Below are 143,306 nucleotides of genomic sequence, written 5' to 3'. Positions count from 1 at the left end.
ATGGTTTTGCTTTACCTATTTAATGGTATTTGTCTCAATCCTCACAGATTTATCACTCTAACACTTCCTGTTCTTTCCACCATCCCACCGGGGGGGCTGACTGAGTGGCTGTGTGGGGCTGAGCTGCCAGCTGGGGTTAAATCGTGACGCTTCCCCACCATCCGCTGAACCAGCAGTCCTGGGACAGGTCTCAGAAGTTCCCCAGTGCATCTCAGCTGTGACAACAGGACAGCAGGGTCTTGCTTGGAGCAGCCTTGTCAACAGCTGAGGGTCCCTTCTGTGTGAATGTGCAGATCAGCAAAACCTCCAGTCACTGGTTTTCCTCTGTTCCCAGTTCCCAGAAGTGGCAAAAGTCCCGTGAGAGCTACTGAGAAGAAAGGATCTGCTTTGTTGATGCTGTGGATGTTTCATGGCTAATAACCTTTGACTAATAACCTTTTGGCAGCCACCTTTTCCTTTGCACCACAGTGGTCAGCAGTTGTCTATTCTTGTTGAAACTTGAACAAATTTAATATATTTCTGCAGCTGCTGTTACTTTGATGAACAATTTATCCCAGGATCTTTTCACCATCAGTTTCCCTCTTCCAGCTGTTTGCTCACATCTCTTGAAATTATTTCATTAGATCAGCTTCAAGCTCATAGTAGTCAAAACCCCAGTTTCTTTTACAGGTCATTGAGATGTGGTTCATTTTCTTGCTTGTAGCTTTGGAAACTAAAATTGAGATGCATCAACATTCCCTTAAATTCTGATGCCTTTCAACTAATCTTTTCATTTAGGGACATCCTACTTTTTCTAGGCCAATAACAGACCCTTTATCCCCCTTCTTTTTATGCATTTTTTCATTCAGAAAATCACACTGCAGAACCAACTCATAGGGCTTATCATCTACAAGTACAAATATTCAGCCTGTGGTTAGTTGTTTTTGGCTCTGGTTCAAATAAAAAAGAGTACCAGATGTAAATATGATACCTACTGGGCCTGGGAAACCAAAAGAGAAAACCAGATTTTTTCTGAGTGCACACAGTAAGTGTAGGAGCTTCCTCTCTAAGATATGAAGTCTGAACTGTGCAGTCTTACTTTGTACATGGGCACCAGTCTTGGAGATTTCTGTGAGCAACAGTGAACAGAAAGTGTTCTGAGAAAAAAAATAAAAGGTACAATCACGCTACAAAAAACATGGGCAACAAACTGCAAAGTTCAATAATAGCATGAGATAACCAGGATGGAAAATGCCCTAAGAATGTATGATTACTCTCTGCAAAGGCTTGCAGTTCAAATCTCAACAAACTAAGTGGACTATTTCCTTATCAAATGTGACAGAGGGCAGAGCAGACTGTACAAATAAGCCATTATTTAAAGACCTTACTGAATAGTTTGACACCTGGAAATTAATCTACTAGTGAGATACCATGCCTAAGTCATTGTCCATGCCTAAGTCATATTTTTGAACCTTTTCTACCTGTCAGTCTTAAAGTCAGAAATCATTATGAGATTGAATAGTATGTTACTGGGAAAAAAAATGGTATGAGGAAAAAAAGGTCATTTTCCTCTACTCAGCTTTGTTTTCCATGCTGCCTTCTGTGCTTTTCCTGCTTTCCGTGTATAGGATGGATTCATCCTAATCTGAAGGAAGAGTCCAGAGGACACTTCTATATGTGCATTTCTGATCCATGGAATCACAGATTCAACTAGCTTGGAAAAAACCTTTGAGACCTCATCAAGTTCCTATGACCAAACATCATCTTGTCAACTAGACCATGGCACTGAGTACCACATCCAGTCTTTTCTTAAACAACCTCCAGGGACAGCGACTCCACCACCTTCCTCGGCAGCCAATTCCAATGCCCAATCACCCCTTCTGGGAAGCACTTCTTCCTAATGTCCAACCTAAACCTTCTCTGATGCAGCCTGTGTCCTCTTGTCCTATTGCTAGTTGCCTAGAGCTGCCTGACACAGTAAACCAGCGTGGTGGATATATTGAAATGGGTTTTATTGAAAAGAATAAGCAAGGGAGTTCATTTTTAAGGCAGCAAGGGTAAATCTGCTACAATTCTGCAAAGTTAATTAAAAACTGAACAATCTCATGACTGCATCCGTGTTCCTATTAAGACTTAATCAATAAACCAATGGGTTCGAATCACGGAATTGGTAAATTAATGCAGTGAGTAATCAAACTGGAGGTTGGAAGTGAAAGGAATTACTTTATGTTAGTCCTGTTTTCAGCTCTCATGAGAAAAAGGAGCAGAATTCAAGTAAAAGGCAGCTTCCTTTCCATCTCTGGTTGCAGGCTGTAGTCTAATCAACTCATGAAGCTATTTAGTCAGTGAAGAATCATTTTGGTTTCAGGGCCATGCCAAAGAGACATTGCAATCCCATCCTGTTTCACTTTGAGGAAATCCGATTTAGAGAGTTCTCAGAGGTCCCTCTTTAACACGGCCTCTTCATGCTGAGCTGCTGCCAGTGGTTTTGGGTTAACTGCTCTCTCTGAGTACCACAAAAGCTACAAACTTCCCAAAGATGAAAAAAGACTCCTTCCACAAGTTGCAAAATAAATGTTACTAAGAAGACCCACTGCCCCCAGGCTATCTGCTCTTTCCCCTCCCCCAGCACTTCTTCCCATCAGCAAATTGCCAGGTACTGCTCTCATGACCCATCTGCCTTGTGGAAAGGCTATTCCAGCACAGAGCTAAACATGTCCTGTAGCAATTACTCCAGCTGAGTGGCTTTGGAAGTGGAAAAATTACCTGTGATTAAAGACATTTTCCTTGATTATAACCATGACTCTGAATTTGCTATTCCAGTACCAAATGTCCATCTAGTTATTTGTGGCACATAGAAAGCCACTTACATGGATGTCACAGAACATCATCCCTCCAGACCTGGACTAAGTGCCCCTACACAGACTTGCTGCCCCTGCCCTCTGTGCCCACTGATTAGCCAAATATGTGGCAAAACTTCAGAACAATTTGAAATAATAACTTTGTTTTAGTGCTTGCTTTATTTAAAGCCCCTTTAAAACTCAAGCTGTCTTATTTCTCAGAAAAGAGACCTAAGCCTCCTTGCTGTGTCTGTGACTTGCTGCCCTGTCTTTATCCAGGCAGTTTCAGGAAGCTATACTCTGTAAAACTAGATGCCATGCTATTTCCCAAATATTTCATGCACTTTCTTTTCAATACAGAGTAATGCAAGGAAAACAGTGAATTTTTACTGGTGGAGATTTAACTCAGGCTTCACTGGTAAAATCTGGAGAGACACATTTTTAAAGATACTTCCTGAGAGGTTTTTAGCGCTATCTTCATGTCTGATTTGTAAGCTTTTGAGTTTCTAGCTTTCACTCAGATGAGGTTCCTTCAGAAATCAGGTATAATGCCAAAATACACCTGATGGGTGGTGGGCGCTTTGAGAAAACATAAAATTGTCCTATTTGTTTACCCATGTTTCAAACCCCTCTGTTACTCAAGCATGCTACTGTGCAAAGTGTCCCTGTAGGTATCTTTTCCAATGTTTGTCCTTTTTGGTGTATTGCTTCAGTTAGGAGGGTGACTGTCAGATGAGCACACTCTTTAAGAATGGATTAGGATATTACGATCACCACAAGATTAGGAAGCCAAAATGCTGTAATTCTTATCTCTCACATGTAAAGTGAAAAAGATACTTCTGCTTTTGTTTTCTTCTGTATAACAAAGGGTCAGGAAAGGTTTGCCTCCCATGTCCATCAGCACAGGCTATGGCAGAACAGAGGGTCAAATCCTGGTCAGGGTGGCTCTCCCCTGATGTAGTACTATCAATATTGTTCCAGTCCAAGTGCAGTAAAGTCCTCCAGGGTCACTGGACCACACCAAACAGTCGGTATAACCAAATTATTTCCTCCAGCGGAAATCACTGTTTTGGTCTAAGGACTGGGGGCTCAGCCAGCTGGGTACAAACTCATCATATCTGGCAGGGCAGCCGGGGATGTGCCAGCCCTGAGTAACTCCAGAGAGCTGGGTAGGCCATGGTATTATTGCCATAGACTTCTGTGGGAGAAGGGAAAATATACAGGCAGGTTAGTGCACTTCACTGGATCTGACATACTTTTAATGAACTGGAAAAAATGCATGGTAAATTCATTAAGACTTTTCCGTGGGGGTCTTTAACCAGAATCCCCTAGCTGGGATTTGAAGGACTTGAGACAAGATGTAGAAGTTTTCCCCTTGGATGAAGCCCAGAGAACATACTGGAAAGATAAATACATGCTTCTCTCCTCATCTTTTCTTTCTCTGTAAAACGTTTAGGCTTAGATCTTCCCTGGAGATAAACTGGCACAGTTTCAGTCGTTGCAGCAGAGCTGCAATAATTTACAAAGGGCCTGTGCATTTTAAATCACGGCAGTTATAGCAGAGAGGGAAAATCGCAAACCGTGGTCACTCCTGAAGGACCACGTCCCTTCCAGCCCCGGTCCCCCGGGCTGCTCTCCCTGAGCCCGCTCCGAAGCCGGGCTCGGCGGAGGCTCTCTCTCATCCACAGCACCCAGTGTGAGCAAGGCACAAGAAGCGTGTGCGGAGCAGAGCTGCGGTTCAGCGACCGCCCCGGGCCCACCCAGGCCAAGCCGTCCTCGCCGTCTGCGGAGCGGGACCCGGGAGCCCAGCCTTGCCCTGAGCCACCTCCGGGGCCCGGGGAGCCCGGGCCGTCCCGCTCCCCTTCCCCAGCACAGCGGGGCCCGGGAGCCCAGCCTTGCCCTAAGCCGCCCCCGGGGCCCGGGGAGCCCGGGCTGCCCCGCTCCCCTTCCCCAGCACAGCGGGGCCCGGGAGCCCAGCCTTGCCCTGAGCCACCTCCGGGGCCCGGGGAGCCCGGGCCGTCCCGCTCCCCTTCCCCAGCACAGCGGGGCCCGGGAGCCCAGCCTTGCCCTAAGCCGCCCCCGGGGCCCGGGGAGCCCGGGCTGCCCCGCTCCCCTTCCCCAGCACAGCGGGGCCCGGGAGCCCAGCCTGGCCCTGAGCCGCCCCCGGGGAGCCCGGGCCGTCCCGCTCCCCTTCCCCAGCACAGCGGGGCCCGGGAGCCCAGCCTGGCCCTGAGTCCCGGGGAGCCCGGGCTGCCCCGCTCCCCTTCCCCAGCACAGCGGGATCCGGGAGCCCAGCCTGGCCCTGAGCCGCCCCCGGAGCCCGGGGAGCCCGGGCTGCCCCGCTCCCCTTCCCCAGCACAGCGGAGCGGGGCCCTGAGCCGCCCCTCCACATCCTGCGCAGAGCTCCGGCTTCCCCGTTAGCGTCCTTCACAAGTAATTAATGCAGAGGGACGTACGCTGATTCCTCAGAGCCCATTAATCACTTTTGCTGAGGCACGGGGACTGTTTGTACAGAGTTTGCAGAGATTATCGCCCTGGCTCCGGGATTTGTCACGCTGCATTACAAATGGTGCTTTAGTGAGCTCCGGGGGTCCCGGGGGGCATAACCTGTCTGAGGCAAAGGCAAATATTGTGAAGCAGCAGAGGTTTCCCAAGGAGGGGCTTATCTGTTCCAGATTGCTTGATTATATAAATAGGACTTCAATATGAGATACATATGCAATTAATTCCTCAAGGGTTACATTTGATAATGGCACAGAAATTAATCTTCAGTCACAGAAATAACACTAGCTGTTTCAGAGAATTCAAGTAAAAGCCTATAGAGATATCCACTATCAAGAATATTGATTTATTTTCCCTTTTGATAGAATTTTGTTATTATTATTATTATTATTGTAACCTGCTGAGATTTCTGTTTTGAATATGTTCTAACAGGGATTACTTCATTAGTACCCAAAGGGCAGGGCACAGCAGCCACAAAACAGCCAAGCCTCAAGCACTGTCCTCTGTGAGGGTCCCATCTTTGAGATCCAGTCTCCCATCCACAATCTGGTAGAAGGATGACCCAAGATGGCACACACTCAAATACACAAAAAAAGTGGTGCTTGTCACTAGGCAGGTGAGCACGATGTCAAGAGAAATGTGTCCAGGGACTGGGATATACAGTTTTGGCCTGGAAAAAAATCATGCTGAGAAATCCTTCAGAAAAAAAATGTGAAAGCAGGTCATTAGCCTTCTTCTTCAGCATAATGCTATCAGGTATGTTTGTGGTGAAGGTAAGCTTGTGTATAACTGGAAGGTAGTTGAGAAAGCCTTAAAATCAAGTGTGATTTTATAAAAGTATACATGAAAAAAGGTTTTATTATTTAGAAGTTTTGTAATTATGTATTTTGAGCAATCCTACCACCTGCAGCTTGAGTCAGCTAGCTACTTCAGAGAGTTCTGGAAGGCACAAGTGAACAGATGGTGTGTTTGTTGACACCATCAGGTAGTGGGCAGTGAATATTAGTAAACTGGCAAGTGCCCACCAAAAATTATTCTAAAGTACATAATTAAATAAGTTATAAATAACAACAACAGCAACAACAACCATAAAAATAATTAAAAATCTCATTAGTTGAAAAGGAAGGAGTGGGGGGAGGAAGCAAAAGTTTTTTCAGATTAATTATACAGCCTTATTTCATACCTTTTCCTAGTCCATTACACACAGAGACCAAGTAAAAATCTAATAAATTAAACAGCCCTCAGATAGTCTACATAACTGGAGCTAATTGTCTACAATTTTATATTGTCAAGCATATGTAATAATAATGTTCTAGTTCTCACTATCATTAAGAAGCAAATACAGACTTGAATACAAGTCCCCCAGAAATCACAAAAGGCCAAATACATGGAAGAAAATTCCACTGTCTGGCATAACGCAGTGATTTGTATGAATGCCATATCCCCATTTTAATGTTACTATTTTCTCAGAAGCTTGGCAGGCCTGCCTGGGTTCTGATAGCACCAATGTTCGTGCAAATTTATCTCTGACTCAAGCTTAACACCAGTGGTGTTGTTTGAGTTTAGGGCAACAATAAATCTGACTTCTTTACTACACAAAGAAAAAAGAAACACTGCAGTTCTGTAGGCATTCTAATGACCATGCAGAACTCTTTTTATTTTACATCCAGTTTAATTAATTTTAAAAAATCTAATATAAGCAGGCAACTCATATTCTATAAAGTCATTATGGATACTGAGAGGCAAGGCCTACAAATTGGATAAAAATACAAACATGGGACTTGGAAGATTCTGGCTATGGACATGCAGCCATGAAGCCTTTGAGGACTATGAGAACCGTGGCAGGGCATGCAAAGAGGCAGTCAAGAAAACTAAGGCTTGGCTAGAGCTGAAATTAGCTAGAGATGTCAAGAACAACAAGAAATGGGTATTCAGACACATGACCAATAAGCAGAATCACAGGTAAGACACGGGACCATTGCTAATCATGGCAGGGAAATTAGCTACTTCTCAGTGCAAGGCCACTGTCTATAATAATTGAAAAGTCATGGAAATCAGGGGTGGATCCCCCAGGAATCAACACTGAGCCCCATGGTGCTGAACATTTTCTTAAATGATCTGAATGATGGGACTGAAAGCAGCCTCAACAAGTTAACTGATGACACCAAACTAGATGAGGGGGACACATCAGAAGGGAGAGACATCTTGGAGACACCTGGGCAGGCTGAGAGAGCAGGAGAGCAAGAACTGGATGAAGTTTAACAAGTTCAGAAGGAGGAGACATCCCAGAGAGATCTAACCAGGCTAGGAGAGCAAGAACTGGATGAAGTTTAACAAGTGCGAGGTCCTGCACCTGGGACAACATAACCAAAGAGCCCAGAACAGACCAGGATCTGTGCTTGGAGAGGGACCTGGGGGTGGATGACAAGCTGACCATGAGTCAGTAGTGTGTGGCTGCAGCCACAAAGGTAAATTGGATCCTAGGCTGCATCTGCAGGGGCTTAACTTGCAGTGGTAGGGACTTCACCATCCAACTCAGTGCTTGTCAGACTGCACTTGGAGTAGTGTTTCTTGTTCTGGCCCCCACAATTCAAGAAAGATGTAAGCAGACTGGGGAGGGTCCAAAGAGGGGCCATGAAAATTATCAGAGAGCTGCAGAACCTGCTCTGTGAGGGAAGACTGAAGGAGTTAGGGCTTTTTTCCCTGGAGGAGACTTAGAGAGAGCTCATCACTGTGTTTAAAGGGTGACTACGAGAGGACACTGCCTCTTCACAAAGATCCACATGTAGAATACAATGGGCAACAAGAACAAGTGGCACTGGCAGAGGTTTCATATCAAAAGAAAAACAGACATTTTTTACACAAAGAGCAATCATTCAGTGAAACAACCTCACCAGGGATGGGGTGGAGTCCCCATCACTGGAGGTTTTTCAGACATCATTGAACAGAGAGCTAGATAATCTCATTTAGGCTCCCTGTTCTGTTGTAGGTTGTACCAAATGATCTTTCAAGGTCCCTTCCAACCTGGGCTGTTCTATGATTCTCCCTTATTCAAATTATCATTTTCATCTTAATTAGGATACAGGGATACAATCCCAAGCCTAGTGTGCCGCTGAGTTATATTTAGGATTTATTGTGTATTGGGTGAAGACTGGGCTCTCAGAACAGTATAAGCACAGTAGCCAGCTGAGTTGTGAATGCCAGTCTTGGAGAGCCTGGGAGCTCAGGGGAGTGCATTCACTGTCATTCCACAGGCAAGAAGCCCAGACATGTTCAAGGGCAGTGGCATTCCGCTCAAGCACCCATGGAGTCTGTGACAAACAAAGAGCTGAATGCAGAGTTCCTGTCCTTCACCTTTTCTCACAAGACTCTTCCTGTCCACACTGTTCCTTGAAGAACGTCCATCTAAAGGCAGAGACTGTGGTTTTCTCTAGTGTACTAAGACTCTTGTCTCTTGTACTTAGTCTCTTCTGACTAAGCTGAAATCTGCTTTTCTTTTAGGTGCTGCTGTTTGTGATGCAGAAGATACTTCAGCTTGGGAAAGAGATGAATGAGGGGAAATATCACAGATGTCTGTTCAGGCACAAGTGGCATGGGAAGGATGACTAAGGAATGACTCCTTAAACTTTTACCCATTATGAGGGCCAGCTGGTAGGCAACAGATTCTTAACTGACACATGAAAGTATTTTTCATATGATGTGTTCAAGTTATGCAACTCCTTGCCACAGAAAATTAGAGGTTTAAAGTTTACATGGTTTCAAGGAGAGATTGAACAAATTAGTGAAACAGAAATTCATTATCTGCTGTTAAAAACAAAATATTTTTCTTGGGTCAGGAACTCCCTAATAAATTGTCAGAAAGTTGGAAAGTCATTTGGGGAAGCACCAAGAAGATGTTTTGTCAGTTTTCATTCTATTCCTGAGAACAACATTCAGCCACCATTAGAGGCATGATGCTGGTTGAGACAGATTTTTGGACCATTCCAGAACAGCCCTGCTTGTATTTTTTAGAGCTGAAAGATACAGGGTGATCAGGGTGGAAAGGGGGAGCCAGGAATTCCAGAAAAGTGTTTGTTCTCTTAGTTTTTTTCTGAAAACCTGGCTGTCAAAAAGGGTGCCAATTCACAAAGTGAAAAATTTCCTGTGTTTCTCCAAGACAGTCTGAAAGAGTATCCACCCTGAAGAGTCAGATCAGTAGCATCTTTGCCCCCAGAGGAGTTAATATGGCAACAAGATCATTCTGGATCAACCATAAGTCAGGACTGCAACAAGAAACTTTTGAGGTCCCCTACTGAGTTCTTGGAAGTTGATTAGACTTTAAAAAGAACCCATACCATGCCAGAACTGCTGGCTGGCTATCCCAGAGTATTGCTGTGAGTACCCTCAGGAGCAATTAACCCTATCAGTAATGGCATGAGGAGGATTGCTCCTGGATGTAATATCTGCATGCTGGGCAGTGAGCCACGTGCAAGGTCAGGCAAACTCTACAGCAGAATGATTTGGCTGCTAACCTGCAGTGCTGCAAAGTGAGTGATATTGAAAAACCATAAAGACATGAAGTGTTTGGTGGCATGAGACTGACATTCTGCAGGACTTCTTGGGCGATCAGCACAAGATCTGCAAGCAGTTTAGTCAGTTCAGCTTGCTGTTTTGAAAAGGCAGAAACTGAACCACAAAGGGTAATGAGGTTTTCTTAAGGTAATTAGAAAGATTTTTAAAAAAACTTGTTTATGGTTTATTATTGTGTTCCCCATTCTCCTTGACTGCTGACCAATTCTTTCCTCCAGTTAACACCGTGAAACCCTCATATATATTTTTTTCTCTCTTCTTTGGTTTCTTTAAATCTCTGACTAATATATTGTCTTTTTTCTTTCTTCCAGCTCTTGGCTCTGGGTTGTGTTTAATTGGACCCTTGTTAACAGCTTCGTTGTTTCCCTGTATCCATACACAAAACACAGCTGCATGATCTCCCTCTCAACCGCAGGAGAAGAAATCAGAAAACAAAGTCGCCCCGAGGGAGCTCAGCCTGTCTCTTCTATAACAAGCTGTAGCAACTTTTACAAAATGACTGCCTCTGTGCGCAGACAGCTGAGCTCTCTGAGACAAATCTGGGGCTTGGAGTGCACAGACATAATAATTACCAGAAATACATCACAAGCCCCTTTCCCGGCATTAGTTAGGCCATTCCTAAATCACAAGGTGCAATCTCTCTTTCACTCCTGACTCTCTGGGTACAAAAACTTTTGCTTTCTGTCATTCTCTCTTGGAACACTGCAATTTTTCTCCCTTAAATTGTAAATGATAACACCTGCTGGGGCTCTTATTTGTTCATTCCCGTATCTCTGGCTGTTCCCTGTGTGAGATATTACGCCCACACAGAGGTATGAAATATACAGTAGCTGTTTGTGAAACTTCTATATGAAAGATGCAGTGAATATAAATAATGGTATTGTTCCAATGTTCTTCATCTTGTATCTGACAGAACATGTTCAAGAAACTCCAGGAGCACTATAAAGCTGATGGAGAAGTCATTCACACTGTATCAGTGTAGCTGAAAACAAATGATCAGGACTGATCTGGACATCCTATTTTCCTTTCACCACCAGAATGTATTTATTCCTCAGTCATACCATATTCATATTTACTTTAATGATTCATAAACATCCCAGGTTCCAGAAGCTTCTAATTAACTCATCTATTTAGTGTCATTAACAGATGCCCAGGGAGTGATTTATTGTACACCACTGGATCACACTAACATAAATCCAGCCAATTGAATTGGCAGGCAGTCTAGGTAAATATCTTCTGCTGCTTGTAGATGAGACTCCATCCTAAATTCAACATTAATGCCCTGCAGACTGTGGCTGATGTATTATTGTTTTCTTCCTCTATTACTCTGCACATGTAGCATACATTGGATTGTATAACACTGCTTATTTCCCTTTTTAAAGAAACAAAAAAGACTTAGTGAGCTGCTGCCTAGGATTTGGGGTATATTTTTATACTGTCTGAGAAAAGAGGAAATCAATAGCCCCAAAGAAGTTTTTGGTCAAGCTCCTTTTGATTTACCTCTGGCTTCTGTAGTTTCAAAACTTAAACCAGTCTCTCTAACACCCTAGAGCAAAACAATCCTAAACTTCATGAGAACAGTTATATTGGGAACCCTGTATATAGCTGAGTTGTGGCCACAACTCCAGACTTTTTACTGATAAATAAGGCTGTGGCTTTTTGGGCAGTACATGGAGCAAATACCTATGACAGCCAGTTGGCTCTGTGGGATGCTCCCACGGTGGTGTTTCTCACAGGCCTAGGGATGCTCCTAGAGACTGACACTGCTGAATTCCTAGAGGGACTTGCCAAGGTTCACAGCCCTGGCCATCTAAACCTCCCTGAACCTGGCAGGCAGAGGCAGTGCAGCCCGAGAGCACCCGCAGGGAGCGCTCAGCCGGCAGCGCTCAGCTCAGTGAGAGCTGCGAGAGCCCAGCCCGGGCAGGGCCAGCCCTGCCCCCTGGGCTCGGTGTGACCGGCTGCTCCCAGGGTCACTGACCTAACGGTATAAACACAGCCAGTCAGCGGGACTTGCTGCACTGGGAAACTAGGTGGGCTTCTCTTTCAAATTTCAAAGCAGTAACACATACACTCTGATTGCCTGTGCTAGTTGCCTGGGTGGGAGCTCTCTCCCAAAGCTCACAGACAAATTACTTAGCACGCAGGAGGAGAGTTGCACGTATGCGGCAGATAAATTTTAGTTTTTCTCTTAAGAGCTCACTCCCTTTGTATTCCAGTTCTTCCCAATGGCAGCACCATGAGTCAGTTTGTGTTCAAATGCTAAGGAAACAGATAAATGCTGTTTTAAATTCCTTAAGGGAGTCATTAGAGGACTGTTAAAGTATTCTTTTTTTACAGAAATTATGTTTGTGTCTGTTCATAGTCTTTAAAAAAAGGTGAATTTAAGCTTTGTGTTTCAATGACACTGAAAGGGACTGCTGTAAATAACAGAGCAGAGGGGTTTTATGCTCTATTTTGAAAAACAATATTTTTAGCAAAGTTACTGGGTTTTAATATACTTTTGACTCAGAATGAGATTTTGATGGTGAACCAACTCTGCTCCAAGTTTTACTTACAGCAGTGATATCTGTGGGTGGGTTTCAGGAGGAGGAAGAAATATAAGCAATATTTATGGAGGAATGGGAAGCAAAACGACATTAATATGGGACTGTGCCCAAAGAAGTGAAGGTATAGGGACTATGACAGCTTGAGAAAGGTGTCAGACAAATATGCTGCATTAAGGTATTTCTAGGAGTTACTAAATTTCTCCTCAGGACTCACTTCAGCAATCAATGTGTGAACAACACCATGATGAGTGTGACTGTTGTTAATTTCAATTAAAGCTTTCATCTTGACTATAGCACCCTTCTGCCCTGCTTATGTCCCTCTCAGTCTGTTCCAACGATGCTTATGGTCTCAAACAGAACAATGCAGGCACAGCCTGCTCCTAACAGCTGTGCTGCAAGGAAGGCCTGGGCTGGGACTGCAGCAGTGCCATGAGCACAGAGCACACCATGCACCTCCTGTGCTGGCCAGATGTGACCCTGCAGTCTGCTAAGACTGGCCAACTCCCATCACTCAAGCTGGTTTCTCAAACTCTGTGAAACAACTGTCTATATAATTTGAAAAGCCAACAGAAAGCATCATAGATGATAGCTATGTACTCCAGACATTCAAGAACCTGTGCAGACAGTGCACAAGAACTACTTTGCAAATTCATGATACACAGGCTAAAGAATTGTCTGGAATGCACAGCTTAATCCCATGTAGGTCAAGAAGCAGAACGCTCTCCTTTTACGAACATCTCAGTTAAAAAGAAATGCATTGAGAAAAGTTAAAAATCTGGCTAGAGATGACTGGGAACACTGTGAGAACACACTGATGCCACAGCACGTGCTATGCCGCACATCCCTCTGTTGTCATTCCGGTCACTCACTTCAGACTCTAATGCCACCAAACACTTAAGGAGGCATAGGAAGCAATAGCTATTCTAGAAAATAATGTACTTGAAACCATTTGAGAAACTCTCTCCTTGTGCTGCTTTAGGCTGGGGTAGTTACTTTACAGTAGCTGTGCTTTTGGATTTGTGCGTAAGTGTTGAGATGTTTTCATTATTGCTAAGCAGTGCTTACACGGGGCCAAGGCATTTTCTGCTTCTCCCCTCACCAGCAAGTAGGCAGGGGAGACACAAGAAGCTGGGAGGGAACACAGGCAGGGCAGCTGATTCCAAATGACCCAAGATATTCCATAGCATATGGCATCACGTTCAGCATATAAAGTTGGGAAGGAAGGTGGGACGACATTTGGGGTGGTGTTTGTCTTCCCAAGTCACCATTAGACCTGATGGAGCTCTGCTTTCCTGGGGGTGCCTGAACACCTCCCTGCCCATGGGAAGCTGTGAATGAATTCCTTTTTCTGCACTGCCTGTGTTTTTGCACGCTTTTTACTTTCCTCATTGAACTGTTCCTTAACCCACGAGCTTTCTCACTTCACCCTTACGATTCTCTCCATCCCACGGCAGAGGAAGGTGAGTGCGTGGCTGCATGGGGCTGAGTTACCAGCTGGGGTTAAACCACAACTCTCCTCCAACCCAGTTCCTTCTGTTCCTAACCTTGCAGAACAGCAGAACAGTCATCAGGGCCAGAGTCCCATCACCCTCAGCTGTTTGTATTCCAGGAGTCCTGCACAGCTCTGCTACACTGTGATGGCATTAGGTACTACCAGTGCTTTGATTCAGCAATTTTAAGTTGCATTTTTCCTGTTAAAAAAAAAAGAATAAACTGCAGGTGAAATAGGCAAGACTGGAGATACCCTTATAATGTCAGGAATAACAACACAATTGCACAGCCTCTGTGATTTTCTTAATAAATAAAGATCAACACCAAGAGAAGTATTGGTTCACATGGTACTGACAGAGAAATTTAGGCTGGACAGGGCTTTTGAGGGCATGAGGTCTCTTTGCAAGAGTTAACTTTTGTATTCAGAGATAAATAAGCTATTGTGTTATATTAGGTCAGTTTCATAATCTCTAACAGATCAGCTGTAAAAACTAGTTTTACTAAGATTAGCAACCTCAATTTAGTAAGAAGTCTAATCTCCCACTGAAATCCATATGGAGGCCAAGAAGCATTTCTAAAAAACTGCTACATAGCATGTGAATTTTAACACAAACCATGGTGCTGGAGAGAATAATGAAATATGAGGGTTTATAAATATTTTGTCACAAACCCAATACTAAATAACAGAATAAATTATTAGGACAAGAACCTGCAAATACTGAGATACAGTAATAAGCAGTACCACCTCATAAAAATAAATTTTAATATTAACAATTCAGTTTCATATGACTGCATATTAATCTATCTTTTGTTTTCCCAAGGTCAAACAATGTTCACGTTCTGTGTTGTCTTCAAAGATAGGTTTATTCTCCTTCATTCTTCTGCACTGACTGCATGGCTTCTGCTTTAACTCTATTTCGTTTTCTTTTTCTTCTTTTCTTCTTTTCAGCAGAAGGCTCCTGACCCTCCTGTGTTTTCTTCTTTTTCTTTTTCAGACAGCTGAGAGGATTGGGGCCTCCTGCCCTTTTGCGTTTTCTTCTCTTTTCACCTTCTTGCTTTACTAGTCCTTCTTTTTCTTTAAGCTCCACAATACTTTGTTTTTGGTACTCTGGAACAAGCTGATTTGTCTGCAACTTTTGAACAAATGCCAAAGACTTAGGAGAAGGTTTGTCTAGCACCATAGTGTTCTGAATAATAAAGAGGAGAGGAATACCAGGCTTCCTTTTCACTTTTTTTGATAAGTCCTGGTCCTGCAAGATTAAACACCTTAGTCAATATTTTCAGAAGAAATGGTATTTGCAATTCAAATGCACCTGCTTTTAATACAAAACTATGAAGATAAATTACATTATGAAAAAGATAAGAAACTTAATCTAGCAGATATACATGGCAGTGCCTTTCAGAGCAACTAAATTTCAATTTCTCTCCTTAGTAGCTGTATTTCTGATGCAAAAATTATCAACATTTTCCCTTTTCCTGCATGTATATGCATGCATACATTTTTTGAGAAAGAAGTCCCAATTCACTTGTATGCAGACCACCACACCTCAAGAAGTAACATGATTTTTTCTGTAATAAATAATTTTTAACTCCTGTAATTTACATAACTATAAAGAATTCTACTATAAACTCTTTTATATATACTGTATATAATTTATACATGCAGTCCCAATAACAAACCCAAGAAAAAAACGCCTTTTTTATTTGTACAGTTATTTATTCTTTAGTTCAAAATGTCTTAAAATTGAAGTTATTTGGATGTTAACATTTAATTTCATTTTTCAGACTACTGTGCAAAGCAGTTCTGGGAAGGGGATGCACACCCAAGCAATATGCCAATTAACATTCACGAGTTGTTTTTTACATGTCAATAGGTAGTCAGTATGTTTTCATACTCTTTCACCTAAACTAAGCAATATCATTACAAAGTAAAAAAAAATCTAGTTGTTCAAGCAGGAGAAAAGATTCCCTGCTTCGTAATTAGGAAATACATTAAAGAGCAAGCAAGAGCTTTACATGATTAATTCCCACCAACTATTTAAAAACCTCATAATCAAGGTTTCTGTAGGCTTCTTTATCCTTAGGTATCAAAACATCACTTCAAAAGAAATGGAGCTACATTTCCCATGAGCTTTTACCTGTGTAGCAATAAAGAAGTGATGAGGGTTGCCATCTTCAATCATGGAAAGTAAACAGGTTGAACCACTCACAGGATTCTTATGGTGAGAACAGTTTCGAACTTGAAATCTCTGGGCAATTAATTTTGCTCCATACAGTGCTTTCCCCAGTGATTCAAGTTCTTTTATGACACATCTGAAAACCAAAAGAGACAATAATTTTTGAACAAAAAAACCCTCATATTTTTTACAACAGCAAAAGGCTGATGTGAGTTACTTAGGAATGAGAAACACCCAGTTGTTCTGGGTGTCTCTATGCTCTGTAAATGGCACCCAGAACTCTGAAAGCAATAGCCCATCTGAAGACATCAGCAAGGTTTCTTTGGCTGTAAACATGATTAACCAGTAATAAAATTAAGATATATTAAATGATTTAAAAATAATTCACATCAGTGACAATGCTAAGTCCTTAAATTTATGCTTGAATACCACCAAGCATATAAACCACTATCTAACAAAATTATTTTTAAAATTTAATTTATTTTTAAATTAACTTATTATAAAACTTGAAAATGTAATTTATTTTTAAAAATGGAAATAAAAGACCTGGGGAACAACAGGCCAATCAGTCTCACCTCTTTGCCTGGCAAGATTATGGAGCATTTTACTTTCCTCCTGAAAAGTATATAAGGTGTGAGGAAAACAAGGCCAATATGGTTTCACTAAGGGGAAATCATGAAAAAAAATTGTGGCCTTCTGTGTCAGTTACAGTGCTGATGGATAAGGAAGGGCAACAGATGGCACCCAACTGGACTTAATGCAAAGTTTTGCACACTGTTCCACACAACATCCTTGTCTTTACATTGGAGGCATGGATTTGACAGATGTATCACTTGGTGGATATGGATTGACTGGAGGGTTGCACTTGAAGAGCTGCAGTAAACAGCTCAATGTCCAAGTGGAGACCAGTGACAAGTGTTGTTCTTCAGGGGTTGGTATTGGGACATTTGACATCTTTGTCAGTGACATGGACAGTGGGAGCCAGTGCACCCTCAGTAAGTTTGCCATAGACACCGAGCTGTTTGGTGCTGTTGACACTCTGGAGGGAAGGAATGACATCCAGAGGGGCCTGGAGACACCTCAGATGGACTTGTGCAATCCTTATGAAGTTCAACAATGCCAAGTGCAAGGTCCTGTGTATGGGTCAATGCAACCCAAGCACAAATGGACTAAGATGGATGAGAATGGATTGAGAGCAGCCCTGACAAGAGTCACCTGGGAGGTGTGATGGTGGACAAGAAGCTCAATGTGAGCTGGCAGTGTGAAAGCCAACTGTGCCCTGGGCTTCATCAAAAGCAGCACAGGCAGCAAGGTGAGGGAGGGGATTCTCCCCTCCTACTCCACACTAGTGAGACCCCGCCCGGAGTCCCAGCAAACCAGCTTATTTCCCCTGCGAGGCTCTTTTCATAACACTGAGGTGCTGTCTCAGACACTCAGTATTCTGACAGCAGGGAAAACACGTACATTCAGCTGGCCTAAGTGGAAGCTGGTCAAAATGACCAACAGATATTGCTGACAAAGGAAGCAAGAAGTGATGTTTAAACACGACAGGAATAGTTTGGTCAAAGCAATTCTCAAACCTTTCACAGCTAAGGACATGACTCTATACTGTTTAGAAGATGCTGAGCAAGAAGGGTCAGCGTGTTTTTTGAGCCCAGGGTGTATCTCTTCCTGGCATTTTCACTACTTGCCTCCATAGCGGGCAGTTGGCTATTCTGTTATTGCAGATATACAATGTAACTGTACTTTTGTATTTTAATATATACAATACACATAATCAAGTAATAACAAAGGCAACTTGGAGGCAACTTCAGTATGTAGTGTGCATGTTTTACTTCCGTGTCTTTGTCTAGCCTATCCTTGTCCTAGCGAACAGCTGCTTCAGAAACAAGCCAGCACTGGCAGGCTGCAGCTCCGGCCAGGCAGGAGCTCCCCCCAGATCTCCGCTTGCCCCTGCTGTTACCACCTCGCCAAGCAGACCCTGCGGGGGGGAAGAGACCCCACCCGGCCCTCCCTCACACAGCAGGGTTACCGCTGGCCCCGCAGTTCGGGCCACTTTCGGAAAGGCAGCTGGGTCCGAGGATGCTCCCAGCCTCGTGCAGGTTACCCTCAGGCCCCAGCGCCACCGCCGCCCCCGGAGCGCACTCCCCGCCGTACCGCGTGGTGCAGAGCTGCGTGGCGCCGTCCAGGTACCCGGGCAGCTGCTCCCGGATCTGGATCTTGTTGCGAAGCGCGGCCTGGCAGAAGGTGCCATCCAGCAGCACCTGGAAGGGCTCGCGGAACTGGAAGTTGTGCTTGTAGAACCCCATGATCTTCTTCGCGTGCTTCTGTCTCGTCACCCCCATGGCGCCCGCGCCGCCCGGAACGGCCGCGGCTGCCCCGGAAGCTGCGCCAGGCCCGGGCGGGGCCTCCCCGGAGAGCCGGCACCGGCCAGGGCAGCGCCGGGGCAGCGCCCGGAGAGCCGGCACCGGCCAGGGCAGCGCCTGAGGAGCCGGGACCGGCCAGGGCAGCGCCCGGAAAGCCGAGATAGGCCGGGGCAGCTGCCCCGTCCCCGTAGGGTCCCGCCTGCCCGTCCCGCCCTGCACCGGGGGAACCTCAGGGCTGGTTCATTGCGCCTTTTTCTGGGGGTGCTGTGCTTGCTCCTGCCGTTGGCTAAGATAAGAGATGCCGAGTCTTCTTTTTTTTGCTAGTTCACTGTACTGATAAAATTCCAGTTGCTGTCGCAGAGACTGTAGTTTAATCACACATCAGCATACAGAATCACAGAATCCATTTGGTTGGAAAAGCCCTCTGAGGTCATCTCCTCCAACTCAGGATCCAGCACCACTTTGTCAACCAGACCACGGCACTGAGTGCCATTTTCAGTCTTAAGCATCTCCAGAGATGGTGATTCCACCTCCTCCCCGGGCAGTCCATTCCAATGTCTAGTTGTGCCCTTTGTGTTTGTCCAATCTAAACCTCTCCTGGCACAGCTTAACACTACATCCTCATCCTGACACTTGTTACCTGGAAGGCTTAGGAATACTTAGGAAGGCTTAGTCAGTGCCCATTTATATTGTGTGCCTGTACTGGCTACATCAATCTTGAATTCAATGTGCACAAAACCGAAGTGGAAAAGCACATATTCTACATTTTAATTTTTTTTCCCCAAGACAATTTAATTGCACTGCAATCTGGGGACACAGCTGTCATGGAAAAAGTGCACAAACTCCTCCCTGTACAACACTAAACATGAACACACCAGACATCTGGCATTAAGAAACCAAACTAAATGCCCCTGTTTTAGGCAGGCAAGAGGATGTGATACCTTAACACCATCAAAATGATAATTGGAGACATCTGTCTTGCTATGTAGGTTCCACAGGAGACATCTTTCTGCCTGGGACAACTGTACTGCAAGCAAAACCATGGTAAGCACCTGCCAGTTTGTTGTAATCAGTCAGGCTGCTCTGAGATCATTTAGGCAAATACTCAGCTGTCATATTGGCCTTTTTGCTAGCAGAGACATGGAAAATAAGTGCTTCCAAGTAAGTTAATGTCAAGAGAAAGTGAAAAATAAAGGATTTGATTACTATTCTAGAAATTCAAATGTTTGCATGGAAAAGTATTTTAAAACACTTATGATGAAAAGTGCAAAGAAGGGGTGATTGAGAATATTTTCCATGGATCCAGTTGTGTGAGAATATTTTCCATGGATCCAGTTGTGCTGTTGACAGTATTTTTCTGCCAGTAAATCCTACTTTCCAGCTGTCTTCAGGGGACATTTGTGCGTGCTCCTGAGTATCATGCACATACATGGATATATGCACATACATGGCTTATTATGAGCTAAGTGACATGTTGAATTCATTATTAGACATAGTCTTATATATAAAAGTCTTCATTAAACTTCAGTCCTGTAGCTGATGTGTTTCCATAATGCCATGATGATTCAGTTTTCCTATCTAACTGCACAGTTTAATTATTAAGATGTTAGACAATAACACTCAGCAAGACTCTAAAGTATTTGACAGTATTTTTCATAAACTAAAATTTGCCATATTCCTTTCAAGTTCAAATCTTTTGCTATTCCCATGAGCCATCTGTAAAGTGGATTTTTTTAAAAAATAGTCTAAGGATATTATGAGAGGTGTTGAATCCAGACTTCTCTGGTATCTGGGGTTTGTTGCTTCTGGCAGCTGAAATCCATCCATGTACAGTCTCTGGACCCAGCAGGATTCTTATGCTCCCATGTGTCCTGGACAAGTGTGGCACACACAGAGGGCACTAACAGAGCCAGACAGTCAGACTAGCACAGCACCCAGAACTCTGCCAGAAATGACACACAGTGCACATTCAGAGAGTGAAGTGCTGCTCCCCCTCTCCACCTGAACAGCACTGAAATGCCCAGGTGATCACTCATACACCCTCACTCCCTGTGCTCACCAGAACTCCCTCATTCACAAGTCCCCATGGCCCCTCAGTCCATCCAGTGCCCATGCCTGGACCCTGGCCCTCCCATGCATGTATGTGTGTCTCCTGCTCACTGGCTAGTTTAAATTGGATAGCAAATTATACTTCCACAGGATTAAATTCACTGGGGCAGGAAGAGGTGCAGAAAGGCGAGTTAGTTGCATATTTAGGTGCAAAAGAAGAGTTAGAAACAAGCTTCATAAAAAGATAGGATTAGTTGCTGTGATCAGGCAGAGAGCTCAGTAAGACAAATGTACTGAATGCTGCCAGCTCACGTGAGTCCCCTTACACCTCATTTTCCCATGAGTCTTCCTAGATCCTCCCTTTCCCTGTCTTTGACCAGTTCTGTAACCATCCCATAGAAAATTCTGCAGACTCCTGCTGGTGCACCATGTTTTCCTATTCTTACCAGAGACAAAGCTCAGACAGACCCTCTTCAGGGTCTCTTCCTGGGCAGCTCCTTTAATGGCCTCCAAGCTTCTGCTCCCCACTCTTGTCTTTGTTACCACCCTCTTACTCAGAAAATTTTGTGCACCTGTGTGTGTTTCATAGATCACTTGCCCTCTTGTCTTCTTTTATACTGAACAAGTGCAATGAACCAGATGCTTTTGCATTGCACCTACCCTTACAAAGACTGTCAGTAGCACAGCAAATCTTATCATAAAGCTCAGGGGAAAGTTATGTTTTAGAGATTTCTAGCCTTGTATTTGTAATTAAGAAGTTTCATCAATTATCTGGCTGCACCACCAAAAGTCTTTGAGTTTGGGGTTTTCCATGTTCTAGTGTTTTGGGGGGTTTGGTTTTGGTTTTTGTCTTTTTTTTTTTTTTCTCTTAAGTGAGTATTTTTTTGAAGCACTTACAAACCACTTGCATCTTCAGTAGCCTGCCTGCCAGCAGTGTCATTGTGGAAGTGAGCCTGAAAAAGAACATGGAGGTTGTTTAAACATTACCTTTATTAATGTGACTTGCTTTGTCCAAAGACAGGAAACGTAATTTGAAATTGGGAACTTAATTTTCTAAAATACAAGTCCTTGTTTGCTGCCAGACACAATACAGGTTTCTGAGTACAGTTCTGATCTGACAAAACAGTTCCTGTGTCTTTATCAGTAATATTAATACCTTGAAGGTAAATAGACAGTATTTATGAAAAAAGGTGTCATTGAAGAAGGAGCCCTTTCTCTGTATCTAAAGTGGGAGGAGATGTTCATGCTGAACTTCCCAAGACTGTGCAGAGGTGAATCAGGCACCACAGGAAGCTGGGCTTCACCAGGCACACTGCACTCAAAATCTGCTCCAGCAGAAAATTAGCTCTCTGCAGAGCAGACTGTCTCTTGGCATAAATGAGTTCAGCTCTGGTTTTGAGTGCTAGGTAATGCAGTAGTAGAATTAAATAACAAAATTGCTATGACACGGATTATTTGAAGTGAAAGCTGTTCTTTATCAAAGTAGCTTTGATGTAGGCCTAGTAACAAGGATTTCCCCTAATAGCTGGCACTTGTTAAATGCTTGTAGCTTGTTGAGAAAATAGCTTCTGATTCTCCCAAAGTTGTCCTGTGTCAGACCTTTTTAATCTGAATGTGTTGCTTTGGGCAAATGTGCTGAGTGGTTATCTGCAGTAAGTCTTAGCACCATGCCTAAATATGAGAAATGAACTGATTTATAAAAACAGAAAAGGATAAGGTTTTCTATTTAAACATTTAAAAATAAACCTGTAATAAACACAGCCAATAAATCATTGTTGGAGGGTATATGAAAATACTTTCCTCTGTGTATTTTTTGTTAATTTTTCTGAGGTATGGATAGGCCATAGAAGAAGATTTGGATACATTTACTGCTAAATCATATCTGTCAGAATGTATATTATACATTGCTGGCCCCACCTTTTGTTACCTTGAGGCTGGAATTGAGCTTTTGAATTTTAGTCTTTATCATGTGCATTCTTCTTTTACAGTGCCTATTCTTCTGGTATTTCATGGGAATGCAGTATCTGGATTTATAATAACCATGGCTGTGACAAGTTCTGTTTTTCCTTCATGGGTTAGTATGATTTCAGCAGATGAGAATTTTGTGTATGACAAAGCTTTCTGCTTTTCTAGCTCTACTGTTACCATAGCTAGAAAATAATTTCTAGCTTAAATACCATAATGGCCCATCACTGTATGTCCCAAATTAACTATCCGTTTAATTGTCGACCATAGGAAGCACATATTTTATGCAGAGATCAGCATATTTAGTTTCACAAGGGTAAGAAATTAAATACAGAGAATATCAGTGCAGGTTTTAAGTGACTGCTTATAGTAGCATGTATTTTGAGAATGCACTGGAGACCAAAGATTTTGCAGGCGACTTTACCTTTCTTACTAGAGCTGAAAGAAATTATAGGAATGAAAATAACCAGTGGGATTCTTGATAGTTTCTCAAATGTCAAACCATCTTTGCTGTGTTTTTTGACCTTGAGCTAAATTCACAGGAAAGATCAGAACAGATCAGAACAGAATCAGATCTTATCCAGTATAACTAAACTTTCTGAATAGATACACATCTCTGATGCACATCATTTAGTTTATGCAGCATTTTTGGTTTATGCAGCTCTTTATGATGTTCAAGTTAAACAACTGGTTTCGTACTCCTGTAAGGACACACAAGGACATTGCTTTGGAGCAGATTTCCCTTCCTGCACTGTTCCTCAAGATCTGCACCAGTTAGCTGCCATTCTGCACCATGTGACATACTGCAGTACTGCTCCCTCTACTCACTTGAAGAGAAGAATCCCTTGAAGGATGTAAAGGTGCCATAATGTAGGAAAATAGGAAGTCTTAATGGAGTATCCAGGACTGGAATTGTAACTTTAGTTTGTGAAGGAGACAGGAAGATACCTTACCAAACCCTAACTATCCTATACCTGATGTGCAAGGTAGGTAGAGGGGAGTAACAGAGTGATGCTTTACACCTCATCTCCTACTGTGCCTTCATTTTGAGCAGAACATCCCTCCCCTCCTTTTACTATTTCTGATACAAAGTAAATATAAGTCTATTTCAGATCTCTTAAACATCTACATGGTCTTACCTTGGAGACGACAGGAAGCTCAGAAGACAAAACGTTTTTGATTTTTGGTATGCTTACTTCTATTGCCTCAGTTCTTGTAACTTCTTCTCCTTAGAGAAGATTGTTATATTCCTCATGGTAGGGCTTGTGTGTCATCAAGATTTAGGAGGGTCAATTTACTGATTGATTAATTAACTGATTATGAAGAGAAGGCTGAACAAATTGACATCAAAAGAGAAATTATGTGAGAAGAATTCTCCGACAAGAAATTAACTTATGGCCAAAATTCTGATTTATGCCAGAGAACTCACTTCTGTTGCCTGAGATACCATATGTATCTTTTCACCTTTTCATTGATTTCAGGGAGAAATCAGTTTACTGGGAATAGAGAAGTAGACTTTTTACAATTTGATGATAAATCATACATGCTCCCTACACTTACATAATTTTCTAACTTGATACTCTAGGAAAGAGTTTAGCTCTGCTTAGAAACATACAGTAACTTTGTGAAATACCTTGTCTTTGTTTTACAGGTCAAAATTAGCACTTAAAATGTATGAGTTTGTTTTATCAAATGCATTTTCAATTAGGCAATTTTTTCGTTCATTCCTTCATCTTTTTTTTTTTGTTACTGTTAGCTGTATGCTAATGGGTTTGAGATGCAGTAGTAAATGATCCATTAATAATAAAAAAATAGCTATAAAGACTTGAAACATAAAACTTAGTAGGAATAGAAGGTAACTAAAAACACTTATGGGAAAACATCTATTGAAAAAAGCAGAGAAAAAAGGTTGACTGGTGAAAAACCTCCACATTTTCCCAAGGAAAGAGTCTGTATTGTTTAATATTTCCTTCACATGCAGGAATACCTTATTATGCTACTGCCTTTTTTTTTTAATATAATGCTTATACTTCTAGTCCAGTAAATGCTAAAAGGTTGCCTGTGTAACAGCATGGCTGAAACCTTTGATGGCCTCTGAAACCTCCATTCTTACAGAAAAGAAATTGAATTTTCCAAGTTTATATTCTAGTCCCATGGTTCCTTATTGCATTTGATGTTTGTCCCTGGGGGTTTCTATGCTGTTGCAGCTCCCACTTTTACAATTTTTCTCTCTCTCCTCCACCTTATTACTTTCCATTTCCTTCTTCAAATTAAAAAACAAACAACAATAAAACCAATTCCTTCACTTTGATTGTCTTAAAGAAAATTAGGAAAAAATGTGGAATTGATCTGAGCATTGGTATCATTAACTTCTAAAATCACAACTAGCCTCATGAGAAATAATAGTAATTAAAAATCCATCTGCACAAAATGCCCATGCATTTATTTAGCCTGATGTTAAATTTTCCTGTTGAGCTCCTCTGTGGAAAGTAGTAAACATTAGATGAAGACCTGACACTTCAGAGGGTGATTATTTATCAGTGAAACAGAATGTTGTAGATGCTGTAGAAATAAGTATGCGAAGGTCCTGACTTCAGTGAGTTGCAGCTGGTGATCAGTGATATCTGAACAAATTGGGAATGGAGTGCTGCCTCATTTATCAGGGAGAACCTACCTTAACATGGGTTGATATGCCTGGGGATATTTTATTTCTTTGAGTCTTAAATTGCTGTGGTCAGCAGGACACAGCTGAATCTCCTGAATTTCACAAGGCTTATACACAAAGCTGCTTCCTAAGGCTGGGGCTGGAATTTGGAATTGCCCTGCATGTGGCAGACAGTGCTGCTGAATGTAACTACAGATACAGGTTCTGAACTGTTACAGAGGCATGCACCTGGCAAACCTTCATCTGCTGGTGAGACATGAGGGTCCCTGTTACATCTTTTTGGGGGGAAACAAGGTAAGAAAATAATGAGCATTTAAGAGATCTTGTCTGTTCCATGGCTTTGGAAATGTTCCCCACATGTCTTCTTGCCATCCTTCTGTTCTCCCCCATGTTGGGGGATGAGAGCTGAGTAGGTGTTTGGCTGTTGGCCAGGGTTAACCCACCTCAGATATCTTCACAGATACACAGAGGGACCCCTTGTCATTAGGATTTTCACTCTCCCAAAGGGATGGGAGAGTGGCACGTAAAGTGGCTTCTATCAAAAGGTGTCCTGTGAATAAGAAAGAGATTTCAAAAGGAGCAGAGGCCATGCCAAGCATAGAATTATTGTAGAATAGCCTTTTATACTTGAACATGAGGATTAAGTACAGCCTTAAAATCATTACACTCCTCCCAAATACAAGCCTTACTTTACATTGGAAAGGCATTGGATTTTTACTTCATTTGTGAGCAGTGCACTGGCCTGCTGAGGCAGTGTAAGAGTTCATTCCCTTTGTGGCACACTGGAAAAGGTCACCAATGTACTCATACGGAGATGTGCCACAAGCCTGTGTTTCCCCATGTTTGAAAGCTTGAGCCTAAATACATCACCTCTCTCAGAATACTGAGATTTTCTGAACTTGAAAATTCTGTAAACTGCAACACATTACAAGGTGATTTTAACTTTGTGTTAGGAGAATCTTTTGCCTCCTAGTTTTGGAGATTATTTTACTGGAAGCAATTATTTATTTTTTAACATAATTAATGTTGTTTTAGGCAACTCTAGTTATTTGTGCAAGTTTGTATTTGGGTGTTGTTACGTCTCAGTGCAAGTACAGACTGCTATCTGTGTCCTAAATGATTCTTCCCTATTCCTCTACACTTTGTGATAATGAAATTATAGTATTCATTATGCTTAGAAATACTTGGAATTACTGAGAGGGCAGGGAAGAAAAACACAGAATTCAGACATGACCTATTTACCAAGTGGTAACAAGTCATTGCAGGCTAGCCCATCTCTGGTGCATGGTCTTAGCCTGCAGCATACACAAATGAAACTCAAGTTGGTTTAGCCCTTAAGGTAAAGTCAGTCTGACGATTTGGAAGGGATTATATCTTTGAACCCTAATCAGATAATTTCTATTTAGCAACTCTTGTTCTGCTCATAGCCCTGATATGGTGCAGAGGTGCTTTGGGGGATATGACACATCTCAGTTTCACCAAGGTTTTAACTTAAACAGGACTGGGGAATTAAGGGTTTTTGGTTGGTTCCAGCTGTCTTTTGATTTAAGAGTATAATTTAAAAATGATTAATGGAGATTGTGCACTACTTGAATTTTCTAAAGTATTTTGTGATGAAAGTCTTCTGTTTTGTGGTTTTCCTGAGTAGCTTGGGCAACGTTTCTAAATTCTTCACACTGACATCCTTTTCGTGGCCTCCTTTTCAAGAATTCTTAATTTTCAACGGTGAAATTTTTTATGGCCTCTTGCCCCCAGTGATTTGGTGAGTTTTGTAAAGTAGAAAGTTGATATTTGTTTTTCATTTTTCATGTTAATCATAATTAACAAAATTGACTCAATTATTCTGGCAGTGCATTAAGTAGTGAGCCCTATGCCAGTCCCTTGAATCGGGATATTTTGGGTGCCCACAGCAATATCTCTGAACATGGTGATGTTTTGTGCTGTAGCTACTTGCTGGGGGTTTTTGGTGGTTTTTTTTGGGTTTGTGGGGGTTTTTTTGTTGTTGTGGTTTGGTTGGTTTTTTGTTTTGTTTTGTTTGATTTTTTTTTTTTTTTTTACATTGACTTTCTGTTCAGAAATTTTGTAGGCTAGGATAATACATCACATTTGTACTATCCCAGGAGTTTTCATTATTTTTCCGATCCCTAAGAATTTGCCAGTGGTAAAGCACTGTGCATTCCATTGGGTATATTTTACTATTTAAATACCCTTCAACAATATCTTTCAAGAAGTATTCCACAGATCTCCAGCAGTTTGTGGATGGGAGTTTAAAATCACTGTATTACCACAGTACTGCTTCCTACTCTTTGTTTTCTTTGACTAAAATGATTTGATCAGATTTAGTTTAACAAGGGTAAGTGCTGGATTCTGCACCCAGGACAGAGCAGCCCTGGCTGTATATAGGCAGGAGAGTGAGAGGCTGGAGAACAGAGCCATGGAAAGGGACCTGGGGGTTGATGTCAAGTTGGACATGAGCCAGCAGTGCCCTGGCAGCCAGGAGGGCCAGCCCTGTCCTGGGGGGCATCAGGCACAGCATGGCCAGCCAGGCAAGGGAGGGGATTGTCCTGCTCTGCTCTGCTCTGGGGTGGCCTCACCTGGAGTGCTGGGGGCTGTGTTGGACACCACAAATAAAAAAAAGATATGAAACTGTTAAAGAGCATCCAAAGGAGGACAACCAAGGGCCTTGAGGAGCAGCTGAGGTCACTTGGTCTGTTCAGCCTGGAGGAGACTGTGGAGAGACCTCACACAGTTTACAGCTTCCTCAGGAGGGGAAGGGGAGGGGCAAGTACGGATCTCTTCACCCTCATGACCAGTGACAGCACATGAGGAAATAGCATGAAGCTGAATCGGGGGAGGCTTAGGTTGGATATCAGGAAAAGGTTCTTCACCCAGAGGGTGGTTGGGCACTGGAACAGCCTCCCAGGGAAGTGGTCACAGCATGAAACCTGATAGAGCTCAAGAGGCATTGGGACAACACTCTCAGGCACATGGTGTGAGTCTTGGGGATGTCCTGTGCAGTCAGAGCTGTCAGATCCTGCTGGGTCCCTTCCAACTCAGCACACTCGATGATTCTATGACTCTATTATTCTGTGAATTAAAACTGGATATTCATGTTAATATAACAGCTAAGTGAAGTAATAATACTGAATTAAACAACTTCATTCTCTAGAAAAACTTCAGAAGGCAATGCCAGTGGGAGTGCAGCCTTCAGTCATGGAAACCTAAGGGCAGGACTCAAATTTTCAACATCTCCATGATGTCCGAGCTCACTGGCCACAGCACACTGCCCAGGGTTGTTAATCAGCCTCTCTACAAACTGCTTATAGAAAAACCCCCTAATCCCACTGCACATGCACTTCATTCTCTTTGGGGCACAAGGCTCATTTGACCTCAGTGATTCTGCCATTGTGAACTTCCCCTTCAATCTCCATTCAAGAATTATTTTCCCAATGGAAAATAGGAAGTGGGATTCATCACACCCTCCTTTAGACATCTATCACAAGATGTCCTTAGCAGAGCTGGGTGTCCAGATTTCTTGTTAGGGTCAATGCAGTTCTAGTCAGTGATATCAGTGGCATTTGGGATATGTTTTGCCTTGCTGGAATGAATATTATACTGGATTCTTTGCTTGAATTTGTTCCAGCACCAATGCAAGCAACTGATAGGGACTATAGTAAGTGATGTTAGAATCATTTTATAGGACCAGGCAAATGTTGGGTCTGTGGCTGCAGGCAAATACAGAAACGTTTTAATATTGGTGTTGATAAATATGTTCCTCACCCTTAATTAGAAATGACTGTTAACTACATTGTTGAAAAGATAAATTTTTATGAAGTCACATATTTGGCATAGTGTCTGAACAGATTTGGGGGGTTTGGTAGGTCTGCCTTTCACAGCCTGTTGCACTTTTCAGAAGGAATTTGAAAATAGAGTTTGAAATTAAATTAAAAAAAAAAAACCACACACAAAAAATCCTTACCTCAGACAAAATAGAGCAGCAAAACCAACTGTTTTAATGCAACACAAACTCATTCCTGAGAATTGCATGAGAAGTTGATATTTCAGGGATTTGTGTAATGTTAAGAGATTGCACTTATGCCTCGTTATTCATGCTCAGGACAGAGATTCATGTCACTCCACAGCAGTTTGCTTTTTGTAAAGATAATACACAAAGCTTTCAAATCTATTAGAAGTCCATCTCCCTCAACACTTGCAGGTTTATTAGGTGTAAATCCCCCCCAAGACCAGAGTCTCATTAACCATGCTGGGGAGCCCTCAGTGCAGCCCAGGGCTGGCCCAGCAACAGGGCTGGGAATTCAGGTCACTGTGGCATCTGAGCTGCCCAAGGTGGCCATGGAAATGCACAGATGGAGCTTCCTGGGCCGCCAGAAACGGTCTGCCAGGGGCCAGCTGGCTGCTGGACCAGGGCAGTGGCTCTTCCCCTCCCGTCAGCACTGGTGAGGCCACACCTCAAATCCTGAGCTCAGTTTTAGGCCCTCACTACAAGGACATTGAGGGGCTGGAGTGAGTCCAGAGATGGGCAGTGGAGCTGGGGAAGGTCTGGAGCACAGGGCTGATGAAGAGCAGCTGAGAGAGCTGGAGGTGTTTGGCCTGGGGAAAAGGAGGCTCAAAGGGGATCTTACTGCTCTCTACATCTCCCTGAAGTGTTGCCCCAACAGGTTCTTACAGCCAGTGTGCAAGAGGTCAATCCACACAGAATTAAGGTATTTGATTTCTTTACAGTGCTGTGCATAAAGGGTGCTGGTTGGCAAATCCACAAAGCCAGCATGACTACCAAAACTTTTCACTATTTATACATTTTAGCAAAGGCACTAATGTTCATTTGTTAGAAGTTACTTAGTTCTCTTATTAATTAGTGTTCTATCTTCTATTGGTTAATGATTCTCTTGCTTCTCATGTTAATCAATCTGCAGGCTACATCTTTCTCATCCTTTGAGTTGGTGGCTTTCTTGAGTCATAATTTTCCACTGCTGAATTACTTTTTACCCCATGGGAGCTGAAGCAGCACAGTTCTTGGATTGTCCTTATTAGTTTCTTCCTTATCTTGTGGCCCCTGCCAAATGTCCTTGTGGCCCATAAATTCCCCATTCTTTGTGTCCACCATCAGTGGCACATCCTTCTTCCCAAGCTCTTTGTTAACCTTCCCCTAGGTCTGAGATCATTGAAGCATATCCAGCACTAAACCTTAACGAGGCAACAAGTATTTTTCTTTCTAATGCCTGGACATCACTTAGACCTTGTTAGCTGCTACCTAATCCACAGATAATTCCTTTTTTGTTGATTAGGCTTGAAGGTATACAAAGAGCAAATGTCAAAGAACATCCTTTCTTAAATTTTTTTTTTTGCATACTCCACATTTTGAAATCAAAGAAGGTTGTAGCCAGATGGAGGTCGGCCTCATCTCCCAGGTAAATAGCGACAGGATGTCAGGAACAGAGGACATGGCCTCAAGATGTACCAAGGGAGGTTTAGTTTGGGCATCAGGAAGAATGTGTTCACAGAAAGGGCGATTAAACACTGGAATGGGCTGCGCAGGGAGCGGAGTCGGCATCGATGGAAGCGTTCAAGAGACGCCTGGATGTGGCACTCAGTGCCATGGTGCAGGTGACAAGGTGGTGTTTGCTCGTGGGTTGGACTCGATGATCTTGGCGGTTTTTTCCAAGGTAAATGATTCTGTGGAGAGGAAAGCCGGGAGGGAAGGCTGTCTCGGCTGTCGCATGCCGGATGTGCTGGCACAAGGCCCCAGGCCCAAAGCCCAGCCTCTGCGGGCACACCCGAGCCGAGCCGAGCCGGGCCGGGCCCGCAGCCCTGAGGCGGCACCGCCGTCATGCCGGACCCCGCGCTCGCCGCTCCGCGTTCCCGCCCGGGGCCGTTTGGCCGCGCAGCGCCCCGGCCGCGCCGCCGCTTCCGGTGTGGCGCGTTTCCCTTTCCGGCCGTGCGGGGGCAGCCATGGCGTCGCGCAAGGAAGGTTCGGGCTCTGCCGGCGGCGGCTTCGGCGCCTCCAAGGGCAAAGGCAAAGCCGCCGCTGCGGGGGACTCGGCCGTCAAGCAAGTGCAGATCGACGGGCTGGTGAGCAGAGGGGCCGAGGCCTTCGCGGGCAGGGAGCGGGCGGGCTGGCCGCGTGGAGCCGCCGGCGGGGCCCCTGCGTGGGGCGGTGCCGCGGCGGAGCCTCGTGTCCTGCCGGGTCCGGCGCTTCTCGAGGGGCAGGAACGGCTTTTCACACCTGCCCACCTTCCCGGCTGTGGCAGGGGTAAAAAACCCCGTGGCTGTGCTCGTCCCTGGTGTGTCAGTAAAGTCCGGGCCAGCGCAGAGTGATTTGTCTTTAAATCTCCCATTTCATCGCTTGGTTCCGCCGCCCCTGTGCCCGGAGTTGCTATTTGCAGCTTTCATACCTCATACTCCTACTATTTACCCGGAAAATGCCGCAGGTGGAAGACCTGAGAAGCACGGTGGGGTTTTCCCTCATTTGTGCTTTTTGCCTTCTCTGCTACGGCCTCCTGCGTTTGCTTAATGAGAAATAAAGTAAACGGACGGGCTGAAGTGGTTTAGCAGAGAACAAAGCCATCCTAATACAGACCGTGCAGGTCTGAAATGGAAGAGCATCTACTAAAGTTGCTTCTTGGCTTTGCTGTTGGATCTTTTTGTGTTGGTTCAGGCCTTAGAGAGTTGGTAATACTATTAGTGACACAAGGAGAAAAAGTTACTTCTTAAGGATAGAAACATTGTTTTTTACTTCATTATCTTTGCCAAGTGTCAACAGAACACTGTACAGCTGGAGTGTGAAGGAGAGAGTTGGTACCCTGGTTATGAGAAAGAAGATCATCGTTTTGAGACAAGCTTTGAATCCTACTTGGCCTTTTTATTGGTAGTCCTCTGCTCTTATCCTGGAGATACACCAGGATAAATATTAAATATTTACTACACCAGTGTAGTAAATATTTGGTAAGATGGGAAATAATTTATTTGTGTGTAGTAGGTCTTGTGAAAGAGAAAATCTGAATCACATTTTTTTGCCCTGTTCTGTCCAGCTGTCTGCGTGCCTGTGGCTTTGGTGTATGGAGCATTTTCAAGCAGGGGTGAAAACTGACCAATTGTGAAATGTTCCAAAAAACCCAGCAGTGGATAGCAGGCTGCTCCTGCTGCAGGCTGGTGCCATACACTTTGATACCAACTGGTAAATTTGATTTATTTTGCTCTTGGTTGTTCTCTGTCAGGCATATAATCTGCTTTGTGAGCTGCTGTTGATTCAGATCAACTGTGATCTGATGCTCTGCTTCTGACAGTCCAGCAAATGCTTATGATTTTGTTATGGTTTTGATTTTTTTTTCCATGCTTTTTTTTCTTCTCCTTGTATTTTCTTCTGGTAAAGCACAGTGGTGGCTCTCACATGGAGTCAGTACAGAGGGAGGTGATTTATTGAAAACTATGAAAGCTTTCAACTTTCTACCTCCTGAAGATGTCTCCTAGACAAAGTGTTCTCAGGACATTGGCGCTGGTTCATAAACTGCTCTGAAGTCTGTGATGGAGAGAAATGTTGGCATAAATTTGCTTGCTATGCAAACAATGTGAATTTTGTTATAAGTCCTTCAAATGTCTTACTGAAATTCTTCTGAAGTGTTTCTGATACCTCACTGGTTTAAATGTCTTGTCTGCTCTCACAAAGTAACAGCACTTCATCAGTCATCTTGATGATGACCAGGGTGATTACATGCCAAGAATTCTGAATTCAGGTGGGCATCAGGGGAGTTGGTGATCTCTTTCCCTTCAGTGGTGTCCCATCTCTTGGCAGTGTCACAATTAACCCTTCAAGTGGGGCTGCTTTGAAAGCAAAGGCATGTTTAGGTAGGTTGCTTTGAGTCTGTGAGTGCAAAATAGAAGGTGCATCAGTAGTCTCTCTATGTGAGAATGTGAAAGTATGTTTACAAAGCTTGGTGTTTCAGAGGACTAATCGAGTTAAAAAAACCCCTCAGTATTTGTAATGAAAAGAAGAAGTTCTAAATGTCAGGATGTTACCTTAATATGTAATGATGCAGCAATATCTGCTTCTCAGGCCTCTTTTTAAAATCTGGTACAGATAAAGCATTCTGGAGTTAACTTCTTTCTTATTTTAATCTGTTCAATTTCTTAATAAATAAACTTAGATTGAAAATGGATTCCAGTGTAGGTGGTCTGGTCTTTCTAAGAAATTAGAAAATGCAGGATAAAAAATTACCCTCCAGAAGCACATTATAAAATGTGCTTTTTCCTTCAGGTGAAGCGAAAGAATCACGTATTTGTTTTTGACCATCCTGACAAAAAGATCAGATTAAGTGCTGTGTATGATAAACTGTTGGCTTTGCTTCCTGTTGTAGAAATCGTGATTTCTCCAGTCAAGGAGTCCAGAGAGAGCTTGTGTTTACAGTAGTGCACAGGCTTGGGAAAGAGTGACTGGTGGGAAAGAGCCTGGGGGTGCTGGTTGGCAGCAACCAAACGTGAGCCAGCATGTGCCCAGGTGTCCAGAGAGACCAGTGGCACCCTGGCCTGGATCAGGAGTAGTGTGGCCAGCAGGACCAGGGGAATGATTGTCCCCCTGGACATAACACTGGTGAGGCTGCACCTCAAATCCCATGTTCAGTTTTGGGCTCTTTGTTACAAGGAAGTCATTGAGGGCCTGGAGCATGTCTGGGGAAGGGTCTGGAGCACAAGTCATATGAGAAGCAGTTGAGGGAGCTGGGCGTGTTTATCCTGGAGAAAAGGAGGCACAGGGGAGACCTTGTCACTCCCTATAGCTCCCTGAAAGGAGGCTGCAGCCAGGTGGGAGTCGGTCTCTTCTACCAGGTAACCAGTGACAGGACAAGAGGAAATCACCTCCGGTTGGTACAGGGGAGGTTTAAATTGGATATTAGGAAACAATTCTTTACTGAAGGGTGGTTAAATATTGTAACAGGCAGCCCAGGGTGGTGGAATCACCATTCCTCAAAAGTGTTTGAAAAAATATGTGGACGTGGCACTTAAATACATGCTTTCATGGTGAATACTGTGTGCTGGGTTTGGGTTGATGGTGGGACTTGATGATCTTAGAGATCTTTTCCAGCCTAAACAGTTCTCTGATTCTATGATTATTGCAAATGTCAGAAAAAATTATACAGAAATGCCATAATTTGCTTGCTCCTTTTTTTTTCTTTTCTTTTTTTTTTTTTTTTTGCAAGAGGTGTTGATGGACTCTGGTTTGTTTTATTCTAGAAATCCTTCATTGGAACCAAATATTTGGTAATTCAGCTACTAAAATTAATCAGATTTGATTCATTGATATTATAGTATTCTTTCAGTGGGTTGCAATAAATTTCAAACTATAAGCTGATGTATTTTAGAACATAAGAAATAATTATTCCATTGAATGATTTTTAGGTTAATGGAAGATTCTAGATTTCCATCAAGTCTTGGAGACTTCTATAAAATGCTTCCCTAGTGAAACTTCTAACCCTATTACACTGTCTAAAATTGCACTTTTGGAGGACTTCCTTGGCATATTTGTACATTTCTCATGATTTTAGTAGTGATATCAGGCAACATAGAAAACTGTGAAGGCAGAAGTGAACTGGTGTGTCATTCAAAGGTATAAGATCTGGTAGGGTAAGTAAGTAGCATTTTTACATGATGAGCATCAAAGTCTGTGTCATTCAGAAATTGAACTAGTATCCAAAACCAGATACTCCATGTGGTGGATTATGGGTTGTGTCAGACCACTAATATGTGGGTGATGGCTATATGGAAACTTGATTCTGAAAAATAGCAGCTGTGGGATGGGAGATGGGGGACTCTTAGCAAGGCAAGTGTGCTGCTAGGTCAGATAAGTGTTATCATTAATCACTTTTGCTTTCAGAGTAGTTACAAGGGACTGTGTTTTTACTGGGAAGATGTTTCATTCTCTGCAAATCTTCTGCATGAGGTTATTCTAGGAGGGAAGATAAAATTAGCTAAATTCATCTAACTAAATTCTTAAGCTCCAAAATTACTTTTTCTTTTTAAGTTTTACCTTTGCATTTGTTTATGCATTCAAAAAATTACACACCCAGAAATGGTTCTGAAGAACAGTGTTAGCTGACTGAAAAAGGTTTGCTTATATACATTGCTCTTGCAAAGTAATATAACTAGATAATTAACTCATGCTATAGCATTAATATGTGCATTGCTTTTATCATTTCACTAATGGGAATGATGGTTTCTTTTTTACTCAACCACTGCATATGATTTATTTTTATACATATGTCCATTGCACACAATTTTTACATATTGTAGGAAGTAGCAAAAGTTATGTAGGCTTTTCAAAATGCCTATAGGTTTCTATTCTTACATCTTCATAACTGCTGATGTGCAAAAGCCTTATTACTAGTAACAAATTGCCACTACACCTTAAGATATCTTTGTTTGTTTGTACTAAATAGAAACATACATTGGCCATAACATAAATATGTCAAGAAGGTGGCTAGAGGTTGTAGGCCTTTTCTGCATTTGTGCACCACCATCACCAGTGGGAGGCTATGGTGCCACATTCTCTTGTGTCAGATTGTCTTGGTTGGGAAAGACAGGAGTCTGCTGAGGAAGGCAGGAGCCTCCCCTGAAATGGAGAACGCAAACCCTCCCCGCCCCTCTGAATTGCTATAAATTTTAAAATAAGGGGCTCTCAGGCAAAAAATGTGGGAGCAGGAAATAACAGTTCTTTGATAGGGAAGAAAAATAAAAGGATAAAATAAACAATACACTACACTAGAACAACACTGACAGAGTCAGAACTCAACCTGACACCCTGTTGGTCAGGGTGTTGGTAGCAGTCCAGGTGGAAAGGTGGCTGCAGTCCTCCTGAAGTGTCAGGTGTGGTTCTCTTGGAGCAAGCGGTCCTGTAAAAAAGGGTGTATTCTTTCTCCGAAGATCCAGTGGAAGAGGCAGCTGCTGTTCCTCTGGGGAATCCAGTGGAGGGAGGAAAGCCGTGCTGGTGTTTCAGAATCTCCAGATTATATCTGGGTAGGAATGCTTGGCTCCTCCCTCTGGGTGGAGCATCTCACAATGGGATGTTCTAGTTCTTATCAGTCATGCAGTGACATTCAATAGCCTGTTATCAGCAGATGTCCCTTCCTGAGGGAGGAGTGATTGTGATCACTCAGGGTGAGAGATAAGGGGAATTGCCCACTTGACAAAAGACAACTGCCATACAGATGGTAATAGAATACATCTTGCCTTGCAATCTGGAACACAGATACAAGTGATTTAATCAAAGATTGTTACTTCAAGCTTCATTACATCATCCCTGATTTGGTGATGGTGTGGTGTGCCTAGTACTTTGTATTCTTATCTATGGTAAGTATATGTAGAGGATTTATTTACATAGATAAGAATATGTGAGTCTACATTTTTATCCCTCATATCATTATTGAATTATGTTACTCTGTTCATAATTGTGATATTTAAGTTACTTATGCCTTTTTTTTTAAATTACCATCCATTTTTGCTGTAAAGGGGTTGGGTACATTGGGCTGTATCCTCAGCTGTTCATAGGGAGGAGCCCTTCAGGATGATGAGTTTGACCACAGTAAATGAAGTAAGGTACCATGATTACTGAAAATCAGTTTCTAAGACTTCTCATGCAAATGTTTGTGTAAGGAGTTTTAAAAGACAACTTTGGACACTATTGAAAGAAAGGAATCAATTTCCAAAGTGTTTGGATAATTTTGTTGTACTGGTGAAACCTGTATTGAACTGACTGAAATCTCTGACATGTCTTAAGTTGTAAATACTGTGCTTCTCCTAGCATTTCTTGTGTTTCTTTTTTTCCTTCCTTATCCTTTCTGGAGACTTTGCAAGAAAGCACAGTGGTGGTTTCTGCCTGCTGTTATTTGTACGCTTTCTTGACGTTGCAGAGCTGTAGAGTAGTATTTTAGCATATAACATCCTTCAGGCTGTATTGTATTTTATGTGTATTCCAAAGGAGTTAAAAATGGAAGTTTAATTTGAAGTTTAATCTTGTTGACTTTTCCTTGACCTGTTTCCCTAAAGAGTTAGATGACATTATGCTGGCTCTGAGAGTTGGTGTTTGAATGAATACTGGCCTGATGTATTCATGGATACCTTGAACCATAGAGAAGCTTTGTTTTATATTCTAATAATCTTCATGTGTTAACAATGAGTTGCATGAATCTAACCCAGAAGGGAACTTCTGACATATAATCTGTGCTTAAATTCAGAAGAGAAAGCATTAATGTGTGCTGCTAAGTTGAAAGTGCAAGAGCATCCTTGGAATATAGGAATTTTCAGGCTTAGTGAAATTTCTTGAACTGCAGTGAGTAAAGTACCCATATTATGACATTCTGAGAATGCAAATTTCAGTGTTTTGTCAGTGGATAGGAGTGGGTATGTGCTAACAGAGCACAAACTTTAAATGATTTCTAAGAGTGCAGTGGTGCACTCAGCGTCTCCTAAGTGTCATGGTAAGTGTACCCTAGTGAGGCATTTAGGACTGGAACATCTGGTATCGCTTCATGCCATGAAACTAGTGTGCTGACAAAAGGAGTTACTCTAAATGGGGAGGTGGCTTAAATGTTTGAGCAGTGTTACACTTCAAGACTTCAAGGGGAAAATCTTACTTCAAAACAGGCCTTTCTTTTGCTGCTTGCAAAGAGAAATAATGTGTTTCCCTCTACACTGCTGTCACTAGCAGTTAAAATTCTCTGGTTTTTGGCCCTCTTATGTGCATACTGAACTGGTCTCTGGCATGGTAATTATGAATTCATAGCTCCTGTGAAAACAGTAGATTGTGCCTTTGTGATTCCTATTTGTGTTGATACTGAGTACAAGAGTATTGCCACCAGATATCTTTGAAATAAATTCCTACCTTTTGGTGATTAAAATGTTACATCTAAAATGCAGCAGATAATAATCATTACCTTTTGTCTTGGTTGGTGTTAGCTTTGACTCTGTGTCTTGGGAGGTGACCAGTGATGGCTTTGTTGCTGAGGCATGCATTATGTCTGCTTGCACACTGAACATCGTTAAATGTTCTCCTTTCGTTTTCAGTTTATTGTAAAAAAATTAGAGCTTTGCAGCTGACATTCAGTGTGGTGTAGGTGAGGGAAGTGTACCCAGAACTGCAGGCCCCAGGGAGAAACCCAGCAGGTACAGATACTGAAAGGCCCTTGGTGGTGTATATGAAATGAACACCTCCTAGACCCTATTCAGTCTTAGGACTTTTTCTGCCACCTTTTTAATAAATCTTAAAGACTGTATGAAAGGCCTTGTAGGAAGAGGAGCAAACTTTTTTTTTGACCCCTAATCTTTGAAAAAGGAGCATATATCTTCCACTTATTGTTGCTGTAGTATTTTATCATTAATTTTACTTTTCCAGAGATATTTTTTGGATATGGTCCCTTTTGGATATTGTTTCTCCATATTTACACACAAGCTCAAAATACCTTCTTAGTGATGGTGCAGTTTTGAGCATTCTTTTCTTTCATATTATTTTCAATCTTCCAGCAGCATTAAGATTGCAGAGATGTGATACTGGCTTTACCAACAGTGTACAATACTTTAATTATGTTACCACATAACAAAATCATATCAGCTTAATGGAAAGTAAATAATTGTTAATGTACCAAATGGAAAAAAAATAGGTTCATATAATAAATATTATTGTTAGCATTTGTATGATTATTCAATAATCTAAAATCAAGACAATGGAGCTTAACTTTGATGGTGTCTTTTTAATGTGCATACACAAAGTTACTTCAGCAAAAGCATGGGAATATTTTTGAATGACTTGTATATGGATATTTATTTCAGATAAGCATTCTATTAATTTCTTTTGGCTTTATCAAATTTTAAAGTTAATAGACAGGCTTATTTACTCACTGGAGTTTGAAGATATGCCTGAATTTTGCTTTGTGCATGCAATAGCAATTCTCTTTTGTAAATATTTGGCCTTTTTTCTGGAAAGAGAGTTTGGGGATATTGCTTTGAGCATGTAAATCTTGTTGGCCTTTGCCTTTGTTCTGCTCACATGTTGTATCCTGCTTTGCTGCACATCCTTCCTGTGTCTTGAAGCCCATATCTCTGCAAGAAGCAATGAGCATACCCCTTCCTGTTTAGCAAGGTCTTTGATGTTTAGGAACTTGGAGGTGTAAATCACTTACCGTTATTTGGGGATTTTTTTGTGCATACCTGAGGAAAGTATGGAGTCTGACAAAGTGCTTCGTCAATGCAGGCCTGAGTTTTGAGCACTTAGGTCTTGGGTTTTTTACTAATGCATTATTATCAATGCAAAAATTAGCTGTTTTAAAGCTGTTTAAACTTTAGATGAGACATAGGATATTTACTGCAGCTGTCATCACTCCTTGGAAGCAATTTGAAAGCCATACTGCCTTCTCCGTTGGCAGTCTCAGTGATAAAATTAGAGTGGTTGTTTTTAATCTCTTTGTCACAGTAGCTGTTATTAGAAATGGAACTCTGCTGGAAGTGATTTTCATGTGGCAGTGTTCAGATGATGATACAAAGGCGAATCTCTGGTCGAAAGATGGGAAAGCTGAAGCAATAACTGACATTCATGGTTCGGGCTTTTTCTGCCCCCCCCCCCCCCCCTTCAATTTTATACTTTTAAGTCAGCGGGAAAACTGAGACTCCATGCAGGCTTGGTTCTCTGGATTGCACTAGCTGTTACTAGGAGGATCTGTCTCTGTTGCAGACCCTTAGCACATAACCAAGTGTTTGCCAGAAAAAGTTGAGTGTTTCAATGTGGAAAAATCATTGTGCAAAAAGTTATAAATTATTAAAACGATATGGAAGTCATTCCAGTAGGGATTTTACTGGTTACTTGGAAGCATCTGTTGAATGCATATGGAAGTCATGGTTTAAAGACACACCCTTAAATAACATATTCCAGAACTTCCACTCCCTCATCCCCATCTAGGTCTGCCTTACTTTGCTAATTTTTGAAGGTCAAATAGATAAGGGTAACTGTCTTGCAGTTTTTCTTCAGCTTCAAAGTGGTAGCAGTCTGGCACAATCTGATTAAAGAATAGTTAAATAAAATTGCTACTGCTGCTTTTGGCTGTCATCTTTAAATCTTTTTACAGGAAGCTGCTAGAAGTTGATGCTGAAGAAAACCTGATACTTGCAATACACTCCTTGTGCACCACGAATTTGAACACTGGTGATTCACTAATACACAGAGCATATGTATTGACTGTGTGTTGAAGGATAAATGTAAAGTTTTGGTGTTTTGAGCAGAAAATGTTGAAACTGTGCCTGTCTCTACCACATGTATATAATTTCCGTATGTTGTGCTCTGAAGGAGTAGATTCCTCAGCTTTCATTCTTGAGATGATGGCTAGATATTGAATTCATTAAGAATAATAAATATTAATTGTATTGGCAATTTGCAAAAACTGCCTGAAATACTGAATGTTTTCATAAGTGTTTTGTTTGGTGAGATTTGGGAAATAGAAGAAATAATATACTAAGTAGTCCTGGGGTAATGGTCCATCCCTCTTGCAACCAGCAGAATTTTGGATGTTAATCTCATCCCAGCCCTATCCCTTCCTCCTGTCAGTGTGCAATATTGTCTAATGCCCTGCTCTCACATGAGATCCTGAGGCTGTCCACGGAAGTGTTGGGGAAGCGATTCTGCAGTGCCCGTGGCCCTGATCGTTTTCATGGGAATGTGCATGAATCCATGTACTGTGAAATGTGTTATGACACTTTCCATTGCAGAGAACTATGTTTTACCAGCGTGTGAACACAGCAATGGAGAGTTTCAATGCACATGTAATGGTGCATTTTTACTTACATTCAGGCAATATTAAAGTGTGCTAATGGCTTGTGATTAACCCTGGAGATGGTTGTTAGCCTGAACTGCTGTAAAACTCAAATGTACTGGGACAAAAATGAAGAGAAGATTGGTCTCTTTGGTAACACACACCTTGATTAACATTAAGTATTTTTCTGTTTTAATAACCTTTGCTTTTCTCCACTGTTTAATTAGTTTTTCCTTTGATGTGCTGCAGTTTGTGTTAAACTGCTTCCTTTTACAAGAACAAGCAGCTCACTTGGACATGAGTAAACAAATGACTTAAACAGATATTTCATGGTACCTACAAGACATTAGCTGATGAATGTAAATTCCTGGCAGAGTAAAGGAAAACCACAGCCTATGAAAACCCAACATGCCTCTAGCCAAAACCCAGTAATCTTCCCTTCAGATTTTGAACCTGTGCAAAAACAGGCTTGGTGTCTGTACTATTTCAGTTCTTCAGCCTGAACTCCACCTACCTGTGGAGTCTTGTCTCAGTTTGTCTATTCCATTTTATATTTTGGATATTAACCAGTTTTAGGTCTAGGTATTGAGAAATGGTCTCTTTCATGTGTGTGGTTTTACATTAAATCAGTGATTTTTGTAACTTGAAGGTAGCTTTTTTATAGGTTATGGGTTTTTTTTTTTTAAACTCTGTGATTTTAAAAGTGTCCCAGTAATAGAATGAGAGAGCAGCTAACCCATTTTTGCAGCGGCTAAGCTTGCTTCCAGTGAGTGAATAGCCTGTGTGTCAATCACTTGGCAGTGTCTGTAGGAATCTGGGCTTGCACAGTGGGAACAACCACCTTGACTGGAAGTGGGGTGCAGTGGGAAGGTGCAGCCAGGCTGTGTCACTGTAGGGAGGCCCCCTTCTTGTTAGAATGGTTTTCTCTCCTGCTAGTAGGGAGATTCTAGAGCTCTTGAGTCATAGCAGTTTGGAAGTAATTCTTAAAAAGAGAAATAAAGCAACTGAAAGAGCAGGTACTTTAAAAGTGTTTTCTGTGGGGTATTTCAGTGGTGGTTGAAGCTTTGCTTGCAGTTTGTGTTCAGCATGCTGCTGAGCTACACAAGAGTGTTCAGAAAGTGAAAAAGTAATGGAATGTCTACTTTTTCTAGACTAAGCTTCAGGGTAAGCAAGGTACAGCTTTTTCAGCCATGCTCCAAACAGTGCACATAAGCAGTTAGTTTTCAGGAAGAACTGATAAAATGCCTCTTGGCTAGTTGCTGACTAAAAATTGTGCTTTGAGTCAGCCACTTACTGAGGTAAAGTGACAAGGGATGTTATATCTGGCTTATTGCTGTGTATGGATATTATCACCTTCTTTGTCCTGTTGGAAAAAAACCCTGACCAAATGCTGAAGGAAAGTGAGGTGGCTATAAGCAAGGGGTAGTCTAGATTCCTATAATTACAGGGGGAAATGGTTCCTAAACCAAGCAGAAGTGACAGAAAAGACTTGTTACATCAATAATCTGTTATTATTTGGGTAGTTTTATTTAGCCTCATGTACATATTGTGGAGCAGAAAGGTTACTGATATTCCCTCTTGCAGTTAAGTCATTTGAAGTCTTGAGGTTTACAGACTAAGTATTATGGTACTATGTGATGTCATAAGATACCCAGGGAACAAAAAGCTTTGGATGCTTCTCATGTGCTTCCTCATATTCAAAAATATTAATATAGTACAGAAGCATGTAACATCATTCCCCCATAGTTCAAGATGGACAATTTCCATTCAGTTTAACATGGATTTCAGAATGGTTTGGTGCTGAGGACCTACATGAGACAAAATTGACAGACTCCTATAATTTATAATTTCAGTGTGAAAATATATGTAGCATCCTCTGCTTGAGGCCTGCCTCAGATCAATGCACATTGTTCATTGTTGGTGAATTTAGGCTCAGCTCCAAGAAACCTCTGCTCATGTCAAAAGGATATTTTGATATTTGCACCCAATTGAGATGGTATGAAATTCTGTTATGCTCCTATATAATTATTGTTTTTAAGCCCCAAATTTTTGTCAAGTTCAGAAATAAGCTTTTAACATCTGGTGCTTTTAGCATCTGGTAAGCTTTTAACATCTTAGCTGTTGACTGACATAAAAGGTAAGCTTACTATTCCAAGAACTGTATTTACAAAGACTATATAAATAGTCTTTTGCATTTTTGGCTCTAGCAAGTCAAGATAAAGGTAAATTATTGCAGGGCATTTGAGGTCTTCTGTCCAAAGGCTGCTACACTTACTAGATAGAACAGTGAGGGCTAAGTCTTGTTATTTCTGAAGCTGCTGTTCAGAACTACATTTTTCTGAAGTTACCTTGCTTTTAAGTCTACTCAGTCTTAAGTTTTTCAACAGAATGTTTAGATTAAGTAGCTTTTGATTACTTCTCAGGGAATTAATTTTTTTTTTTGCCACCAAACATAGTTAGAACTGAAGATATAAGATATCTGCGAAAATAATTACCTTAAGATGTTGAAAGTCTTAGTGGAAAAATATTTAAAATTTTTGTTTTTCTTTTACTTCTTCTGAGATAAACTTGGTCCAACAGCTTTAAGAACTTTTATTGTAAAATTAAATATGAGGAAGAAAAGAAAAAATGTCTAGACATCCATCATGTCAACAATGGTCAAAAATGCAGTCCTTTTCAATAAGAGAATCTAGAAAAATTCAAAGATTTCTGCAAATAAGCTGGAATATGCATTGAAGTGAATTCTGTGTTTATCGGTAGAAATTGTCATATTTATTGAGATTAGTATAACATGCAAAATTCAGTTTCACCTCTAATGTTTAGTTTCATACAATGGTTTGGGTTGGAAGGGACCTTAAGAATCATCTAGTTCCGGCCCCCCCTGTCATGGGCAGGGAAACCTTACACAAGACAGGTTGCTCAGCTCCATCTGACCTGGCCTTGAACACCTTCAAGGGATGGGGCATCCAGTGCTTCTCTGGGCAACCTGTGCCAGTGCCTCACCATCCTCACAGTTAAGGGTTTTTTCCTAATATCTGATCTAGAACCACTCTCTTTAAGTTTGAAGCCATTCCCCCTTGCCCTGTCACTACATGCTCTTGTAAATCCTCTCCATTGTCCTTGTAGGCTGCCTGCAGGTGCTAGAAAGCCATGGTCAGATCGACCCAAGGCCTTTTTTTTTTCCAGGCTGAACAAGCCCAAGTCTTTCAGCTTTTCCTCATAGGAGTGCTATTCCATCCCTCTGATCAACTTGGTGGCTTCCTCTGGATTCGCTGTAAGAAGTCTGTGGCCTTCCTGTGTTAAGGAGTCCAGAGCTGGACGCAGCACTGCAGGTGGGATCTCATGAGTAGAGGAGTAGAAGGAACAGAGCTGCCTGCTCGACCTCCTGTCCACACTGCCTTGGATGCAGCCCAGGACCTGTTTGGCTTTCTGGCCTGTGAATGCACGTTGCCAGCTCATGTCCAGCCTCCCTTCCAGCAGCACCCCCAAGTACTTCTGGGCAGGGCTGCTCTCCCTGCATTCATCCCCCAGCCTGTGTTTGTACTGGGGGTTGCTTTCACCCAGGTGCAGCGCCTTGCCCTTGCTGTTACAGAATCTCATGCAGTTCCTGTGCCCTACTTCTTCAGCTTGTCCAGTCCCTCTAGATGGCATTCTGTCCTTCAGGACTGTCAGCCACACAACTCAGCGTGGTGTTGGACTCATGCCATGACTGTGTGGTGGTGAGTCTTGTGCCACAAAGGTTCATATGCAACACCTATGAGACCAGGTTATCAACCTGTTGATTCTGAACTTCTGACATGTTATCTGTCCCAGTGCTTTCTAGAACCCCTTTCTGTGGACTGCACTGATTAAGGTGGAATTTTCGATGTGTGTCTATAAACATCTGTCTCCTTAATCATCTGGAAGAGTGCGTCATGTGGATCAGACATATGTTCTCTTAATGCTAATCGTTGCAGTAATATCTTTAATTTACTTCAGAGGTCCTTTTCTCCTGGCAGGAAAGTTGAGAGTCTCTGTTATTGTCTTATCAAATGGTGCTGTAGCCAGGAGACAAATCAAGGCAAGTTATTTTGGTAAGCTTCCAGAACTTGTCTTTTGTAACTGTAGGATAAGCACTTATCTGTAATGTGTAAAAACCTCATCTGGAACTATTAAAATGTTAACATTGCTCATGTTTCATGATATCTAGGTTTTTTGTATTTTTTCCAAGTCTTTGTTTAAAAACAAAGCCATTCCATGCTTACTTGGGTATTTCAGAACTGTTTAATTAAATTTCATTTTTGCATAGCTAATTGGTTGTTTCAGCGCACCACCAGTTCTAGATTTGCTTTAGGTGTAGGGCCATCTGGAGAAGGAGACATGGCCACTAAATTAGTGTAAAATGTGGTATGTCTTAATTTGGATATTAATTGCTAAACAGTTCAACTCTTTAATCCAGAGGTAGCATATACGCATTTTATGTGTATCAAGATGTTGATTCCAGGCAACTTTGAGGTTAACACGATTGCCTGAGTCATTATTAGTAATGACTAACATTGTGATCTCTCTATTTGCAAGGCTGCATTATCAGTTCTCTCTTGAATTTGGTTTATGCTAGGAGTTTAAGTAAAATTGCTCATGCTGAAACACTCATATAAAAGTTCATGGCTTGAGTTTTAAGGGTTTGTATGGAGAAGGCTACAAATGTGATATGGATGTATTCAAAGTGTATCACACATTATTAGCAATCATAGCTTTTGAGACCCTTTTGCCAAGCTAACATTTGATCACCATGTCAGTAGTGTTAAGTACTGAGAGGATGTGAGTATTTTGGTACCTTCTATGTTAGTGCTGAAACCAGCTATGTAACCCAGAGTTAGACTCTCTCCCCATCCTCTTCCCCAGATGCTGGCAATTGATGCTAGTGGTTGTGACCACAAAGCTTTCTTGGGTGGCAAAAAATGTTAAGCATTTAAAAAGATACTAATACTTAATTTTAGACTGTAGATCAGTGTGCTACATCATGTATTCATTGGGCTAACAGAAGCTCTCTCTTGTTTGATTTCACATGTGCAAGACCATAGCACAGGTATTGTGCTATCCTTCACATAGCACAGGTATTGGCAATCTGGTTTCGATGTGGTAACATTCAGCTCTTTGGAACACAGCTGTAAATGAATCCTCAGTGCTTTGATTTGCTGTTGTTTCTCTTTAGATAAATGCAGAAATGTGCATCATGGTATATTCATGTCCCTACAGTGGGATCTTCACAGAATTTCTCCCCAAAGGCTCATGATACTTCAGCTGTGGGTTAATGTTACATATATTTATGTAGTGAGGTACAAACTTTTGAAATTAACAACTATGATGTCGGGATGTAGCCCAATTTAAAATTTGGCAGTATGCAGTTAAAATATGTATCTTTGATGTACTTAATAGTTTCAGAATGGCTTTTAAATTTTTTGTAAAATTTTTTTTAGTTTGACTTTATTCTTAATGTTTGAGCCGTGCTTTGAAGATCTGGAGATTAGAAGCACTGCAAAATTGCAAGGTTTTTTTTATTGAAGATTAATGGTCATTAAAATCTGACAAGTGGCTACTCCAAGTGATTAAATTACTTTGGTGTTTTGAACACTACATTTACAAGGCTGGGGGACTCTTGAGTTTTATTTAGGACTTACTTGTATATCCTTTTCTTAAGAGTCATTATGTACCTGAATATTTCTTACATGCTGATTTACTAAATCGTGCTGCATATGATTATTGACTCATGTTCAGGGTATCAGAGTTTAAAATCTGAGGGCTTTTTTGTTATTTGATACATTTTCTCCTTAAAAACATAACTTTTCCTGGCTGGCCAGCTGCATTACCTTAGTAACAGCAGCAGTTGAAACGGTTTGGTTTGGATACTGTTAATTTTGTGTAGCTATGGCACAGCAGTGAAGGGTCTATGGGTATTTAAAAACAATTATAGCTTGTACAAAGGAGCAATATCTCCTATTAGGAGAATAATTGGGTGGAAATTATAAATGGTGTTTGGAAGGTGAATCAGCATTGACTTTAGGATGCTTATACTGGTGTTCATTTAGACTTTTTTTTTTTAAGAGTTTGGAAAAACTTTTCAATGTTACTTTTCAATGTGCTTCGTGGAAAAACTTTTCAATGTTACTTTTCAATGTGCTGCGTTACTCGCATTATTTAGATTAGCACTTACTACATTTATTTTCAGACCAATATAACTACTCTGATTCTGTTCCCATGCTTCACAAACGTAGCATCTTTTTCTTTTAGGAAATGTCTACATACAAGTTAGTGCTCATTTTTCTTGGGTATATGTGTTTTATTCAGTGTGAAGTACTGGTTTGTATATTCAGTCAGAAGTGACATTGTGTTTGTGTAGTGGTCAGCTCTTCCTGGTGTATCTAGACTAGCAAACAAATGGAAATGACATGTTTAGTGTTGTAGCTGATGTTATTACTAGAGAAATAGTTCTGCTTTACACCTGCAGGTCTGTTTTTAGTACTGAAACACAAGTTTCAGAGCACATTTTCTGCTTGGTCATATGGTAATGTTTTGGTGACAGGTTTTTCAATCTTAGTTGAAGAGTCTGCTGTACTAAAGACTGGTGTCTAATGTGCTAAATAAAACTGTCCAGAACAAAAAACAAAATGAAAACAAAAATCCTCTGTCATTGGATGCATCTTTTTATAAGTGATTTCGGTAGCTAATGTATTTTCCAGTGCAGTCATAAACACAAACTTCTGCAGTGTCCTGATGGCTGTGAAATTTGGAGTATTGAGTAAATGGACTTCTCTGCTCCCTTTCTCAGACTCTGTTAGGAAACAAGGTTGCAGGTAGGCTTAAATCCTTGGGATCTGTGTCTCCCTGGATAATATCTGCTCTGGTCTTCAGGCTGGAGATTGAAAAGTGCAGGCTTGTGTAATAACTTCATTGTGTATTGGGTATTTGGTTAACATTTAAGAGTTTTGAATTTTTAGTTTTCTTTCTCCCAAAAATCATTGATACTCTGTGACTGCCCATGCTTGTTTCATTTGTGACTGCTCTCTGTGAGCAATTATCATCAGAAATGCTGCAGCAAATTGGCATTGTATCACAAATGCTCCTGGAGTGAAATCAAACAGGCAAATAGTACTCACGTTAACAGGCACAATCAGTGTGCCTAGAGAGCTGAAGAGAAGACAAGAAAAATACTGGAAAAGGTGAAGCAAAAGGAAAAGGTGAAGGCTGTAAAGATTCTGAGAATAGTTGTATAGTAGACAACAGAGTGCTGTTTTCTGGCAGGGTAGTTAGGGATGCCATGGCTGTGGAAGACAGAGCTTATGGCAAATATATGATAAACCTTAGCTTTACAGTAAATGCAAGCTGAATATTATTTATGTGCTGACTCTGTGGTACCTTCGTCTGCTATGCCCAGGTGATCTCAAACGGGTGGTTGCTGTACTGTTTCCATCACTGTTAAGTACTGCTTCACAGCCCACTGATCTTAATTTCCTTACTTCATGTTTTCCCATGAAATAATACATGTATAACCAAACTATCTCTTTGTGTCTCTGCTCTGTAGACATGTTTAACATTGAATAAAAAGGTGTGGCTGCAAAGGATTTGAGTGGAAGATGTGAAGGAGTATTGGAGTGAAATGTTGTTTTCTATCTATGACTGAGAAGCTTCAATGCAAGTATATCTACCTTAAAGAGGAAGCACAAATAAGTGATACTGTAAATAAACAAGGAATTAGTGAGTCTTAGTCCAGTTTGATTCTGAAATCTAACTTAGTTGAAAATGGGTATTTCTTTTTCAGTTTTGCCCTCTCTGCCCTGCCTCCAAGTTTGGAGCTTGTTTTCCCATTTTAGCCCAAGAAGGCAGTGTATTTGCTAATATCTTCTATTCTCCTCTCCTTTTTCTTTCATTTAATCTGTATTGTGGTACTTTAATACATTAATGGTGTTTTACAAAAAGTGACATCTGCTAGTCAACAAAGGAGAAAGCTAGGGACAAGTATATGTTCCTGATGCGTAAATATGAGTTTAACTTCCCTTCCCCCCCCCCCATAGAATGGTCACTAAAAGCCAATACTTGTACAAAGCCTATTCTAAGGGCAGTTGAGCTGAAATCTATTAAACTGGTTTGTTTGCCAGCAGATGTTAAAGTAGTATTGCTTTAATGAAAATGTAATCATCAGACATTTTCTGAATTTTGAATGGATGGATTAGGGTTTAGTAAAATAAACCTTTCTTACGCTGGAGAAAGCATAAGTTCTTTCAAGTCAAGGTTTGTGGTTAGTGTCTTACCTTATTGTAGTTCTTGTCAAGTATAAAATGTTATTCAAGTATGAAGTGTTGTTAGCAAATGACTATTTTTGAGTGGTTTTGTTCATACTGTTCCAATTTACAGTATCATCTCATGAGAATTATTCATTGTAGAGTTCAGATTTAAGGAAGGAAGTGGAAATTATGTTGTTAAAAATATTACGAGTACTTTGTGCATATTTTTCTTCTTTTATCATTGATTTTCCTTAAATACCCTATGACACGCCATTCACATTATATAACTTGAACTATCATCTGAAGTAAAACTGCAGTGAGATGTACTTTAGAAGATTAATGCAATTGAAATTTGATGGGATCTGCACCTTTAAAAAGATTTCTACTGGTTTCTGCATAGTTTTTTAAGATATTCTGTTCCCGGTGCACTGTTTCCCTCAAGAGGGGGCTTATTGGACCTGCGAGATACTGTTAAAAGCTCACAGTTTAAGCAACAAGCTAAAGTAAAAAGGATCAATATTTCATTTTAGAATGGTGTTTCAGAAAATTGGTTTAGAACTGCATTTTGATGGGTTATTTAATGGTCTTGTTTTTTCCCTGTAATGCTAGGATGGCTGTCTGTTCCTCAACCTATATTAAAATTGCTAGTGCTTAAGCTCATTTGGTTTGCAGCTCTAAACCATGCAACAAATTTAAAATTCCAGATACATAGCTTGAGGACAAATATAATGCATTGCATATTATGATTTTATTGTTTTGTGTTGTAGGTTGTGTTAAAGATCATTAAACATTACCAAGAAGAAGGACAGGGGAATGAAGTGGTCCAAGGTGTGCTGCTGGGTCTTGTGGTGGATGACAGACTGGAAATCACAAATTGCTTCCCTTTCCCTCAACATACAGAGGATGATGCAGACTTTGATGAAGGTAATAGTTACAGTTTTGTTAAAGTTAGACTAAAAAGAAGATCTGTATGGACTATAAAGGCCTTTTTTCCCTCACAGTGAGCAGAAGCTTGTATGTACTCAGATTTTTTACTGTGGGTTGAGGTGTCAATGGGTTAACTGGAGTGCTGTGCTGAATATTCAACTTAATACTTTTCTGTATAAGGGAGGTTAAAGGGGATGAATACTGGATGATATGGACATGTACTTTAGGATGAGACTCCACACAGGAAGTTACATTAGTATCCTGTCTGAAATTCATAATCACTTTGAAGCTTTTTATGGAAATGGCTGTGTGTATGTGTGTGCATACATACACATCTAGATGTAGCTCAGCACATAGATTGCTTCTCTGTGGATTTAATTGTATGCATTAAGTACTCATTGGAAACCTGGAGAGCAGAGCTTTGTGAGTTTTGAGAGGCTTTGGCTAACTTGAAGTCTGGGGGATCATTTTGCTTTTTAAGTGAGCCAGAATGTAGCATGGGCAGTTTCTGTTGGTCTCGGTGTTTTTTGCTGGTCCTGGTGATGTTTGGTAGTGACACTGTAATTTAGTATGATTGGCTTGGCACAGAATGACATCAAATTTACAAAGCAAACTTAAAAGGCTTACAGTTCTAATCTTGATATTATAAGTACGTATGTGTGTATTTAATGATACTATTAGAAAAACTTTATTAGGGCATAAAGAGTCAGTTTAACTTCAGGAGTAACTAAAGAGGCAATATTGTCAAAGTAGTTGCAGTTGCTTCTGTTTTGATAATTCAGTTTGAGCAAGATCACTTAATCTGTAAGTATAAACTGCTTTTTCCTGCTTATAATGAGATTAGGTATTATTAAAATAATATTTTGTCTTACAACAAAAGAATCTTGGACTCTGCTTTTATAGCAGAGGTAATTTTAAGAATTCTTTGCAACTTGGTAAGGTTTCATTGCTGTTTATTGCTTCTTTTGTGGGATTATACAGTTAGGTCAAAGAAAATAAGAGTGCAAAACAAAAAGGAATCTTAATTCTCATACAATAACATGGTGCTTGAGTCAGAACTATATTTTGCTAAAGCCTAAAAAATATTTTAAATATTTCTTCTCTTCTGGAGCTCTTAAAAGGATTGAAGTAATCTAAATTCTTAATTGGACTCCATGCTTCATTTTTTTCCTGTAGAAAATGGCTGAATTATTTCCATGTAGCTGATAGGAGAGTAGGTATTGAAATGAATTTCTCAGTGTCAGAGATGGATTCAGCTCACCCTGGGATGGCTCCCTTGCTGAGCTGTAAGCCTGTGATCTGGTATGCAGAGTTCAGTTCCTTGTGTTTGGGAGAAACTTCCTTCCAGGAGAGTGATTTTTGGTAAGGTCCAAAGGCAAAGCTTCCCTCACCTGGACCCCTTACCTTTTCAGCTTTCTGTTCCCATGCTGTGGGCACAGAGAGCAGAGCAAACTCTGGCCAGAGTGGGGAGTGAACCTGTGGCAGTGAGGCTGGTGCTGCCTCTGGCAGTGGTGGGGAATCTGCAGCCAGGTTGGGGAGCTTGCCTGTGCTAAACCCTGTTAGCTAATTCAGGAGAATTTCCTATTGGTTTCCCAGTCTTCCCTAGCCTGTACCGCATGGATCACAGAGATGTTGCCTCTGTATTCTCAGTGAAATACAGTTAAATAGACTGAACCACCTAGAAAATGCAAAGTGCTCAAGTTCATTCTGCATGCCCTTTACTAGGGGGTCTGTTGAGCTTTTTAACCAATGTAGTAGAGCCTAGAGAAGATGAAAACCTAAACAAAATGGCTGTTGGACTTGCTAGTTTGAGCCTTTGATATCTTTTTGGCTCCCCAGAGTTGTCTTCTGTCTTGCCAAGGTGAAAAACAATAATGTTTTATAAATGCCCTCTGTTTGTTTTCCCTGGAGCTGTGTTTCCCTATGCAAGCATCCTGCCAGATTTTCCAAAGATTCTTTTTCTTTTAGATGTAGATAATTCAAGTAGAGAAATCTCTTGTTATGTGCCAGAATATTAAAATTGAGGATGCTAAAAACCAAAGAAAATAAGGCACCTCCTTCCCCCTATGACTTATGTGTTACTTCAGTACCCTACCTGGCTTTACAGATTTGCACAAATTCAGGCCCACAGATACGGAGGGAAAATAAAAGGCTTTGGCACTTCAGTGCTGCTGTCACACAGAATAATACTTAACGTTGTGCTCTTTTGTCAGGATGATGTTGCATCATGTTCTGCCTTAGTGTAGGCCTTAGTGGTCTTGAGGTGACTGTTGTTAAGAGAATTTGAGCTTTTGTACAGGAGGGTGATATTTGAGCAAATAAACTGTTGGGTAATTGGCAAGACACATTTACGTGAATGTTTTCCTCTTTTAAGCTGTGCAAACCTAATACAAAACACATTTTTGAGGGTGCTAAGAAAATATCCTTAAATTGAACTTGAAATAGGTATGCATGACATTTAAGAATCAGTTTGATAAAGATGTATTTAAACTTGCTTACAGCAACCATTTCTTTAGATATGCTTAGTTATGCTTTTGTTATGGTGCCATTTTGTCTCTTGCTTTTAATGCCTGAGATAATATCAAATTTTGACTATTTGCTGTTACAGAATTCCTTCAAAAATTTAATTTTTAAAAAAAACCCCATATCTGAACTTGTTCTTTTACAGCAACAACATTTTTTAATGCATTTTGAATTGGACTATTTCTGAAACTACAGAAAGCAGAGAGGTTTTTTTCAGGTAATTCTTATTTCAAATGTGGGAGGGCTGTCCACCATGTATGAATCCGCAGGTGTTTTTCATCATAGAAAGTTTCTCCTGAAGTGTTGTCTTCCTATGATTTTTATTACAAAGTGCAGTTTTTTTGGTAAGATTTCTTGTCAGGGAAGTCTTAAACACTTAGGCTGGCCTGCTGCAGCATGAGATTTTTAGTGGGGGTGAGAGGGTTCAACCCAGCTCTCTGTTAGAAATCTGTAGGTGAAGTTTAGTTGATGATGTGTGAGCTAATAGAGGAAAATTGCAGAATTGTTGTTGAGTCCTCAGCAAAAGATGCTTCAGTGTGAATGTTCAGTATTTTTGGGCTGCACTTTGGGCTTTTGGTTAGGCATTTACTTTTCACATAATTGTGTTTCCTTATTGCTGGTGCTCTAAAATCCTCATAGGCATTGACTTTATTTTTCAAAGCACTGATCTTAAATTTCATAAAGATTCTTTCAGTGATTTACACATACAGCCCCTATTCCTATGCCCCCTGTCTCCCCTTCCCCACATCCTCCACCCCACAGATTCAACTCTTGTTTAGGGAAAATCAGATTTCTGCTGTAAGGATATTTGGCTTAGGTACTTCTGTGAAAAGTTGTATTCCAGCTTGTCTTACTGAGGGTAGTTTACTGAGAAGTGCTTTCACTTTAGGGCACTTCCAAGCCTTTGTCTGAGCATTGTTTTGCTTTCTGTTTACTAAAAACCTTATTTTCTCTGAGTTCTTCCTGATAAATAAATGTATTTTTCATGTCTGTATGTTTCTAAGCAACATGTTAAATTCACATGCACTTTTTTGAATTTATCTTCAGTTGTTTTCACTGAGTAGCTTTTCTCCCAATTTAAAGGAAATTTATATTCCCTTCTTGGAAATAATAAAAAAATGAAGTATACCTCTTGTCACTCATTATAGACGTTGTGAGACATTATTTTGAAACAGATTTATTTCAGTCATGTATTTTAGTAACTTAGTTACAAAGCTAAGATGCTAAACTAGGTCCTGTGGTAAATTCACCAATTTGAACTTTGAGACAGTTATAGAATTATACATCAAAATAAGTTCTATATGGTTGTAACTTTTTCTTCTTTTATTAGATTCCCTCTGAAATGTTCCAGAAGGAAAGCTGATGCCTTCCCCTGTCCCCCAATGTGATTTTTACTTTGTTACTCAGGAAGATTAATTTCTGTTTTCAGGTTAGAAGTTAGCTATATGATTAAACATTCAATTACCCTAGGTTTTCTGTGCTTTAGGTTGCATTTAGTTGTGGAATCATTTAGTAACAACTAGAAATAACATAGTGCAACATTTCCACAAACCTACCATTTTTTTATCCTCAGATGGGTGCAGTTGCATGTGAACAAAGGTGTCATAGCTCACAAATAGTGTTTATTCAGGGTTTTACTTGGCCAGGGGCAGCAGCAGTTTGAGCTGCTGAGCCTCACCTGCAGTGCTGCCCATTGGCTCACCTGTGACATGTGGTCCTTACAGAAGCAGAGGGCTTCAGGTTGGATCACAGAATCATCAAGGTTGAAAGAAAACAAGATTATCAAGTCCAACTATTGCCCAGTACTATCACTGTAATCCCTGAACCACATCACCCAGGACCAGATCCAGATACCCCTTAAATACTTCCAGGGCTGGTGAATCTGTCACCTCCCTGGGTAACCTATTCCAATGCCTGATGACCCTAACACTGGAAAAAGAAATCCTAATACCTAATCTGCATCTCCCCTGTCTCAGTTTAAGGCCAATTCCTCTGGTCCTCACTGTAGGCAGAGCTGAATAGACTGGCCTCCACCTCAGTACTCCCTCCTTTCAAATGGTGTAGAGAGTAACGAGGTCCCTCCTGAGCCTCCTCTACTGAAGACTGAACACACACAGCTCCATCAGCTGTTCCCTTATAACATATTTTCTAGACCTTTCATAAACCTTGTTGCAGTAGGGTCCAAATGGACTCTGAGGGTTGATTTCTTTTGCTGGTATTGCTGTAGAAGTCCTGGTGTCATTAAATCACTGCCCCCCCCCCCCCAAGCAGTGTTGGTTCATCTGCTTCCTTTACAGAAACTAGATGGCTTCTGTCCAAGCTAGGTTTTCTCAGTTTTTCTTGTTTTATTCCCATTTTAAATGAAAGGTTTTATCATTGTATTTATCATACTGTATTTCTCTTGTATTGTGTGACAGATCTTGAACATGCAGTGACTGTAGCTATGTTCAGAATAGCCAGATACAATTTTAGCTGTTTTTTCTTCTTTTCTTTTGTTTGTAAAGATTTATTCACTTTAGATAAAACAGTTGTAGTTCATGTCTTTTGTTGTTTACTTTAAGAAAATGGAATGTTTATGAAGTGAAGAAATCAGGTTACATGACATTTCAGTTTTATTTCATTAAGAACAGGAACAGATAACCCAAAAGCTCCTTAATCACAGCCTTGGTTCTGGTTCCAGTTGTAGTCCGTTTGTGTAAATTCCTCATCTGTGTTTTTTGTAAGGCCTGTTGTAATTTAGGAAGAAAGCCATACTGTGTAAATGTTGACTTTTCAATTACTGAGTGCTGGTGAGAGCCTGTCAGGTTTGTCCATGCATTCATGAAGTTACACTCCATTCTCTATGTAAAAAAGGATATAGAATTTTAAGCTTTTTTGTTTGTTTGTTTTTGTGTCTTTCTTTATCATTTGGGTATAATAAATATGTGAAATAGTCCATAGGCTCAATAAGGTTTAATTTATATAAGGAATTCAGATGATTCTGACAAATGGTGGATGGTCAGTTGTTAAGCACTCAAAATAATGTCATCTGATCTTTGATTTTTTTTAATGGTTTGCCAGAACTGATATTGCAATATAATGATGGGCAAAATTAATTGTCGTCTAATAAGATGTATCACATATTCAAGGTTCTTTGATAAAACCGCTAATCACACCTGAATTATTTTGTACTTTACCTGTCCCTAGTGCAAGCCCTTGATTTGTTTCCTGAAAGGAAGCTAATATTGACATAGTTTGTGTAATTGTGATGGTTCAGTGGATGCAGCCTGTTAAATGTTTTGCCTATGTTTTCATACTGTGCAGACTTACCTGTAATGACTGGAGGTTTTTGTCTTCAATGAGTAAGAAAGCAGAGATCCCACTAAAAGGGTACATTACCGGGCACGGGCTGAAGTGTGCCTTGGGTGTGTGGATGCGTGTACTTGTTTCTGTCAGCGGCGGCAGTGTATGCCAGAGGATGGTTTTGTAATCACAAGTGCTAAGAAACAGTGCTTTTCCTTCTCGTGCCCGAAGCAAGTGAATTGTCTGGGTGTCCCCCCCGGGTGTCCCTGCCGGGCCCCTCGTGTGTGTCCCCCCCATGACCGCGGAGCCGCCGTCAGAGGGCGCCCGTGGCCAGCGCACGGCCCAGCCCGCGCCGCCCTCCCGGCCGGGTGTCCCGGGGCGTGCGGCCGCGCCGGGTGCACGGTACCTTCGTCTGATTCGGTGCATGGAATCTTTTACACAAACGAATTCAGAAAATATGTTAGAGAGTGCCTTGACTATCCTGACTCAGTGTTTTTTGGGTTCTTAAATCAGCCTAAATGTGCTGTGTGCTCTAAGGCTCAGTGTAAATGGGGAGAATTTGATTCCGACTTCCATGTGTGCGTATCCTAAAAGCAGGACAGAGCTTGCTTGTTCTGCGGGTTTGCTTCTTTGCTTCCCAATTCTGCCACGCGTAACTAAGAAAGAGGAGGCAGCAATTGTGATGGAATTCCTTGCTTTATCTAAAGGAATTTACACTACTGGACCGTGCAGACATAAAAAGTGCATATCAACTATTCCTCTTCTGACAGTATTGCACAAACTGTCTGAAATGCTTTGTTTACTGCATTTCTGGATTTTCAAGTTGATTTTTACTGTAGGGGCAATACTTCAAAGTGGTAGGTTAATCCTTTTGTTCAACATCTAATTTTATATCAAAAAAGAGAAATCATTTTGCTCTTTAAAGTACCATGCATAATAAAGTTTTATTTAAATCAGTTTCCATTGAAATTTTGCTGCAAAATAAATTAGTGTAATTTGATTTAAAATGCAGAATGTTCTACTAGCTCTTAGTTTGTTTTTTATAAAGAAACCATATTTAATGGCATTTTTCCTTGAGCAATTTTAAACAGAAAAACCTAGCCTAAGATCTGTTGTAGGTTGCTTGATTTTTTTTTCTCCGTAATTCGCAATTGCAAGGATATTATTATCATACGTAATAAACTTCCATGCTGTACTTTACTTAAAATTGTGTTTCAGAATATTCACATACTTAGTCTGAAAATGAAGTTAGAAAAGCGTCTGTTTTAAGAGATAGGTGGTTAAATGTATATAACTGATTTTCAGCAGCATTAAAATGAGCTGGGACATTGTATCCAACTCAGCTGTTTAAACATTTCCTTATATTGAAGATTTCATCTTGAAGCCAGGAGTTTTTACTTCATAGCTTGTGTTCTATCTTAGCTGTATTCTTTATTTATAGTCATGATATACAATAATTTAGTTTGTTATATGGATACTTCATATAATTTTGTAAGACTTGCAGAAACTCATTAATTTTATATGGTCAGCAATATGAAAACCCAGTTGCTTTTACCTTCAATTCTGGTAAAATATTACAAATGAGCTATTCTGAATTTTTTTTTTTTGTGCTAATATAATCAGCTCAGCATTGACTAAAGACATAAAATAGCACAGAATTAGATAACCAATTAAATAATGGAAGTGCATGTGTGTGTATGTATATATATATACACACATACTTAATATCTGCTCTTATGTCTACCTTTGTGTTTGGAGGAACTAAAGCTTCATCCAGAAGGAATCCCAAGGTAGTGAAGGCAGCATTGTCAGTTCTGCTAAAAACTTTCAGTTTCTTCATCCTTGATGATTATTCCTTGGTATTGGACAATGTGATACAGGAGTGGCTGTTTCAGTAGGACTGCCTGGATCTCACTCTCTGTGCATTTTGCATGTCTTGCTTGGGTCTGTAGCATGTCCTTTCTTAAGGGACTCATTGTTTGTGGACCTTGTGGTTCCCCTCAGCCTTGGCCATACATTTGGACTCTATGCTCATCTGTTGTTTTCCCAGTGGGACTGGACCAAGAGGAAGAGAGAGTTCTTTCAACACCTTCTTATTACCTCTTTCCATTCCCCCTCCTTTCCTTTTTTGCTAATGCAAGTATTTAGCCATTTCCTTTCCCAAAGAAAGCTGTAATAAACCTGAGGGAGCTGAAGGCAAGCACAGCAAAATGAGCAGATCCCGTTTTTTTTTTTTTTTTTTTTTTTTGAGAGCTAAAATTAAGGAAATGCCTATAGTTCTATTGAAAAGCAGTTCAAATCAATACATCTGTGTGAGAGGTAATAGAAACTGATTGAAATAAATAGTAGTAGTAAATTATGAAAAATCATTTTCATTCTTATTTCTTGTTCAATAATGTTTTATGGACTTATCAACTGCATAATGTGGAAAAATTATGTAGCATTATTCTCTAAGAAAATGTTCCATACTCAAGATATAGTACACATGAAAGCTAAGTTGCACCTCTTTTGTTCATAGCGTTCAAATTTATTTTTTTGATGGAAAGACAGAGACAAGAAGCTGGCCCAAGTTTCAGGACTGAATTTGGAATTAAATAGTTGAGGAACAGACTCGAAATCATTTCTGCTGGCAGGAAACCCACTGCAGCAGTGGAATTTAAGAGATATAAGAACTTTTTCATAAAAAATGACAGAACTTTAAAGGTTTAAAGACTAGTTTTAAAAATACTAGTCTTTGATAGGAAAGAGAAAAATGTTAGTAAAGTTTATGTTTGTATCTTTTTTTACAATTAGTTTTTTATAACTAATATGTATTGTTAAATCCAGTGATGCAGTCAAAAATACATGGAGAAACTGACAAAGCTCAAACTGAGCGGATCTTGCTTTTCTCTGTAGTTTGAAGGTAATCCAGTGTATAGAATCTTAATATCAGCAAAATTTAAGAAAGTAAAAACTACTTTAAGCTCTAGTGAAGATGAGCAGGGTGTGCATAGTTGCACGTGTAATAGTGTGCAGTAACTTGAATTTATATAATTCCTTGTTGACTGCATCCACAAAATGTTTTAATTGCTGATCAGGCTCTCACCCATCTGACTGAAGAAATTCACTCTGTTTTTGTTTGTGGTGTGTCGGTTGATAAGTTGCAGTAGTAGTATGCAGCTTGTAGTATGTATCTTGCCTTTTGTTTCACTGTGCTGAATACACCGTTTAATTTCTTTTATTGGATTACATGCTTCAGTACAGCATAAATTAATGCATTAGGAAAATATACATGAAAATAGGTTGTTTACAGTAAAATACTTTTGTTTTTGTAAGTTAGTGTGATAAATCCTCTGTATATATTTATAGCCAACATGCAGACATGTGGAGTTCTAGTCAAAAATAAAATTGGAAAGATTTCTTAAAACTTTTTTAGAAAACAAGACAGGCATATTCTTTGTGTGATATATATATATATATATATATATATATATATATATAGGTCATAAGGGACATCTGCTAAAGATAATTTTCTAACACTTGCTAACAATCCTAATATAATATGGCCTATTCATCAGTCATATTGTTCCTGACTTGGCTAGCATGGATTTTAGTGATTCCCGATGTGCATTTAGACTCCCTTAATTGCTAGTTTCTTGCTGTTCTGTCTTATTGTTTTGTAGGACAATGCATAAGCGGGCACAGAATAATCAAAATGGTTTCCCTGGCCATATTAGGCACCTAACAAGAGATGTATTTGCTGTGCAATTTGTGCGTGTTTTTGCAAGTAGAAGTCTCGTCGAAACAAAATAAATCTTACCAGGGAAATAATTCAAGGATTTGAACATGCTGTTCAGTGTCTGTGTGTGTGTATGTATTTATATATTTATGTATAAAAACCTAGTCTGTGTGGGGTGTATAGCAGATTTTGTAGTGTTCTTTTATGCAGCAGAGAAATAGGAGGGGCTGCAGACTCTGAACATCATGATTTTGAAATTCTTGATAAACTGTTAAATTGTGCCAGTTTTGTGTCTTTGGTTGAGAAACAAAAGCTTCTTTAGAGATATTTGCAGTAGAGCTGAGATCTAATCTTTTAGGTTTTAATCAACTCAGAATTTCACTTAGCTGTAAGGCATTTGACTCCTGAAGAGGTGCATGTTATGTTCTTGAAGCTTGCACTAGTGAAGCAAATAGTGCTGGGCTTCATCATTTGAGAGGAGAGATGTTATAGTGGGGGTTAGGTTTTGATATTAGTGAAACAGGAGAACTGACCAGGTGAAGGTTGGCAAAACTACTGAAAGGGATGTTCGCAATTTGACTTTCACATGTAGGTGGAAATAAGTTTTTTTTTTCTTTTCCTATTTTTTTTCTTTTTGTTTTTACCAGTTTGTATTGTTCCATTGTTCCATACTGTTCTCTTACCTACGCATAGATTAATAGATGTTTAATGCTTTAGGATAATTGTTATAATAATTAAGTGTTTTATCTTGATCTGTTTTGTGCTACTCTATGATAGTGAAAGAAAAAAAAGCTAGAAATTCTAGCTTTTACAGCAATTTGGGGGAAGCTTTCTTTGTAACTTACTCTTGGTGTTGAATCTTGTTTGAAATTAAGTGTTATCCCTCTGATCAGTTTTGGGAAGAACAAAACAATTTGATTTTCTAGATTTTTTTACTCTCATTTTTACTCAGTTGTTTTTGCCAAGCACAGTAGATGGTCTATAAAATCCCACATAGCTGCAAAACGTGAAAATTGTTGGTGCTTTGTTGTTTTGGGTTTTTTTCCCTGATTCTTTTAGTGATTTTTACTTCTGTTCTAACAAAATGTGTTTAGGAAGAGTGCTTTGGACTATTAAAGCAGTGCCAATGATCGAGAATAAATCAGCCTGGGACTGTGAATTCAGTTGTTGAGTATAGTTAAAAGACCATAGTCTACACAAATGTTAATTTCATTCAGAGTTTAAATCTGTATCTCTATGGTTTAATTGAAGTATTTTATGAGACTTAATAGTTGTTGTCCACATTGAATAGTTGAAAATTTCATTCATCTGTGCACAGTTGATTTAAACAGTTTGGCAAAAAGTGTGTGTAAACTACTTTGCTTAGAGTATATATACAGTTTAAGCAGAGAACTGCTGATTTTCTGGAACTGCAGCCTGGGAGAAAAGAACAAGGAGAGACTGAGAAGGGAACTGGAGACGCTGTTGTAAGGATGCAGTTTGGACACTGGGTGCCACTCCTGGTACACACTGAGCCTGAAAGACTTTCTCACACCGTGGAACAGCAGGCACTTGTAAAAATGGAGGTCTTTGTATACTCAGGAAATTCTGAAGGTCTTCATCCCCTGAGCCTAGTGGTTCTTGTAGCTGAGGAACATTGTCACATTGTCCTCAGTCCTACAAGGAGTAACTAAAGATACAGGGGCTGGATTTTTTTTTTTTTTCCCCAGTTCTACTGCGGATGGTTTTCTAGGCTTGATATGTTGCTGTCTAGTTCCATACCTCTAATCATGTGTAAGAGTAAGAGAGACAAGAGTGCAACATCAACTCTTCAGGAAATATCACAATTCTTCTTAGAAATAGAAAAAAAAAATTGCAAAACCAAAAAATGTTAATGAAATGTCTGCCTGCAAGCATATACATACATATATATATATGTATGTCTGTATTTTTTAATATATAGTTTCATTCTGTCATGTGCTTTCTTTTTGATCATTTCAGTGTAAAATTCATTTGGTGATGTGTTACTGATGGAAGACTAGAGGAAAGGACAGTTGAGGATGGGTTTGGGATTGGTCAGTTTACTGGACTTGGAGGCAGTGATGGTTTCCAATAGGCACCAAGTGTTGAAGATACGAGGAATGCTGAGGAGATGGAATAAGGAGTGGGAGTAAGAAATGTTTAGATGTAAATTGGAATGAGGTTAGTGCTTCCACCCTGAAAGCTGTGTAGCTCTCAAACTAGGAAGCGTGACCTGATTTATGCTTTACTGTGCTCATGCCCAGAGGCGTCAGCTGGCTCTGGGTGTCCTGAACATTATACAAACACATACTTGCTCAAACATTTTAGAAACAGCACAGGAGTTTAGGTGTCCAGTTCTTAATGGCTTTCAGTGGAATATTGTTGGCATCTCTACCTGGCTAATTTGGAAACTGAAATTTCAGTTATAACTGAAAGGCAAGTGAGGGTTTGGAAGGTGAAATACCATAGCATTTTAGAAAGATTAGACCTCTAAACCTTATTTCCATGCAAAAATTTTGTCTCTTTTGTATGAAAATAAATTGAAATAGTGGGTCAGAAAATAACATGTGCTTGGAGAAGAAGCAAGACACTACTTGAAATGATGAATGACAGGGTGAGAGGTGAGGAAGCGCCTTGTAAAATTCTCCTTTGATGCAATGGTGTAGAATTAAAAACAAAACATCCCTCTATCCTCAAATGTAGAAATTTGAGCTCTTGGTTTTTCTTTTTAAAATGACATTTGTAAAAGGTTCCTGCTATTCACAGTGCTCCATTATGATACTTGACCAAATCTTCCAAGGCATTTTTCTTGTGATGATGTTTCAAGTGAAAAATTAATTGATGTATTCGGACACATAAAGCACAAAGTTAAATGAAGAATAAATGTCAAATCAGCTTTTTTTTCTCTTTGTCTGCTTGCTGTCATAGCTTATAGTAATTTTAAAGGTAATGACTTCCATAAGTAGTTAAAAATTTTGACCATGTTTTTACATGCAACTTTCAGATTAAATCTCTTAAAGTTAACATTAAATTTTAAAATTTTTTGGATTTTTTTTTTTGGATAAACATATTGGCCTACAGAAAACTATGGCAATCATGAGTCATATGGTATTCCTCTGTAATTAGCTACGCTCCATGTAGATGGTGAATAATACAAATACACAGTTGTGGTTTTGCCAACTCTGGCGAAATGCCTGATTTTAAAATTGGTATTTTTTAACTTTTTTTTTTTAATATTAGACCTTCTTATCAAAAGGCACCAGATATATAAACAGAGCCAGAAATGAAAGAACTGGCACAAACCTTTTGTTGACACCTGGAAATCTATTAAATGGGACACTTGAAATAATGAGTATGGCATATGATAAGCTAGAGCCACCTGGGTTTTATTGGGCTACTCGATGCTTTGATCACAACTTTATTTAAAGAGGTGTCTGTTTACAACATCAGTGTTCCTTGTCATCACTGTGATTTAGATTTTAATCTGACACAATACAAAGAGGAATTGCAAAAATCAAGACAGTACTCAAATGGGAAACTGGTATGGGAGAGATGCTAGTTCAGTGTGTCAACCTGGCAACAAAAGCACCTGTTTAAACAAGACCTGTAATCTGAAAGAGCAGTAGATGACTTTGAGTAGATGTGGGACACATCATGCTGTGGAGAGAGTGGTACTAACTCAGGCTAGCTGGCAGCAGACAGAGGAGTTTACATGGAATGGGGTGCTGTCATCTTGAATGGAGGGATCAGGGTAGCCGTCAGAAAGGCCATGTGTGTGTTGGTTTGGTGGAGCTGTGTCCCTTAGGAACTGGTGTCACAAGGAGGCACAGCTGTAGGCTTGGTGCACAGCTCTGCAATGCACTTCTGGTCCAGCCTTGCGTTCCCAGCAGAGCCCTTTGCACAATGCAGACATGCTCCTTAAGATTTCCCTTTTCTTGCATTTAAATGGCACTTAAACATGAAAGGAGGAGCACTTGGGTCCAGCCTCTGATCCTGCTTATACTTGCTAACCAATTAATAAAATCTGATCCATCTTAATAACTTGAATAGGGGAAAGATCTGTTTTTATTCTTTCTATTGATAAAATTTTGATACAGTTCTGCAGCTATGAAATAAAGTCATCACTATATACAAGTTATGCAGGTTATAACTCTTTGAGGCTTTGCTGATTGGCAGAGGTAGGAGAGCTGCTTGTTTGGTGGTGTCTGGGTATTGGTATTTTAGCATTACAACTGTGTAACAACTAGTGTTATATAGTAATGGTGACAGTAGTTCTTAATTGGGATTGATTCTGTTGTGTGCTTTTTTTTCTTCAGTGTAGAGAGGCTGAAGGGACATTTGATGAAATCTCGCTAAAGAAAAATGGTGTTGCCCAATATTTTTTCCTGTGTCCCGGGTGGTTGCAAGACGAAGCAGGGTTCAACTTGTATTAAGGATGAGTCATGAGGAGAAACCCCATAAGAGTAGTGGTACAGTAGGGCAGGTAGAGTGGAAGTCTGGGGAGGTCGTGAAGGATACGTTAGCCAGATGTTTGCTGCAAGCAGTGTGTAATGGGAGGAAACGGCTATCGGATGACTTTTAGCTCTGTCCCTATGATTTTGATATCCTATTTATCCTAAATTTGAAAGAGACTTTTAAATTACTGAAACTGATGCATTTCAGCTACTGTAATTTGATCAACTAGTTAAGTAATATTTTCCATACACCCTCCTGGATGTGGAAGTCTTCATTTGTGCAGGGGCTGATGTGAAGGTGGTTTGATTTAATTGGAAATATGTGCAGTTATGAAATGGAAACCCAACATTTGCATGAAAACATCTCAAATGATGTAGTTTAAGTATGTCAGAATAGTATAAAGAAAAAATAATATTTTATTTTGAATTATTTGTCATTTTACTCAGTTGTATATGTTGCAGGTTTTTCCTTTTTAACATAAAGGAGTTGATGTGAAGATAGTAAACATAGAGTAATGCCCAAATGTCATTAATGATCAAAAATAAGAACAGGTAATTTTAATATCAAATAGGGCAAAGTTGGAGGAAATAGGGCAAGTCCTCCCTAATTTTAAATGTCTTATTTTGGAGGTTTTTCTTTTTTCTGTTTTCAAATTGCATACAAAAGTTGAAGCTTCCATATGTATTTTTAATTGGAAAATCTGTCTTTCTCTTGGTACTTTTAGCAATTGTAGTCTTAATATTAATTAAATATGTGCAAGTAACTGTTTCATTAGTCCACATTTTCTCTTTCAGAACAAATAATGTTTAATTTTTAATGACTTTTACCACTGACTTTTTTGTGTTCAAGGAAGTGCTACAATCTTAGTTGAAATGGCAGCAGGTCTGTATTTTCAGTCCGTGTGCATGCACTCTGTCTGTAACCTTCCTGCTTATTTCACTTTTCCTTCTTTCAGAAGTTCTCATCCTTGTGTCATTATGCTTTTACTCACTTTCAAAGCTTAAGAGAACCTCTGAACATGTGTCCACAGGAGATGCTGGACTGCCTTGGTGGACTGAGGTCCTGTCACTCCTCCTGGTGCCCAGCTGGTGCGTCCCCGGTGCCGCCGCGCGCTCCAGGCTGGGTCCTGCTCGCGCTTCACCCAGCTGCACTTCCAGCCAGATCTGTAGCCAAGCCCTTGCTTGTACAGGTGTGAGTTGGGAAGTGCTGTATAAATGGGGACAGATGGTCACTGCCTGGGGCTATCTGGACCTAGACTGTGTGTTTAAGGGGCTTTCACTTCTCTCTCATCAATGGGTTTATTTTTGTCTGGATCAAGTCTCAAATGTGGTGCTCTTCTTAAGGTTAAAAAGGTGTTGGTGGAAAGAAGCTAATGTTAGTGGTCAATTTTTATATTCAAGTGTCAAAGCATAATATTAATGTACACTCCCAATCCCCATTAACTCATTAAGTTACTTCCACCATACTTGTAAGTCTTTCAGCCAAATATGTGTGTTTTAAATATGGAAATACATTGATAAAATTATTTGTTTATTGAAAATTTGGATAAAAAAGACATTGTCACTTCTAAGAGCACATTTTTGGATAGGCCTTTTTTAGGAAAGATGTTGTTAATGTTCTGGGCCTTCAGCTCAAGTAGTCTTTTTGGTTTTATTTCCTTGTAACATATTGGAGATCTTTGGCTCAGGTAAATGCCTATCTGTGTTTTTGAAGCTTGCAGCTAACAGTTATAGTTAGTGTTACTGCAGCTCTCCAGGTTACAGGTTGCCAAAAGTGCCTGATACCCCTCCCCAAGTCTGGAGCAAACAATTCTTTTGCAGAAGGTATGCTGTGGTTTAAGAGCTGTGTCACCAGGTGAAGGAACTACAGTAGGAAGTGAATAGGTTACTTAGTATTTCAGCAAAGGAGCAAGAGATTGACCGGTTCTTTTCAGAGACACCATGGTCTCAGACTCTCGGGAGTCTTAAACCTCCATTGTAGAGGAAAAGCAGGTGGATTCAGAGCCCTGCAGGGTAATTAGTCAAAGGACTGTTAGTCAAGGGTCTGTTCATGATGAAGGCTGGAAGCAGGTCACTGCACATAGCAGGAGGAAGGCTCCTCCTTGGAATTTGACAAGTAGGACTGGCACCTTCTGCAAAGGTGTGAGGTTCTGGAATTAGAAAGCCAGACAACTGATGAGGTGAGTGAAGGTCTTTCTGGGGTAGTGGGGCCTCCTGAAGTAACACCACCTCCATCCTCTATCACAGCCTCCTGTGTTAACAAAAGAAGTGGGGTAGTTGCAATAGGAGACTGTGGTATTTGCCACAAGGGTCCCAGGATGAGGGAAGAGATGAGAAAGTTGACTCCATGTATCAGAAAGCTTGATTTATTGTTTTATGATAGATAATATATTAAAACTATACTAAAAGAATAGAAGAAAGGATTTCACTCGAAGGCTTAGCTAAGAATAGAAAAGGAATGAATAACAAAGGCTTGTCTCTGCCTGAGACAGTCTGGGCAGGTGAACTGTGATTGGCCCTTAATTGGAAACAACCAGATGAGACGAAACAGATTCCCCCTGTTGCATTCCACAGCAGCAGATAAGAACTGTTTACAGTTTGTTCCTGAGGCCTCTCAGCTTCTCAGGAGGGAAAAATCCTAAGGAAAGGATTTTTCATAAAACATGTCGGTGACAGGAGACTCCCTTCTAAGGGGTACAAAGGGCCCAGTATGTAGAGTGGACCCCACTCGCAGGGAAGTCTTGCTGTCTGCCAGGGGCTCAGGTAAGGGACATTACTGAAAAACTCTCCAGTCGATTAAGCTCTCTGATTACTATCCACTTTGGTTGTTCAAGCTGGTGGTGATGAAATAACAGAAGTCTGAGGGCAATCAAAAGAGACTTCAGGGCCCTGGGGCGATTGGTAGAAGGATTAGGAGTGTGGGTAGTGATTTCCTTGATCCTTCTGGTAACAAGGAATAATATTGTTAATTATAGGGAGATCGATCTGGCTCTGAGGTTGGTGTCAGTGGAAAAATGTTGGGATTGTTGACTGCAGGATAGTATGCTCAACACCCAGTCTAATGCCTGACAGGATGCATCTGTCTCAAAGGGGAAAAAGAGCTCCAGGACAGGAGCTAGTGGGGCTCATTGTTAGAGCTTTAAACTTGCTCGGAAGGGAGAATGGAACAAACAAGGCTCCCCAGTGATGAGTGATGGGAGCATGTGCCAAAACTTGAGGAAGGGAGTACTAGTGAATCCCCCAATCTGCTTTACCAGGTATTGGGTACAATCTACCACACTCAGAATGTTTCTATACTAATACATGCAGTGTGAGGAATAAACCAGAGGAGCTTCAGGCTTTGTCCCAGTCCCAGAGATTTGATATTACTGGTATAAGTGAAACCTGGTGGGATGATTCCTGTGTCTGGGGTGCCCTGTTGGATGGTTACAGGCTCTTCAGGAGAGACAGGCAGGGCAGAAGAGGCTGGGGGTTGTCATTGTACATAATAGAACTCACAGCTGGCAGTGGCACAATTGAGATTCTCTGTGGGAGAATCAAGGGGCAAACAAATAATGCAGATGTCATTGTAGGAGTCTGCTGTAGACCTCCCAGGACAATGATGCTGATGGATTTACTCTTTGAGGAACTAAGGGACACTTCCAAGTCAACTGCCCTTGTCCTTATGGAGGGCTTTAACTTGCCAGAGATCAACTGGGAGCATCACACAGCTGGTACAGCCTGCACCAGAAGATTACTAAAAATCCTGGATGACAGCTTGGAAGAGGTCCTAAAGGAGCTGGAAGAGGTTCTAAGGGAGCTGGCGAGGAGAGGTTACCTCCTTGATATGCTGCTTGTTAACAGAGTGGATTTCATGAGCAAAGTCGAGATTGGTGGCTGTCTTGGCCACACTGACAACAAAGTTATAAAGTTTAAAATCTCTGTTGACAGGAAGAAAAGTGCCAGCAAGACCCCAGCTCTGGACATGAGGAGAGCAGACTTCAGGCTGCTCAGAGAAAATTAGTGAGTAAAGTCCCCTGGGAAAATGTTTTTGCAGATGCTGGGGTTCATCACTGCTGGTCACATTTTAAACATCACCTCCTAGGGGCACAGGAGTAGGCAATTCTCAAATATTGGGAGTCAGATAGGGGAGGCAGAAGGACAGTTTGGCTGAGCAGGGATCTTCTGTTGGAAATAAGGTAAAAAAGGAAGGTGCATGCCCACTGGAAGCACATGAAAGGAATACAGAGATACTGATTGCTTCTGTAAGGAGAGAATTTGTGTGGCCAGAACTCAGCAGGAGTTGAATCTGGGCAGAACTGTGGGGTACAATAAAAAGAGTTTTTTCAAATCTGTTAGTGGCAAAAGGCAGTGTAGAAATAAAATTGTACTGTTACAGGATGAGGATGGTCACCTCACAAACAGGGGCAGACATAAGGCAGAAGTGTTTAATGCATTCTTTGCCTCCTCAACACAGAGGAGGCTCCAAGGGGTGCCCTGAGCTGGAGGACCATGACTGAGAGAAGGAATGGTTAACTCCTAGTTGACCCTGAAACTGCAGGATTTGCTGCTCCAGCTGTATCCTTACAATTCTGTGATGCCCGGTGAGATTCATACAAGGGTCCCCAAGGAACTGGCTGATGTCATTGCAGAACCTCTCTTGATTTTTGAGCTGTCTTGGGAATCCAAAGGGGTCCTGGCTAACTGGAAACTGACAAACATTATCCTAGTTTTCAAGAAGGGCAAGAAGGAGGAGTCCAGAAACTATAGAGCTGTCAGTCTTACTTCAGTGCCTGGCAAAATTAAGGAAAATATTATTCTGAGAGATATTGAAGACAACGGAAAGACAATGCACTCGTAGGTCACATCCAGCATGGCTTCATGGGAGGAAAGTCCTGGTATCAAACCTCAGTTCCTTTCATGTCAGGCAACTCACCTAGTTGATTAAGGGAAGCCAATTGTTGTAATCTTTTTGGATTCCAGTAAAGCTTCAGCATTCCTGTCTCTGACAGGATCCTTCTGGACAAAATGTCCAGCCCACAGCTGGATAAAGACATCATGGGATGGGTGAGCAACTGGCTGATGGGTCAGGCACAAAAGGTTATAGTGAATGAGGTGACATCAGACTGACAACCTGTCAGTCCTGAGGTTCTGCAGGGCTTCATCTTGGGCTCTGTGCTCTTCAGCATCTTCATGAATGACTTGGACACGGGACTGCAAGGGACACTGGGCAAGTTCACAGATGATAGAAAACTGGGAGGAGCTGTTGATTCCCTCAGAGGCAGGGAGGTCCTGCAGAGAGACCTTGACAAATTAGAGGACTGGGCAATCCCAAACAATGTAAAGTTCAGTAAAGGAAAGGGTCAGATTCTATGCCTGGCATGGGGCATCCATGGGTGTATGGAAAGACTGGGGAATGAGAGGCTGGAGAGCAATGCCCTGGAAAAGGCCCTGGGGGTGCTGGTTGATAGAAAGATGAACATGAGCCAGCAGTGCCTTGGCAGCCAGGAGGGCCAACCTTGTCCTGGGGAACATCAGGGGCAGCATCAGCAGTTGGGAGAGGGAGGGGATTGTCCTGCTCTGCTTTGCACTGGGGCAGCCTCACCTCAAGTCCTGTGTGCACTTCTGGGTGCCACAATATCAAAAAGATATTTACTATTAGAGAGCATCCAAAGGAGGGCAAAGAAGGTGTTGAAGGGCCTTGAGGGGAAGCTGTATGAGGAGTGGATAGGTCACTTGGCCTGGAGGAGACTGAAGAGAGACCTCTTCAGTCCACAAGTTCCTCATGAGGGGAGCAGGAGGGCCAGACAATGATCTCTTCTCTGTGGTGATCAGTGACAGGACCCGAGAGAACAGCCTAAAGTTCTGTCAGGGGTGGCTTAGGTTGGATATCAGGAAAAAAGTTGTTCACCCAGAGGGTTTTGGGGCACCGGAACAGGCTCCCCAGGGAAGTGGTGACAGCGCTGACAGAGTTTGTGAAGTGTTTGGGCAGTACTCTGAGGCAAATGGTGGGGCTGTTGGTGATGTCCTGTGCAGGGCCAGGAGTTGGACTGGATGATCCTTGTGGGTCCCTTCCTACTCAGCTTATTCTGTGAAGTGGTAAAATAATACCATGTCATATCTTGATCAACACAAGGTCACCATTCTCGTTTTATCAAGCTGGGGCTAAAAGTGATAAAAGAATTGTAGACATGGATGAATAGCTAGAAGTTTCATAAAATTTATTTAGTAATGCTAAATGCATTTTTTCGTATATATGCATTCAAACTCTTACATGACCATTCTGGCCCACCACTTTTTTTGTGTAGGTACAGAATGAATATAGCATGATGTGAAGAACATACTTGATCAGGTGTTTTTAAACACATCAGTAGTCTTTTAATTTAAAAAGTATTAACTGTTTAGAAGTCCTGTTAATATTTTTCTACCCAAAATGCTTTTCTTCTATCAGAACTAGTGTAAAGGTATATGTGTGCTTCTTTTTTCTCTCTGTAGAAGAGAGGTGTCTAGTGCACTGAACATCTATAAAATGCTATTGCTGTTGTCTCTGTGAAAAGGGAACATTACTCAAAGACACTTGAAGGAAAATAATGGAAAGCGACGTAGGTGTCATGCTTGGGAAACTGCAAAGTACTTCTGAGCTGTGGAAGGGGAAAAAAATTACTTTGTTTATACTAGTAAATCATAACTTGAAGCTATAGTGAATGCAGGACTAAAGTGGATTTAGCAGTGCTGTGTAACTTTGATCATCATTTTGGTTTGGTTTGCATTTCCTTCATCTTTGAAATGGTTTTGTTGTCATCATGTAATCCACACGTGTAGACTCCAAAACTGCTCTTCTGTCCTATCTGGAACCTTGCAAATGCTGTATTTTCTTTAGCTTTCTAAAGTGTTTGGTGTCTTATTCCATCTTTTTATATGGAATATCACTCTATGATAAATCAATTTTTATTGTCACCTCTTTTTTAGGAAGTCTCTCTTTTTTAAAGTCTCTTCCATTCCCTGTCCAGACTGTGGCATTAGGGTTACATTTGATTTATAGTTTTCTTGTCTCTTGCCTTGATCTTTTTCTTTCCTTCCCCCAGCTTGTCCTGTTAACATAGAACAGAACTGCCCTTGATTGCACTGCTGCTCTTTTTCCCTTGCACTTCCTGCTTGAAAACCTTTTTTCTACTTGATCTTCTGACCTGCAGACCAGGCTGATAAAAGCACTATCTCTTTGCTGCACTGTCCTTTTTGCTACCTCTGCTGGATCTGTATCACTGGTGATCCTGAGTGTAAATTTTCCAGTGTTTATGTTACTGCCTGTTCCAAAATTAAAATTGTGTTATTAATTTAAAAGGAAGTCTCCATCTAATATATTATTTAAATAACATTATGATGAATGAAGTGTAAGCATTCTAACTGGTAATAGAACCAATGCATGACTTGAAAAATATGCAATTAAAAGTTAAATTCGCAAGGGTGGCCAGTGGTCCTTTTGCTGCTTCTACTTTACAGCTTTTATGCTCATTAGATGGTATCTAGCAACATATATTACATGCAGCTGACAGAAGTTTCATGGATCTTGTAGTACTGCAGCCAAAAACACAGTCTGTATCCAGCTTGCAGGCTAGGTGTTTGGGCAGTCTACCTGAAGCTGCAGATGTCTTGAACCAAATGCCCTGTTTTATGTAGGAAAGTGTAGGTAGCTGAATCACAAAAGTGCACTGTGTCTAAGATGTCTGCTGCAGGGAATCGAGCCAGCGTGTGTAGTAGAGATTTTTAATGGTTGTAAAGCTGCCAACACTAGGTAAAAGGTGGGATAAGAGAATGATTTGTACCTGGAGTGTGAGATTAATACCCTGCACTTGCATAGCACCTTTCATTTGACGATCTTGGCGTGCTTTATGATCAGTTAATTGCCTCATAACCTCTCTGTGAGGTAAAAACTATCACTGGTTTACAGTTTAAGAAGCTGATGCATAGAAGAATTGAAGTAACTTCCTTGGGATGCCAGGGTAGTTGTGGCAGAAATATTTGAAGTTCGTCTCATGCTAATTTTGGATTGTCTAGCATCACAACACTTAATTTCCTGACACAAAAGGCTGTAATTGATTCTAGCTCTTTTTGTTCCTCCAGCTCTTCAGTTGTGTGAGTTCCTTCCCTGTGTTTTTTTCCCTGTGGTCCTTTGAACTGTGGTCTTACAGGTGACAGCTGTTGAAAAGGGAAATAAAGTTCTTTTAAATGGGTTAGAGCAATGCAAATTGTCTGTCTTTTAAATGCTGAAGAGCAGAGTATTACCATGGAAATAGTTAAGTCTTGACTTTCCTCCCACTCTTCTCAAAATACAGGTGTCAAAATATATTCTTCCTATGTTCCCTTTTGTTCTTGTGACTTAAATCATAAGCCAGTAATCCTGTAGTGCCTGAGTTGCCATGCTTGAAACTAAATATGCATTTTGCTGGTGGTGGCTGGGCAATTCTGGGTGAACTAAAAAGTAACTAACAATGCTCCCATGAAGGCATGGCTTTGTCTCTGTTAGAATTTATGAGCACTAAATAAAATTGCATTTCTCTTTTAGTGTGTGGACACACCTCTCTGTTACCCAGAGTAAGCTTCCAGTTAGTTTTTTCCTATTTGTCTTTTTTTTTCATGTTATGAATAAAATAACTGGAGCTATTTCTTTATTGTTTTAACCATGTCAGTGTAAAATTCCTGCTTGTCCATACTGGTTAGGAGAACAGGAGTACGTGGAAGTTAAGTATGTGCTGGGAAACACCTCAAATAGATACCTCAAATAATTGGTTAAAGAGGCATATGAAAATGAAATTTGTGTTTTAGAGGAAAGAGTGCTACAGGCTGCATCCTTTGTAGTAGCATATGTGAAAAGCTGTCTTCAGAAAGGTGACTCAAAGTAGTAATTCTTAAGGTAGAGGTGTACTTCAGAGTTTTTTTTGAACTGTAACAATATATATTCTGATTTAAAGTACACAAGGATGAAAATGAACACTGCTTACATACCTCCCCACATCATGAAATATGATGTCCATATTACATGTACTAATTATTAATAGTGACTTCCTTTTGGTTTTAAGACAGTGGACAGTCAAAGGTAGTGATAAAAATATAGTAATAGTCATGTGCTCAGGAAGCAGAACACATTTTTTGACCTCAGCTTTGTAGAGGAAAAAGAAAAAAATAAACAGGATTTTCTGTTAAAGTACTGTGGACTTGACAGAACTGGTAATTGGTTTTAATCTTTCATTTCAGCTGCTTTGCCTCACAGGATGAAGTAGGGGTTTTTTTCTACTTCTTAATACGCCACAGTGCATCTCATGCTGCAAGGCAAAATCATAAGGTGAAGTATTCAAGATAGATGAAATTTTTTTACTTACTTTTTTTTTTTACCCCAAACCTGTGGTTTGTCTTTTATTTCTGATCTGCATCTCATTTAGGATGGCCATACAGTATTTCTTCCTAAAAATAAGAGTGTCTAGGGCTGAACATAATTTAACTAGTTTCTTAAAGAGAAATATTTTGAAACAGATGTACAAAGCTTGTTTTTGTTACAGAAGACAATCTTAGAAACTTTTTAGGTGGCACAAGGTGATTGCTCTGATGAGAAGGGTAATGGATTGTTTCCAGGGAGAAAACTTTAATTAAAATCATTAAGGTTGGAAAAGACCTCCAAGATCGAGTCCAGCCTTTTACTGAACTCCATAGCCTGTAGTGCCACATCCAGGCAATCCTTGAACCCTTCTGGTGATGGGGACACCACCATAGACTGAGAAACCTATTCCAATGCCTGACTACCCTTTCAGTGAAGAAATTCATCTTGATGTCAAACCTGAACCTTCTGAGACACAGCTTGAGGCCATTTCCTCTTGTCCTGTTGCTTGTTGCCGGTGAAAAGAATTTAGCAGTTTTACATTCAAATGACAAGTTGAGAAGTTTTGAGCCAAGTGCAGTTGCTGATGCTGTTTTTAAAAATTTTAGAATCACACAATGGCCTGGGTTGGAAAGGACCTTAAAGATCACCTAGTTCTAGCCCCTCTGCCATGGAAAATGATTCTGTCGAACTGCTGTAATGTATGCATACAGGTAACATTAACCAGCTCATTCCAATTCATCATCCAGCTCCAAGAAAGTTAATTAGGGTCACAGTTTGTGTGTTACAGCTTTCAGAGGTTCATGCTGGTGAGTGTTCAAACTGCATGGTAGAGAGTGGAGCAGAATTTTTCTCTGGGAAGAATACCTGCAAACCTTCCAATGGTGACTTTTCTAGTGCTTGGTACTTGTTCTGCATTTGGCAGTCTAATTAAAGAGCAGACATTACCTGTTGCTGTAGCCTGGGTAAAGTTACAGTCATGCTGAAGGAAAGCAAACCCCTTTGGTTGTTTTTCTCTTCTGTGTAGTACAAAATGCATCGTGTTATAGGTGTTTTACTAATTTCTGTGCTCTTCCTGCAAGGAGGTTCTCTTCTGCCAGACTTGCCTGCATTTTTCATTGTTGAAATGGTATAGATACATCACCCATTTTCAGTGCTCAGTTCATTTGTCACACAGAAGAGAACTGACTCTGCTGCCATAAAATTTGTTTTATTGCCAATACATTTAAACACTTTTGATTAACTTTTATTGGGGCCATTTTATTAAATTTGATGCCTGCAAGTATCATGCTGAGGTAAAGATTGCTACTTCAGATGCCACAAATTTTATTAAATTATTATCTCAGAGCGTGGTGGTTCTTTGTTCCTGGCCTGGACATCAAGTTGATTTGGAATCTGGCAAAAGAACATGTTGTTTCCTTCTTTTAAATTGGCATCCTGCTAAGTAGTAGGGCCTCCTGGTTGCTTTACAAAATTATTTTTAAGATGTGCAGAAAACTCCAGAAATATGAAGATACTTCTTTTAAAAGCTTGGTGTTTCATTGGAACATAGATTTATTATATTTGCCTCTTCTACAAAACAGTTTGTGAAATAATAATGCCTGAGAAAACGTAGCTCTTACATGCAGTGTTATTGTCTTTACAGAAAATAATCCAGCTGACGTACCTGAAACACCTATTTACTGTTTCCCTTCACAGTGGGCTGGAAATGGATTTTTAGCATTTAATGATTCAGCCCTAAAGGAAGAGATTTTATTTTTATTTTTTAAATTGAATTGACTGCTTTTAGTGCAAGGTAATTAGACTTTACTCCCAAGAAGAGTAAAACACTAGTAATCTCACTGCAGGTCCATATTGATTTGAAGATTACATTTTATTAATTTTACATTTTAAAAATGAATACATTTTCATTATTTAAGAAACTTCACTCTGTAAAAGTAGGTGTCCTTATATTTGTTGATAATAAATAACTTTTACAAATGTAATGGATGCCATGAGATTCTGTGTAGTGGAAACTATGTAGTAACTACTTTATAACATAACAGTAAAATAGTATAATAGGTCCATTCTTCTGAGGATAGGGATGTGCCAGTTACATCCTGGGACTTGAACAAGCCAAGTGGGTTACTAAATTTAAGTAGTAAATGGACTACAAGATAATGTTTACTTACAGTTTTAGCTGGGGAAAGACTGTCTTTATCATGGTTTTTGAGAAAAAATCAGATGAGTTACCTGTAGTTCCCAGTGGTAAATAGGCAAAGAAGGATTGGCCAAAAACATATCAGTGAGAAATGCAGAAGATGATAGTGTACCACTTTTATGTTCATAAGATGGTAATTTACTAGTTCTGTATTTAGTCAATGAGAGTTGCATAAGTAAACAGGCAAAGCTTAAAAAGCAGGGGCAGTGGAAAGAAATACGGGCATTAAATTGGCTAAGAGTGCAAGGAGAGAGAAGATCATTTATATATGAAAAAACAGTGTATTTACTGTAGTGGGAGTTGTAATTCTGTGTTACTGGGAGTGAAGTGGTGATGGGAAGTAGAAGTTAAATTCAGGGTGCTGTTTTTTTTAGTATAGCCTCTTTCTGTAAAGATAAGGCTAAAATGGTTAAATTTATTTTTTGCATTGTAAAAAATCAAAGGATTTGATTCAATGCATAAAAGCCAGCATTTGAGAAATTTGATGAACTGTGTGCTAAGTGATTATTTTACCTCCACAAGAGACCCTGAGGCCTGCAAGTTTTTGACACTGAAGGAAATGTATAATTTTTTAAAATAACTCCTGCTGTTAACCTAAGAGAGAACTTCCATATGTAAACCTAATATACGTTCCCTTAGTCATGCCAGAAATGCAGATATGGCATTTCATGTAGGTTTTTCTGTGGCTCCCAGACACACAATTGCTAAACATCTGACAGCAAAGAATGTATTTCACCATAAATTGGTAATAAGCTGTGTTTTGTATGAAAAGAGGATAGTAATCTTTGCCTTGTGCCACCTAATTTGATAACACTACAAAACACTACAAAATGAAACTGTGGGCATCTGTTCTAGAACATGTGGTGTTTTCTTTTTTAATAGTAATTTCTACATTCAATTTATGTCTTCTGTTCAAAAAAAGATTTTGAAGCTTTTCCTTTCCCTGGGCTTCCATGGACTAATCCTCTACATATGAAATCATGGCTTTCCTTTTCTAATAATGAAGGAACTGGATATGAAATGTATAATTACTTGAGCTTTAGGTAGAGCTTCATATGGAGGGCCAAACCATATCAGACTGCTCCCTTTTTGTCATGCTTTGTATGCTTTGTATGCTTTTTAAAAATTGCTAGAAGTACTTTATCATTGTGTATTCCATTATGGTAGATGGTATTTCACAAAACCCATGTATAAAGTAGATGTTACAAAAACTTATTGTGCTCTGTAGATATTCTGGAAGGTGATCTGTCTGCAGATGAGAGGTGTTTGCTTCAAACATACTCAAGAAAACAAGATTATTTTCTTAAGCAAAGTGAACTGTTTATACAAAATATTGTCATTTCAGGACACGTATGAAGTTAATGACTAGAATCTGTTTGAGGTGCTGTCAGATGGTAATATATGTTTTTGGCACACCATGCTTACTAGTATTCTGATGTTTCAGGCTAGATTTTATTTTAAACATAACTTATCTGAAAACTGGGCATGTAAATAGTGCTCTCCCTTCTCCCCAACAGAAACATTTCTTCTAAAACTTTTCCTTGAGATTTTTTAAATGTGTCATTGTAAAACCATCTGGGGAACAAGACCTAAACAGTTACAAGAGTCACAGTATTTGAGGTCTTCTCTGTCTGCTGCTTATTGTAGATATATTGTTTTCTTTAGAAGTAAAAAGAAAATACATTTCAGTAAATTGCTATAGCTGGATGGCCTTCATGGTAGTTGAAAAAGAAAGAGAAATAGCTGACTTGCTAATAGATTGTGTAATTTGTTATTCAAAAAAGGGTACTTCACATCTATTAGAAGACTGCACAATATTATAACCAGCTAGACAAAAATGGATTGTAAGTCATTCCAAAATAAATAAAGCTTGTAGTTCTTACTGTGATACTGGAAAGGGGGGAAAGTAAAATCATTAGAAATATTTTAACATGTTGTTTTTCTAAGTATAATTAATTAATGGCTCCTAATTTTTTCCCATCTAATTTGTATAAGTCAATTATTACCAGTGTGAAAAAAATTCCAACAAACCAAACAGATTTTCAGTTACTTTTTTATACAATTCCACAAAAGATGAAGTCTGGTAATTTTGCTATTCCATGCAATGGGCAGATTAAAGCAGGATTTTAAAGCATTTCTTTAGAATAAGCCAGCCACTTACCTGGTTCTGAAAATTCCACTAGTCTCACGTAATTGAGGAAAAAGACAATGACAAATTGAGTTGACCATCATCTAGTCCTACTTAACACCTAACATTACAGGCACAAGGAATCTACTGTTTTTCAGGCACCATTTTTGGCTTTTTTAAATAACATGAAGGTAACATAAAGATTTTTCTGGTTCTGCTAATTTTTTTAGTTTCTTGGTAGCTGCTGTGGAAGTGTGGGCTATTGCAGACAAAGGGAGCAGTTGACAAAGGTGGAGAAAGGGTGGGGTAGAAGCTTGGGAATGTCCCTTAATAGTATGTCAAAGGCCAGATTTATTCTGCTGAAACAAATCTCCCTAGGCTTACTTTGGGTTTATAAAATTGTAAATTTACTCTCTCTCTCTCTCTCTCAGAGTAGCAAATTTGGTGGCAGGGGAAATCTCAATTGACATTTCATTCTAGGATAAGAAGGTACCTGTAATCTGGCCATAAAAAAGGCACAACAGTGATCAGAATTAAGCAACAAATGGTAAAACCCAAATATGTTAAATGTTTCAACCTGTTAAATGTTGAAAGTATTTACTGGAGGAGATGATAGTTTTTCATTCCAAGTTTATAAGGCAGTACTATGTTACACTCTCACAGAAATATGCAAGTAAAGAGATGATAAGGTGAGATATCTTCCATTTTACTAGACACAGAACTACTTTCAATGTATAAACTTCAAGGGTAACACATTTGGTTTACAATAAGGTACATGCTTTTAATCAAGTTTTTCCTGTGCTTTAGCTGATGCAGTCTGATTTTTTGCAAAACCTCTCATGAGTTCTTTGTTTGAGCACATTTTAAACTGTAATTGCACACAGTGTTCTGGTGAGATGGAGGGGCCTGTATCCCTGAGTGTTTTGTTTGTTTTGTTTTGGTTTTGTTTTTAAGTATATGCTGAAACAGTTTTCTAAAAATCATTCTGGTGTTTTGATTTTTACAGTACCTCAGCCTTTCAAGTATTCAGTTTAATGAACTGTCTCTGTTAAAACACAAGCATGTTTTCTCTGCTGATTTTTTTATGTGCCTAGAAGTTGGGTATCTCAGAGGATTTTTAGAGTACTTTGTAAGCTACTCACTAATTTTTCATGGAACTCAGTCTTTTCCCATAAATTTATTTAAGTGACTCAGAAAGTGTAAATGGGTTTTTCAGTTCCTGGCAAAGTGTCCTCCTTGCTTGCAGCATCCATTTGATAGTGTAGCAGGTAAAACCAGCTCTAGAATAGTGGCCCCAGAGGGATTGCTGTACGTTTACTTATTTTTGTCAAGGTACCTGTAAACCCAAATGTGGTCATGTTGCATTTGTGTAATGCACCAACTGCCATGTTCCCTTGCTTGGAACCTGTTAGCAGCTTGAGTGTTGGGATTATAAAATAGACCTGTAAAATAATAGATTTTTATCAAGCTTTCTTGATCATCCTGACAGAGGAGTGGTTCCTCAAAGAAATGTGAGAATGATTTGCAGCTGCTTTTGGACCACTCTTCATAAGCAAAGTCTGCAGTATTTGTGCTTTTTGTAAAAAATTTAGCTGAAATAATGCCAAAAGGTGATGGGAAGTGTGAGAATAGGAAAATGGAAATGAACCTTTAGTATTGAAGGAGTATTTACATGCAGAAAATGGAAAGCTAGCTAAAAGCTTAAAAGTAGAGAGATAAACTTATATTTGTTGTAGCAACAACAGCTTGTCCTTTCCCCTCCAGCCTTCTTTATTAATGTATTAAAGTAGTTGAATAGGAGAACTATCTGCATTAGCTTGGTGAATTGATATGAAGAAATTATCAGTATACTGGTCAAACCTAAAGGAATGCCAATTATAATAATTTTTAAACAAGAAGATACCAAGAGACTGGATTGTTTGTTTGTTGCTTTGTGGATCCTTTACATAGGAATGGCTGTGTTTTAAGTTTCAATTGATTTCTTTTAAGAATGTGTCTAGGAGACAACTTGAGAGGATCCCCACATTTTGACTGTAAGCAGTACATTTAATGAGCTTTATGCATCAAAAAGAGCAGACGTGTTTCAAGGTGGGATTTTCTATGCATCATGAAGCTTGCTTGGATTGAAAAGAAAATGAGCTGTAGGGAATGTCAAGCTAAGGAAGAAAGACAGCTGGGAATAATAAGAAGGAAATACATTGGCTAGTTTTTATCAGCTGTCCTACTCAGAGAGGAAGTTGAGAGGTTTTGTGAAATGGGTAAAAGGTGATTCACTGGGTTGTATAAAACCTGAGCTGGTGAAGTGGCTTTCAATGAAGACAAAAGATCCCAAGAATGTCACTGCCTAGTAAAGGGTGTGGAGGTGTTAACTGGGAACATGGGAACATACTGTAGTGATCTAGTCTGAAGGATCAAACTTAATTCTGGGACTTGATCCTGCATTTGCTGTAAAATTAAACTTATGCCTCAAGCCTTTTAGTTATTCTGCTATTTTGCCAGTCTACAAGGATAGAAATCTTTGGTTTCTCTCTCTCCCTCTCTCTCTCCCTCTCTCTCTCCCTTTCTCTCCCTCTCTCTCCCTTCCTTGTCTTCTTTCCCTTCTTTTTTCACAGCTGAAATTTGAATATTTTTTTGTGATTCATCTTGTCTGCATAGCATTATGCAGAGAGGAAGATACTTTCATTGATGGTTCCTCTCTTGACTAATTTCATGTAGTTGTTAATAACCACATAGATTGTAGTATTTAAATTCATAGATTGAAATACAGTATGTACCATTATTTCCTCTGCATAATTTGATCTTACTCCTACTTGCCAATAGCACCAAAGATCTCTGTGTATGGATGGGGATAGTGATTTGGACACACTTCAGGATAGAGAAAAGGCTGCAGAATGACTTAAAGCAAGATGTGTCAGTGTTTTCAAGTCCTGCGACTCTTCTTGGCAATAGAATTTTCAGAAACTGTTTCCTAACTTGATGTTATATAAAAATACTCAAATCAGTAATTCTAACACCAGCAGCCTCTGAAGACCTTGACTATTACTGCACTCTTCTATTGCATGTTTTTCTGTCTCAGACTGGATTGGATCTTTAATCATTAGAATACTTTTTGTATTGATATATGGTGCCCTCTCAAATGCCTGTTTTTGATGACAAAACAAATGCTTACTCTTTAGACAGCCTTCCACACAGAAGTGAGAGGTTCTGTGGTTTTTGTAGTACTTTGTTTTTTTGTTAAGAGAAGATTTGTGTTTTGGAATTCTGACACTCCTTTTTAATCACTTGCTGCATAAATTCTGTGTGAGTATGTAAGGCACTCTATGTATTTATCCTTCACACTGTAAATTCAGTGAATTGCAGTTTCCAGTTAATGACATAGAGCCCTTGCTTTTAGTTTTACAATATTTTCTCAGTTTCTCAAATGTAAGAAACAAAGTACATATGTATTATTTGATCAATTCTGTAAGTTCTGGGTGACTTTAAATTATTTAAACCTTGTTTAAGTGTCTTGATGATGTTTTTCCTAATCTGTTATAGCTCTTGTTAGGGCACTTATTGCTGGGAGCAGACCATTTCATTGCCCTGCAGTTTCTGAAGCAAATGATCATTGCTACAGGAAGACCTTTGTAGGTAGAATTTAATTTAAATATGTTCTTGGCTGTTAAATTTTGTAATTTAAGCACTCCTGGCAAAGCAACTCCTAGCTAACCAAGGCATTTGTATTGTGGCCTGAAAGCAATGGTGTATTGATTTGGTTGGATGGCTTTCAAGAATGGTAAATTAACCATAACGTGTAATTTATCCCTTCTTTGATCTGTTTAGGACAGTTTTGTTTAAATGATGAATAGGGAAAAAAAAGAATTGATTGGGTATTTCTAGTTACAGTGCTGTTCATTCTAGAAGGAGTGATTTGTTCTCTGCAGTTGAACTTTTGTAATATATGTGACTTAATCTATCAGCTGAGGGATGGGAGCCATCCCAACAGTTCCTCTGTGCATTTGGATGCCTAGTCCTGTCTCCTGCCTTGTGCAGGATCCAGGGCTTGCATGGCCACAGAGCGAGTCAGATCATCTTATTGATCTACTGGAGAGTGAATCCAACAAATTGATGAAGCTCATGTAGCTGGAGGAAGAGGAGGATTGGGTATGGACCGCCCATTTCAGCAGCAGTTGAAGGTAAAGGATTGAGTGTGACATGAAACACTCTAATTTTTGTTGCCAGCTTATTTACTTTGTTGTCTGTTAACACAGCATAGAGTTTATTTTATCATAAAATTACCAAGAGCTGTAAACATTATTGTGGTGACTTATTTTATTCTCAGCTAAATATGCAGATAATAATAACAATTTTAGATACAGTAATTCTGAAATGAGCCTGAGCAAAATATTACCTGTTTCACTGCTGTAGACTTGTTAAATTCTGTATAAAAGCTAAGCAGCTGCCATGACTCTCATTAAGGGAAGAGCGAAATTTGAGCTCACAAAGACAGGTTACTTGAGCATTTAGACAATACTTGAGATTCATCCAAACTGCTCTGCTATGTACAAGGCAGTGTAAATAGATAATGATTTCTAGAGCCTAGCATGGAAGCATCATAGGGCTCTGTGCATCAGATTGACATTTTGCTTGTTTGTGTCGGTTTGGGTTTTTTGGGACTACTTGGTGAGTTTTGCCCCTACAGCTGCTTTGAGTTCTGAAAAACTTTTGCATCACACTTGTCTTCAGAGTATTCTAAAGTTACATTGCAAGGTGGATTATTTGCAGCAGTTATTTGGAAGAGAAGCTGGGGCTTGCTTGTTTTTTCTTAAATCTGAACAAATGCAAGTGCCCCCTCCATGCCTTGGTTCTCCTTGTGTCAGAAGCAGTCCTTCTTTGTTCATTCTACTCCTGCAACCTTTCATCCCTTTTCTGAAGGGTGTCAAGGAGCAGGACACAAGTAACACCTAATAATTTGGTATGCTTGGTATTGCAATTCTATTTCTGCATGATAGATTCTTGGTATTGTGCATGATTTATATCATGACACTACTGGCCTGATCATGTTTTCTGTGGCCAGACCTTAATTTCCGTTCCCTAGGTGATCATATGACATTTATATCTTCCCTATTTTTCTCCCATGTCTTGCATTAAATCTATATAAAACTTCTTTTATTATTATAATAATTGCATTTTTGCAAATTTAAGTTTGAGAAAAGGGCCCTATACTGAGGGGGTTTTCTGCAGCACAGTTTGTGTTACTATGTAATCTATTTTTTGAAAAAGTTTCCATGTTACTGTGATTAAACATCCTAATCGCTTTCAGTTCTACTATGAAATTTTTATCCAAGAAAAATAAGATTGGATGTGGATATCACTTCTTCATATTCTGACTAACCAGATGCTCGCTGTGTACTTATGCTTTTTTGTCCCAGGTTTGATAATAGAATTGTTTAGTGACCAATTTTTTTAGTCGCCAAACAATATTTAGTGATCAGTTCTGTTTCCACTGCCTGTAATGTTCCTACCATTTATAACACTGTATAAAATCCAGTCTCTCTTTCGTCAGCACTAATGGAAGTGAATGATAGTATGAGGTGATGGAAACATTTTATTTCCTAAACACTTCCCAGTTTGCTGTTGATTTTGGTTTTCCTGGTGGACTGATCTTTCACAGCTGTTGCAAAATGTAAGTGCGTTTTTCCCTGCTGTGCAGATATCTGCCTTTTTCTAAACTCTCCATGGCACAAAAGTGTCTTTTTAAAATGTCACAAATATAAAGCAATTTCTGTTGGCATTAAATGTAAACATTTTGCTGTCATTGTTTATGGAAGAAATTGAAAGTTTAGGAGTGAATGGGTAAAAAAAGATAAATATTGAGCAGTCTCCTTATAGAAACAGGAATGTGAGTTACACATAGTTTGTTCCTTAGGAAATATCTTACATTCAGTTTTATCAGTTACTGCTTGAAAATACCTGGGGCTTCACTCCTATATAATTGCAGTAACTATGCTGTCTACTGTCTACTCTTTGTTATTTTGCCAATAAGTTTTGTCAAATGTAATGACATATGGATGAATTAACTGTAAGTTTGCTGACACACTAAAACTAGTGAAACTGTATGTATATGTGCACATACCCAGTTTGAGCTATATATATTTACGTATATAAATATGCCTAGATAAATGGTTTCATATGTTTAAAACTGCCTAAAACCCTTTATGATATAAAATAATAGGATAGGTTTTAATTGAGATAACTTAACTTTTAGAAATTATTTTCCACTGAGGGTTAGTGCTGGGCACTAATGCGTACATATGGAAGCATAATGTTGATTCAGATGGAAGAGGAAATATCAATTTAGATTGAGGAATGTGTTCCTTATAATCCTCCCTGTTCTCAGTTATTCTTGTAGAGCTTTGCATAGAGCTTGTAGCTGTGGTGCGGGAATACTAACTTCAGTAGCAGATGTGAGCCTGAAGCTTATTACATGTTCCACCAGATGTTTCATTTATCTTTAGGGCAACCTTCTGGTTTGTTTTTTATATCAAACACTGTGAGAAATAAAATTCAGAATATGTTTTAAACATGTTATTAATATTTGAAGATAAAGGAAACCTTTTATAACTCGAACTCATATTAAGTATATTTTTCTTTTAGATTGTGTTTCAGAAAGATATTTTATAATTTCCATTTGTATAGTGATCCAGTCTTAGACTAAGCTTGCTTGTAAAGATAAGGTAACACTAAACAGAGCAGATTTTGTATGTTTATGTAAGCCTGTTTTCTACTTCTATATTTATTAATCGTTCACGTGATTTGATATCTTACATATTTACTGCTAGAGATTGTTCACAGCATAAAGTAGCCTTTTGGATGAAGAAGCCTCAATAATTTCAATAATAATTGTGAATCTCAAGAACAGATCCCTTAGGCAGATGCAGTTGATATTTCTTGAAGGAAATTCATCTTTTAATTTCATCTTTGAATAAGGGGGCCGTTTGTGTGGCTCACTGGTTTTGTCTATGCACAGAGGCGTTCACCTCTGTGCAGAATGGGGTGTCAGAAATTCAGCTTCTGGCCACCCACAGCCACTCCTGTGCTCAAACCATGTGCCACCCTTGCCCTATTTGAGTTACAGCATTGTCCAGAAGCTGATTCATGTCTGGTGTCTGTGAACAAAAAATAAGTGTCTCAGACCCATGTCATGGAATGTTTTGCTAGGGAAAATTGTAGAGGATAGCAAGTGAAATGTTTATCTGTGTTTAGTAAATTTTGTTCATCAAGCACGTTTAATAATGCGAGGACACGTCAGGGTATTTGGAGTCTTTTTTCAAAGCTAATTAGCATGTCTTTATGTCAAGGGTAGTATTCCGGATCCTCCTCATGCTTCCAAAGTAATGCCTAAGAGAGGAGGCTGTGAGAATAGACTTGGTTCGCCACGTGGCCTTTTGGTAAGAGAGGAGGAGAGGAGAAGACCCTGGCCTCCTTCTTTAAAGGACAACAGTGGAATAGGCCAAGTTTCAGTTGTGTTGGGGTGATCATATAGCTCATTTAGCCAGTTGCCTGGAAATCTCTCTGGAGACGTGGTTGTCCATCACAGAAGTGGGATGGATCACCATGGCCTGGGTTGTGCTGAGTCCGAGGTAGAGATCTGGGTTTGTGAAACCATTGTGAATTCAGCTCTCCTGCAGAGAAGTTTCAGTAGGTGCAATTGTCAGTTTCTTAGTGTTTCTAACTCTCAGGACTTTGTCAAGGACTTTTTTTTTTGTGTGGAATCTTCCACTGGCTAGTGGAGTGGGACATGGTTTCAAGACTCCTGAACTCCTTATGTGTAAGAATTGAAGAAAGGTTATTTGTAAAAAAACTGTATTAGACTCTTAGCTAATCAGCAACTGAATGTATTGGGTAGTGAAAAAACTACTATGCTACCAATCAACATGATTTGGTTGGTGTTTTATGGCTAAGGCTCTGTGCATATACACCACAAGCTCTGTGTCTGTGTGGATATGTTAAGGCTCTCTGATAAGCACCGCTGACTCAGCCTTCCTACAGAAAGAAGGATTTTTTTTCCAGTCCCCTTGAGTATATTCTAATGATAAAATATGGAGGAGGTGTTTAAAACACAAATTGCAGGTTTTTAAGTAGTTGTTTAGAGGCTCTTGAGAATTATATAAATATCTTTCATCTAAGGCATAGTAAACTTCTTACAAAGTTTGTGGATTCCCTGCTGGGACCTGATACTGTGATTGTTATACATAAAAATAAAATACATCGGGAAATTTAAAATAATTAGGTGATCATAAATTGAGGTTATTCTTACTGAATTGTCACCTTAACAGGTACCTCAAAGTTGCCACTGTTCCACTCATTAAACTTGTATTTTTTTTGAACTGTTTTCTGGTATAAATGTGTAACTGTGGCAAATGGAAGTTTTTAGTTTTTTCAGTGAAATACCTCAGGAAATAGCATTCTTTGTAATATCTTGCAGAGAAGGAGTCTTCAGCAGCCCATCTAGATGCAATTCTGGTTATATTGATATTAAAGAAAATTTACTGAGTCTGCTCTTGATGGCTGAAACACCATTTTTTAAAAAATTTAAACGCAACTTTTAACATAGGGCATCATGGTCAATGTAGTAAAATGCTTTTTAATTTGCATTTCTTTCTGCCACGTTTCTCTGTTGAACAAAATTAATTCTTTAGGCCTTTATTTTCAAGTCCTCTTGACATTGCAGTTCAGTGTTATTCAGTCCTTGGCTTTGTTTCCTTTTTGTCCTTTGAGAGTTCTGTATTTTTGTATTTGCTTACCATATTGAACTGCAGATGCAAATCTAAGCACAGTTTGTATAACAAAATATTTTCAGACTAGCTTACCCATGTTAATTTTTTTGAAACAATTTCTGTTACATTTTTGACATTCAGTGAGAGTGTCTAAAATAAATATAGTCTGTGGCTGTTAACCAAAGATTTTGCACCTATTGTGACTTGTGTCTTGTTTGCATTTGAAAAAGTATTTAGGCTGAATCCTTTGAGAATTATATAGTCCTCTGAATAATTGCTTTTAACGTTTTCAATAACTAACAAAAAGATGAATGCAGAATGAAAATGAATGCCTTTGAAACACAAAAAATCTCCTTCAGTGAGATTTCACACTATGGTTGTTTATTTCTAGAAACCTATATTTTATTCAAGGCAAACTTGGTTTACTTATATTGTGGTATTTTATTTTAGCAATTAGCAGAACTTTGTGATTTTGGCCCCTTTTAAAAAAATAATGTTTTGTGTGACTGAAATTAATGTTTGGCATTTCTTTTTGTTATTTTTCTTTACTGTATTCTAATTTATTAAGCCATCTTTTCCAGTCATAGAATCATTGAATTGCTGAGCTTGGAAGGAGTGTCTAGAGATCTCTGGTTCAATCCTCCTGCTCAAAGCAGCACAGCTAGAACAGGTTGTACGCTTGAGTTTTAATTGTCTCCAAGGCTGGAGGCTCTACAGCTTCTCTTGACAGCCACTGGGAAGTTTGCCCTTCCTCGAATTTGAAAGCAAACAAACAAACAAGCTATTTTGTCATTTATTGAAGTTGAATTTCCAAAATCTTCACGCACATGGGTAAGAGCCCTCTGAGTCTTCTCCAGCTCTCTCAGCCTCTCCTTGAATGACAGATGCCCCAGTCCCCAGCCATTTTTGTGGCCTGTCCCTGAGCTCTTTGCAGTAGATCCATGTCTTGTGCTGAGGAGCCCCGCACTGGACACAGCACCCCAGATGTGTCTTGCCAGGGCTGAGCAGAGGGGAAGGATCACCTCCCTCAACCTGCTGGGAATGCTTTGCCTAATGGCCAAGAGCTACTGGCCTGTGCTGCAAGGGTCCACTGATGGCTCAACTGAATATCCATCCAGGAGTCCCAGTTGCATTTTCTGCTGAGTTTTTTCCCATCTAATCTGCCCCAGCATGTGCTGGTGCCTGAGGTTCTTCCTCCCCAGGAGCAGGACATTGCATTTGCCTTTGCTGAATTTTTCCAGCCTGTTTAAATCACTCTGGAAGTCAGCACAAACCTCCTTCTGTTTTTATCATGGCAAACTAGCTGAGGGTGCACTCTGTCCCATCATCCAGGTTATTGATGAAGATGATAGAAGAGTATTGGACCCAGTGTCAATCCCTTGGGCACACAAAGAGTGACTGGCATCTGGATGGACTTAGTGCTGCTGCTCATAGCCCTGTGTGGCTCATCATTTTTGTGGTTTTTTTCTGAAGTGTGTTTAAATAGTATTAATCTTGTTGTATTCTTTTTCCCCCCCCTCCAACTATTATTTGAGTTTGTAAATACAGAATTGTTACAAAGACATTTTGGCAGTTAGTGAAAAATAGGTACCACCAAGTGATTTGATGATTCATCTGTTCCTCAAATGAAACTGTTTTGCTTCAAGGCTTTGTTCAGAATAAATGGTGAGTGCTGTCCCAAGGGTTTCTAGTCTTCAGAGAACAAGCGGGAGTGGAAAGAATTGACTTGTCCGGCCCCCATCAGGGAGTCCTTCAGCTGAGCAAGCAGTGGAACCACAGCCTGCTGCCTCCAGCTCTGATGTACTGTGCTTTTTCTCTTACTCATTAAAGAATTGATTGCAGTGAATCTGCTTCCCAACTTGTTTCCAATGTAAAAAACCTTCTTTAAGTTTATAACTTCCTTCTTGGCACAGAGCACTTTTTCTGCCTGTTCAAACAGGGTGTGAGTTCAGTTTTTGGCTACTTTAAAAGAACAAGCCACACTTAGATATAAAAGTTGCAAGTGCTATGTTGCTGAAATATTAGCTTTGGCTTGCAAAATCCTGCCATATGATGTTTCAAGCCCTAGAAAGAGGAGGAATTAATCCTGACTCTGTCTCGTGTAGCTTGATCTAAAAGCCATGAGCTTTATTTTCTAAATTAAATACTCTTAAACTGTTGTGGGTTTTAGTTTTGTTTAAATTATTTGATATCTTTGCATTTGAACATACTGCACAATCTCAAATTACAGTGTGCCAAAGGCTGCTCCTGCAAAGGCATGATTTTCTTTTACCTCAGATATCTCACCACTCCCGGTTTTATTGTTCCTCTTGCTGGGCTATGGAATAGACTTCCTGAATCTGGCCTGAATTAATTGTTTATTTGAGGACACATTGAAGAAATGATAGTGCTGCAGGCAGTACTAGTGTTAGCTTGGGCTTTAGAAACTCCACTGAGTAATAACAATGATGATGCCATTCAGTAGATGTTGTGCAGTGTTTGCACTTCCTTACTGCAGGAGAAATGCTGAGTGAAATAGAGATTTCTGTTCTCAGTTACCTTGGCCTGATTTTCCCTAACCATGATGTTATTATCTGGGTAGTGGTGAGAAATTGTAAGCTGAAAATTTTTTGGAGTGGGGCTAGGGATTGAGATGAGCTTTGTAATACTGAAAACAAACACTGTCAGCCTTCTGTGTCTTGTTTGTTGTTGAGAAGTTGCCTTTACCTGACTTCTTCTGTGTATATAAAAGCATGATCATGTGCATTAACATTTACCATGGAAAATACACCTTGATTCATGGTTAAATATCTATTTACATATGGGATGTATATATGTATATGTTGTGTGTATGTATGTATTCTTTCCCCTCTCCCTCTTCTTTCACCCCCCTCACATCTGTGTGTATGTACGTGTATATACATGCACACACATGACTGAAAATAAAGGAGGCAGTAAGTGATGATGATGCATCTGATTTCCCTGGGAAGAAAATGGGACATGTAGCAGCTAACTATGTAGGTTGTCCAGGACAAGGTTGGAAGTCTGGTATAGAAATACTTTGGGGATTTGGAAAATGTTAATGCAGTTATTGCACAGTTAGTCTGGATCTGTCTTGACCACTTGAATGCCATTCTGGTGTACCAGGTTTTACTTTTTTTCCATCCACATAGAAAGCCTCTGGAAATGGAACCACTGTTGTTTAGGTGCTACAGTAGATTCCTGTGTGTTAAAACAAGATCTGGTGTGTGTGTCTCCCTAACTGTGGTGGTTCTTGTGGTAAAGTGGCACAGTGGCTGCCACTGAGCCTTTCAAAACAGTACCTGCTGGCTTTCTATGGCACCTGGGTTGTGAGTTGCTAACCCTGTTTTAAAGAATCATTTTGGAGTTATTTCGAAGTCTGTGCTGCTGTACCTGAAACTGTAACGCTTTTAAAACCTTAAGTACTGTAATACTCTTTCACTAATTAAATGTTGTGCACGCTAATTAATTGATAGATACTGTGGTAGTGTTCATGTAAGGAAACAGTGCAGTGATGTATTAGTGATGTTCTTGAAAATTTCTGTTTTGGAATTGGCATAAAAACAAGGTTTTACCTAATGAAGCATAACACTGGCTTTTTTCTAACATCATTGCTTAGCTGTATGGGATGAGATGTGTTGAAAATTTGGATGCCATCAGTTCTGGATGATGAATTTTTGGTCAGCGTCATGTCTCTCACTGCAAGATCTTTTGCTGTCTGTTAGCATATGTGGCCACTGTATAACTTCTTGCATCTCCAATGTCCTTCTAAGGCTATCACCTGTCATGTTGAAATGCACACAATATTATATGTAATATTTAGGGAACAAAGGAGGCTGATTTTCACATGCAGGAAGGGACTACCTATATGAGAATTTGATTTAATCTGTTCATTGGTGCAGCCAACAGCTTCCAAAATAACTGTGCTGAGACTGTTGGTTGGCAAGGAAGACTTAACAAAAAAGCAGAAAATGTCTTGTGATCTAATTGCGGTAATTTGAGTCTTTTGGGCAAATGCTTTCACAAGGTTTGAACTGGTAGTCTTATTCTTCCTCCAAAATTGAATGTTTTTCTTCAAGCTCCGTAGAAAATGTTGATCAGTGTCTTCTGCTTTTGAACCCATCTGAAATCAGTTTCCTTCACATTATTCACACTTAAAACTACCCTGAAGAAAATTGCAAACAGCTCTTGGTAGCCATCATGCTACAATAAAATACTGGTGTAAGGTGTGCCCCTCAAAAAATGGAGTTGTCTGATATACTCAGTTCTGGCTCTCATTAGGCATCATCTCTGTATGGATCCGTGGCCTCCACACGTGCAATGCAAACCTTTCACTTCATCTAGAGAAATCTTTAGGTGGACGGGTTGTTTACTTACCCTTTTGTAAGCCTGCATGTTAAGAATTTTTTGTGTTAGAGTTTGGATAATAAAAGCTGAGTTTTCCCTCTCTTTTGAAGAGTTGCCTAGTGATAAGAAGTGGTGTTAAATATGTGTGTCTGTTCTGTAGTGGCAATCATTAGCTCAGGAACCTGTCACTCTAATCTGCCTGCAAGCTAAACAAGGGCAAAGATTTCTGTTGTGGCAGGGATTGCAAGTAAAAGGACTTGACTCATTTTATCTGGAAGTCAATGCTTGGCAAAGCAAATGTCTGACCCTGGATCTTGTAGTGAAGAGATACTTTGTTATCTGTCTGCTGGGTGGGGTTTGGCTTGAATTCTTATTTACTTGTACCTCCTGTGAATTAAAGTGTTCCTCGTGGCTTGAAGACCTGGCTGACAGCCATGAGGAGCGCTTGTAGATGGTCCTACAGCAGAGATCCAAGTGAAGCTGCCCTTTGTGAGAGCTTTCAGCTTAGTCATTGCTCTCTGAGCTGATCAGATGGGATGTCTCAGGCTGTGTCCTGGACTGCTCAGGGGGATGTGTTACTTGGAGATATAAGTGGGTATCTGAGAATGTTGTAAGAGGTGTGCTGAAGCGTCCTTGTGACATTGTGTTCATCTAGGTATTAGACAAAGCTCCTGGTTGCTGTGTTAAATGAGGAGTGATAGTTAAGTGCTGTTCTTACTGAAGAGAACGAAGTTAATGTGGCATTTCATAGCTGTTTGCTCAGCAAGTTAACAGCATCTGGGCTAGTCAAAACTGGTAGACTTTGTAAAACTAGTTGAATTTTGGAGGTTGTGTGGGGTCCTTCTGCCCTCCTGAAAGGAGCAATAGATGCTGACTGCTTCAGGCTTTCGTGGTACATGGGGAAGTCTTGGCTCTGCACAGTAGGCCCCCAGTGGAAGCAGTAAGGGCAATGCTGAAGATACAATCATCTTTTTATTTTTTAATAAAATACCTGTGTAATTTTGACTCAAATGATGAGTTTATGGCAGTGGCTACCATGTTCTTTTGTTTTGCCCAAAATTGGAGCTTCACTGATTCTCTCTGCTAAATGTTTAGTAGTGTTATCCCTACGTGATGGGCTGATGGAGGTCACAGAAAAATAACTGGTGTAACTTTCAGCTGAAGAAATAAGCAGTAGCAATGAATTGCTATAAAGACAATTCAGGAAAATTGCTGTATGGGGGCTGTGTGTGCTTCAGTGCTCAGACTGGGTTTTATGAGCTTGAAACTTAAGAACAATGTGAGAAATTCTTGAAAGCAGACTTGTGCATATTTAATACCAAGCCATCAGAAAACCACTTGCTTCATTGTATCTGGTAACACAAAATGGGTCTTTTGACTTGAAATAAACTGTGGAAGATGTCCCTCCACTTCCCACTGCCCTTTGAATTTCAGCAGTGCAAACAGTGATTGGTAGAAAATACCCAAACTTTGAAGCTTCACAAAGAGGAAGAGTGTTTTTTTTCTGTGTTTTCAGGGGAGATGAGAAATTTGAAAGACCCAAAAACCCCTTATGTGAAGTCGTAATTTTTCTTCACTTACTGAAAGTTATTGACTAAACGAGACTGACTTTCTTGTGATGCATGCTGTATGAAATTACTGATTTTCTAAATGCAGGGATTTTTGAGTTGTTTCCATTTCAGTCTGTTCCTGTTCTGCTTTCAAATTGTTGAATATGAAAATCTGTGTTATATTAAAGTAAAAGTGACTGTGTAATTCATTAATCTTTAAACATTTCCAAATTTTTCCAGGTAATTGAATAACCTCCTTGAGTATTTATGTAATATAAAATTTCATAAAAATACATTAATCTGATTGACATTTATGTAGGAAAGGAATTAGTTTCACCACACATTTTTGTGTTATTGTGTGCTTACTTGCTTTGTAACTTTGAGCATTAAGGTAGATACGTTGTAAAGAATATGTTGATATTTTGTGAAGAAAGAGCTTTTACCTGTTAATGTATCCTCACTAGAGTAAACAAGCTAAAATCAATGGCTGTTAAACAAAGTTAAGCATATTTTAGGAAACTTAAAAAAACCCCACTTTTGTTTAAAGGATTTGCTTTGTTAGATATGAGGTTACTGTAACACAGAGTTGTTTTTTGACCATGCTAATTATTTTTCATTCCTTTAATCCTACTTTGCATGTTAGCAGCTAGAATGATACTTGACACAACTGGTGTAAGTAAAGGCTTCAAGGTGCTGAAGTTCATGGGAATACACTCCTAATAGAAAACAGTAGATGCTTTCATTAGGCATGTGATGTTTATTAGGAAATGAGATATCATCTTCCTGCCTTCTTACAAGGAAAGCAAGCTTTAGGCTGAACAGATGGCATTTTTAGTAGTACAATTTACTGCTGTCATGACAATGTAGGCTGACTGAAACTTTTTCTCAGGATAAAGATTTTGATCTCATATCAAATTTGTCTTCAATCAATGTAGAAATAGTAGTGTAGTAAGCCAAATGGATGCTTGGACAAAAATAATATTTACCTGCCCTGTAGGAGGAGATGGAGGATTAATTAGCAAGTGTTTGTAAGATGCTGTGAAGATGGATCTTTCTAGATAAATGTGAAAAAAATACTCAAAAGATATGGCAGAAAGCCTTCAAATATGTTGCTTTTTCTTTTGACTATTTCTTCTTAATAATCATTGCCAACAAAATAGTTGAATTATATTGCTTGATTTTAACTTTTTTCAAGATGCTAGATTGTAGTGGACTTCTGAATTAAAAGTGCTTTTTGAAAACTCAGTGTTTTAATATTTCTGAAAGATAGTATTATAATGCTTTTATCCTTTGGAATATGTTGCATACATTAGATGAGAATTTCTCTGGTTACCTTGGCAGTCCTACCCATCGTATTTAGAGTCGTATTGAAGCTTGGATTTACTTATTTAAAAACAGGGCAAGTTTCCATTATCTTGAATTGTGTAGAGAATCATGTGGTCAGTGAGACTTAGCTTGTCCAAAGACTTATCTGAGTGTTTGCTCATGTGTTAATAAAATGCTACACTAAGTTGATGGCTTTGATTGCCTCCTAGTTCACTGGCTGTGTGCTTAGACCAGAGTCCCAAACCTGCTGTCAGAAAACCCTGGGTGAGTGCCAGCACATGTGCAGGAAGTGGTTTGCTTCCATTTTCTGCTTTCCCGTTGTCCTGTCACGCACATCCCTGTGCTCCCCAGTCCCTTGTTTTACTTGTTTGCTCTCAAAACTTGTCCTCATCCTTTATTGCCACCAGTGGCAGAGCTGCCCTTTCCTACCTTGCCCGACGTGGTCAGGAGCTGTCAGCTGTCCTTGTGCTGGCCTGTGGCTTGGAGCCTCCTCTGTAAAGTAGCGAGGTAGTCGTGGGCAGTCTCTGCTGGCTCTGCTGGGGTGTCCCTGATCCCAGGACAGTTCTCCCTGTCCCTAATACCAGGGCTGTGGTCATCAGCTCTGGTGGGGACTGTGCTCTGGCAGCTGCTGAATAAAGCAGCTGGTAATATATATGTCTGGAGGTACATGCTTACACTTGGGTAAGTATCTCCCAACAGAAGCACTCTAAATACTGGTTTTTATTTTTATTATGTTCTGTTACTTTTCACTGTTCACCTACTGATTGTGATATCTCCTCTGGGTGTCCTGTACTTTATTCTGTTGAGCACAATTAATATCACACAGTGCTGTCATAAAACTAACATTGAGTTGTGATCGAGGTTAAAAATGAATGAGTTTACTGAATGTACATAATGAATTGGTACTGAAGAGTCTTTCCTCTTCTGTTTCTCTCATTCTTTCTCATAAAAGCAAGGACCTTTTTGTTTTAGAAAAACACGAAGGTACTAACAAAGCCTCAGTTGCTGTAATTAGCATTCACTCAGGAGAGGCTGTCTTTTCCTAGAGCAGTAGTGTTGGTGGCATAGATGGAGGGGATTCCGAAAGATTTGTATCCAAATTATCTCATAGCCTGTACAGAAAATGCAGATTTGTGAATGTTCAGTTTTTCTTCCTCTGTTGCTAATTCATTAGAACACAAAATTCCTCAAAAAAAAAAAAAAAAAAAAAAAAAAAAAACAAAAAAAAAAAAAAAAAAAAAAAAACAAAAAACCAAAAAAAAAAAACCCCAAAAAAAAACTGGTGAGTGGCTTGGAACAGAAGCCCTATGAGGAATGACTGAGGAAGCTGGGGGTGTTTAGCCTGGAGAAAAGGAGATGCAGGGGTGACCTTATCACTCTCTACAACTTCCTGAAAGGTGGCTGTGGTTAGGTGGGGGTTGGTCTCTTTTTCCAGGCAGCAACTGATAAAACAAGAGGACACAGTCTCAAGCTGCACCAAGGGAAATATAGGTTGGATATTAGGAAAAAGTTTTTTACAGAAAGGATGATAAAGTACTGGAATGGTCTGCCCATGTAGGTGGTGGAGTCACTGTCCCTGGATGTGTCTGAAAAAAGACTGGATGTGGCACTCAGTGCCATGGTTTAGTTGAAGTGTTAGGGCTGGGTTGGACTTGGTTGATCTTGAAGGTCTCTTCCAGCCTAGTGATAGTGATTTCTGTGATTTATTTGGCCAGATATGTTCTACCCTTTTTTTCATTCTTCAATTTAGCAATTAAAATGGGGTTGAATTAAGTCTTTTGACTTGCTTTTTGTTTTGTGCTCTTATGACTGTGGCTCTTGGACTTTTTCCTATTTTCATGTGATTTTTTTTTTTTCGCCCCATCCAGCTACCTACAGACCCTGGTCTGCTTAGCTTCCAAGTTTAGACGAGGTCAGGTGCTTCCAGCCCTATATAGCAAAAGTGCATAAAATAGAGCACTGTTTTGTAACCATGACTTGATATTTCAGAGGAGGAAATTAATATTATTGAGGAAGGCAATATTTACTTTTAATTTTTTTTCTCCATGAATAGGGGAATTGTTGAGTTACTGAGCTTGTGCATTTGTCTTGGGAGAAGTGTGTATGTGTGAGGTGGTTGGATATAGATAAAAATCTGTAAATATTTGTATGCATATGTGGTGCACACTTTGGACAGAGAAATATATTTCAACAGTATCTAAAGGCTTTTTCAGATGAAACATTGCCTTTCCTGGAATTAATTCTGAATTCTGTTTTCTCTTTTCTCATTCTTTTTAGTTGTATTTTTTAACCATAACAAGTTGGTTGTGGCATTCCTTTTTTTTTGTATCTTCACAATTGGAATTGTTATCAATAGATGCAGTTATTATGATTCATAGTTTTTTAGACAATTAATTGAGATTGTGTGTGTGGAGAGAAACGAATTAATCTGTTGTCTCCATAATTCTCTGTGCTAAATTAAATAAATCAGTTTTCCTTTTTTTCAAATGCATACGCTGGTTCCTTGAACTAGCATCTGCTAACTTGGTTTAGTCATTGAAGATACTGTCTGAAGCGTACATGTGGTTTGGCAAAGTTAATATGTATAGAAAAACCCAAATTTTTTTGTGCTGCGAAGTGTATAGCACTTGTTCAGTACGCATGCTACCACATGGTAGCACTTCAAAACAGATAAATTATTGCATTAAAAATACAACCCACATTAATAGCGGTGCTATAAAAGGAATATTTTGGTTGTTTTTCAGTATATTTTGACCAGATTAACCAAAATGTATGTGCCATGTTCATGTTGCTAGTTAAATTCAGAGAAGTGTTGGCACAGAAACTGGATGCTGACTCTTCTCATGGACTTTTGTGTCCCTTGGACAGTATGCCTAATCTGGAGTAAATTTTAGGTAGTTTTACTTCATCTGTCTTCTGGGTGCTCAGCATTCTTTGAGGAAACAATACTCATCCTCAGATTTATTCTCCTTGAGACTGTCTTTGTGAGGAGGCTGTAGAAGGTGAGGGAGCAGTGAAGGTCTACTTTGTTCTTGAGCCAGTGACCTGCCCTCCTGAAGGCACATGCAGCTTCTGCTCTTTGAGCACACTTAAAAGTACAAATTTGGGAGATGTGGGTTGGGGCAAACACTGCATTGTGAGTGGCAGACCGAAGGCTGCACAGATGTTAGTGGTTTGTAGCTTAGAGCTTGTTTTTACTTCTTTTGCACAGGGTCCACTGCAGCAAGCTTGGTGATGAGCAGCATAAAACCAGTCAGTCTATGGCACCTAACACTGGTACAGAGTCCTTCCATTTCAGTGGGGCATGGCTTTTCAGGAGGCATGTGGATTGCTGCTCTTTAGATCAAATTTATTAAGGTGTATCAACTTGAGTTACCTTTTGGAAATTAAGGCCTTGAGCCAGTGAGGTGTCATTAAATATATTGCCTCTAGACCACTATTGATCAAATAGGTTTCACATGTCACAATAGTTACTGATAGTCTGAATGTGGCCAGACTGAAATGCATCCCCTCTGATGATAAAGATAACTATTTAAGGACTGAGTTTCAGCAACATGCATATGTGATCCCCTGAGAGGTGAATTCTAATGAATTTTTTTTGGTAAAGAAACAGTTCAGTAATAAGTAAGCTTGCATCATTTGCTGGTTGTTTTTGAACTCTAGGCTTTTAGATTTGTTTGCATTTTAGAATAATGATGGACCTTTATTAAATGCTTCAGCTGATTTGACCTGTTCTGGAATTAGGTTTTCAAATAGTGAAATCACTGACCAGATATTTTAAGGTGTAGAAAACATGGCTGAATTGTCCCAGTGTTGAATGGGCCATTACATTAGGGTTCAATTCTTTGTCTTGTATCTGATATATTGTGTATTTTTTTATTTTGGTTGTGGTTTTTTTGTTGTTTGGTTTGGTTTTTTTTGAGTTTTTTTTAATTGGTAAGGTAGGATATATGTTTCCTATATGTTAATATATCAGATAAAGTTTCTGTTATTGGCATTACTTTCTAGAAAAAGAAAATGTCTTTGTTATTCTATTATTTTTAAAAAAATCTTTTACAGTATTTATTAAAACACATACCCTACTGTAATAGGGTTTACTGTCAAGATTTTTCAGTCAATGCATTTTGGTAATACAAATCCACACAAGTCTGTCATTTTCAAACCCCATATTGTATAGTTTTGCACTTCATTTGCTTTAGACAAGTTATAGTAATGCTTTCTAGCTTCCTTCATTCCCTCCCACCCATTTGTTTGCAAACTAACAAAAAATTGCCATTCTAGAGGAAGGAGGTGGTGTTTTTTAATAATAAGAAAAGCGAGAATCTTTAAAAAAATTTTAAAATCTAAGAATCTCAGGTGCTCAGGATAGCGTTGGAGGCTCAGGAGACAGAGTTTGCACATTCTCAGTGCAAGCAGCACTGATGGGCAGTGCAGACATGGCTGTTACCTTTCCTCATCAGAAGGACATCCCTGAACAATTAGTTTGTTTTAAAATGTAGGTACGCTATCTAAATGTGAGGGAGAAGGAGGCAGCATCGTGGTCTGGCTGTTCCCCTGCCCTTTTCTTTGCTCACATCAGCTCTGCGTGCTCTTGGACTAAGTGGCTCTTTCAATGTCAGCTTTCCAGGGTGGCTTGGGAGACACTGTGGCATGAAAAAGTGCACAACTGTCCCAAATGCTAGCAGATTGAGTAATAAATAGAAGGAGAGAGGGAGCTCTTGCCCAGTCTGTGCTAAGCTTCTAGGTAAAAAGATGACGTTCTGTAGATTGGGCAAACGATGTAAAGAAACAGTGGTAACAGTATCAACAAAAGCAGCTTGGGGGCTGTTATCCATTTGTGCAAGTTGGCAGCTTGTTGGAGCTATCTAGCTACTAATACATGTTATAAAATATATATGTTTGGTTAAAAGAGTTTCCATTTCTCCCTGGTGGGGACTGCATCATGTTTTAATTTCTGCAGTTGTTTTCCCAAGGCAAAGATGTTAGCTATTGATGCTTTATTGGTTCTTTGACATTTTTTCCACTATTGCCTTCATTATCATCTAACTGCTAACAGTCATGAGAGGAGGAATTGCTGCCATGAAATCTGGATGGTTTTCAGTGAGTTCTTTTTCTTCTGGATAGTATCTCTTGCATCATGTTACATCTCTTACATGTAGCTGGGTGTACTGTGCTTAAGAAAAGAACTTGTTCCTGGAACGTGGTTACCAGTTAGTTCTCATAGGAACACTTTTGAGAGCATGATATGCCTTTATTAAAGTTTGTAAAAGATCTGGATGTTTTCCTGCTCTTGAATATTACACTTCTCAAGGTGGAAATTATCTGGATGTATCAGCCACATGATTTCATAGGAATCTATGTCTAAGTATCTTTTCCCCATCATTACATGACCACCTTCACTTTGAGAGTGTCCACTATTACAAGAGAATTGCCACTGCAAGAAGTCTAACTCAACTATCTAAAATTCCACATTTAATTAAATTAAATTTAATTATCACTAAATCCTTTATCTGTTTCAGCTGCTTTTGAAAATCCTTTCTAGTTTTGTCTCTTAATGACTTCATTTGGCTACAAAGGATCTAAATGTAATTTTATTTTTTAGCATGTTGCAACAAGTCATATGAGAAACAAGTCATTCTTGCTTTTTACACAGATAATACCTTTGAAAAGCTTCTTTTAACCAAAAGAGTTTATTCTAGCTACACTTAATACCTGGATATGCCTTTTCAATTAAAAATTATGCTTACATGATGAGACTTTTAGTTTGTTTTGGAGGAGGTCTTGTTTTAATTATAAAATTTAGAAACTTACCATCTTTACCTCTAAAAAATCCACAAAAACTTTTAAAGTTTAAGGGCTGAGCCTCTTTGACAAACTAGATCTTTGCTTTTGAGCTAAACACTGAGATGCAAAAGCATTGGGCTCTGGGTAAGTAGCTTTGTTCAGCCTGGCCTCTGCTTCTGGAAGTAGCACCATGAGCTTGCTTAGGTCTTACAAAAGGAAAGGTTTTCATTCTAACTTGAAAATATCTGTTTGATCAATTGTGCAGCCTGCCCTGAAGAGTGCAGAGGCATCTCCAGATTTGCCTTGGTTTAGAGGCACCCACATCGAGCAGGCCTCTCCTTCACTGGCTGTGTTAGAACAGAGCCCAGAAAGTTTTCCTATATTAGTTTTGGGATGCTGTGTTATCATGGTGCTCTGATGAAACACAGATTTCAAGTAATTCCTGTTCAGATACTATATGGGATAGAGTATAGGTATAGAATGCAATATCCAGTATGTACTGATAGAAGTCTGTAAGTGTATGTAGGTTACTTCAATGCAGCAGTCAGTCAGATATGGCAATTTAATGAAAAGGCAATTTAAGAAGACTAAAGAATGTAGTTGGTGCTGCAAGGGTGAGTGATAAGTTGGAAAAATATTTGTCCAGTCTTGAAGAATGTCTCCTCATATCTTTAAATAATGTGTGGATTTTTTTTTCCCCTTTTGAAAGGATATGAAGTGGGGTCTGAAAATGTAGCACATTCTGCAGCTAATTAATTTGTGTTGCTCTCTTTTATAATGAATACCGTATTTGCATCGGTACAAGGAGAAGTCTTGAAAAAAATTACCAAAAAATGAACACATGGGGTGTGTGTGTGTGTTATCTTTGTAATTTTTGCAGCTGCAGACAAAACCTAAGGATTGTGTCGTGTTGTTGCATTTGATTTCCTGTGAGTTGGCTCTGAATGTTGGTTCATCTGATAATCACACTGATTTCTCTTTCCTTAAATTTAACCAGCAGTCTGTCTGTTTAAAAGGTCTGATAAGTGATAAAGTGTGTTGTTCTGCTTGATGGGATTATGTTAGAAATTCCTGAACAGAACTCTCTTCCATGAAGGTGATTGTTTGAATGAAGCATTTAATAGAAATAGAATTTTTGTGTTGGCACAAGGAAACATTACAGCTGTTGGTGTAAAAAGCCTTACAAAAAATATGTTCTCTACTGTTTAAGGTAACTTGCTGTATTTAGATATATGTGTATTATAAACAATATGTACACACAGGCATCCTTTGCATTTACATACACCTAAAAAGAAGAAACAGTGTTGAAAATTGGAAATAAAATGCAATCAAAACTATCTAACAGCAATAGCTGTTCCTCAAGCTCTGATATTGAAAATGTAGTTTTATGTTGTGAAAAAGACACCGTTTATAATCTATTTCATATAGATATTAAATAATTCTTTTGATTCCAAAAGTTACCTAATTCCAGACAGTATTGCAACTTAAATCACAATAAGTCTTTGTTACTAAATGGTAAAATGTTACTGCTTCGTGAAACCCAGTATCAGATTTTTTTTTTTTTTATGAATGTGGAAGGTAACGCACACTGTAAATGATGTGTAACAGTTTATTGATCACTTTTGCAATTAACTGCAGCTGAAAAAGTCTGCTTACTCAGGCTGGTCTTACTCTCATTCTCTGAGGAAACTGGGGTTTAATGAAAACACTCCAGTGAGTAAACAAATTTCTAGGTAGTTGCAAAAATGAAAATTAAATACAATTGACTCATTTAATATCAAGCTTTCTCTTCAAATAGTACTGATTATGTAAGTTTACTTTTTTAACATGCCTTTTATTTAATCTAGTCCAATACCAGATGGAAATGATGCGAAGCCTGCGCCACGTAAACATTGATCATCTTCACGTTGGCTGGTACCAGTCCACATACTATGGCTCTTTTGTCACTCGTGCCCTCCTGGACTCCCAGTTCAGTTACCAGCATGCAATTGAGGAGTCTGTAGTTCTCATTTACGGTTAGTATGAGGTTTCCTTTATTACTCTTTTCCCCTCTTAATATTATTACTACTATTTTTGTATTCTGTCTTTTGCCTGTAAGAGTAGCCTGGCAGGCCTTTTCGAGTAAATACCAACCCTGTGTCTACGGCAGCCTCAGCAGCAGCTAAGTCTAGACAGGGTTTCCTTCTTTCTGTTTATTTTTCTTGCTATCAGAGCCCTGATGTGTACGTTTTGGAATGCTGGAGTAGCTGCTTCATTTTTATTCCTTCATCTCCCCTCCCTCCTGGAAGGGGCTGGTGGAACCCGACCAGATGTCTAACAAACCCCGCTTGCTAGCGTGTCTGGCTCTGTACGTGACTGACCAATCATCACACGAATTGCCAAGTTTTTTTAATACCTCTGACAGAAGCATACAAAACCTGGACTGTTTCTTAGCACAAAGATTTTTTTCTTTTCTGCCTATTTAATGGTGTTTCCTCAAGCTCTCCAGACCAGATGTTCTGTGCTGTATCAGAACCGTAGGCAATTTAACAGCTTTATAGCCTCCCCCTCCCCAAACACTCACAGTTTGCCATATCTGGCAGACTTGCATATAGTTTCCAGCTGAGAAGTAAATGTAACGTCCTGAGTATCTGTCAGAAAAAATACTAATGAATACGATCAATCTTATGAGCTGCCCCAAAATTGTTTCAGTATGTTAACAATTGGATTACAGTAAAGAACAAGTTGTTAAAGTATACTTATATTGGCTGGAAACATTGCATCATCAGACCTTGATGAATTTTCCACTTGTTTCAGTCTATTTTGGTTTTCATTTTATCACCGATTGCTAAAAGTTTTACTGTGTTAAGTTTCAGACAACATGAATGTTAACACAGCTTTTATTCTTGTGTTGGCATGCTTCAGCTGTTATCATGCTGCAAGTGTTAAGCTTCTTTGTCCAAGGAATGTAACAGTTTGTTTAGAAAATTTCCGCCCAAATTCAAGGCACAACGAATCTTTGTATATACCAGTTACATTGTCAAACACAAAGTGGCATGGCAGCTTGATCTGTATTAGCTTTTTGCTACTCTAAAATTACTCTTTTTTCATATAAAATGTTGTTTAATGAATATTTTAATATACTGCAGAATGACTGGAAGGAAGAATCTTTATTTAAATGAGGTCACTCTTACATAAGTTCTGTGGATAATTAATACAAAAAAAGGAAATGTGAATTGGACCTTTAATGGGGAAATAATACGAGTAGAATGGATCAAGATTCCCCCCAAGTTCTCCAATCTAAGTTTACTACTTGGCATCACTTTATATTGTTGGTTGTATTTTACCTAGAAGTGCAATAGGACTGTGTCTGCTATAGTGTCTTTTCTGTGTTTGTTGTCTTAATTTTTTTTTCACTAGGACTACTTAGTAATTTTCCTCCTGTTTATGTCATTCAGATATTTAAAAAGAAAAAGGCAGTCTGGGTTTGGTAATAATAGGCTTCTTTCAATTTTTAATAATAGATCCCATTAAGACTGCCCAAGGGTCTTTGTCACTGAAGGCATATAGGCTGACTCCCAAACTGATGGAAGTTTGCAAGGAAAAAGACTTCTCTCCAGAAGCGTAAGTAACTTCAAATAAGGTTTTCTCATAGGGTTTGCTGAGTTATTGGGACGCAGAACGGTACCTGGGATTATGGAACGCTGTATTTTAAACTGTCATGTAACAGTGTGTGCTGGGGAAAATGAACCTGTATGGGCTGTGACAGTTGTGCAGAGGCACAGTGGGCTGAGGAGGTGTGAAAGGCTGGCTGGGCATTTCCAGAAGTGGGGGCACCCGAACTGGGGTTGGGGCTAGTCAGACGGTGTGCTCTAAGGACCGGGGGGTAGATAGCTGTACATGAGAGCAGAGCCAAAAACAGAAAAAAAAATATATGGAGGGAGGGAAATAGCTGATCTGTCTTTAAGCTCTTTTTTTTCCCCCAGAATTAAAATAGAACAGGTATTCTGGAATAGCTGTCCCAGTGTATTTGTTCTAAATTAATTCCCCATGTGGACACCATCTTCTGGAGTAAAGTAGGATAATTACTCTGTTTCATCAGATTAGCTTCTTGTTACAGATGTAGGCCTTAGCATCCTTTGCCTCTAACTGCTTAGTGTTCAATAGCAAAAGCACAAACAATTTGTTAAAATCACTTTGTTGAGGAAAAATGTATCAATTTCATTGCTTGGTGTCTTAAACTGTAATGATGAGCAAACAAATCCGTGATCGGTCAAAATAAAGGGGGGTGGAGGCAAAAAGCAAAAGTTTTTGTTCCAAAATCCAGTATGAATATAAAGAGGTTAAGGCTCTATTTCCTTAGAGACTTCTAGATCATGCTTTTATATCCATATTTTATGAAAAGTATTACTGTCTACTTTATTCACTTTATTTAAAGCAACAGCAATAGTTTTTTATGTGTATATTGTAAAAATACACACTAAAAATTTATGTTTTAATATTCACCACAGAACTGAATTATTCCAAAGCATACAATATTTTGTGAATCTACTTTTTTGGTCGGTAAAAATTTTATTTATTCAGGTATTGAGAAAATTGTTCTTCATTGTAGTAGTTACGATATTTTAAAGGTATTTTAGCATCATGTGGTAACTAACTGTTTAGTTCTGCTCAAGAAATGCTGATGGCAGGAAAAACAGTAAAATATTTTGGAAGGGGCAGAGTTAATCCTGTCAGTACAGTCTCTTGCTAGAGGCTTTTTCACGTTGGTAATCTATTAACAAGCAAGGCAGCTGCTTGTCTTCTGAGAATTTTTCCTAGAGCAGCTTTTCCTAGTCTTTGTAAGTGTGAGGTTTTGCCATGCAAATGCTTTCTTAACAAAACTTGACTCTTGGTTAATTGTGGAACTATGAAAATCAAGAATTTTTACAAAACTGTTGTTTGTTGGAGCAACAATTCAACAAAGAGAGTAAGAGAGATACTGTTTATATTAGTAAATATTCCGTAACTTTTTTCACAGCTTGAAAAAAGCAAATATTGCATATGAAAACATGTTTGAAGAAGTGCCTATTGTAATTAAGAATTCATACCTGATCAATGTGATGTTGTGGGAACTGGAAAAGAAATCCGCAGTAGCCGATAGACATGAGTTGCTCAGTCTGGCTAGCAGGTAAGTACTTGTTACAATAATGGATGTACTTTTATTCGCTTTCCCAAGCCACAGTTTAACACCTTGGGTGAAATCCCAGTCTCGTTACAGTCCATGGAAGCTTTGCCTTGACTTTTAATGGGGTTAACACTTTACCCTTCATGTTCTTTTGCTGAAGGAAAAACTGCATGGTAAAACTGTAGCATTAGATTCCAGGACTAAATTCAGTCTCTTATCCTCATATACTTGCAGTGCTTGAAATTTAGAAATGTTTCAGAGTGTGTTTTTTCAAGCAAATATGGGCACTAAGAAATTTCAGGCAAATAGATCCATTAAAAAATAGGTTTTTTAAAATATCCTGTTAGTAAATACATAACTTATTTTAATAAAAAAGAAATTGCATTTCTTTTACTTTGGTAGCAGGATGAATTTGAAAAGAAAATAATAAAGGTTCTGATAAACTGGCAAAAATGCCACTGATTGTCATGACAGACAGCATTCATGGTGTCGGAAATTGTTTCAAGAGTTTCTAAAGTTATCTTCTCATAACTTTGTCTAGTAATAACTTTTTCTTCTTGTAGCACTTTGCCCTGAAAATCCACTTTTTATAACAAAGTAGGCTTGACTTCTAGCAGTATGATCAAAAATTTAGCGGTATTTAAATCTTACACAGCACAATACAGTTGGATTGTTATTGGTCTGACCAAAATAACGAGATACACAAAACAATGCAGTATCTTGTTGCATGTAGAAGCTAGGTTGTATTTATGAATAGGTTTTTCGGGTAAAACACTTCACTTTGGCATCAAGATTCTGATCCTAGTGGCCTTTTTTTTCCCTTGTTTCTCCTGCTCCCCTTCCTTCCCCCATCATGTAATGCTGAAGTTAATAGATATGTATTTCTAGTGGTCCCTATGTTGCCTAAGTTAGCAGAAATTTTCCACTTTCTCTCCTTGAGCTTATATGGATGTTCAGAGGGATGTGATAGCTTTTAGAGAAAGTGATCAAGAGAGAACGGGTGTAGGGCTGAACTCTGCTGGGGTATTTGCAAATGCCACAAGTAATACTTAGTCAGTAATTCTGTTCAGTAAAGTTGTTACTTTGCACATTGGAATTAATGAAGTGAAGAATTCTTGCTGAGATACTTGTGTGCTTGACTCTGCAGGTGTTCAGGGAGTCATTTTCTTTCCGTGGTCAAAGATCACAAAGCTTTTCCCATTTGAGGAGAGGGTGAGGACTGGATGTAGGAGATGACAATGGTTTGATTTCTTGTGAGCTCTATCACTTTGTGGTGAAAATGAGGACCATGCTGAGGATACAGAAGGTTCCCAGGTGGCCTGGCAGCATTGCACTCTGCTGATTCTTTGGCTTTCCTTCTATATAAAGGTCTGGGACTACCTGGCACCTTGGATCTAGGAAGGGCTGCTAGTGACACAGTGCAATTCTGGAAATGGAAAGTAATTTGAACAGATCACAAATCACAGCTTTAGGTCTTATGTAGTAACTGTTCTGTGCCACTGTCCTGACTCAAGATAAAAGATAAGAACTGTACAAATTACTTTCCGTTCTGGTGTTAAATGTCTGGTGCAAGACAGGCTTTTGTGTTGGTCTTCATATCAGTAAAGGGAATGAGAGGTGAACAAGAGAAGTACCAGCCCAAAGCTAAAAACAGACTTTCCTGGCAGATTTTTGAAGCTCACCTGGTTTCTTTGAGGAACTCAAGGTGCTTAGTTTGGTTTGAAGGAGGGAAAGTTTTGGGAATTACTCCATTGGGTTGTTTGGGGTTTTTGTACATGTCTTTTGTTTAATATTTGATAGCTGCTTTTAGTTACCAGGCAGGTTACATTCAGTGATACCTTATATTGGTATAACTGGCAAAGCAGGTGGCAAATTAAAGCATTTTAATGCTTGTTTATTCAAGGTTAGGTGACTTATACTGGCTGTTGAAATATTTCGCTAATGTTTACTTGAGTTCAGCTACGAAGGCTACTCTCTAATGCTGTCAAAGCATATATTACCTGAAGTAGAGAGTTCAAAGCTCCACTATTCTGGAGTTTTATTTTTCACATTTCCTCATTTTTGTCTTTCAGCAGTTTAGGCTAAAATATTTCAGATAACAGCTTTTAATTTCGGTGCATATCTTCCTCACTTAACTTTGCTATTGACAGTAACTTCAAAGCTACTTTTTGGGTTTGGCCTTGTTTTTCGGTTTTTGTCTTAGTTTGTTTTGTTTGATTGTGGGGGTTTTTGTTTTGATTTTCTGTTTGTTTGTTTGTTTGTTTTGTTTGGGGTTTTGTTGTTGTTTTATTTCTTTGGCATTTCGAATGTGTTGGGCTTTTGGGGGACTTTTTTGGCTCCTTGGGAGCATCCCTGAACTTTTATACTCTCTGAAGCAATGATTTTGACCATAAAATTATTTACCCATCGTTCCTCTCTTCTGGAGAGTTTGCTTCATTAAGATTTTCACATGTTCAGCTACCCACCTTGTCTGAGATTAAAGCTCTACGTATTTGAGACACTTTGCTTGCACCTTAGTACCTTTCTCCATTTGAAGTATATTTTTGATAATTGTATGTAGTAATTTACTTTTTTGGACATAAAGTTGTGCTTCTCTGGTGAAATATGAATTGACTCAAGTACTCTAGGCAAAGAGATTGAAGGCAGACTAGCACAGGGTTAGCAAGTAATAGCAAGTAAAGGCCTTTTACTCAAACAGTTATCCTGCTACCCTTAAGGACCAAAATGTCTTGAAGACCTTGGAGTACTGCCAGTCTTTTGATAGAGACTCAAGAATTAAAATGCTGTCAGATAATGTTCCAGATCTTCAGGGAAATAATTACAACCAACTTTCTCATTCTCATCCATCTCTTCCTTATTCTATTGATGATCTAGTTTAAATTAAAAAAGCTTTTTTGTGGTCTAGCTTCATAATAGGGTTGTTCTATAATATCTCAATTTGTCTCATGCAATTTTTCTAATAGTGTGCGTCAGTAGAAGCAAACATGTGCTGAACATTTACTGCACTAACATCTACTTGGCAGTTATGTTTTTCAAACATCAGATGCAGTATTTTTGCAGAAGTAACATAAGAAGGGTTGCTTTGGCTTTTAAAAACTATTAACCTTTACACATTGCACATTATTCAAAACTCTCAATATGCTTAACGGATTATTAAGATAATTATGAAAATCTCTAGTTTGCAGGTGGGGGAACCTGACACAGAGAGAGTAAATGTGTTGCCCAAAGGTACACATCAAAGTCAGAATAGAAAACAGAATGGAACTCCAGACTCTTGACTTACATATCTCATTCAAACAAAACCCTCTTAAACAACACAGGTTGAACTCAGGCTGAAATGCTGAGATGTAAACAAGTTCTGCTAAGTGGTGGGAACGTACCTTACACATTTTTAATCAAAAAGATGTGCTCTGCCCAGCAGTACTTCTCTAATCCACCCAAAGCTGTTCCCACCAGGAGGAAAATTCTGTACAGGATGGCACCTTTCCCAAAACACAGTGGATGAGAGGGGGCCTCAGTGGAGCTGATGGAAAGTGGAAAAAATGAGCAGCAGATACAGCATTTTCCAGCACTTCCTCTTGCTGTCCCTTGTTCTCATCTTCCTTAGCCATGGTACAAGCAAAATAAAATTAAATATGTGAGGGGGTCCAATCATGGCAATGGTAGGCAAGTGTAGGGGGCTGTCTTTTTGGCACATCTCCAGCTGCAGGATTGTTATCGCCCAAAATTTGGTGCCTGGGTGCAGCACCGTGACTCAGGTCTGAGAGGAGCAGGGCCACAGGCTCATGGGCCAGTGCGTGCCCGCGGGCTGTGCCAGCTGAGCCCAGGAGCTGTGCCTGGACACAGGCCAAGTAGTGAGCAGCACACGGGCACTGGGAGCACACTGGGAGCCACAGGAATTGCTGCTTCTCTTTGAAGCTGGGGTGTCTGACTTGAAGCTTCATTTTGGGAGTTTCAGACTTTTAGCAAGTGTGTCTGGAGTCCTTTTCTGATTAAAGATGCTGAAGTAAATATGGGCTTCATGTGTAGTTCCCCATTATGAATGCTACAGAAGCAGAGCCAGTTTGAGGTTCCAGTCCCAGCTGTTTGTCTTGTTTCTCCCCACTACCCTCATTTCATCTCTACATCCCTTCTACCCTCAAAGATTTTTATTTCCTCATCTGTTTCAGAATATGGCTGCACAAATAGCTTTTGTGGCATAGTCTGATGGAAAGACTCCCATTCCTCCCTTCCAGCTTTCCCCTCTGCCTCCCCCAAAAAAATAGAAACCCCAACAGGGGGTGTTTTTGCATTTACAGTGGACTGTTTCACTCAAAGAGTTTGAAGTGTGCCTACGCAAACAGCTGAATCTGTACAGTTCAGAGTGCTGTAACCTGTGGGCAAAGAGGGAGAGGCAGGGAGATGCTGATGGAACCTTTTAAACTGCCTTTGCTGGCAACACTGAACTGGACCTTTGCTCTCCTTAAAATATATCTGCAAAGGGAGGCTTTGGTGGTATGAACACTCCCTTGGGAAGAGGAAGGCTTGCATTCAGGTCTCTTAGCTAGATCTGTATCCTGCAAGGATGCCCTTGTGCAGTGAGTGATCTGTGAGGATGGTTAATGTATCGTTGTTGCTTTCTCTCTCTGTGGGTGCTGGATTCCATCACTGCCAACTTCAGGGCATGCCAGCAGGAAGAACAAGACAGGAAAGACCATCAGTGTTATCTGCAGATTAGGCTACTCTGCTCACAGGTTGCTACTTTTCACCCTCAGAATTAGTTGATCCTTGTATTTGATAATTGTTGAAAAAGGAACCTCATGTGTCAGTGACCTGATCTTGTATCTGCCCTTGTGGGTAAACAATTACATCCCATCACATGTAAGGTTGTTAAGAAAAAATGCACAGCTCAAGAAACTGCTTTTCAGACTATAGTTTCTAGTGTGTTTTATGATGTAAAAAGGCTTTGACAGTTTCCCTTTGGCAGTATGTTATGTGTTTTGGGGCAATTTTGGTTATGCTATCTAAGCTACACAAATAAGTCTCAAATTATCAATTTCCAGAAGTTCTATGGGTCACTCCTTACAGATCCATGATTCTGGTAACAGTTGTGGTGAAAGAGTATTCTCACAGTAGAGTATTCTTCATTAGATCCACATGGCAGATACTTTTTCTGATTTTTAATTCACACTCCCCCCCCCCCCCCTTTTTTTTCTATATTCCTTCACAAAGAAGAACACAGTTCCCATGTGAGAGGGGGGACTTTGTGATGGAAGCTGCTAGCTTTCTTCCATGAAGATTAGTGGATCCTCTGCAGTGTATCAGAGGAGTGGTGGTCTCCTGGTGCTATCCTAAGGTGCAGTTGTCTTCTAGTTCAATTCAAGAGTGCCATCAGGTCATCACCACTGTGTGATCTCAGACTTGATTTGTTTCAGATGAAACTAAACTGAAAAAAGGCTCTTGAAGGATAATTACTGTGCCTCAGCCACTTGCAGATCACTGGACCATGTCAGAAGCAGTGATAAGAACCTCCCCAAACACATGTAGCATGGCCATTGGTTTCTCAGCACCAGCTGTTTTGCTTTATAGGTCTGTTCCTGTTGGTCTGCATTACTCACTAATTTAAATGTTAACTCAGTTTAATTGACTCTTTTGCTGAATCTGCTGACTGAAATGCAGCCATTGAAATAGCAGTTTCTTTATTACTGATCCCCCCCAGAACAACAACAAATGCAAGTGCTGAGCTCTGCATTGTCTACACTTGACAGTCACAGAGCCCTGTAGGGAGGTGAGTCTAGATAAGGATGCAAGCAGCACTTACTGGCACCACTTTATATATATATATTTTTTTTTTTTTAACTTTTTTTTATTGTATTGATGCGTAGTGGGCATTTAGGTACCTGGCAGTGTGATCTCTGAGATCTGCTGTAGGGAATGCACAATGTATGGAGGTGCCTAAAGCATCCTTTGAGCAAATTAAGTGTATGATGAGTGTTATGGGCTGGAGCAATGTGATCTAACTTCCGAAGTATCAGCAGAATAAACTTCAGCTCAATAAAACTTCCTTAGAGATCATACATATGCGTTTTTACAAACTGCTTCCTACTTGTCTTTCTTTTTTTTTTAAGAGATGGAGCAAAAAAGGGTATCAGCCACATGAGAACTGAGGGAAAAGCTGTTTCTGTATTTGCAGCATACTTATCACTTCATGTCTCAGTTCACATCTGTTTAAGTTATCTGGTTTTTGTTGCCCTGGCAATGAGAGCAAACACTGTGTTAGTGCAACTCCTGACAATAACTCTCTGTTTCTGTGCTCTGTTGTACTAAGCTGGTCCCAAAGAGATTCACATAAAATCATTCTTTGTAACCAGCTATATTTCACATGGACACTATCTGTAAAATAATTATGTATTTCTGTTGTGCACATACCTTACAAGGCTATTAGTATATACCTATACAGGCATTTCTGACAATATCCAGTTCCAACACTAACTCTATACAATATAAACTCTGTAAAAAACTGAAAACATGCACACTCCTGGCCATGGCAATATTCCACAGTTCTAAATATCATGTGCTTGAAATGTTCAACCAAAAAGCCCGAAGAAGTTTAAAAATAATTATTATAGTGGCGCCTTTCTTGCTGCTGTGGAGCTGAAATCCTCCACACCATCTGCCTCTGTACACAAGTGTGATTTAACACTCTGGCTTGTAAATAAATTGTGGTCTGAAGTTCCTGATGCAGACCTTTGTTCAGTGAGCAGCTCAGTGAGTGAAACAGCTATCCTGGCACTCAGAGATAAGGGTGTCTCCAGCTCTGTTCTCTGCAGGTATTCCTAAGTGCATGATCAGCTTCTGTCTCCAGCTATGAGTTCTATGGATTCTGGAAATAATTTACACTTAGGCATATGCACAGTATTGCATGTGTGGTTCTCTTTTGACTTTATGCCTGTGTCTTCCAGTTAGAGTTTCTCCAGTCCATAGGCTGTAGGATGATAGGAAAGCATTGTGAAAGAAGAGAGAATCTCAGATAACATGGTGAAACAGTGATTGAAGGGTGTGATTCTCACATTGAAGTGCACCAAACTTTAAATTAGAAAGAAACTTGCATGATTATTAGTAAATTTCAGTTGAGGAAGAGAAAGATGGAGTTTAGCTTTTGAGTTGCTGGTCATCAGCCAAGTAGGACAGCAGAGCCAACAAAACAGCTTCTGATCAAAGGGATCAATAGAGAGCAGAAAGTGCCTTCTTTTACTGCTCTACCCCGTAAACACAATTTAGGAGGATGTCTCCATGGGCACCAACCTAAAAACTTCCAAAACTTTGACTTGGAAGGTATACCTTAAATTGAACATTCCTGCAAAATACTGAATGCATTGCTAAAAATGGTAACAATAAAAGTTGTTTAACAGACTGCATTTGTCTGGCCAAGGCAGTAGATCGCATAGCTGGACACGCCCAGCCTGCTGCTTCCATGTTGCCTATGGTATGGAATGTGGAGCTGGCCGGACAGGACACAGACTCCCTCTCAACAGCTAGGATCAAACCATGTCTGCTGAACTTCCAGGCATGGTTAATGAGATGGAGTTCTGAAGAATATTTAACTGTTCTTACTCAGAATAATATTTAACAGAGGGATAATTAAAAATTTTTGCAAAACCAAATTCAGTTAGTGAATTTTAAAAAGAAATTTGAAACCAAACACTTTGAGCACATCTCCTGGAATGTTGCTTGGGTTGCATGTCACAAAAGCATCAGAATTTTTCTTTTAGATGTGTAACCTGCATCTCTAATAACTGTAAATTCATGACAGGCATTGTTTTTTCATTAGTGGGAGGTTCCTGGAAAGACCAAAACACTCAAACTTGGTATTTGCAGTGAGGCAAAGATGCTAGAGGAAGACTTGCCATGGAAAGTATCATCAAATAAATATATGAACAAAGATAATCAGGAACTTACAAATTTGCAAATGGTGCCATTAGAGCAGAAATACTTGTCAAGAGACAAAATGAATTTTTAATTTTAAATTTTTTTTGTAGTAAATTTCATCTTTCATGACTCTTTCTCTTATTTCAGTAATCACCTTGGGAAGAGCCTGCAGCTGCTGATGGACAGAGTGGATGAGATGAGCCAAGACATTGTTAAATACAATACCTACCTGAGGAATGTAAGCAAGCAGCAGCAGCAGAAACATCAGGTTGGTAACATGGAGAAACTTAAATGAGAGCATTTTTTTTCCCACAAAATACAGTTTGGGTTGTGTTATCCAAGACAGATGAATTGGGATCTAAGCAACATCTTTCAAAAATACACTTGTTCAGCAGTGTGAGTTGACCCTGGCTGGGTGCCAAATGCCCCAGAAAGCCAGTTTATCACTCCTCTCCTCAGCTGGTCATGGGAGAAAAAATGCAGAAGTCTCATGGGTTGATCTAAGGGCAGGGAGAAATCACTCACCAATTACCATCTCAGGCAAAACAGGCTTGACTTAGGGTAATTAATCGAATTTATTATCAATCAAATCAGGGTAGGGTGATAAGAAATGAACCCAAATCTTAAAACACCTTCCCTTCACCCATCCCTTTTGTGGGTTCATCTTCAGTCCCAGCGTTCTCTCCTCCTTCCCTTCAGTAGTGCAGGGGGCCAGGGAATAGGAGCTGTGGTCAGTTCATCATACATCTCTGCTGCTTCTTCCTCCTCAGGGATAGATCCCCTCACATTGCTCCTCTCTGCTCCATGGGCTGCAAGGGCACAGCTGCTTCACCATGTTCTGTACCACAGGCTACAGAGGAATCTCCTTCCTCACTGACCTTGTGTCTGCAGGGCTGTTTCTCTCACATACTCTCATTCCTCTCTCTTGGCTGGCATTTTTTCCCCATCTGAAATGATTATCCCAGAGGTACTGTCACTGTTGGGCTTGGCTTTGGCCAATGGTGGGTCCATCTCAGAGCCAGCTGCTGTTGGCCATATTGGACATGGGGGCAGCTTCTGGCAGCTTTTCACAGAATCCACCCCTGTAGTCCCCCTGCTACCAAAATCTTGCCACACAAACCCACTACAAGAAGATTTTTAAAATAGGTTAGTCAGTGGGCAATTACCAAATAAATTCACTTGTAGTGACATATGGTATGGATTTAGCTATTTTACATGTTTATTAGTGATTTAGGATAAACCAAAATAATTTATAAATACACCATGGACACAGGAATAAGAGATTCAGTAAATGAAAGAGGAGAAACTACAAGTTTTGCTCCAAACCAAACTGTGTCTTAGTACCATCATGTGTAGTCATGCATCTAGAAATAAAGCATAGTCCAGTGAACTGTGAAGAAGTTGGACTGTTCTCTGATTGAAAAGGACATTTGAGTCATGTTTAGTATCAATAAATAGTGATGCTGATTAGGTGATGCTGACTTTCAATTCCTGGTGCCAAAGGGCCTCTTTAAAATCCCAAGCATTAGAGAATTAGAATTAAAATCCATTGATTAGAGAATTTCGAGTATGAAGAGCAGCACTAGGTGACCCTGCTTGAGCAGAAGGGTTGGACAAGGTGACCTCCAGAGGTCCCTTCCAGCCTTAACTATTCTGGTATTTGAAGACAGTATTGCTTTCTTTGCTCTTGCTGCACAAATAAAGCAGTGCTCTGTCTGACTGTAGGAGGATGGTGGTAAATTGGAAAAAAGCACTATGAGAATTATTTGAAAGCCTGGAGAGAAGATTTTGGTGAACAGAATTCTCATAATGTGATAAGTTAACAAGTTACTTGCTTACTCAAGAGATACCTGCATGAATAATAAGTTTGAGCTCTTTTATCTAGCAGACAGAGATAGGACAAGATTCAATATTGGCCAACTGAAAATGGGCCAGATCACTTTTCAGATAAAATGTTGCAGGTATTGCCACACACAGTAAGTGATTATTAAAAAGAGCACCTGTTGTTCATGTAAAAGACTTCATCACTGACTGTTTTAAAATCAAAATTGCTATTTTTCACATAAGTGAAGTGTAGCTTGGACAGGGAATATTTTAGGGAAGCAGCACATGATCAGTGGTCTGTCCTGGCCATGGCATTCCCAAGGACATAGAAGCTTCATGCATGTTATCTTCAGAATTTTTTTCCCCTTATTGCCTAATTTGAATAGAAAGATGGCATCTACTTCAAAGGTTTTTGTTAACAACAAGGGGATCTATTTATTTTGAAAAGCAGAGCAAAGTAGGTTCCATGGTGTCTCACTAATTTCTTTACTAACTATAGCTGCCTTAGTAGTGGCTCATTGCAGCATACTTAGTGGTCGTAACTTCATTTCTAGAATGGAGCAATTGTGATTAAGAGCAAGCCATTTCAATAAAGAATAATAGGCAGACCGCTGAGAAGTGAATGGGGTAATGCAAAGAAAGAAGAAACTGCATGCAATTCACATACAAATATGGGCATTTCAGATTTTATTTTTAACGTTGTCCAAAAACATGTATTTGTCACTACTACTGGAAAAAAATTACTTCATTTGATTGTGCCACCAAGCAAGAACTGTTTTCAAACTCATTGGATCACAGATACATTTAAGTAAGCAAGAGAAAACACTCTGTACTCTGTGTCCTTAAAGACTTTTTTCTTGTGTTGAATGTGAGACTTTGAAGACAAAGTTTGTAACTAAATCCTCACTGCCACATACAGTATGAAATCTCACATAGTTCCTGAATTTATGAGCTTTGCAAGAACAAATGTTTATCTGATAGCTGCAGAAATGTTTGTCTCAATTTTTATAAAGTTTGAGTAATCTCTGTGGCAAAGAGAAGTATGGAAAACAACTTTTTTTTAGTATATATAGAGCAGAAAAACTTTTACAAGCTGCTATTCTAGCATATTAATGGAGAAATGAACCATTGTGCTTGGTTTCAGCCACCACTTTGTTCTAAGTTTGGAGTTAATATTTTTTGGCTTAAAATACCTTACTTAATCAAATTCTCTTCCCCTTTCACATAAATATTGCTTTGACCTTTAACTTACATAAAATGGAGAATTTTGGTTTGTGCAACTCTCTGAGGTGATGGCTTCTCATACCTGTATACTCCACCCTTTCTTTTCTCTATTTTCTGGGGGCAATAGAGGCATTTCTCAACCATGCTCTATTCTTTCCATCAGGTACAGTGTTTATCTTTGAAAAATTTTAGAAGCTAACCCCAATGCCTCAGTACTATATGATTCTCCATTATCTCACTTAAAGGTGCCAGTGTGTGGGATGGGGAATGCCTTGTTGCCTGTGAATTGAAATAAACTGTGAATTGCATTGTATTGTTTGTAGTACCTAAATTGCATTAAAAAACATAATTTTTAAAATATACCTGCTAGTTTCATGAAAACATCTGAAAAGATTTTTTTTTTTGCAGCTTTTTAAATCCTGCTGCATTTTCATTCTGTTGTTTTGTTTTCAGTATCAGCAGAGACGTCAGCAAGAAAATATACAGCGTCAGAGCCGAGGAGAGCCCCCTCTTCCTGAGGAGGACATCAATAAGCTTTTTAAACCTCCACAACCACCTCCAAGAATGGAGTCACTCCTTATTGCAGGTAATGTTTAGCAGTGCTTTCAAATTACCTTTTAACAATACACTGTTTGCTTGAGGAAAAGTACAGTTGTATCCTTTGAAAGCATTTTAAGTTTTCATTACCTTTGCCGTCATGGTATGATATTTTGGCTTGGTAACATTCCACATCCTATCCTTGATATTGAAAATTTGACATTTTAAAGGAGTTATGGAGAAATACTTCACGGGGAAGGCTTTCTCCATGAATGGGTGTAATTGCCCCCTTCACTTGTGCTCCAGCCCCTCCCTCAGCTCCAGAAGTTCAGGAGCTTTACAGACAAGACTCAGGATTAAGCTCTTTGGGCTGGAACTTCTGATTCAGAGCAGTTGACAGCAGCCCCAAGTAATTGATAATAATTCTAGGTTTAAACTGGTTGTTGCAGTGGCTGAGAAGGTTTTGCTTTTAATTTCAAATAGATTGGAGATAATTTCTTTGTTTTATATGGCCAGAGATTTAGGGAAACTATCCCCATATTCTTGCACTACCAGGAGAGGGAAAATATAAATGGGAACAAAGCATAGATAGTTAGAGATACCACCCCCCAATTTCTTCAGTTCACTGGTTAGCTGCAGGCATAGTCACTGTCAGTGCTTGTTCTGTACCTGGGACCTCACAGTGCCAAGAGATCAGGCAGCCTAGGTGCCCTGCTAAGTAAAATAAGTTTGGAAAATGTCATGAGAAAGCAAATTGTTTAAATGTAGCAGGCTTTTTGGATCAGATAGCTATCACCTTGTTTTGTACTGAGAGAAAATTCAAAATCCTGGTAATGTACTGTACATCAAAGAGTGCTTTGGCATTAAAAAAAAAGTGGATTTGAATTACCTGAATTTTAAAATGACCAAGAGATTATTATTTTAATATTTAATAGTTTCACACTGATAATAAGTGCTGTGTTTAGAAGAAAGAATATTCTTGATTTATTACTCCTAATCTTTTAGAAAACCTTATTGTTTTTATAGTTTTAGCAGTTACTGAATCCTAGCAGCATTAAAGTATTTAAATAATCAGCTCTAGCAGAGCTTATAAATGCAACTGAAGAGTGTATATGTGTAGACGTGTGTTTTATGAAAGTGAAAGCTTAGGATGAATCACCCCTTACGAGAGAAGGAATTGAAAACTATTATACTTAAAGGAAAAGACAGTTTTCAGCCAAAGCACTTTCTTTGTTTGTTCTTTTACCATAGTCAAGGGAAGAATTGAATGCATCCACTTCAACTTAGATGAAGTAAAGTTTGTGGATAAAGCATAAAACTTAGGTCTTTGTCTCTGAGGCATTGAAAACTTCTCAAATAGAGCTTTAAATCGAGAGTTTATTTGCCTTCTAAACAGCTTTAATTTTGATTAAACTGGCTTCAGGTTTTGCTGTTCATAGCTAACAAGGGAAATAACTTGTAGCTGTAAGAGTATAAAAATGTTTTGATGAGCACATCTGATTTGTAAAGCACTGACAAATCTTCATACCCTGATGATTTTTGAAATAAAGTGAAATGCTAGGTAGAAAAAAAGGCTAGCAGAATGTCAGAGAGGAATGGCACGATTTTCAGTGTGCTGCTGAAAAATAGTTCTTGCAGATATTTTAATAGAAAAAGCATATGCATAAGAACAGAACTGAAATTCCTGAAATTCAGTCTTGTAGAATTTTTAGAGCAGCTAAATTGAAGAATTAATGTGATTGAGCTTTCAGTTCAGCAGCAATAATTGCTTATTCTTTTTATTGTCATATGTATTTTCAGAAATTGTTTGTAGTATTGCTGGAAAATTTAGGGGTTTTTTGAGCATACCGGTTTACCTGTTCTCCTAATTTAGTTTTCTTCTTCCCAAACACATTTGGGCATCCTGAAAATATAAAATTCCTAAGTGTGGAGTATTTGAGCAGAGTTAGTGTCTTCGCCATAAATCCTCAGTGATTCATGCACGTTTGCTTTTGAAAAACTGTGTTCTGGCGTGTCTTTCTGAATTTCAAAACTGACAAGGGTTTACTCTTTCCTCTTGACAGGTCAAATTAATACCTACTGCCAGAATATTAAGGAGTTCAATGCACAGAACCTGGGCAAGCTTTTCATGGCTCAGGCTCTCCAGGATTACAATAACTGAAGAAACATTGAGGAAGCCCTCAACAAGAAGTGTAATTTACAGTTTTACACTGTTCATGATAATATTGAAAATTTATTAAATTGGGAGGAAAGTCTTGTAAAACAGAGTCAATTTGGTTTATGGAGAATTCTCTTATAATAGAAAAATAAAGGCACATTTTAATGATATTTTAGTATTTTCTTACTTGTTGGCCAAATTGAACTGGAATTTTCTGTGGTCACTCAGGTTTTATAAATGTTTGGCATAGCAAATAATGTTTAGTCATAGCAAATAATACAGGTTTTATTTAACTTGGAGTCAGAAATAAAAACAAATATTACAAATGTTCAGTATAACTGGCTTAGAGAAGAAATTTAAGATTTCCCAGTTTTGGTTGAGAAGTAACAACTGCAATATGCTAGACACTTGAGGCGGTTGCTGATTTTTATTTTAATCTGTTTGGACGGTCTGGTGCAATGGTCCTCCTGTATCACAAATGTTTCTTAGACTTCACATTCAGAACATAAAAAACCAGTGGAACATGGAGACAAGTCCCCACCATATTTTGTTGTGTTCTGATTTTCTCTTGCTGCCACCAACTGCATTGAAATCAGAATCTGGAACCAAAAGCTGGAAAGAAAACCAGTTAATGGTTGGACTCAGAGATCTTAAAGGTCTTTTTCAACCTAAGCAATTCAGTGATGCTACTGGATTCATGACAGAAAGTGCAGAAGTAGCAGGAGCAGTCAGTGCGGTATAAAAGAGCAGCATCTGCTGGAGCTTTGTCATGTGGATGAGTCTTTATTCCTGAACTTGGTCTACTTATCTTTTTAAGAAGAGATAACTTCTTTTTAAGAAGTTAAAGATTTAGTACATGGCAACTCACATATGTTGCTGTCATGATTTCGTCTTTTTTTCCTCTTGAGTTCTTGCATGTCATTGTGTCTTGAATACTAAGAGCCTAAAATGGCTGAAGAGCGGTTTAGTCTTTTAAAATAACATCCTCTAAATATGGACCTAGCATGGAATATTTCAGCTTCTAAGTGAATATTTTGGAAAGTCATAAGTGTGTGAAACCTGGGGTTTAGACTAAGTACTTATTCTTTTCCAATCTAAACTAAAGTGACTGTAATAGTTATGTAGATATGCATGCAAATTTTGTTCAGCCCTCACATATCTGTCAAATTGCCAGGCTGATATTTTACTTTGGAAACCTTGGGCACCTTTTTTTTGTGTTAGCTTTCATACAGTGAACTCCTCTGACATCAAAGATCACAGAAGTATCCTGCTACAGTGCCACATGATTGAGTTTCATTTCCTATACAAAAAATACTCAAACTGTATTAATTTTTCTAGTTTTCTGTAGCACCAAAATAACCACCAGGGAACAGAAGTTGGAGCAGATAATTAGGCTGAGATATTTGAGAGAGAAAAAACGATCTCCTGGATAGCTGGGATAGAAGACTGACTCTATATGTGGATGGAAGGAAGCAGCAGTAACATTATACATAATAAGAGGTCTGCAAAGTTAGCAAAACAAATACTTGGAACAGGTTAAAAACAACCTATGTGTTTTGAATTAGTTCTTTAGGATTGAGGATGTAAATGGAGAAAGAAGGCAGTAATATTCTGTGCTGAAGTTTAACAAGCTCAGTGGATTTTTTTTTTAGCCAGATTGAAAATGTGCTAAATGTCAATTTAAGTCCATTAAGAAATAAGGAAGACTTCAGTAGAGATTTGTAGCTTCTAAAGGCATAGACCTGTGTCAGAGAGGGAAGTGAGATACAAAAGTAGGTGAGGTGTAAGTAGATTTTGGAGATGATTGAACTGTTGTGTTCTGAACTACACTTTGGTCTTCTGTCATGGTGGAAATAATACAGAGCTTCTCTGGGAAGCAAGAGAGGTGGAGTCTCTTGAAGGTGTTGATTAAGAAAAGAGAATTGACATCTGTGGAGATTGGAGATTAATAGGGATGGGGCTGTGTCTTCCTACTGGATTCAGTGTGGACTTTCCCCACTCTATGTATTTCTATAGCTTTGCTTTTACTTGTTCTTTACCTAATGTAAGTGAGCTGGCAGCTCATTCACCACAAGATATGTCCTTTCTGATTATCGTAGCACTACCTGGTTTTCCTGCTTTCTTGTCTGTGAAAGGCTTTTCTGTGTACTCGTGAATATGTAGTGACATAATGTCTTTGAGACATGCATATAAAGAAGTTGAAAGTTCTTTTTGGTCAGCAAGCCATTGCAGAGGCAGGCATGGTCTCTGCCCCATGGTTCCCTCTCCATTACATGTCCACAGGTAACTCAGATACACACAGGAGACCAAATGTGCACGCAGGGGAAAACCTGCCCTGTGGTTGCTAGTTACACACACAGTCTGCATCAAGCTGTCATCTCCTGTCAGACTCCTAACCATGTTGGGATAACTGGCTTGTAATTGATTTTTTATTTCTGCAGAACTGTAATCCTTGCAAGAGAAAGTGTTACTATGGTATCCATCTCTAATTGGTGTGAATCTTACAGGCTCTTCAGGCTAGATGTGCAAGTCTTTCAAAAGAGACATTTGAAAGGAAAAAAAAGGGGCAATTATCTTAGTTTTGATGCTGGAGAAGAACAGCATTTCTTCTAGTTGTTTAATACTTAGGATCTTCACTAATATTGCTGGTGAGATTTTGCTGTGAGATTTACTGCCTCTGTTCCACTGCTACTTGTGAAATGTATAATTGTACTGATAATTGGAGCAAAAGTGGATGTGAAGCGCCTTAACCACAGCTTTAGCTCAGGTCCCAGTACCATGGCTGCCACTTAGAGGTGCCCCTTTCCCAGCTCCCTTGTCCTGTGTAGACAAAAAGGCTTTGCTGGTGAAGGGTGGGGTGGATGCAGCTTGGTATTGCATAAAGGGGCAGAAATTCCATGCTCTGGTCATTTGAGGTAGTCACAGCAGTGGATGGTACATGTTCCCACTGGGCTCAAGGCAAAGTGGAACAGCTTAATCTCAGCATTTCTAACAGTCTGAAATGTGTCTGGTTGGACCGGCACCTCAGTTATGCTCAGGACTGGCCTTAGGAAAAGGTGCTAAACTTTAGACCATCTAACTAAGAAAATAAATAATTCTTTAGACACAGTTAACTGTCACAGCTGTTCTCAGAATCTAGTCCTTAACAATATTTAAGGAAAATAAAACTGAATAGGAGAGCTTTCCTGTAATCAGAACATGCTTGATGTGACCTTGCCTTGACTTGGTGATATGATGGACTGTTTCCATTCTCTGTTTGTATTCTCAAAGTTGGACCAGACTCCATGTAGGCTGTACAGCATTCTGCTGCTGACTGCCCACGCAGAAGAAACACAAGGTACTCCCCCACTTCTATCCAGATTATCATGTCTTTTTTTCTTTTCAGCTCCACATGATACTCTCCCAAATACTTTAACATTTGGGAGGCATAATTTCTACTCTTGTGTGTCCTGTCAAAGTCTGGACATGTATGCAGAGCTGACCAGTGTGGGTATAAGGAGCTGCCATGTAAGAATGGGTAGTGTTTGTGCAGATGTAAACACGTGCACAGAGGGGCAGAGTAGAGAAGGTCTGAGTGAGGTTGCAGATGTCCTTTTTGATGCTAGCAAGGATGCTCAATGGGATTGGCACTGGCAACCAGTAATGCTTGTAAAGAACATTTGACATCTTTGTGTTTATGCTCTGTATACTTTGCAAATTTCTGCACCCATTCTATATTGCTCAGTTTTTTGCCTTGTGACAAATCTCTGATATGACAAATCACGGGTGACAATCTGAGGCATCTTTAAGAAGCAAGCACTATTTAATGGTTCTCATTTGGCAGCCAAAGGACTCTGAATGCTGTGTTGAGACGTCGTTAGGAGCTGGTGGTGCAAATAATATCCCAGTCAAAATATGTGCAGTGTGTGCAGCAGGAGGAATTGAATTGCTGTCTGTAGAACTGCTTCTCATCCGGATTGACAGCCCTGGGGTGAGAGATACGTCCCTCATGATTTTCCATGCCTGTGCATTTCTCCCCTTGAATTTTATACTGCCTTTTAATTTTCTTCAGATTTTGCCCACAGATTGTTGATTTTTAAGCAAAACCAGCATGCTGCTCTAAAACCCATGCCTTCTGTCATTATATTTACTTTTCCGTGAATTCTTCTGGAAAGCTTTGTCTGCAGTTTGAATGATGCTTTAAGTTTTGTGATCTGTACATTCCATTTATGGTGGGGGTTTGAGTTGCTCAGGTGTCAGGTATAATCCTAAATTCAACCTTCTCATGCACTTCAGCTGCAGGGGCCTTAAAGCCTTGGTACTGCTCAGGAGATGGTGGTGCTGCTCTTTGGACTAGTCCAGAAGCTTTTCATGTCAACTTTACTACTGGAAGGAGGTTTATACAAAGTTGGGCTTGTGTTTTATTTTTGATCTTTTATTGACAGAACAGATTGCTGTTGACACAACTCATCATATGCTTAACAGTAGTCAACTGTGCAGAGCTGTGGAGGATGTCTAAAAACAACAGCTTTGCAAAAGGCTCCTTACTGAGAGAAAAGCAAAAGACTCCTTAATAAAAGAAAAGTTAATGTCTTATTCAATTAAAGCAAACATTTATATTTGAGGAAAAATGGCCAATTCCATTTTACAATGATATTAAAAGGCATTAGAGTGTCAGTAAAATAAACAAGGAAGAGTAGCAATGTATTCATCCATCAGAAACACAGCTGAAGCCTTCCAAACTTCATAAGATGAAAAGAATATGTGTAACAAGGATTGCCATTCTGGTTTGAATGATCAGTTTATTCAGTCTCTCTCGATAGCTGAGGGTGTTGTTGCTTAAATGTCATACAATACATCAATCCTTTTTTTTGGCCCTTCTGGATTTGACCAATACATATGTAGTTTTATATATGTCATGCTTTCATTACTCAGTGTGTGATTTCATCCCTTATCTATCAGTAAAACTTATGGAAAGTTGAAATCTGGTTGACAGTTTCAGGTCTCATAACACATGAAGTGTTTCCTTGCTTGTGTATCCTGATGTTTGAAAACAAAGCACTTCAATAGGTTTTCTCTGTCACAGAACTGATTAAGTTGTTGGTGTGGTTTTTTTGGGGGGTTTTTTTTGTTTGTTTGGTTTTGGTTTTTTTTGTTTTTGTTTTTTGTTCCGAAATCTTTCACTTTGCTTCTTTAGCATTAGCACATTTAATTATTAGCTCACAGATTGCATCTAAGGCAGAAAAAGGTATTATATAACTGGAACTCCCCAGTTGCAATAGACTAGCCTTTTTCAAGATGTGGTAAAAAATGTGCTTGAAAGGGAAGTCCTGACTAATAATGACCAATTTACTGACTAATAATGACCAATTTATTTATTTTAGAAGTAAGTAGATCAACGCAAGTCTGTCTTGCAAGAGTTTTAACACATGAGCAGTTTCTGTTTTGGACCAAATGTGTGATTTCCACACAGATAGTTAGTTATTTTTTCATTGGGGAAAAAAAGCAAAAAACAAAAAAGGCACGATCATATTAATTGCTGTGCAGAAGTCTGGCAAATCTGTTGTTACTGGCTATGAAGAAAATAGTTTCCAAAATGATTAGCAATTGCAAATTCCAGTGATGTTAACAACTTCTTTACATGGACTTTAAGGTCATATTAAAGTTCATAATTTTTAACATGACTCCTGAAGTGATGCTCTAAGACATCTAGGTTTCTAGTACTGTTAGGGGGAAAAAACCCTTTCAGTTCATAGAAGAGCACTTTCTACAGTTATATATGTGAGCACAAGCAATCATGGGCATGGTTTCTTGTGGCTCTTTGGTCTTCTTAGTTCAACCACAAATAGCTGTTCACAATGACTCCTACACACAACTGTCACATCAGATGTTCAGTTGTCTCTGCAGGAGTTTCTCACTTCTGAGCGAGTGCTGGTCCGGCTCCCATGGCCGCGTGTCCTGCAGGTCTGCTCGGGACCTTGGCAGCCCAGCCGCTGCTGTCTCGTAGCTGCGCTTGGCCAGTGAGCTTGAAGGGATCAGATGAGCTCAGAGGCTGCGTGACTGCGTTAGCTCTGCCTCGTCAGGAAAGCTCAACATCATCCTTCATTAATGCTGACACCACCAGCTGTGCACAGCACAGAGCCTGTGAAGGGGAGGCTGTGCAGATCTGCGTTCACAGGGACCACCAGCATCCATCCTGGGCTGGCTAACATGGAGTGCAGTCAAACAAGCTCTTGGAACGTGAAGAGCTCCCATTCGCAAATTGATGTTTTGTTAAGACTTCTGTGAGCATTTAATTAATCCCCACACTCCAAGAAAAAACTTCTGTTTAGGGGGATAGCCAGACATTTTAATTTTATGTATCTGTAGAAGGGAAATCAGGTAATTTATGAGAGGCTTCTGCATCAAGCACCAAACTACTTCCATGGTTGTAAAATGACTGGTTTGTGTTAGTCTACAAATTACACATGCTGGCAGAAAAGTCAGCATTTGTGGGTGTGAATATTTCTTAAATCATAAGAACTTTCATTAGATCATAGCATTATTAGAAAATACTCCTTTTTTAATATATGGTATTTTTAATCTCTTTTAAATAAGTGGCACAAATCAGGCATCTATCTGAAATTTCTCATCCCCTTCGTAGGCAGCTGCTGCTTCTTCCTCTCTTGGGACAACCAGACTTTACTTTTCTCCTACAAAATACAGAAGGGCATTCCTCGCTGAATGAGGTGAAAGAGGACCTGGGCCATGGGCTGAGCAATCCCAAAGGAGGAAGCCCCCATTCCTGGAGAGAAGCTTGTCCATGTCTTGTGGCTCAGCAGCCACGAGCTCTGCCTGCCACCAGGCCATAGCAGTGAATGTGCCACTCTAGGCGCTGGAGTGTCAGTAGTGCTGTTGATAGACACGGGTGAATAATTTCTTTATGTAGAGGACAGCTCTTCCTGATTGGAAGTATATGAGCTGCTTCTTCATTCACATCTGCCTGGCAATACAGACATGAGCCCAACAGGAATCCCATCTAAATCCAGATACAATAGATCCAGATAAAGGTCCTCCCTGAGAAGGTTCTTGAATCCCAATGCTTCATTCCTCCAGTACAACAAGTAGCAATTCTCTCTTTTGTATTTTCAGAGTGTAAGCTCCTTAAGACAGATGCTGTCATCTGTCATATGCATTTAAAGTACTTCATGTGCTCAATCCAGCCCATGCTCAGCAGGCCCTTGATATCATTTGGAGAATCTAAGTATAATTGCCTTATTATTACATCTTGTGGAGAAAATAGTGCATGATTAGGCTATTAAAAGGTTGTGTACTGAGTAACAGGATCATGATTGCACTGACAATTCAGGTTTTTCCTGTCTCTTGAAGGCTCAGATTTCCAAAGTCTACTAAAGCAGAAATTATTGTATGAATTTGTGTAGACTGCCATGCCAGCTGTATTTGAGGCTGTGTTGGAGACACAGTTACTCTCTCTGAGAGCCAAAAGAATGGAAAGCAGCAGCACAATGCAATTACCTGCTATGTGTACCTGACAGCAGAGAGGTGTTAATGACCTGCTTTGCTACCTGCTGAACAGCAAAGCCATGTTGAGGCCAAAATGCATAGATGTGATGAACCCTTCTGGTCTGGTAATGCTACCAGCCAGACAAGGTTGTTCTCCCTCCCCTCTTCTTAGCACCTGATTTTAATTTCTTATGTTTCTTAATTCTTTAATTAGCTCATCATGTTACTTATTGTCAGCCTTCATCCTTGGTCATTTGAATTTTAAGATCAAAACTCTCATTTTCCCTTATGGAAGTGCCAGAGTTTTTCATATGAAACTGTAGTTTTCCTTCTCTTTTTTCTTTTTCTTTTTTTTTTTTCCCTTTTCTGTAACCTCAGCCTTGGAAATAGCTGAATCCCTTGAGCTAAAGCTTCCCAAAAAAGATCCTATTAGTCTGACAGCTAACATCAGGAATGTTTAGCCTGAATTGTTCAAAGTTATCCTGAAGCAGAGTATTACAATGGAAAATGTTAAGTAGCTTCCTCATAAGTGTGGCTACTTGTGCTGCCAGTAATATCCTTGGCCTTGTAGAGAATGTTCTTGTGCTAGCTAAATTAGATTAGCTAGGAAATTTGCTCATTCTTTAATATCTATCAGCATTGAGAGTTCTAGGCTTAAGCCTGCTGCCACTAAAGCTGATGGTGAAATTACTGGATTCTGTGTGAATGTGGACTTTTCAGGGGTGAGGTGAAAATTTTGTACAGTTGAAAACTGTGAGTATTAAGAATATTAGAATATAGGCATTACAGTGCAAAACTAAAGAGAATGGTTTTCAAACCAGACTTAAGTGTGGATAAGAATGTGTATGACAATTGAGTCAGTTCTAACGTTAGCTTGTAAAATCTCGAAGTGTATTAAGAATATAAGACTCCCCATGGCTTCTGGTAAAATTACATCTTTAATATTATATTAAGAAAAAAGTGTGATGAAAGGTTCAATTCAATTTTTCTGAATGCTTCATATATCTGAAGAATTACAACTCTTGGGAGAGCAAATAATATAATATAATAAATATAATAAATATAATATAATATAATATAATATAATATAATATAATATAATAATATAATATAATATAATATAATATAATATAATATAATATAATATAAATATAATATACAAAGTCATATTGGTATTTAATGTTTTGTCATTGTAGTTCTGCTTTCAGCCTCTCCACCTTATTCCATTACCCTCAGATATGCTGTGGAATTATTCAGATTTAAATAGCTTTTACCTCTCTCTGGCAAGAAAGCAATTCTGAGTGTATTATCTGCAATGTTTTTTAAAGAAACTGATAATATAAACTGCTGTCCTTTTCAACTGGAGATGGCTGCCTGGTGGCACTATTTAATAGCAGGTAAACAAGTAGGGTCTCACTGGCATATTGTCACTGTGGTGTATAATACGTGCTCTGCTCCTGAGAACAGTTGAGACATTTGCAGATTTAAAATACTGAGCCATTTTGTCCTGTATTTTGTATGTGTTAGGCAATTTTTTTTTGTCTCCATGAAAATCTCTAGAGTATCTTCAATGCTGTGTTATGTTGATTTTGAATCCCCAGAGGCTTTTTTTTTCAGAGCTAAATACCTGCTGTGCCAGAGCATGGGCCAGCCCAGAGCTGTCTTTGGGAGCAAGTAGTTGAGAGGGATGAATCATTGCCTGAGGTGAGTCACCTGGCTGGGCTGTGGTACCCCAGCTAGCTGGAGTCCTTTCTGTGTGCTGGGCACAGCCAGCCTGGGGCTGGGAGCCTCGGGGGACACTCTGTGTCTGTGAGCTGGGCCACGCTGCCCAGCCTGTGCCATTCCATGACTGTGCCAAGGAATCGAGAGGGAGGGAGGCTTCAGGATATCCTCTGTGCCAACCTCCCCAGTTTGAAAGCAAGAGTTGATAGTGACTGAAGCCAACACTTTTACTGACCATTCATGGAGAGCAGAAGCCTATTCCTGGCAGAGGAGTTCTAAAATGTCCAGGGGCAGGAGTAGCATCCAACTCATTCATATGCACCATACTGAGAACTCACAGTAAGTGCTCATACTTGAGCACCTTGCAAAGTGATCAGCTCAGCTACAAACAAGCTGCTCTCTTTTGGATCACTCTGCTGAGCTAAATGGGAGAACTTCTTTGAAGCTTGTTCATGGCTGATTTTAATAGCAGCAGTCTCATCTTGTTGGATGGGGCTTTAATTGTGCACATCCCATTAGTGCTAATGGAGTTATGCACCTGAAGTCCTGCACATGAAGATGGGACTATAAATCCAGGGTTGCAACCTCATTAAAGTTGTTTATTTCACATGTAATAGCCCTTTTGCCACCAGGATACCTTAATTCATTGCTTTATTTGTCCCTTTGAATGAAGTCGTCTTGTCTCAAGATCATAACTACTTCTGTGCTGTGCCCTTAGATGACCATTCATGCTTTTCTCCATCTCTGTTGCTCAGCATGGCAAAAAAAAAAAAAGCCCAGACCGACCTCCTGTGAGACCCTGATGCAGAGAATTTATTTTTAAAAAATCTTTTAGGCCTCAGCCTCACCAATTCCTGCATTGTTTTTCATTATGAGTGCTGGGAGGTGCTGCTAGGCCATGCCATTTCTCAGTGCAGTTTGCCCTTGCTTTTGGTGGTAAAGCTCTCCTCAATACTTCCCTGCAGGTGGGGAGGGCAGGGCTCAGTGAAAGCAGAGGCAGCAGTGCTGGGCTCGTGCTGGAGGTGTGTGTGCATCAGGTGCTCTGGCATTGGGCCTGATGAAAAGGCAGGAGAAAAAGAGAAGGTGGGAAAGCCAGGAGAGCTGGGGTTTGCAGAGCTGAAGAGGGCTAACTTTAGTGAAGAGCAAGTGTCCACAACTAGTGGGATAAAAAGATGGATTTCCCCAAGTGACAAAAGCAGGCTCAGGTGGGACCATTTACAAAAACATGGTGGTTTGTGAGCAGAGGGAGTGTGCTGTTGGCACACAGCCTTTGTGGGCTGCTGGGCAGAGATGTTTGCTCTAGTCCAACAGGAGGAGACACTTCTGACAAGTAGGCACCTTGGTCTTCTGATTTCTTGTGGTCTTTTCAACCCAAATCCTGTTCATCACTGAAGGGTGATGCATACAGGAATAGCAGGATCTTTTCTGATTCATCATAAACTGTGGATAGCAAAAAAAAAAAGTTATATTTTAATACCCTTTGCTTTGAACTTCTAAATATTTTTTTCCAATAATGATTTTATTCACACTGGTCATGAAAAGCTTTGTCATCTCCAGGCCAAGATTTTCTCTAGTAGTTCACTAGCTGAGGGCCCATCACGGGTTGCCCTGGCATGACTGGTTTGCCAAAGACATGAACTGAAGTCCAAACTCTCCAACGGGGGTATAACAAGAGTAATGGCTATTAAGAAAATGTGTCATTTCTGACATGGAAGGGTTGAAAAACCTGCTTAAGGTCCATGTTTCTTGGTTTGGATTTGTATGATACAATCCAGTTCTCCATTCTGGGGAACTGGAATGTATTCTCACCACTCTGCAAATCAGAGCCTTCACTAAGGCTCCCAAACCCATGACATCCCCCAGCACCATCTTGCTGTTGTCCAGTGACTGCCATTTGTGTTTGTGTGTGAGTCTCTTTCAGAATGAGCTTTACTGGCATTGCAGAGCTTCCCCTTCACTGCTGCACACTGTTTGCAATACTCAGCTCACTGAGTCAAATTGCAAGTGTAGTTATCCTAATTTGAAACATCTTATTTGGAGATGGGTCCAGATCAGACAGCAGCAGTATTGAACTCCATGTTGTGACTCAAAACAATGGCCAAAATGGAATTCCTTTACACATTTATTTCCATTTCCATTTTATTTTCTTACTTATTTAAGTGAATAATTAGGATAGAAGTTGCTCCCAAGTGTGTGCTTCACCCAAGGTTGCATGGTACCCTGGGCAACTGAATCCCCCTTAGAGAAGTTTCAGATTAAAACTCTTAAATTTCAGGTGTGCTGAATGCTTCTGTCTGCTCCACTGTGATAAAGGCATGCTTGCCCTTGGCACACTTTCAGGCTACAGCATTGCAAACATGGCCAGTATCCAGGCACAGCTTTCCCTCTCCCCATCCATAACTGAGACCATAATTTCCCCACCGTCCCTCTGTGCCCTGCTGGCAAGGCGAGCAGCTATGCCAGCAGTGCAGTCATTCGATTTGTGCAAGCCTAGGGAGACCATGAGGACCCTTCAGTCAAGGACTCTTCAGTGAAACTGCTGGCTCTACCCCTTTTGTGATAATCACAGGCATTAATCTATTAAAAGAAACAAATTCAGACACTATCAGTTCGTACCAACTTTTTGTTCTTCCGCTCAGATCTGGTTTTTTGTTCCAGGAGCTGTGCAGGTTTTTCTAATTTTTAAGAGGTCTTACTTTTGACCAAATCAGCACTATGTAATAGTGACAGTAAAAATGAGGCCATTTTATTTTAACATCTGACTGTGAATCGTGTTTGACATTGGCAGGGAACAAATAAAGGCATTCTGTTGTTTTTCTGTGAAAAGAGAGGGGGTTTGTTGTTTTTTTTTTTTTGCGGGGGGGAGGGATGTTTCTTGCTCTTTGCTTAGAGATTTTTTTTTTTTGGTCATCTAGGTTTGTAGAGTGCTATGCAGAAAGTGTAACCCACGGTTCCTCATGAAACTCTCCTGATTGTGGGTTGGTAGGATAAATATTTAGCAATCAGCTTGGCAGGGGAAGCGCTGCTGGGAGCCACCACCCAGGGAGCATCCCACTATCTACTTCCAGAGCAGATCCAGCAATACCACTGAGATCCTGGCTGCCATGCCACCTGGATTGCTGGTTGCTGGCCTGTGCAAGCCCTTTGATGAGGCCACACAAGCTGGCTTTGATCTAGAGGCTACCACCTGCCAAGGGCTCTTGTGTATCACTTGTCCCAGAGTGGTTCATCTCAGCTGTCTTCTGCTGCCTGTGTTGGACCTGGTCTGGTGCCTCTCTGTGAAGTGTGTGACACCCAGGGAACCAGATGAAGGCACCTCCTTTTGGATGGGATGGTTGTGCCCTGAGCTCTGCCCCCTACAGAGGAGGTACAGGGGTACCTGCTCAGGTGCATGCAGACTATCAGTCAAGTGCACATCCCCCTGATACTGCCACTGAGATCACACTGGAGTGGAGGGTCCCACCTTGTTTTTCCCAGCTCATCCAATATCTTTTGCATGTAGACGAGATCCGCCTCTTCATGCTGGGCATGTGATACTCTGAAAATCCTGAATTTGCACCTGGAAATGGGAATAAAGCAAGTCTGCATGCAAGGAGGGCTCTTGCTGTGCAGTGCCAGCCTCCCCTGTGTCTGCCAGCAGGTGTGTGTGTGCTCCCATGTGCTCTGAAAGGGGTGTGAGTCCCCACTGATGATCGAACTCCGAAATCCAAATCGTGTCCATCTCAGTGAGACAATCGTGTTGGTTACATGAAGTGTATCGTGCCTTTGCCGATATTTTTTAATAGCTACAAATATTTTCTATCAAGTTTTATTAAGTGAGACCCACATACTTCTCCCAGCTGTGACTGCGGTCTGTTCCTACATAGCTGTTCACCCCGCCCTTGCTCAGCAACACTTCACAGTCATGCTGTGGTGCAGATGAAGAATTTGGGTTTGAAGTTGGCAATCTGATTCCTATTAAAGCTGTATGGAAATTTGCCACACACCTGCCTAGGAAGCTGGAATAAATAATTCAGTGCTGTACAGTGATACCTAATAGCAAGCAGATAACTTGAAAAACCTTGTACTTGATTCAGCTCCTCTGTGCTCTGTCCTTTCATGGCAAAAGAGGGAGAAAAACCCCAAGATGGACATGGAGAGGCTAGAAAGGGCTGTGGACCTTTCAAGCATGAGCTTTTAGCCCTTCTGAAGGAAGGGAAGGGACTGACATCTGGAAGAGCTGAGGAATGCAGCGAGGAGAGCAAACTGTGAGTGAGACCCACTGACGCTCGCTGGGGAGAGAGGCACCAGCGGGAGCGCGGCCGAGTTAATTGCTACAAGTTAACAACCATACAAGGCAAAAAGAAGAGCATGAAAATCTTCGTGTCTGACTCCCATTTTCAGAAATACCTTCGCACTTTAGGAGCAAGTGTCATAAGTAGAATTTAGACTCTTCATTGTATGCATTACTTTTGCAAGGAAGGCCACCTTTGTTAGATTCAGAATCACAGAATATTCTGGGTTGGAAGGGACCCAAAAGGATCACCACACAAATCTATTAACCAGTAACTGTGGGAGACACTCTTGCTACAAGCATGACTGATTTGTCCTCACTAGATGCAGCTATATAACGTTGTATTGAAAGCTGGCATGAAGGAGCTGTGCGCAGAAACTTCCAGGTTTAGGTCCTGTGCTGGTTACAAATCAGTTGATTATACTGGTTTCCCAGTGCTTTCTCACCTTTTTTGCTGTCTTTTCTGCATGCCTATGGACACCTGGTGATTAGTATCTGCAGTTAGAGCAAATGTCATCAAATCTAACTGTTGTTTCATTTTAAATTTTGTGGCTCTAGCAGTCTTGGCATCTCACATGAGATGAAGTCATAGTGTTTTCCTTTAGGAGTTCACAAGCTATATTTGAGAATATAATCTTAACAAATATTTAAAGAAACCTTGATTTGTATAAAGTTATGTTAGATTTTTTCCTGCAACATCTTTTAATTACCATTCTTTCTTATTATTGAAATCTGAGTGATTCGTGCCTCCAGGCTGCTGGTGATCTGTAAGTTACATTGGAGATAATATATCTAATTCAGCAAGAAAGATGCACTGACTCCAAGACACAGTGAGCCTGTTTAAAAGAGATAATCTAATCTAAATGCTAAATCTGAATAGATTGAGGATGTAGTCACTTTCAGAACTGCAGTTTGTGACTGGGCTCATGGGCTTTAATGGCAACACCCTCCCTGTTGTCAAACCTCCATCTGCACCTGAAGCACAGCAGAATTGCATCTGTTGTTATCATGGAAAACTAAACCTTATCAACTGCATAGACACCTGTTAATCTTCTACAAACTGTTTACACACAGACTTGTCTTTACAGGCCTGGTCTTGAAAAGGGGGGACAAAAATTACCTCTTGGATGGCACCAGATAAGCCAGCCCAAGCTGAAGAGCTGCCTCACTGCAGACCTGCTTCCCCTACTCTGGCGGCTGTGGGCTCTGTCCCTACCATGCTGCCCAAGGTGAGGAGGGACTGGGGGAGAAGGAGTAACCTGTATCTCCAAACAGTCCTGCTATCACAGCAAGCAGGAGGGCAGCTGTGCTGCAGATACGAGGAAGATTTGCTGCACAACAAGGTGTTGTGCACCGACCCTTAGTGTTGCTTCCCAGTGCTGTAAACTCCCTGGGCCAATGCAAATAATATATGTGAATTAAACAGAAGTGGTTTCTACTGTTACATAGTTATTGTAACTATTTCCAAGTTGCATGTCAAAGAGATTTTTCAGGCATGTCTGCGCTCAGAGGGAAACTGTAGGTAGATCTGTGTGTTCAATTTCAGCATTAATCTTGGGACAAGTAGGTAACAAGTAGTCTCTCAATGACATTGCAGTATATTGTGTTTACGATGTCAGACTAAGGCCATTCTGATTTTTTGACTTCTATAAAACACCCCATATACTGTACTAGGAAATAGTCACTTTTTACATACGATGTGCCAGGTTGGTATGGTTAGACAGTTTTGGTACATTTCCAAAGAAACTAGACTTCTGGGATTTTTTTATTTCATTCCACCCAATGCAATCTGATCTACTGCTGGTCCCATGTGAAGCCAGTTTATGTACCTTTGGCCACACAACTCCACATGATTACTAGCTGACTTTCTTGGCTCTTCGAAAAATTGTCAGGCAATTTTTTGATGTTAGCTCCCAACAAGAGAAACAGGGTGCTTGCTGGTAATTCTTTAAATACAGGGTAATTAAAAAAAAATCCCTGCACTGCATTTTTCCTAAATTTGGGCAGTTATAAGATGCTGGTTTCTTTATTGGGGAGAAACAATGTTCTTTTACTCCTAGCTGGAGACTGGAGCAGACTTTGCGACAGAGAAATCTGCTTTACTAATAAAATCTATCAATCAGCTAAACATACATACCCAATAATTCCTCCAGGGTCATGCAAACTGCTCACTGGAAAACTGCAGAGTCTGTCATACCTGGAAATATTTCTAGATGTTATTATTTTTCAAGCTTTGGTGCTTGTCAGGGTGGCAATTTTAGGAATAATGGGATCCTTTCACCTTTTATTTATCTACTGGATGAGCTGCATCTCTCAGTTGTAGCTATGGTTTAACCCCATTGTCCTGTAGACTCTTCAGGGTCAGGCATTTCTTGCCATGCTCCTGGGATGGGGTGATGATGGGTGGTGTGGTTCTGCAAAGCCAGATGAAACAACACCACTACTGGAGCAGTAGCACTGCCCACACAGCACCTCAGCACAGTGGGTCCAGTCCTGCCCCTGTAATGCTACGAACAGAGAGTTGGCACCATGGGGCTGGGACCAGGCTGAGACTTTTGAGTGAATTTGAGAGGCATATTTTGCACGTTACTGGCCAGGGAACGCTCTGCTGGTAGTTTCTGTGTGATGGAGGAACAGTGGGGAGGAGGTGGCACATTCCTGATTCAGTGGGAGAAGACTCAGGTGGCCCTGGGAGCCCAAGTCAGAGCTCTGCCCTATTTCACAGAAGCTAAACAAGCGTTTCTCAATCTTTTAAAATCAAAGGACCTACAAGGTTTTTGATGTGAGCACCAGCAGCCAGGGAGTGAGTGGTGCCTGTAGGCAGGCACTGACATAAATGCCTGCCAACTGCGTGGGATGCTGTGTGTGTGTTTTGGTTTGGTTTCTTAATTATTTTTCTGCAATCAGTTCCCGGACCACCTTCTGGTGCCTTTTGGATTGTGGATTGCCCATGGGCCCCACGGAGCAATGCTGAGCTGGATGACTATTTAGAACTTGGCTGCACCAGAGGCACTATGGATGAAGGATTTATGTGCTGTTACATATATTCCCTGAAATAATCACTTCTGTCTGAAGTACTTTGATATTGATAAGTGGCTGAGGTAGAATTTGTGTTCCTATCTAGTCCTACATGCTTTGTTTTGCAATTACCCACCTTCACTGGTTTTCTCATATAGACTTAAATTTAGCAATTATTTCTTTACAAGGATCTACATTAATTCCGACATTGCATCCAAGGGTTTAATCCAATGTGTGCATTTCAGGTGAAACGTTAGAAACCTTTCAGCATCTGTAATAATTTTGCTGTATTAAATGCAGGAATTTTTAAATTTAACATTAAAAAAATACACTTCAGTTGTATGGGCCAGGTTCAAAGTGGCTGCAGGCAGGAAATTGAAGCTCTGTTCTAGCCCAGTGGAAGAAAAAGTTTCACGGGAGTTGGACTTCAAGGCCAGCTCAGTGTGGTCTTGGTTTGCTGAGCTTGCTGCTTCACCAGGAACCCAAGCTCCTTCCTAGGGATGGATGAAACCATCAGGAGACTGGTCAGCATAATTTTGCCCTGCAGAGGACTGTGTGCTGCTGCAGCTGCCCTGCACCCCAGCAGCGGGGTCTTTCTAGGGATGTTTGTTTTCTGTTGTGTCAAATCAGTGACAGCCCATGGACACTGGGGTCAGTAGTTAGTTGGTGGTCACAGATTAAACTCAAAATCCCAACCTGCCCTGAGGAGGTGTTGACAGATGCACTGGGTGTCTGACAGGGGAGTGCAGGGCTGGGGCACAGCATGGGTAGCGACTGATTGACAGCACTTCATTACCCTCTCTTAATTCCTGTAGGCAGGGTCTTGGGCAAATGCTAAGAAAAAGCTGCTTTCACCTCAAAAAGATGTCATGTGCCAATATTTAATGCACAGCTCATGGCTTCAGGCTGAGACCTGCTGGTCCAGTAGCAGTGACAGGTTCCCACTTCCTGCATCCACCTGCGCAGTTCCCAGGGCAACAGAGCCAAAGGTACCCACCTAGGAAAGGTGAGTGATGATATGATTGCGATAAAGAAAAGGTAAATCAATCACTGTGTGTTAAAAGGGTAATTAGTGAGCAGGTACCACTTTGTAACTGGGCTTTTGATCTGTTTGGTCAGGCTAGTTTTTTCAGGAGTGGCTGATGGTCTGTAGGACTTGATCCCTCCAGTACACACATCCTATTCTGTGGGCAACTGGCTGAGTGATAAATCTGGCTGTGCTGCAGCAGAGCTTAACCCTGCTCGTGAACAGCCACTGTAAAAAACATTTGGGGCATGTGCTGCATTTTAAACATTGATGTCATGGCCGGTTTTGTTGTTGTTTCAAAACACTGGAAGAGACAAGGCAACAGGATTATATAGTTTGCCGGCTCTTTTGCTTGTTCCTGATCTTAAAGTGATTTTTCTTTTCAGTCATAAGTAGCATTCTTTTCATTTTCTTTTAATTTTGCTGCCGCGTTGGTTGTCAGATCTGGTTTATATACTCAGTGTACACACACATTCCTTAAAATAGAGGGATCCTGCTGTTTTGCCTCAGGCACTTTGCAGCCCATTCCTCATAACAGCAACAGCAAATCTACTCAAAGAGCAAATCTTTCTGCCCTGCCAAGTGCATGACTTGCAGCAGAGTTGGTGGAGACAGCATTGGACCCCTGTACTCTCCTCAGAGAGGAGACCTCTGTACCTTTCCTGTCACATTGCTAAGGAAAACTAAATTGTCCCTCGCAGATGAGCAGTTGGGATTTTTTTGGTCACAGGAGCAGATGAGAGGGGAGCCCTCCTCACCTGCCCTGTAGGAATGTGTTCTTTCCTCCAGTCGATTGAAAATAATGATGGTGCAGCAATTTTCTTGTGTGGCTCTTGATGTTGATATTTCCTTTAAGTATCATCTTCTGTGAGCAGAGAAGAATTTTGGGTTTCTTTTCGTGTTAGAAGAAGGAAATGTTCTAAGTAATGCTCTAAGTTTATTGAAGAAAAACTTGAGAGTTTTTCAACTTCAAGGATGAAAATCCAAAAGATGAACAAGAAGAAAGCTACAGGGTATTATTATCAAGACAAACAAGCAAGCCAACCAACTAACCAACCCAACAAATAAAGACCTAACCCAGTTTCTGGTGGGGGATGACTGTGGTGTGGGTGTCTGTCTGTTGGACTGATGATGTTTTCAATAACTCCCTGTTCCTTCTCCTCCCTCTTGTCTTCTAATTTTGTGAATGATATTTTTATAACTGCTTCTTCTTGGATGTGTTTGGTGTTGGTCTAGGGGAGACACCAAGAGAAACATCATCATCTGATTTGCTCTGGCCTTGGCTGTGTTTTCCCTCGCAGGTTTCTTGCTTGCTGGCTGTGCTGCTGCCTCCCTGATTGCCTCTGTTCTGGGTCAGTGGGTTCAGCAGCTTGGGAGGGCATCAGGTCTTTTAAGGCTGATCTGCTTGGTCAGGGCACTTTTACAAATGTGTGTTACATTGATCTAATTGTCCTCTGCCCTGACAGAGCTGACAGCCTGCAGACCTCCCAGGATGTGCCCTTTCCAGCTCTGTGACTTTCCCTCCATCATTTTCCATACCAAGTCCATCGTTTTCACTGCCAGAAGAGCTTAAGATGGAGCTGGAAATGGAGATACTGTGGCTTTATTAAGAGGATCTGATGTTGTTATTTACTTTTCCCATGGTTCTTCAATAATGATCATTGCAGCTCATGCTTTATTTTAATCTGACATTAAACAAATCGTTTAAGAGTTATGATTGCCTAATTTCAAGCTTTGTCTGAAAATACCCACAAGATTTATATGACAAGTTGCCAAAACCAGTAGCCCCGTAGAGGGGAAGCTGCTGCAGCTCCACAGGCTCAGGCCCAGCCAGCAGTGACACTTGAGCACATGCTCCCAGTGGGCACACGAGTGCACACACATGCCTGTGTGCACAGCCTGAAAGCAACACGGAGTAAAGCAGGTAAAATACACAAACACAGCAGAAATGACCTAATCCTGCCCTCCTGGCAGTCCTCTCCTATGTAGTACCCCAGAGATTTGCCCTGGTGGACTCATGTTCCCGGGTCTTTCCTACCCCCTGGGGCTGATGCTCTCCTGGGACAGCCTTGGAGGAGCTGGGACAGGGTTTCTTGTCTCTGACTGAGGCGCCACTGGTGTCTCTGTGCTCTTCTGTGTGGGTGTGAGCCTTTCATCATAGAACTGAACAGGTTATTTCTGGAAATAAATATGGTACAGAAACACTAGAGATTACTCAAGACTTAGGCATGTTCAGAAATGCCTGAGTGACTTAGCAGCCTTGTATCCTTCTTTGGTACTTAAAAACATTAAAACTCATCAAAAAAATGGGAGCTGTTTGTGGTCCCAAGTTGCTTTTGAATTTACTCCTGTTTTGACTAGTATTGCACAAGCTGTAGATTTTGTACTAAGAAAACTGCTCCCAACATAACAACTTACAGTGAAACTGCTGCATACATTTTAGAAAGATAGAGACTTTGATTCAGGACTGGATAAATAATGAAAAATGCATCACACAATTTAGCAAATTGTACAAACAGCAACTTTGGTCTAACAGACAGTGTTTTGTCAAAATCCACTGTCTAAAACCCAATTGAAATGTTGTGCTGATTGACAGAGCTGTAGTCAACAACATTCAATGTAGAAGAGGATATTTTCTTCCCTGTGTGCTTGTTAGATTAAAGAGCTCTCAAGGATCAGAAGAAGTGTCTCTGTCTAAGGAACAGAGGGATCTGTGAATGGTAGGGGTGTAATTTCCTACCCGCCTCCAGTTACACTCTCTTGTGATCCATCCGTCTGTGAAGCTATCAGGTATTGTGTTTTATAATTACTGCTTGTTAAAAATATCATCCTTGTTGTGAGTTTAAAAAAGGAAATCTCAACAGACCCTCAGAAAATGAAAGCAAAGCTACTTCTAGGAAAAAACCCAACAACTTTTAATGAGAAATAGATTAAAAGTGTGAACACCTTACACATGGATTTGATTTTAAAAAACCCCAAACAAGCCGCATAGAGCGCTTCAATGATAAAAGAAATGTTCGTGCTTATGAAAATGTTTCATGTCAAGAATGTGTGCAAGAGTGTTTAGATGAGATGTCTCAGTGTAATTGCAGGATCACACCGAGGAGTGTCCTTTGCCTGTTCAGGTGAAAGACTGAACTCAGAGTTTGACCTTCAAGGTAACAGCTGTGTTCAACTCCCTTCATCTGGGAACAAAGTGGTGCATCAAATTGACAGGAAAGATGGATGTACTTGTTAATGGGACCTGGGACTCCTTAATAAGTGCCTGATTTCCCTGTAGAGATGATTTTAGGCAGGAAGAGCAGGTGCCTCACAGCCCTGGTTTTCCCTTCAGCCAGATGAGAAGGGATACTGCTTGTTCCCTTCCAACACACCCAGATTTGCTTCCCACAGAAAGAAAAGACTGTGGCTGAGTTACATGTCTGGACTGAGGGCTGGGAAGATCTTTCTAGGCCCTTGTTAAGGATGTAGCCAGGACTGACATTTTGGAAGTCTCTGGAGGCAAGTAATTTCCATGATGAATATATTAGGAATGAGAAGAATCATTGTATTAAGCATTAGAGGAGCCTTAATTAAGTGGATTGATCCTACCTGGACCAATTATTGCCTCCATGACACTGAACTGTTAAAGCAAGAAAGAACATTATCAGGTAGAGGGACTGAAAACTCATGCATAATCCTAGTGGATTGGGATGGCAAGAGTCAGTGTGTCTCTGATTTAATAACAGAATTTACTCTCTCTTTGTTGATGAATACAGATCCCATTCCTCATCCTTGTTCTGGTATCACAATTTGCTTCTACAGAAAGCAAGCTGTCCCCAGCCCAGCTGAGCTATGTGTCTGAGAAAAGAGACTCAGCTGATGCTGTCTACTCTTTCCATTTTATTCCTAGTTGCTTCCTACTTTCTTTTCTTGATTCCTGTTCATCCATATTAGGAATCAGTCATCCAGAAGTTGCAGAATTACAGCATTTACTTGCATGTCCTCTCTTGAAGGGGCTGATCTGTCTATACCAATAACACCCTGAGAGGCCACCTAAATCCAGCTGGCCTTGTCCCTTCCTGCAATGCTACGTGCCAAAGTTTCTTGTTGGGGCAAGCAAGCTCACTCCTCATGTCCAGGCACAGACAGACAGGCAGACTGGAAGGTGATGGGCAGACCTACACTGCAGTGATACAGGGTCTTGGATGTATGCCTGGGAGAGAAAAGAGTGAAAATGACCAACTGTGGGTCATGGCCAGGGGCTCATTATTATTTTGGAACTTTGGCCATAAGCCCTGATGTTGCATCTCTTCAGCATGGCACCTTCAGTGAAGCCATTCCAATTTCCACAGGCTGATGAGTTACCACTGTGTCTTAGTAACTCTGTGCCTATTCCTTCCTCTGCAGGTGGTCTGCATGGCAGGGAGAAGATGGGGCAGATTTTCACACCAGAGTTCAAATTTACTAGCTGGCATTAGAGGAAATAACCCTAAGCTTGCAGAGGCAGGGAAAGAGTTAAAAACTGGAATTCCAGTTTGGACATCAAGAGCAATCATGACTTTTACTACATCCTTCTGCCCAGCAAGTATAGTAACAAACTGGGTGGATGACGATCTCTCTGTTTGTAGAGACTGAAAATTATGGTATTTGCATGGCAATAAACTGTTGTGGGAATAAAAACAGCTCTCAGATGTTTACTGCTGGCAAACAGGGGAACTCTGAAAAAAGGGATCCCGTAAGGATTTATATTTTGTGGTGGAGAAACTGACAGTAAAATATATTTTTAAAAAAGCCAGTATTCTTACCTGGTACCATGGGCATGCTCTACTTCTTCATGGTTTCACCCCACTGGACTGTATTTCACACTCTGCAGAGGAAGTGCACTTTCTTTGCAGATTGAGAGTGTGACAACTTCTCTCTCATCCTCTGCCCCGGAGGCTTGTTAAAAGGAGGAAGAATAATTGCATCTGGAAAGTGACTGGCTAAATTACCCAGGAGCCAAAGAATTGGGATAGTGTGATGTACAGTTTGTGGGTAACTTCAGCTATTATCTCAAATGGCTCATCCCATGGAACTATGATGGGGTAACAAAAGGGTTACTCTACTTTTAGTCACAATTCAGGTGTTGTCCCTGGGGATCTCTGTGCACTGAATGGACTGTTTTTCCTGAGGAAAGACTATAATTAAAATACTCTTTAAGTTCTCCTGTATGTATATTCAGTCCCTGGAGAACCTCCAGAGGCAAGTGCCCAGACATAGAACTCCTGGGATTTCATCCTCTGGAACACACACAAATATGTCTCCTAGGGTCATATGTGGTTTTTTCCCCAATAAAAGTCTTCTGCATCAGGGCTGTCAGGAGAATAGAACGAGGGGGATGGACATACTGCCCTGGGGGGACACTGGGCATGGCCCATAGCCATTCTGGTGGTCAGGGTGCCTGAGTTGGGGCTGCAAGACCTCCCCGTGGCAGTGGCTGGAAGCTGAAGGGGAATTTCTGCATCCAGAAGGGAGCCAGCTTTTCATAAGGAAATAATCTCATATAACAGTGGGATGAATTTGTGTGCATGTATATCCTTGGCTGCTGGAGCCAGTCCAAGCTACGTGTCTGTGTGCCATAGGCCCTCTGTGGCTCAGAGCAAACAGAGGATCCCTTTCAGCCTACGTGGTGGGGAACCGTCCTTCTGGCATGAGGCATCCCTCAGTCATGGGTCATTTCCCAAGCTGGGCATTTTGGCTTAACAATACTCAGGAAAGAGACTTTGATTTTATACTAGTGAAATCTCTGGAGAAAGGATGGTTGATTTTGTGCAGTTATGTTTAATTAATTTAATTTGGTAATGGCAGAGTTTTACTGGTGAAAGCCCTCTTTCTCTGGTGTAACCCAAAGAACCTGCCTGCACTGCTTTGCTCTAGCAAGTCACCCCCTACGCAGGTAAGACCGGATGCAGAGCGGTGCTCAGGATCTGACTGGTGCCCTTTGCTCTTGCATGGAAGGATCTGGCAAAAAATATTCATCCACTTCAGCCCAGGAATGCTCCTCAAAGAGGAACAACCTGGGGGTGCGTGGGTGCCGGCAGCCGTTCCGCGGGGCGAAGCCGCCTGCTCGGAGCGGGCAGGAGGAGAAGGGCTCCCTGCCAGCAGAGCTGGCTGTGCCCGTGGGCTGGACTGAGCCATCTCTGTTCCCCGCACCGCGGCCACCCTGGCCTCCGTCTTTCCCAGTAGTTACGTCAGAGCCTGTGCACTTTGCCAGTGGGTTTGATACCACTGACTAAAAGCACCGTTTTCCTGGTAAAACAAACACAGACTCCTTTTTAAAAACACCTTTTGATACTTTATGAGCAGGGCTGGTATATGTAACCTATCAAGCCCAACATATGGCTTATTATGACATTTAGCTGATTAAAATAGTCTAGACATAAACTTGAGATTTCAAAAATGTTTAAGCTAAGTCCGAAATACATTTTAATGTACAGTAGATGTATACTGCAATTTGGGCCACCTGTGTCCCTGCAGGAATTATGGAGCAGGAAGTACTTTTGACTCAAGAAGTGTGTCTGAAAATTGAGGCTGTAAATTAACAACAGCTTGTCTATTAGATTATTTCACCCATAAAGGAGTCTGTATATTTCTAAATGCCTCATGATTTTCAATACCTTGCTGTTGTTGCTTTTATTAAACAAGGAGGTTGGCAACAGTCTGGACATCTAGGTTGAGCACATTTTTAGAAAATTGTGGAATAAATAGCAGCAGCCAGCCAGACGGTGGTGAAGCATAGCTGTGACCACAAGAGGAGGAAACCCCAGCCCGGCCTGTTAGTGGGCATGGTGGTGCCGGTGTTCCCTGGCATCCAGGAGAGTCAGCCCAGCTTGTTTCAGACACTGGGCTGCTGCTTGTGGGTTGTTCCAAAGCCAAAGGCAGGGCACAGTGTACACACCACCACTGACCAGCTCACTGTAAAAGGCCAGATAATTTACCTCTTTGTCAAATTCCTGGTCTCACTGCATAACTTCACATCATCATCTTTCCTGCCTCTCTCTTTTATTTTTCCTTCCTTTCAAGAGTTTGGTCTATTTATGGTTGTTCAGCTGTCTCTGAAAAGTCCAGAATAGGAAAATTTAAAAAAAAAAAAATATCCTGCTACATGATCTGTCCCAAGCTTCCCTGTAGTGGCTTTCAAAGAGGGGAGCAATGAATCCTAAACACTTCAGTGAGGGAGCTGTCTCCACAGACTCCTAGTAAGGGGCATCACGTGAGGCTGAATAATGGTCAGGGCATCTTCAGCAAGGGAACAGGGCTGGCGAGAAATACCTACAGGGCAATTTCCATGAGGAGGAAGTTATGCCATAGAATATGCATTCTATCCCCCATAAATTGCTATGTAATTCCTATTTTGCTGAGCAGTTCTGCCACATACGTTAGACATAATGATTTGCACAGCTCATGAG

The 143,306-nt window shown here is 40.1% G+C and overlaps 2 protein-coding genes across 2 annotated transcripts; one reads left to right on the top strand and one right to left on the bottom strand.

Moving 5' to 3' along the window:
- Positions 1–14,669: 14,669 nt before the first annotated feature.
- UTP23 (UTP23 small subunit processome component) lies at positions 14,670–18,515 on the bottom strand. The gene is made up of 3 exons (XM_030239408.2): positions 18,262–18,515; positions 16,066–16,240; positions 14,670–15,177 (listed from the first exon to the last, which is right to left on the bottom strand). The coding sequence occupies exons 1-3, from the start codon at positions 18,447–18,449 to the stop codon at positions 14,791–14,793; spliced, it is 750 nt and encodes a 249-aa protein (XP_030095268.2). The 5' UTR covers positions 18,450–18,515; the 3' UTR covers positions 14,670–14,790.
- A 12,560-nt stretch (positions 18,516–31,075) lies between these two features.
- EIF3H (eukaryotic translation initiation factor 3 subunit H) lies at positions 31,076–118,524 on the top strand. The gene is made up of 8 exons (XM_009087703.3): positions 31,076–31,239; positions 49,978–50,134; positions 101,405–101,572; positions 103,061–103,160; positions 104,557–104,706; positions 112,759–112,879; positions 116,113–116,245; positions 118,260–118,524. Exons 1-8 carry the CDS (start codon positions 31,120–31,122, stop codon positions 118,355–118,357), a joined length of 1,047 nt encoding a protein of 348 aa, XP_009085951.2. The 5' UTR covers positions 31,076–31,119; the 3' UTR covers positions 118,358–118,524.
- The last annotated feature ends 24,782 nt before the right edge of the window (positions 118,525–143,306 follow it).

The sequence above is a fragment of the Serinus canaria genome, chromosome 2 (genome assembly GCF_022539315.1).
Source record: "Serinus canaria isolate serCan28SL12 chromosome 2, serCan2020, whole genome shotgun sequence".
NCBI lineage: Eukaryota > Metazoa > Chordata > Aves > Passeriformes > Fringillidae > Serinus > Serinus canaria.
This window is presented reverse-complemented; position numbering and strand designations above follow the sequence as displayed.

Excerpts from the sequence above, each read along its gene's own strand:
- UTP23 (XM_030239408.2), bottom strand. The coding sequence starts at position 18,449 with ATGGGGGTGACGAGACAGAAGCACGCGAAGAAGATCATGGGGTTCTAC. Across the intron at positions 16,241-18,261 it reads ACGCAGCTCTGCACCACGCG|ATGTGTCATAAAAGAACTTG; the intron begins GTACGGCGGGGA and ends TTTGGTTTTCAG. Across the intron at positions 15,178-16,065 it reads ACTTCTTTATTGCTACACAG|GACCAGGACTTATCAAAAAA; the intron begins GTAAAAGCTCAT and ends TTAATCTTGCAG.
- EIF3H (XM_009087703.3), top strand. The coding sequence starts at position 31,120 with ATGGCGTCGCGCAAGGAAGGTTCGGGCTCTGCCGGCGGCGGCTTCGGC. Across the intron at positions 104,707-112,758 it reads TTGCTCAGTCTGGCTAGCAG|TAATCACCTTGGGAAGAGCC; the intron begins GTAAGTACTTGT and ends CTCTTATTTCAG. Across the intron at positions 112,880-116,112 it reads AGCAGCAGCAGAAACATCAG|TATCAGCAGAGACGTCAGCA; the intron begins GTTGGTAACATG and ends TTTTGTTTTCAG.